At 34.4% G+C, this 123174-nt stretch overlaps 5 protein-coding genes and 1 pseudogene across 6 annotated transcripts; 4 read left to right on the top strand and 2 right to left on the bottom strand.

Moving 5' to 3' along the window:
- Nucleotides 1-51279: 51279 nt before the first annotated feature.
- Nucleotides 51280-54523, top strand: LOC121259153 (annotated as a pseudogene).
- Nucleotides 54524-82899: 28376 nt separating this feature from the next.
- LOC121259765 (heavy metal-associated isoprenylated plant protein 43-like) lies at nt 82900-83845 on the top strand. Of its 2 annotated transcripts, XM_041161499.1 has the most exons (3): nt 82900-82949; nt 82984-83103; nt 83243-83845. In XM_041161499.1, exons 2-3 carry the CDS (start codon nt 83019-83021, stop codon nt 83602-83604), a joined length of 447 nt encoding a protein of 148 aa, XP_041017433.1. In that variant the 5' UTR covers nt 82900-82949; nt 82984-83018; the 3' UTR covers nt 83605-83845. The 2 variants fall into 2 exon arrangements, with proteins under 2 accessions (XP_041017433.1, XP_041017434.1); XM_041161500.1 differs by lacking the exon at nt 82900-82949 and having other exon boundaries at nt 82959-83103.
- A 5959-nt stretch (nt 83846-89804) lies between these two features.
- On the top strand, nt 89805-98460 carry LOC121259762 (toMV susceptible protein tm-1(GCR26)). Its single transcript, XM_041161497.1, has 10 exons — nt 89805-90015; nt 91188-91832; nt 92415-92621; nt 92746-92961; nt 93222-93444; nt 95116-95363; nt 95652-95830; nt 95916-96169; nt 96657-96814; nt 98163-98460. The coding sequence occupies exons 1-9, from the start codon at nt 89875-89877 to the stop codon at nt 96806-96808; spliced, it is 2265 nt and encodes a 754-aa protein (XP_041017431.1). The 5' UTR covers nt 89805-89874; the 3' UTR covers nt 96809-96814; nt 98163-98460.
- A 234-nt stretch (nt 98461-98694) lies between these two features.
- On the bottom strand, nt 98695-102464 carry LOC121259763 (abscisic acid 8'-hydroxylase 3-like). Its single transcript, XM_041161498.1, has 9 exons — nt 101963-102464; nt 101304-101625; nt 101040-101189; nt 100658-100909; nt 100010-100096; nt 99732-99810; nt 99353-99459; nt 99131-99249; nt 98695-99039 (listed from the first exon to the last, which is right to left on the bottom strand). Exons 1-9 carry the CDS (start codon nt 102214-102216, stop codon nt 98934-98936), a joined length of 1476 nt encoding a protein of 491 aa, XP_041017432.1. The 5' UTR covers nt 102217-102464; the 3' UTR covers nt 98695-98933.
- A 3386-nt stretch (nt 102465-105850) lies between these two features.
- LOC121259139 (abscisic acid 8'-hydroxylase 3-like) lies at nt 105851-110211 on the bottom strand. The gene is made up of 9 exons (XM_041160636.1): nt 109849-110211; nt 108305-108626; nt 107995-108144; nt 107239-107490; nt 107002-107088; nt 106724-106802; nt 106425-106531; nt 106184-106302; nt 105851-106092 (listed from the first exon to the last, which is right to left on the bottom strand). The coding sequence occupies exons 1-9, from the start codon at nt 110091-110093 to the stop codon at nt 105978-105980; spliced, it is 1476 nt and encodes a 491-aa protein (XP_041016570.1). The 5' UTR covers nt 110094-110211; the 3' UTR covers nt 105851-105977.
- A 7968-nt stretch (nt 110212-118179) lies between these two features.
- On the top strand, nt 118180-121229 carry LOC121260086. The gene is made up of 2 exons (XM_041161940.1): nt 118180-118322; nt 121052-121229. The coding sequence occupies exons 1-2, from the start codon at nt 118180-118182 to the stop codon at nt 121227-121229; spliced, it is 321 nt and encodes a 106-aa protein (XP_041017874.1).
- The last annotated feature ends 1945 nt before the right edge of the window (nt 121230-123174 follow it).

Here is a 123174-nt window from a genome sequence, read left to right on the forward strand (position 1 = left end):
AAGCACTATCATTAGCCACCAGCTTTTCACCACACCACCATCGGCCCTTCAACTACATAACCCACCCTTGCTCAGCCCTGATTTCCCACCATTGAAGCCCCTCTAGCTCATTTTCTGATTTGGGTATTTTGGCATCCAGCCGCCACCCACAGCCAACGACCACCACCACTAGCCTCACCAACACCTCTATGTCATTCCCTAGCCAACCCAAGTCTTCGTTTGTCCCTGTTCCAAAATTGGATTTTTGAGACCCACGACCATAGTCCAAAATACACTACTATATTATTGTACCGCCACCTCTTGCACCTCCTTGATCCTTCAAAAATTATATTTTAGCACTGTAAGTAATTTTCCAAAGAATTTATTGAGATTTAAATATATTTTTGCACTAACAAATCTTCTGCAGACTGGTTGGTTGTGCTGGACATTGAGTCCGAGGAGTATGGGGGTTGGTTAGATGTGAGGATGAGTTGTTTATTTAATTGAACTATACTTGCATGCATTTATGTTGTGTTCGGCATCATGGCATTTTATTGCATCATGTAATGCATGCTCATGTGTTGTGAATGAAAATTGAGTTTTCATGTGAGATGATTTTGGGTATGTATGAAATGAATGGATTGAACAGTTTGAGAGAGAGAGGAAAAAGGGACTGTAGGGATGGTGGTAAGCTAGGACCGTGTTAGAGTCGTGCCTGCGATTCCTTTCTACAGTGCACGCGGTTGGGATGATGGTAAGCAGTGATGGTGGTAGAGTCCCGCCTACGATTCTCACCTATGATGCACGCGGTAGGGATGGTGGTAAGCAGGGATGATGGTAAAGTCCCGTCTGTGATTTCCACCTACAGTTTTCTGATACGTACCCCTTGTGTGGAAAGGAATTGTAAGGATGATGGTAAGTAAGGATGGTGGTAGAGTCCCGCCTACAGAGCATGCAGTAGGGATGGTGGTAGCTCCACCTGCAATTCACGACTACAACGCGAGCTGTAGGGATGGTGGTAGTCCTGCTTGTGATTCTCGCCTATGGTGCAAGCAGTAGTGATGGTAGTATAGTCCTACCTGTGATTCCCTCTACAGTGTCCGATAAATGATTATATTAGGTCATTTTCTAGAAAAATGGCGTTTATGATTTAATGGTTACGAGCACCATTTTATGGGAAAATGACGGATATTATTCATGGCGTTTTTTGGGTCAAATGAGATTTTTGACGTGCATTGGAAAATAATCATTTTCGGGGAAAAAAAGGGTTTTGGCTCACATTCGTGTTTTGTCATGTTCAAACATGTTTGTTAGATGTATTAATGTATTTTTATCTCTTGGTTTGTTTGGGTGATTACTTATTGAGATTCATATCTCATGTGGTATTCCTTATCCTACGGTACCGTTTTATGGTACCGTAAATTTTGATGCAGATGAGGATGTGTAACCTGTGGGATCAACTCTACCGGAGGAGTGACATGTGATCACTTGGGATTATGGGATTTGTTTCCCACTCGTTTATGTGTTTCGATCTTTGTATTATATTTTTTGAGATAACTACATAACTCTTTTTAAACATTTTATTTAAGTAAATATGTTATGAAAATTCTGGTACTGAGTTAATTGACTTTAATTTATCCGTTGCGTTTTTGTTGTACACTTTCTGCATGTACACTCACTTGATACTTATTGTTGGGATGCGTGACCCATGTTGTCATCATCCCGACATCAAGAGTCTCGCATTTCCGTACGTGAGAATCGGGACATTACAAAATGTATATAATTACATTCCAGAGGCAGACAAACCAAATGAAGAAGTTGATAATCCAGCAAATAAAGAAGCATATCAAGAAAACGAAGTATGCATCAATCTATTTGTTGATCTAAGCCAATATGATATCGTCCCATTATGTAGATAAGATGTTCAACCCGAAATAATTGAATTTGAAATGCCGGAAGAAGATGAATCAACTGAAGTGTCTAGTGCGGATGAGGGCGACTGGTCCAACAAAACGGATAGTGAATGAATTTCAAACATGAATTATTGTAAGTATTATTCCTATAAATATCCGTAACGTTTGTTTGAATAATAATTTGTTACAATTTCAAATAGATATGCCTCCCAAACGCAAAGCAACACGTGTGTCATCCCATCCATTACCAACTCCTTGTGTGGTTCACCTGCTATGAATAGTGAGCCAACATCACCAGACCAAGAACAAGGTATTTTATCAAATTAAATACCATATTTTATGCTCTATTTAAGTAATATATATATATATATATAATAAAATAATTTAATTAAAATACATGCTTTAATTACTATATATATAGCTATTGTAAGCCAGCGCCGAGGTAAAGGCACTACGAGGGGTGTCTGCATAAAGAAAGTAATGAAAGTGGGTAAAAAAGTTGATATTTTTTATGATCACACCGGTGGCTCCAAAGATTCGACAGCATGGCTTGCTTCTTATGTTGGTACGCTTACTTGTACATATGCACCGATTGCTACATCCTCTTAGTCTAAAGTTTCCCAAGATGTGAAAGACCACATTAAAATCGTTGTTCGGTAATAAGTTACATCTCAAGCAACTAAGTATATAACATGTTACTTGCAAGTTAATTTGTATTTATATTAATTGTATATAATTTTTGAAATGATGAGTTTGAGCTTAATTTTGGCCGACGAGATGATCGATTAACTGTTGAGAAACTGATGTCGAATGCATTCCGGAGGTACAAAGGTCAATTCCATGCACACTCTAAGAAGTTCAGTACTACAATAGAGGCATGCTAAAATCCATTCCAAACAATGCCCCCAAACAAATGGGAAAAGATTTGTAATATATTTGAAGATCCTGCTTATTAGGTAATTTCGATACTATCTTTTTTTAATAGTGTATGATAGATGTATTAAACGTATAGACATAATTTTTTTTAGCAGCGGAGTACGGCAAACAAAACAAATAGATTAAATTTAATGATACATTCTCGATCTTTCCATTGTTTGTCTAAGAAAATGGTAAGTTATTCTAATTCTTGTTAAATATTAACATATAATACATTTTTCTGATTTAAGTTCTAATATCGATTTAAATCCTGCTGATTATGATCTGACCTAATTATGTGCTAAATCACATAAAAATCGTGATGGTGTTTGAACCAGTCCCGAAGCAAAGACAAATTATGTAAGTTTAAGTTTCTTTAATTCCATTGTGATATAATATTTTTGTTACTTATATTAATTTTATTGTTTTTTTTTCTATAGAACAAGATGATATCTCTTAAGGAAACTATTGCGGATCCATCTGATGGATTATCTGTTAACGATGTTCAGATCATTTCTCAAGTTCTTGGATCACGTTCTAGATATTTGAGGGGCTTAGGGCGTTGCGTGAAGCTATCCTCAACATCAACATCCTCTTTTCGAGCCAGATTGAATGATGACAAAACTAAGCAATTGGAGAAAACAACACTTCAGATAGAACGATTGAGGTCCAAAGAAAAAATGTTGCTGACCCGATTAGATCAAATAGCAGATCTTGAGGTAAGATTAGAGGAGAACATGCAACGGAGACTGGGGACAAAGGTACAAAAAGTTGTGTTTGAATAGTTGTAGTTAACTATGTCCCAAACCTCTATGTTACCACCACAATTTTAAAATTTATTTTTTCCTTCTATTATTATGTTTCGAAATATTTGAACAATTGATGGTTGAATTACATTTTCTATAATACTAGTATGGTATTTTTAATTGATTAAAATTTGTTTTGTATGATTAATACCATTTGAAAGGTAAATAACAAGTTCGAACGTTAAATTACCATTTATAAATCCATTTGAACAAAAACAGACCAATTCGAACAAAAAATAAACAATTCGAACGATAAATGAGAAATACAGTTTGAACGGACATGATTTATATTCGAACAAAATTTATTGCTTCGAATACTCCGTTCATTCAAACAGGATCAAATATGGTTAGTTTTTTGAATCAAAATTTTAATTGATTCGAATGAACGGGTCGGTTCGAACTGAAAAATATTCCATTAAAATAATTTTTTGACACAAAATTAGTTCGTCTCAAAAAAAATTCCCGTTTGAACAGTTTTGATTGGTTCTGCCGAATTTTGTCTCTAAAAATATTTTTTGTGACAAAAAATGAATTTTATCAACAAAAACCTTTTGATACGGTCTTTTAGAGATAAAATAGAACTGAAAATGTTTTGTCTCCAAATCTTTTTTGGGACGAAATTGAGGTTTTTTGAGACAAAATTTTTTGTCTAAAAAACCATATCTCTTGTAGTGTAGGATCCCAAATTACTCCACCCGCACTTGAAGGCCCTGGATTCCCTAAGGAGCTTCTATCCAAATTGAGTTTAACCCAATCCCTAGGAGGAGGAGACCATTGTACAATCTGAACAGCTTCAACTTTTTAGGCTTAAATGGCAAATTTAAAACCTTCAAAATCTCTTTTAATCTAGCTGAAACTGGAGGACTCTTTTAATCTTTTAATGTAAGCACTTACTTATAAGTGTGCTCTACACATCGGCATGAGAATATAATTTTTCAAAGGGTTGATTTCGTATCTCATTGTTTCATTAAATTTTACAATGTGATTTAGGTATACGTACAAATTAATTAAAGCTATCTGGAATTAATGAACAATTAAATATTTCTACAATATCGTCTAGTTTGCTGGGGTACATGTGATTTACACGTAATTAATCGATTTGATTAATTAATTAAAGTCTCAACCAAACTGCACTGCTCATGGTTTAACCTATCTAGCTGAATATTGTAACTGATAGGGATGTGGAGGCTATTTTTTGTCTGCTATGGGTTTTATGTGTGAATTGCATGGTTGCCGCGGGGGGCATTGGTGGCTCTATGCGGGTGGCCACCCCTCGTTCATTCGCAGAGTTCCTCTCTGCAACCCCTCAACCGATTTCGGATGTGCATCTGCCATCAAGGGCTCAAAAACAATGGAGGGAGAAGTATATTTCTTGTTTTCGAAGGAGGAAATCGTGAAGTCCGCTGAACCTTTTACGTTTTCATTGGTCCTGAAGTTTCTTAGACATCGGACATCCTTGAATGCGATCAGATTATTTATCAAAAACAGATGGGGTCTGTCTGGTGTTGCCGTTGTTTCGTCTATGAGAAAGCCGGGTAATGTGTTTGTCTGATTGACGTCGGAGGAGGATTTCAATAAGGCTTTTTCGAGGGAAGTTTGCGACATCGACGGAGTGGCATGCCATCCTTTTCACTGGTCTCCGGAGTTTTCTGAAGAAGAAGAGCCGTCGGTTGTTCCAGTCTGGATTTTCCTTCCAGGTTTGGCTCCAAACTTTTACCATCCATCAATCCTGAAATGTCTCACGGCACCAATTGGGAAGTTTATACGGTGTGATAATTCTACACGGCGTGCAACTAGAACTGAAGGGGCGAGGGTGTGTTTAGAGCTAGATGCAGCAAAGTCTCTGCTCTCATCATTCTGGACTGGGCTCCTTCTTGTCCTGCGAGTCGTAGACGGGAGGTGGTTTATGAAACTTTACCTGCATTCTGCACTAATTGTAAATTACAGGGGCATAACTTGAAGACGTGCAAAAAAGGGAAGATAGGGAAGGAGAAAGAGAACAAACTTGTTTGTCTGGAATATAGAGAAGTGCCGAAACAATTGAAATCTTTGGATCCATCGAGTTCGAACCCAAAGTCACAAGAAGCGGCGGATTTAGGCATGGAAAGTAAGGTTTTGGATGATTTGGTACTGGTTAGTGAAGTTCAGCCTATCGAGAGGGAAGAAGAGGAAGTGGCTATTTTTCAGTTTGTGGAATCACATGGTATGGTTTCTGGGGAGAAGTCAAAGGAGGTGGAGCCACAAGGCCCTACGGAAGGGGTGTCCGCTGCTCTGGAGGAGATGGCTCCAGAGGTCTCTGAGGTGGTGGTAGTGCAGAGCTTTGGCGAGGGGATAGTGGCTCAGAATGAAGTAGAATTTAATGTGCTGAATAATTTGAAGATGGATCCAACTGTCCTTATGGAGGTGGTGTCACCTGTTAATGAAGTGGTGCACTCTGTTCCTGAGGAGTTGAATATACAGGCCTTGGATGGTAATATGCACTTGAGTCTTATGGAAGTGGCGCAGGAGGATTTATTATCTATTGTGGTGAATCATTCTGAAGTATTACAAGGTGGAACATTAGTTGGGCAGGGCACAGAGAGTGGGTTGATTGAGGATGGCAGTGCTATGGCTGCTACGTTGGCCAGTTTCTCTGATACAAAAATAATGGTCAATAAAGGTTTGCCTAGTAAAGATGTTTGTTCTGATTTTGATACACAAGATCATGGGAAGAAAAAGGGTGAGGCGATTGGCATGAAAGTTCGCAGCAGTAAACGGGTGATTACCCGTTCCTCTAAATTGAATTTATGATAAGTCCAATATTGTGTTGGAATATTAGAGGGGTGAGAACTTCTAATAGTGGGCTGAAAACGATTTTGACTATGTATAAACCAAAAGTTGTTGTGTTTGCGGAGCCATTTCGACGGGATGAATTATTGGATGATGTTAAAAGGGTGTTAGGTTTTGATTATGGGTTATCGAATGGTGCTTGGGACGGTAAATTGTAGATTTTTGGATGAATGATGTCGATGTTAGTATGGTTAGCTGCGGAACTCAACATATTACATATGCTCAACGGCGAGACTTGTGAACTCAACATAGTATGGTCGGTGTCTAATGGTTTGATGAAATGTAAAGCTTCATTTGTTTATGTTAAATGTACGTATGCTCAACGGCGAGAGTTGTGGGCTGATCTTGAAAATGAGAGTAACGGAACTGAACCATGGTTAATAACAGGGGATTTTAACATTAATGTTTTTTATGAGGAACGATGAGGTGGTCGTCCACACTCTTTGGTAGTGATGGAGGAGTTCAACTCTTGGATTCATTCTTGCAGATTACTGGAGTTAAAATACTTGGGTAAGAGTTTCTCTTGGTGTAATGGGCATGCTTGGCATTATCATAGTTGGGGTTGTTTGGATCGTTCGTTGGCTGTGCAGAATTTTGTTCAAGCATTTCCGAATTCTTTCATGAGATATTTACCTCGTACTTCGTCAGACCATGTGCCTATTGTTATTTCCCTGGTGAAAAATGTTGCAAAGTATGGGCCATCTCCTTTCCGTTTTCAACATATGTGGGTGAATCATGTGGACTTTCCTAGATGCGTCCGAGAGGTTTGGGATCAACCTGAGGCTAGTAGTGGTCTCCTAAAACGGAAAGGTAAAACTTAAAAAACTGAAAGTAGCTCTAAAAGGATGGAACAAAACATATTTTGGATGGACGAGTGGGCATATTAAGGAGTTGGAGGATCGGATAGAGCGATTGGAGAGTCACTTGCAGTTGAACCATGATGAAGAGGTGGAACTTGACCTGTTGGCGTAAAAAATGGAGTTGGATACCTGGAATAATCATGAAGAAGTGCGGTTAGCTTAGTGTGCTAAAGTCAGTTGGTGGCGACATGGAGATCAAAACTCGTGTTACTTTCATGCTATCCTTAATAAACGGAGGCAATCGAAGATCATGGAGATGAGGTATCCCAATGGCTTAACGTTAAAGTCCCCTCAAGAAGTTCATGATGGGGCTGTGCATTATTTTCGGGAGTTCTTGGGGCAGTCTACTCATGTTGTGCTTCCGGATCTAGGTGATTATGTGTCTAATGTGATCTCGGATGATGATAACTTGAGATTATGTTCGGTGCCCACAGAAGAGGAGGTGAAACAAGCAATATTCAGTATACCCATAGAGAATAGCCCAGGGCCTGATGGCTTTGGGTCAGGTTTTTACTATGCATGTTGGGATATTGTTAGTTTGGAGGTGGTGGAGGCGGTAACAGAATTTTTTCAAGGGGTTCCTCTTCCCAAATTCTATACTGTTTCTTTTGTAGTACTTATTCCTAAAACGGCTCAGCCGATGGGATTTGACAAGTTTCGGCCGATCAGCTTATGTTCTGTTTTTTACAAAATTTGCACTAAGGTCTTGGTTGCGAGGATTGCTCCTTTTATTGTCCTCTTTGATCTCTTTTGAGCAATGTGGGTTTATTCCAGGTAGGGGTATCTTTGATAATATCAGTCTTACGCAGGAGATGGTGCAATCGCTCAATAAGAAGGCGATGAGTGGTAATGTTATTTTGAAACTGCATATGGCTAGGGTTTATGATAGGGTGGAATGGGATTTTCTTTTGCATGTTTTGGCAGCCTTTGGATTCTCTTCATCTGTTAGTGATTTGATTAGGAATGGTATTGCTTCGCCTTGGTATTCGATTATGATGAATGGTAGGACTCGGGGTTTTTTTCAAGGAGGTCGAGGATTGTGACAGGGTGATCCGTTATCACCATATCTTTTTATCATTATGGAAGAAGTGTTTTCTCGCTTACTAAAGAATTTTTTTTTTGTGTGGCAATATTAAAAATTTTCTCACCCAAGAGGTGCGCCTCTTGTTTCTCACCTTCTTTATGCTGATGATGTAGTATTTTTGCTAATGGAGGGAAGCGATCTTTGATAGAATTGATGAAGGTTATTGAGACTTATGAGTCTTGGTCTGGGCAGCGGGTGAGTAAAGAAAAAACAGCCACGTATTTTGCGAAAAATGCTACTGCAGGGCGGAAGAGGGAGTTGCTCAATATCACTAGATTTAGTGAAGGTAATTTTCTATTCACTTACCTTGGTGCACCTATTGTTAATGGGCGGCTTATGAATTTACATTTAGAGCCTATCATTAATCGGGTGAGGAAGAAACTTGGGGGATGGAAATTAAAATGTCTTTTGGTTGGGGGCAAGTTGATTTTGTTGAAGCATGTGTTAGCTAGTATGCCGATACATATTATGTCTATCCTTCAATTGCCAAAAGGGATCTTGAAGAATTTGAACATGCTTCTTAGTTCATTTTTGGGGGGGAAAAAGATGGAAAGGAAAAGAAGAAATGGGTTGCTTGGAAGTCGATGTGCAAGCCAACTGATGAAGGGGGAATTGGGATTTGGGACTTTGATGAGGTACATACTTCTATTCATATGAAATTTGCATGGAAGGTTTTGACCGGGGAGGATCTTTGGTCAAAATTTTTTCTGGCTAAATATATTGTGGATAAACATGTTTCTTTATTAGATCCTAAAAAAGGCTCAAGGTTTTGTTAGATGGTGATAAAGTGCATCCCGGAGGTTTTGGAAAATTCAAAATGGAGGGTACGGGATGGTAGTATTTCTTTTTGGTGGGATCACTGGTTGAATGAAGGTCCTCTTGCTAATTCTTATCCTGTGGTTGATGTGCCAAAGTTGATGTTGGCTGATTTAAAAATTTCTAATGGTTGGGACGTTGAAATTTTAGAGAGGCTAGTGGGAGTACAAAAAACGGAGGAGATTTGTAGTTACTTGGGTGTGCATAAATCTGGTCAAGATATCTAGTTTGGCTTCATAATAAAGATGGCTGCTTTTCCACCAAAAGTGCTTGGCAATGTATTAGGGTCACAGCACTAGCAGCACCTTGGGCTAAATGAATGTGGCATGAAGCTATACCAAAAACAATTTCCATACTTATGTGGAAGGCTTTTCATAATGGTTTAAGTGTGGATGATAGATTGAGGAGAGTTGGTATTCCTAATATTTCTAAATGTAATTGTTGTGTGCAGGGAAGATATGAGGATTTGAACATGTTCTCGCTACAGGTGACATTGTTGCTGGGATTTGGAAGAGGTTTTCGAATATTTTGGGTGTGCCTTATGACCCAAATAAACGTTTGTTTGAGTTAGTGTTGCTTTGGTTTCGACGTGCATCTACCAAGTCCCAAGTGGGTTGTATTTTGGGCCTGCTACCTTCTATTATTATTTAGAAGTTGTGACAACGTAGGTATAAGGCAAAGATGGAAGATAAATGCATTTCGGTGGAAGTGCTTTGGAGGTCTATTTGTGTGTGGATAAGGAAAATGCAAAGTAGCATGTTTAGTTTTACAAAGCTTGCTTTTGCCGATGAGGAGAGGTTGAGAGAATTGAACATTCCAGTTAGTCCGATCAAATCGACGCCGGTTAAATTGGTTTATTGGGTGAAGTCTATATATGATAGATTCAAATTAAATATTGATGGATGCAGCCTTGGCAACCCAAGGAGCTTAGGTGCAGGAGGGGTAATCCGGGATTTTAATGGTGATATGGTGCTTTCCTTTTCTTGTTATCTTGGGGTGGGATCCAATAATCTTGCTGAGTTGAAGGCATTATTAATTGGGTTAAAATATTGCCGTTCTTTGGGCGTGCTTCATGTGGACATTGAATCTGATTCTTTGGTTTGTGTATCCTGGGTTCAGAAGAAGCATTGTGGAGTGTGGTATTTAGAAGATTTTTGGGAGGAGGCAATGGGTTTGTTTGAAGGTGGAGATTATGGTATAAATCATATTTATCGAGAAGGAAATACGCCGGCTGATTATTTAGCTAAAATGGGAGCTCAAGGTTCGACCTATGTTTGGCGCTCTTTATTGAGAGTTCCAAAACATCTAAAAGGATTGCTTCGCAGGGATAAATTGTCATTGCCTTATCTGAGAGGTCTTTGAGTTGTTGGTCTTATTATATCAATCTTGTTTTTAGTCTTTTCTTGGGAAGATTTGGTTTTTTGTGGCATATTGCTTGTTGTGTATTTTTTATATGCTTGATTTATAACCAAGGTATTACTCCGCCATAAGTGAGGGTTTGTTCTTAATAAATTTGGGAATAGGTCACTCTTGAACATGTGGCCCTAACTATTTAAAAGAAAAGAAAAGAAAAAAAAAAAAAAAAAAAAAAAAAAAAAAAAAAAAACCTATCTAGCCGAAACCACCAACATAGCTTACATGACCACCATTTGAATCCATCTCTCCATGAGAACATCAGACTTTTCTTTGTACGTGAGGCAATAGCTAGCTTCGGAAACTTTCTTTTTCGATACATGAAATTGATATATTTAAAAACACATAAATGCGTCCTTGACTATTATAAATGAAATTGATAGTATCCATTCGAATAGAAAAACTCGATAGGTTAAATGTGTAGAGTGAATCCATTATAAATTAATGTCAATTAGGGATATTTTTTTTTAATTAAAGAGTTAGGGCCCCATGTCCGCGAGGGACTCCTCCCTAATTTTATTAATTACCCTCACATGTGACGGAGGAAAACTATGGTACAGTCATGGAGTCCGAGAAATACAACCAAGACACAAATCTCAGAGACAAGAAAACCCAAACAAAGACCAAATTCTAAGACAAAAAATGATAAACAATGAGATACAAACGGCACTTCGGTAGAGCACGTGCAAAAAAGGTTAGTAGGCACAAAAATACTAAAAACATAAACTAAACCAACAAAGGCCTGCTAACACCAGACATTTCTACACCAGCCTATACATCTAATCATGGGGAGACCCCATTTATCGACTCTTAGTAAGCCCCGCAGCTGAATTGGCACCTCTATCATATGGGACCATTCCAAATCACTTGCCCTTGCTCCCTTCCTCACTAACCATTTAGCAGGCGCATTCCCTTCCCTATATATATGAGATACTATGAAGTTTAACTCAGGAAGCAAAGTTTGAAGCTCCTCCCTGTAGTCCTTCAAATACCGAATGCGACATCGTTCATGTTGCAACCAAGAAAGGAGCACCTTGGAATCAATTTCTATATCTACTGCATGGAAACTCCTTTGGTTACAATATTTAATACCTTCCAACAAAGCCATCAACAGCTCAGCATGTGAGCTAGAGCCATAACCTATTCAGAGAGAAAGCAAAAGTTAGAGCACCATGCATATCCCGAATCACCCCTCCTGCTCCCGAAGGCCTTGGTTCCGAGACTACTTCCATTTGTATTTAGTTTTACTCGATCACAAGTAGGTTTTGTCCATGAAACAAGTTGAATTTGGTTGGTTTGAGTTGGAATTGGAGGAATCTTTAGACTGTGTAAAATGTATCTGTCAATTTGAGAAATCCTCTGCACCCGAGAAACACCATGACAAATTACGCCAATCCAGTGTATGATAGAATGCCACATAGCATGTTCCAAAATGAATCTACCTTCCATACGTGCTAGGCACCTGCACTCCCAAAGTTTCCATAATATGATTGATGGCAACAATCCTAGAATAATCCCCATCTGAGATGAATTGGACACACATTGAAACCAGCTAAGAGTTGTTTCACCCCATGATCTACCAACCGGCAAACCCAGTAATGAACCAAATTTTTTCCATACTACAGCAGCAACCTCCCTAGCGAATAATACATGGTTCTGATCTTCATATTGACCTTATTGGTAGCAATCACATTTCGAAGTTAAAGGAATCCCAACTCTTCTAACTCTGTCATCCACAGCCAAAGCTCCATGGAAGGCCTTCCACATTAATACCGAGACTTTTTTTGGAAGTAATTTGTTCCAAATCCATTTATGTCCCTCCAAAAGTGCACCTCGAAACCGAATACACTCCCAAGCTGATTTAGTTGTAAATGCACCACTCTCAGATTTAGTCCATATTAACACAATTGTTTAAGCACATTTATGATATTATCCACAGTTTTTATTCCCACCATCCTATCTATTAAATCCATATTCTAGCCATTATTGATAGAACAATCCTTCACTTTTAATAGCAGTTGCTCCTCCACCAAAAAGTTATCAGCAAGGATCACCTGATCCATCCACTTATCATACCAAAAGAACACATGCCCCTCATTTATTTTCCATTTGGAGTTGTTCAAAACAAGAGGAATACAATCTGCTATCATCCGCCAAAATCAAGACCCCTATTGATGGGCTAACAATATCAAAGGCCTATTTCCAATATATTTGGATTGGAAAAAATTAGCTAAGAGAGAATCCTCATGCATCAATTTCCATGCAAATTTTAAATGAAGGGCTCTATGCATATCATCCACTATATCTGCACTCAGTATATCTACCATCTCCTCATGAGTGGATGTACGTGATGCCTCGGCCTGCGTAGATGTCTCACCGATAGATACTTCATGATCTCTTAGGTGTGCATCCCCCTTAGTATCGACCAACTCTGGAATAGGACCACGAAGATGAAGTTTTGAGTGACTCGTGCTTCGTGATAGGGTGGAGGAGATGATCAGTCTAATTGGCTCTCGGACACGCTCTACAACATCTCGTAGGACCCAGGCATGCAGCAAAAATTATGATCAAGATCCCAAATGATAGTATATCTATCGTAATATACTGGGCCTCTGATCGAATCCTAGTGAATATATAACCCACTAGGTCGATAGGCACCCTACAAGTGACATGTATCATAAATTTCGTCCAATCCACACCAACCTCCATCTTGTGCTACTGAGGATCAATGTTATTGGTGATGATCAAGTTTAAGATCTTGAAGAAACTAGATAGATTTGCTTGTTTGATGCTCTTCGTCCCATCATAGGGAGGAGCATTTGGACCAACAATCAACTACCTCACCTCACCTCACCAAGAGAATCTCTATCAGAGCACTCATCCTCAGCCGTCTCTCCATCACCCATACCTAAAGACTCCCTGGGCACCATGTTCGAATACGTTGTGCACTATCGTGGGATACCAATGAAATCGGTGTTCTGTCTGCTAAAAATGTAACTGAGGCTCTACGAACCAAAAACACTTATGCATTATCATCATCTCAGCTGGAACGACCAAGCTCTCTATAAAACTTTGACAAGATGTCAATATATGAAACAAGGTCCCATGCATCGTCCTTCTAGTCGAGAATCGGTGTACAAACACTCTCAAGGAAGCCAGTTGGCAAGGAACGGCCCTCCCAAAGAAGATCCTGAAAGTCAGAGATCTTCACCAAATGTTCCAACAAAATAGTCCTCTCTCAAACTACTTCACTGCCCTGGTCTGCCACACTTTCGTTCCCTATAAGACATTGTCAACTTGGAATTCAAAAAATAAAATTAAGAAAATTAGTTGTAAAATATCATACATAAATATCAAAAAATTATATACTAATTAATATAATTTAAAACTATTTTGTGTTCCACTGTTCGAACAAATAATTAAGCGTACGAACGGTAGAAAAAATTCCAATGGTTACACAACCGTTCAAACGTTATTGAAAGCATAAAAGCATTCGAACATTAAACATATGTGTTCGAATGGATTCGATCACATAATACCGTTTGAGACGTGAGTTACACCCGTTCGAACGAATAAACCATCATTCGAATGGTTTCTGATCCAGCTTAGCAATGGCTAAGTCAACTCAATGGCCATTGGAATGAAAGGAATCCACTGATTCCGTCCATTTGTCCACAAATAATACACATTCAAGGCCAGGATCTCCATAGAGGCATCCCGGCCTTGTGTTGTCCGGCCACCTACGGTGTATATCAATGAAAACTATTCATTTTTCTATTTTCTATAAAAAGAAAAAAAGTCAATGAAAATAACATGGAATAAACCTATTAAACGTTATTAAGTTGTGTACCTCTTTACTGGAAGTGGTATTTCACAGTGGCTATGACATGACTGTGATGACAGCAGTTCAAAAGCAGAGGAGCGTTCGACAATATACTTGGAGGGTTTAGAGAGAGAAAAAGAATTTGATCAATCGGGAAGTTCAAACGTTTTTTTATGTCTTATACCATTTGAATGGTACTATTCAAATGTTAAAATGAAACGTTTGACCGATGTTTGATACGAGGTACTGTTCAAACGCCAATATTTACCGTTCCCAAATTAGGTTGCATTTGGGTAGCGAGGTAGTCTCAAATATTCTATGAATAGTAGTAAAAAAGTAATGATAGAATATTGAATAGTAGTGAAAAGTAATAATAAAATAATGAATAATAATGAGGTATTCTGAGGTATTTTCAATACCCAAACTAGGCCAATCTGGAGTAAATAAGAATTGAACTTCAATAAGTTTTTGAGCAACCATGTCACGATCAAAGTGAAAGTCGATCTCCACATACTTCGTGCAAGTATGAAATACTGGGTTTGTCGACTAGTAGGTAGCACCTATATTATCACACCACAAGATTGGTGCTTTTGTTTTGGAAATACCTAATTCAAACAACAGAGACTTGAGCCACTGAAGCTCAACAGTTTTGTTTGCCAAGGCTTTTTATAGCTCTAGGAGATGAGATTATTGCCAAGGAAAATGCAAAAACCACCTATGGAAGCTTGCCCAATCAGTGTCAGAGAAAGCTTGAAGTTAAGTGCTAGATGACTTTGAGATTCAAAGGCCAAAGGTGAGTCTGTGCTTGAGATAACAGAGATGGTGCTTGATTGATTGCTAGTGAGGGAGCTTAGGATCTTGCATAAACTATGATAGCTTGTTAATAAAGAAGGCAATGTCATGGCGAGTGGTGAAAAAATATTGTAGATTACCAATAGAGCTTCTATATAAAGTCGGGTCATCAAACATTTCAGCAACAAAGGCTGGGAGGCTTGTAGATGTTGCCATCGGGGAGCCGGCTATCTTGGCCTCAAGCATCTTTGTTTGTTTTAGTAAATCAAGTATGTATTGATGTTGTCATAAAACTATGGCTTCCTTGTCATGGACAACTTCGATTCCCGGAAAAAAAAAATTTAATCCACCCAAGTCTTTGATTGGAAAAGTAGCGAATAGAGAATTGAATAATTCATCAATGGCAGAGGACTTTGAACAAGTGATTATGATGTCATTGATGTAGACCAAAATGTATGTCATGAAGACATCTGTCATCTGTATGAACATGGATGAGTCATACCGACGACCACGAAATCCAAGTTCTAGGAATCGATTTATCAATCTAGTGAACCAGACTCTGGGAGCCTGTTTGAGGCCATAGATGGCCTTAGTTTATAAATGTGATGGGGATATTAAGGATGAGAGAAACCTAGAGGCTGCGACATGAACACTTCCTTAGACAGATCCTCGTACAAGAATGCATTGCGAATATCAACTTGGCGGATAGCCCAACCAACCAAGAAGGCTAGAGATAAAATAGTGTGCACAGCTGTGGGCTTAATGACAGGGCTATATGTTTCAAAATAGTCAATATGAAATTGTTGATGGAAGCCTTTAGCGACTAGCCGCGCTTTGTATCGATCTATTTAGCCATCAGCTTTCCATTTGATTCGGAACACCCACTTTGAACCAATAACATTACAAACTTCACTTGGTGGGACCAGTGTCCATGTACGATTTTGCAACAGATCACCAAATTCACTGTTCATGGCCTGACGCCATTCGAGACGTTTAATAGCAGATGAGTACCAGGTGGATTCAACCAGAGAAGAATGCGTTTCGACAATGAGAGCTTTTGGAATTGGGTAGCAGATGGTGCCATGGGTAGTATTATTAGTTTGGTCGACCATGGGATACCGACCCTTTCCACAACAACTCATGGGCAGTATTATTAGTTTGGTCAACCATGGGATGTTGCCATCACACACAAAGAAACAAAGAGACATGTTAATTTCTAGGAGTAGGAACCGTGCAAAATGTGGTATGCATGGGCTATCACTCGAGATATATAGTTTTGTGCATGCCAATTTATAGAGGAAAATGTGATGAATGCTTAACAATATTCATATCATCATTTCATCATTAAAAAATATAAATTTTTTATTTAAAATTTAAATTTTATGTAACTGTTATTTATCTAAAGTAAGATTGTGAAAAAGAGTTGAAATTTGTCATTAGTTGCTATAAAAGTGTCGAAACACAAGGTTAACTTTCTTACAAATTGTTATGTCCTTGTTTTTGTCTAATTTACCTCTTGGACTAATTTGTGTGTTGAAACTACTTTCCTTTCAAGATGTTTGAAGAGCTTCATAACTTTCTTACTTCTTTTGGCATTTGGAAACCATACTTGTAGTTACTAATAACTAAGAACGAAGCAAGAAATCTAATTTAGGGGACCATGGTACATGCAAAAACTTAAATATATATATATACATACATTGACAACTCCATATATATAATAAAAATATTACATGTTTTCTAAGTATAGGACTGAATGCATAAAAGAAAGTAAAATATAACAAATTATGCTAATTGAACTCGTCGCTCTTTCATTGTAATGAGGATAACCCAGTCACTTTGGTGATCAAGTTAAAGTTAACAAGCTCTCCAATGTTACCTAATCAATTGCAATCTTGACTCCAATTGTAATCATTATGAGTCTAAGATTCTTGAACTACTAAAATAGTGTGCCTATAAATATAATACTGCAACTCCCAAATCCTATTGTTTTACATTGACTAAAATTCATCAACTATGGTATCCATGCTAAATGTTTTAGCAATTCCTTTCTGAATCTAGACTACCAAATAATTTCGAAGAAAGTCATACTCCATTTTGTTTTAAAGTCTTGTCTTAATGATGTTCATAGCCAAAGGAGCCTTATCTTAATGATATGCATAGCCAAAAAAATAATAGAGGTTTGGTTATGAATAGTGTTGGATCTACCTGTTTAATCACTCCTTAGTCCACCTTTACCCTTAAAAATACTCTTCATGTCCCTACTATTAGAAAAAATCTCCTTTATGTTAGCCAGTTTACTCATGATAATAATGTTTTTATTGAGTTTCATGCGGGTTATTTTATTGTGAAGGACAAGGTCACTAGGAGAATTCTACTGTGCGGCATGACTATAGACGGGCTCTATCCGTTTCCATCTACCATTGCCACTTTTTCATCCTCTCTCAACTTCCTCTGTCAGCGTGTTTGACTAAAAGTTTGGCATTTTCGACTTGGTCATCTGTCATATCAAATTGTCAAACAAGTTGTTTCCAAGCATTATCTACCAGTCTCCACCACCACAACCCCTGCTATATGTGTTGTTTGTCAATAAGGCAAGAGTCATTCGTCTTTCATTTAGTCCCACCCAATTTGAGTCTAAAGTCCATTTAGAGTTAATTTTTGTTGATGTTTAGGGCCCTATCCCTTTTCTTTCTATTAGTGCGAATAAAATATTATGTCTCATTTCTTGATCATTTTAGCAAGCATACATGGTTGTATCCCATCACCAATAAATAAAGTGTTTTCTCCATTTTTGTTACATTCTTAAATCTCGTAGAAAGAATATTTAATTGCGAAATATTTGCCGTCCAAACTGATTGGGGTGGTGGGTTTCACAATTTTCATACTTAATTCACCAAAATTGGCATCCAACACTGTGTCTCTTGCCCTCATATCCCATAGCAAAATGGATCCATGGAACAACGTCATCGTTCTATTATGGAGACTGGTCTTTCCCTTATCTCCCACAACACTATCCCTCTACAATATTGGGACCATGCCTTTCTTATGGCTACTTCTTCAATAGCCTTCCTACTTTACCTTTCGGCTCTATTACCCCATTTGAAAAATTATTCGCCAAAACTCTTGATTACTCCATTCTTCATACATTTGTGTGTGTGTGCTATCATTTTCTTCGTCCCTTTCAAAAACACAAACTCAACTACCGATCTCGGCTTTGTGTCTTTTTTGGCATTATTAAACTATATTGTGGTTACAAATGTCTTGATCTCTCCTCTGGTAAAGTTCCTCTCCCGCCACGTAGTGTTTGATGAAAGTCTTTTTCCTCTCTCTACACATACTTCTCCATCTAAGTCTCCATCTACTATACTTCCTTCCACTATTCGATTACATTCGTGCCCCCTAAGACTCCCTTGTTACAACAAGTGTCCCTTGACCGTTCTCCATGTGTCATGCTCAAACTACTCATGACAACTAAGAGATCTCCTCCCTTGGTTCCCACCTCCTCTATTCCTATGCCATCTACAAGTCAAGTGCTAGTAGTTTTGACCCCACTGACTCATTTACACAATGCCCATCCAATGATAACCCATGCCATGAATCAGATCCACAAGCCAAAAGTACCCTCTACCTAAGGCTTTACTCATTGTTGGTTCTAGTATTGCATAACCCACTTGTTTCACACATGCCAACAAGCACCTTGAATGGCATCAAGCCATGGACACCGGATTTATAGCTCTCATGAAGAATGGTACTTGGTCCCTAATGGCACCTAAGCCACACATGAAAATTGTAAGCTGCCAATGGGTTTATCAGATTAAGTGCAAAGTTGAGGATCTTTAGAATGGTATAAAGTGAGGCTTGTCATTTAGGGATATCATCAACAACATGGTGTCAACTTTGATGATACATTCAACCCCATGATTAAGCCTACAACCATAAGACTTGTCCTCACCTATGCTATTTCCTACCACTAGGGTCATTTTTAAATAAGTCCATATGCAACAACTCCCAGGGTATGTTCATCCTTTCTTTTCTCAACATGCCTGCAAACTTCTCAAGCTAAAAGCTTCATTCTAATATACATTGTTGACATATTGATCACGGGTTCTAGTGCTGGTGTTATTCAGTCAGTCATTCAATCCTTGAGCTGTGAGTTCGCAATATAAGATGCAAGGTCCACTAAGTAATTTTCTTGACATTAAACTCACACATGTTCACACATGTTCCTACATGCTATCTCCTATCTCGACATCATTATATTATTAATGTGTTGCAAAGCACAAACATGTTCCATGCCTATTCGATCACCTATGTCATCATCTAAACAACTATCACTCCACCAAGGATGAAATAATGTTTCATATCCAACTCTTTATAGAAGCACTATTGGCACATTGTAGTATCTTTCCATAACTCAGTTGAACATCTCATTTAAGATTAATAAGGTGTGTCAATTTATGCATAAACCAACTTATGTTCACTAGAGTTCCGTAAAATGAAACTTTTGACACCTTGAGTCCACTGTCCACTATGGTCTTCTTTTTCAACCAAGCACCTCCTCCCAACTTCAAGTTTAGTCCAACGCCAATTAAGTGGGTTGCCCCGATGACAGGAAGTCCACTAATAGATATTGTGTTTATGTTGGCCACAATCTTCTCTCTTGGTCATCGAAGAAACAATCCATGGTAGCCCACTCCAGTACTGAAGCGGAATATCACACCATTGCCAATGCCAACTACAAAGGTTATATGGCTTCATGCTCTACTTAGAGAACTCAAGATAATCACTCCAACATAAATTGGCTTTGTGGTGTGATAATATAGATGTAACCTATCTAACAACCAATCTCATGTTTCATGCAAGCACAAAATATGTGGAACTTGACTACAATTTCATCCATGAGAAGGTCTCCTGCAACAATATGGAGGTTTGATTCCTCTCAAGCAAATACCAAATTGCTAATCTCTTGACCAAACTGCTAGTTTCAGCTTGCTTTGAGCATCTACACTCCCAGCACAACATGGTTTCACAACCAATGCACAAGACAGGGCATAATGATGATATACCCAATCACTTTGGTGTTCAAGATAAAGTTGAGTTCTCAAGTGTCCAAAATAAAGTCAACAAGCTCTCCAATGTTATGTAACCAATTGCAATCATGATCCATTTGCAATCTTTTAAGTTAACAATTCCTGTAATGCTAAAATAGTGTGCCTACAAATATAATACTACAACTCTAGAAATGTTTAAAGCAGAATTTCTATGAAGCCCAACCCATATAGAAACCCAAACCATCATAAAAGGGCCTAACTTTTAGGTGCAAAATGGTACTATTTTGACATCAACCCTAAACCACTAATCCCCCTTCTTCTCTTTTCTTTTGCTTCTCCCCCTTAGACACTGTCTCCCCTTCTTAGACGCCATATCCCCCTTCCCTTCCCATGACCCCTTTCCCCTTCTATGAGCTCTGCACACCACCCATGGGCACCAACAGCTCGCCTACCATGCATTGAAGCTCGTTCAGTCCTCCATTGCCACCTCTGACATCGCAACTTTCCCTAACCGATGACAAGCTCTATTCCGCTCATGAAGGGGTGCTCAGCCTATAAATAGACCGAAACCCCCGACCCTCCGATCACCTCTCTCCTTCCTCCCTCGGCGTCACCCCTTCATTTCCCGGCCTCACTCTCCTCTCTCATATCACTCTTGTTCTCTGTTTTTCTTTCGAAAAGGGCTTTGCTGTCAAAATCCTCTACACTCTAGCACCACACACCACTGTAGATCCTCCCCCCTAACTCCCTCTCCAATCATCACACACACACACACACTCTCTCTCTCTCTCTCTCAGAAAGCTTGGCCTTTTGTGGGTTTTTCCTAACCCCAGCTGCCACTCCCATCCCTCTCAATCTTATCGTCTTCCTAAGATAACCCTCTCCTCCCTCTATCTTTCCCTCCTTATCTCTTTAATCCTATCACTCTCCATTTTCTCTATAACTTGTAGTGCTCTCTCCTTGAAAGTTTATGCCCCTAGCCACTCAAGCTCTGTCATCCCTCCCTTTTGTTTTTGTCTCAGCCGCACAAGTGTAGCATAGGTTCATAATAATAATTTTTGCTTTACAAAGCAACAAAAAAGCTTTCGTATTAGCTCGGGACACCTCGGTCATCCAGAAATTTCCCCTCTGCATTGTAACTGGTTCACAGACTAACATTCACAATATCGTCAATTGAATTGTAAATTGTGACTGTGTATTGATATGGTGAATTGTGGTCTATAAGCTGTTGTGGTGATTTGTAATTTGTATATAGAAGTGATGGGATAAGTGTATAGTTGTGAGAGGCATGCGAAGTGTTGGGATTGCTTTGTGGAATTATGCATTGTTGTAGAGAATTAATGATGTTGTGAATTTGTCTTTGTGTAGAACCTTCGCTTGTTGTTTATTTGTCTATTTCTGTTACTTGAATAAAGTTGTAAATCTCTTGTTGTACATGTAGTGTGGATTTTACCCTAATTCACACAATTTTTCAGTTGTAATGGGGTAAAGGAATTTCTCAATTTTGCACTATTTACGGCCTTTGAAAGTGTGTTGGAAATTCCTTCTCGTGCACTAAATTACAACTTGTGAATGCTTGCTGGAAATTTTCCCCACATGTATTATTCATCATTATGTAAACTTCTACTGAATATTCATTATTGGCATATTATTTAATTTAAACCTATTTGTTGGAATTCCTATTGTTATACTGTGAGTTTATGTTGGTAAATTTTCCAAACCAATTACAAACAAACCAGTGAGATTGGTTTCAGAGGGAATAAATGTCTCTAGCCAAGTAAAACCAACTGAGACCTAGATGGTATAAATGTCTTGAGTCCAGTGTATACTTCTTGAAATGGTTTCACTGGGTATAAATGTATTTGGTCAAGTGAAACCAACTAAGACCTAAAGGGTACAAATGTCTCGGGTCTAGTGTGTACTTCTTGAAATGGTTTCAAAGGATATAAATGTCTCTTGCTAGGGGAAACCAACCGAGACCTAGAGGGTATAAATGTCTTAGGTCCAGTATGTACTTCTTGAAATGGTTTTTGAGTGTATAAATATCTTTACCCAAGTAAACCTAACTCAGACTTAGAGGGTATAAATGTCTCGAGTCTAGTGGGTGCCTCTTGACTGGTGAAGGCTAGACACGTTTGGATAGTTGGTCGTGGAAGAAAACCATGAGCATGACAATGAATCACCCACAATGCAAATTGAAATTATATAAGCATGGTGACGAATCACCCTTTGAGCAAATCTCAATATGCATAGTCATTATTAAGGCGAGGAATCACCCTCTTATCAATCCACATTAAATTCACAGTCTCTCATTTCATAAGTATCAATAGGAGAGTGCCCCACCGCTTGACACGGGTAATCACTCTAACCAGTCAAGACACACAAGGACACCACGTATGATCAACCCGAGGACACACAAGGACACGGGTAATCACTCTTAGCTACGAGATCGATCCCTAAAAACTCGACGATGACATCTACCTAGACCTCGAACTGAACATCGCGTACTGTCACAGTGTGAGAGGATGCATCCTTAGGCATGGAGCATGTCTGGATATAAAACTCTCGAACCATTGAGGGGTATTCAATGTGTTGATACTCATCCAACCTCTCATAACGAACATGTCTCGAACGCTCTTCTGCTCCCATATGAGTTCATGAAAGTGGTTGATCATGACTTCTCATTCAGACATCACTGGTCGAGCCCCGATTCGAGATGTGTCCTCTGTTGTTTATTCCCTTCCCCTTTTCCTAGTAGTTAGAAGATGAGCCATATCCTAAAAGAAAAAAAGAAAAAATTGAGCAATATTAATATTATGAAGCATATTATGTATTCTAATCTAAATTATTCTAGTACACGTTCGAACGTAAAATTTTATGTTCGGAGGATAAGCTTGTAGGTGTGAACATTTTGGTCATTACGTTCGCACGTTAGATTATCTAGTATAAGCATTCGAACGTAATATGATAAATGTTCGAATGTGACGGCTCAAATACATGTTGGAAGCTATAAAGCATATCACATGAGGAAGCTATTGAACGTATTTAATAATACGTGTGAACATACATAACTATTAGTTCGAACGTATATTTGGTTTATGGCAACTGAAGGGTTTTACATTCGCACGAATTACAAATAACGTTCACACGTAATATTAACTTTCGCACGTATGTGCCGCTCAAGAATATGAACGATCATAAGTGCAAACGTTACAAATGTACGTTCGCATGTACAATTTAAATTCGCACGCATTCTAAATACATTCATACATACTATAGAACATTCGCACGTTATATGATTAATGTGCGAACGTGTATGTCATCTTCCTCATTTGGAAGATATAACATTCAAACATTATATCGTAACATTCGAATATTACGATACTGAAATGGGTGAGTCGACTCAGTCATTCCCGTACACGTCAAACATAATAAAATTGGCCAAATGCCACTGTAGAAATGAAGTATAAACTTCAAAAAAGCTTTTTACGGTGGCTGTTTGGCCATTGGCAATTCATGGTGGCCAGAAAATGAAGATGAAAGTCCGGCCACCAATGGGTTTTCTGAACCACCAAAACCTCCATTAAACATCCAAAAAAATGTACCCAAAGGTTAAAGAGGGATGCCTACCTCTTTCGCGACGGTTGTGGCGGAGTTTGAAGGCAATGGCAACTGTGCAAGCGGTGGTATGCGACAGAGGCTACGGATTGAGTGAGAGAGAAATGCGAGTTGTGTCATTTTGCATTCGGACTTAATCTTTTATACACTTAACGTCCAAACATTTAATAGTTAACATACGAACATCAATTGATAAGAGAGAAAGACATTCAAATGTTTAATTATAACATCTGAATGTTTAATTACTTAATTCTTGTTACAAGTGAACGTTATGTTACTACGTGCGAACACTTGTACTGAAAGCCAGATACATGCGAACATTATGTTTGTACATTCAAACGTCTCTACAAATTTTTTTTTATAATTCATACTAAATAATATATTATATATACACTATTCTTATGCTCTACGCACTAGTATATATACTATATATATTAGTCTAGTGTTATTCTTTAGTTTAATAAAGTGTAATCAACAACTAATTTTGTTGTCTAGCATATTATATGTTATACTAATAACACTATGTACTACTATATAAGTTATACTAGTACATAGGGCAGTATTCACTTGTATATATACTATATATATTAGTCTAGCGTTGTTAATTAGTTTAATAAAGTGTAATTAACTACTAATTTTGTTGTCTAGCATATTATAAGCTAATAATATATGTTATACTAATAACACTATGTACTAGTATATAAGTTATACTAGTACATAGTGCACTAGTAAGAAATAAATACAAATATATATTAGTCTAGTGTTAATTAGTTTAAGAAAATGTAATTAACAACTAATGTTATGTACTAACATATTATAAGTTAATAATATATCCTATACTAATAACATTTTGTACTATAATATAAGTTATACTAGTACATAATGTTATTTTTTTTCTTGCTATATTGGTCGCCCTGCATGTTACTACATAGTTTGGATTTAATGCATATAGAGAAGAATATTTGTGATAATATACTGGTACATTGATGAGCATTAACAAAAAGACGAATGACACGATCAGTTTCTCCTGAATTGTATCCATTGGCCCATGGTCCCTCAAATAGAGCACTTCGATACACTGCATGCACGGTTCGAGGTTATAGATTCCATATTCTGGACCGTAAACATAATAGAAAGACTCAAAACTCTGGTGTGTTGGTCGAGGGGAGTCATGGAACAGATGATATTGACTATTATGGTGTCATACGTGATATTATCCCATTGAAATATCTTGATGGGTCTATAACATATGTCTTTAAATGTGATTGGTAGGATCTAGGTGGTGGTCGGGTTTTGATATATAGGGATAATCATTTTACGAGTCTCAATACTGCATCTAAATGGTACGAAGATGATCCATTCGTATTGGCTTGTCAAGCTACCCAAGTCTATTACTTGATTGATCCAATGAAAAATGCTGATGAAGATAGTGGAGAGTTAACTTGGCGAGTCGTACAAAAATTTGTCCCTCAAACTATATATGAAGTAGGAATAAGTGCAAATTACGAGAATAATGGAGATGAAGATGACACTCCGATTGTAGAGACCTACCAGGAAGATGGAGAGGGTATTAACTTGTCTGTTGACCTCTGTGCACTCAAGTTGCTCCCCTTGTGTAGAAATGGCATCCCACCCATCCGTATTAAATGATCATTCAATTCAAGTAAGCGAGGAGGAAGAATAAGAAGAGTCATAAGAAGAAGACGAATCAGAATCTAGGGAGGAAGTGGATAACAAAGAGAGGTTGATGATGATGACAAAGATGTTATTGAGGGAGATTCTGAAACATGCATGAAAAATAAATCCGAAGATAAAGAATAAAAGTACTAAATATTTTATTCATATAGATGACTATAGAGTATTATATTTTTTATAATTTCTTTTAATTAATTTTCTTTGATATAATTAATCATTTTTAAGGATGCCGCCAAAACGACAATGAAGAAATGTGCCTCGTCCACCAAGTCCAAATCCCAAACCCATTGAGGACTCCCCACCCAAGGAATATGCTCCTGAAGATTAAGTTCACACGCAAGAGAAAAACAGTCAGTCGACACCTACCAATAAGGAAATGTCGTTGATAATTAATTATATAATTAATACTTTTGTCTCAATAACTATATAACTATAATTATACTATTATCATATAGTTGATGCATTCGCTCGTCGCGGTCGTAGCTATACATGTGGCATATTTCTTGAGAAAAATATAAGGCACAAAAAATTCAAGATCACCATTCCTGATAATTCCACTAGAGGAGTGGTTGATAGTGCAGTAGCACTTTCCTCCCATATGGCACAGTAGTCCGAGCTTATGCTCCATTTTATGTACGCTCATAGTGAGATGTTCTGAGTGAGATTAAGGAGCACATTCGAAGTCGTGTGCTGGTGAGTTTACTTGAGAGTGCATTTTTTTCACCTAGATTAGTATATCATATTTTTGACCTAATTCACTTATTAGGATGAATTCGATCTCGACTTTGGCCGTAGCGAGGATTTGAGAACTGTGAATGAGCTGATGGCTACACTATTTCGACATCACAAGGAACGATGTCATGATCACTTCAAGAAGTTTGAGACGTTAGAAGAGGCCGCGTAGTCCCCTTTCCAGCATATGAAGTTAGATAATTAGAGAAAGTGTTGTCATCTTTTCGCATCTCCAAATTATCAGGTATTTTACATTTATATTCGTTCTATATTATATGTATATATATTACAATTAACATTCCTAATTAATTTTGGAACACTTAAGTCTAATAAATCCACAAAATAGATCCGCTCTGACTGTCCACCATTGTGCCGGTTCAAGGTCATTCCACCGTCTTGTTAAAAAATGGTAATTAAAAAATTATAGAATTCATTTATTTTTCTGATATTCTTTCATTTAAGTACAAACATTGTCTTTTTAAAATTTCTAATGTCACTTTGTTTGAAATGTGATGATCCTGAAAACTCTTTCCACATTCATGTATATGTTATTGCTCACACTAATGAGCGTAGTGAGTGGATGGATTCTGCCGCTACAGATAATTATGTAAGCGGTGTTAATTTTGTTAAATAAATTATGCACATGTGAATAATTTATTTTTTATTTGTATTTCTTTTAATATGTTACTTATTGTGTGTTTTCTTTCAAATTGCAGCAAAAAATGATGGAGATGCAGTCAGTTTATGGGGAATCCTCTCCTAGTGACATAGACATATTCACACAAGTGCCCGGGCTGTAGTCTAGTATAGCAAGAGGTTTGAGACGAACTTTCAATTATAGATGTTCATCCTCCTCAACCTTATCGACTTCATAAATTAAGAATCTTACCAAAGATTTAGAAACAGCACGGTGTGAGAATGAGTATATGAGATCAAGACAGCAAGAGCTAGAGTCTCTCTTAGAGCAACACTCTCATTTAGATATGCGTTTGCAGGACCAGCAGAGAGACCAGGAGGAAAGAATACGTAGTGAAGTCCAAGAGCAAGTGCATCAAGAGATTATGGTACAAATCGAGCGTGTTATGTCGTCATAACAAAATCGCGGTGGGCGAGGAAAGAAGAAAAAATGAATTTTATCAATGTATATAACTTATTTTAATATCTAATTTTCAAACTTTATAGGATATTGTTAGTTGTTAATTGATGGTGTGTAATATAATACAATTTGTATGTTTTTTAATTTTATGAAATTAGTATTTCTAATATGTATGTTCAAATGTAAATAAAAAACGTTAAACGATTAATGTTCGAACAAACCTCCGAACGTACCACTTGCGTTTAAACATTTTTTCGTTAACATTCGAACTAATGCCCAAATGTTATACCCGTTACGTTTGAACAATGATCTGTTAACGTTCGAACGGAGATTCAAACGTTTATTGCAGTTAACGTTCAGAGTATAAACGTTCGAACGTAAATATGATACGTTCGAACTATAATCAACGAACGTCAACTTCTGACGTTCGAATATCAATCGATCAGGTTGACGTTCAAACGTTAGATTGGACGTCCAAATGTTTCTTTCTGTGACAAATCTCAATCGTCACAAAAAAAGAGAACGTTCAAATGTTACACAAAGCAGAACACCTCCAACTGTCACTAAAAATATTTTTAGTAAAGGTTCAACAGTAACCGTCACCAATTTTTTTCTGTGACATTTTGGTTATTTTAGATGACAGTTTCTATTGTCACAAAAGACAAATTGTGTTGTACTGAGACTAGGAAAATCCATTGTTATAAATGTTCATTAATAGGAAATGAGCCGTCGCTAAAAACAAATGTTATTTACGGCATAAAAACCACTGTTGTAGGTTAAAAACTTTGCCGCAAAAAACATCTCCTATTCACTCGTGAAATTGTAGTTACTTCGCGCTAGAATTCAACGGTGACATACTTCACATGCAATTAGTACTTGTTGGGAAATGATTTGCGCAAGTTTGAGTTCGCAAAGCTATCTTTTGAAAATCCATTTGAGAACATATTTTTTTTCTTCTCCAATGACTTGCATGACATTAATTTGTACACCCTGAATTTCTATATAACATTAATTAAAAGCTAACAAAATTAGAAACAACAAGTTACTGGCTAGCTACCAATTTTTTCTCTTCTTTTCTTTGAATAAGAATTCTTTGATGCGTCATTTGGAGTCAGTATTACGAAATATTAAATTGAATCGCGCGGAAATATAGACAAAAACATCTATGATAGTTAAGTAGTTGAAATATGTATGAGAAAATGCCCTAGGGACAATCCTAAATTCAAAATTTATTAGCTTCAGCAAAATACTATGTTGGGATCAAACTACAAGATTAGTACTGTAAGAGTTGTATTAAAACTCTATATCTCACACATCTATATATATTTTAATGGGTTTAGACTAGTTCAAATATTATCACTTAATTAATAAGTCACAGTAGGACAAGAATACATCTAGATTTAGTCATAGTGGGACATGAATGTCTCTAAATTTCATGATGACCAAATATTTATAAATAATACTGAGGGGTTAAGGGTTTTCACTTACAACATAATTGTGCCTCTAGTCATTCAGAGACATTTGAATGTGAAGTTGGTAGGGTGATCATTCTCTTATAGTTAGATTAAATTCTTCTTCAAGCTCAGGTGGAGAGAGATACATTTTTTAACTGTTATTATTTTATTATTTTGGATCATAAAAAATCAAAAATTCAAGTATTAATGTTCATGTTAAAATATTTAACAAGTACCACACTAATATCAAATAAATTATTTGTTACTTTTTACTTATCTGACAACTATTTACTGTTCAGAAAATGATGAAAGGACGGATGATGCTTAAAAAGTTTTTAATATAATGAGAAGCTAGGGAGGTGAGAGTTGACTCATCTCATCTTATCTTATCATTATAATTTTTTTAAATTTCCACACAAAATAAAATAAATAATTCAATTTTTTCAAATTTTAAAACAAAAATAATATTAAAAAAATATATTCTAATAATATTTTATCCAACTTTTAATTTTCATCTCAACTCATATCATCTCATCTGCGAAAATAAAAAAGACCTTAACGTCTCTCAATCAAGTTTGTGCTTATCTATATATGGTTCGTGTGTACATTTGTAAGATTCGACACAAAAGATGCTGGGCCTTTATCGGGTCCGGGTTGATAGCTCAGACCGTCACGCTGCAGACGCGGGTTACTGCACCCATGCATACATATCCAGCCCAACGTTCGTCTTATACATTCCATTTATTGGAGCTAGATTATTTAAGCGGGAGTTGTACTATTACTACTTAATTTCCATATTAGTTTGAGTGTGGGAGATCGTTATTAGTTTGGAGTACTTTGATTGTAGTTAGGAGTTAGATCATATTGAGCAGAAAATTAACTAGGAGTTTAAGTAATTAGAGGCTTAAGAGGATTGGATTAGTTAAATCGATCGGTAATTACTAATTGTAAAAATAAAATAAAGCCCAAGATTATTTTAGAATTAGGACGTGGATTTGTTCATGTAATGTGCAAGGATTATATAAACTTGAGTTATCCTGCAATAAATATAAACTTTGTGTTAGTGACGAGAGATCTCACACAATTTTCGTGGGTTGAGAGAGGTCAAGAAACTTTTATATATCTATAAATTAAGTCGCAATTATGAAAGCTTTTAACTTTTACTAACATTTGATATCCATTATATATCATGAGTCTATTGACTACGAAAGTAAAAATAAAAAATAAAAAATAAAAAATATTAGATATATACTTCTGAAGCACGAACATGTGGTGCTTCTTACCTTATCATAAGATGTTATGTCAATTAAAGTTGATTCTTAGATAATCAGTTTTAATTATATGGCATGTTGTAATAGGGTGAGAGTATCTAATGACTTTTCTAATAAAAAAGCATGAGTTGGGGAAACCAGCAGACATCTTATAAGATTAGGAAGATTAAAGATTAATTCTTAACATTCGGTTATCCAACATAAAGAGGAAAAGATAGCGTGGATGAAAGGAGTTAAAGCTCCCTTTGATATTGCTTCCCAAATTATATATTGTAAAATATTTTAGTGTTCACTATATTAGGAGGCTTATAAACTCTATTGAAGAGCTATAAAAGTTATTGTTCATTTATTTGCCTAGTTTTTCCTCAAGCCTCGTAACCAATGCATACTATAAAATCACTTGGTAAAAACCGAAAAAATAATACAGCTGTACTGATCTAAGAACATGACCTATACTGATCATGGTTGTAAATAAAATAGCCTACAGTTTGTATGGCCTTTGCATTGATTTATATAGTGTTTACAGGAATCAAAAGTTGACATTTACACCTCTGCTTCTAGCTGTACAGAAACCATAGAAGGAAATATACAGCTGTTATGTAATGGATACAATGTTTACATATAAAACTATAATATAATCATGTATTTACCGTAATCTCAAAGAGATATTTTAGCAACAAATCATGGTCTAGTCTCTTCATCCCCCCTCAAGTTCAAGGTGGAATTGGTCCAAGGTAGAGGGTGCAACAATTAGGTGTAAATTTCAAACTGCAAAAGGGGCTTTGTGAATATATCTGCCATCTGATCTTGGCCAGAAATATGTGTGAGATAGATAACACCCCTTACAACTTGTTCACGGAAAAAATGCACATCTATCTAGGTGTGTTTGGTACGATGATGAAATATGGAGTTTTTGGCCATGTTAAGGGCATTGATATTGTCAAAGTACAATGTTGGTGAAGGAAGCTCATAACCAAGGTTCTTCAGCATGTGAATATTACCACATCAACTCTGCTCTGTGAGAGCATGATATTCGGCTTTAGCTGTAGAACGAGACACACTCGCTTGTTTCTTTGCACCCTAGGACAAGAGATTGGCACGCATAAAAATTGAAAAACTAGTGGTTGATCTTCTGTCATCTCTAGAACCTGCCCAGTCGGCATTGCAAAAACCAATAAAAGCAAAAAGTGGTTGTTTAATAAAGTGAAGTCCAAGATTAATGGTACCCTTGAGATAGCGAAATATTCTGTTGACGGCAATAAGATGAGGAGCACGAGGGCTTTGCAAGAGTTGGGAAACAATATGAACAACATACGAAATGTCGGGACGTGTCAGAATAAGTTATTGAAGAGAACCAACCATCTATCGATACATCGTCAGATCAGCTAGAGGATCTCCCTCTATGGCAGAAATGGATACACTTTAAGCTCTTGGAGTGGAGACAAGTTTAACACCATCGAGAATAAAGTCAAAATCTTCTTACGATAGGCCACCATCTCCTTCTTATCCTTCGCATTGTCCTTCTGCAACCCCAAAACCATACACGATATTAGGAACATTACCACAATTATTTGACAATCATACAACTCATTCTCACAATTAACCTCTCCAAAATTACTAACATATTCAAAAGTTGTTTCTCCTTCTTCTACTCCTTCTCAAATTTTAGTCCTCCACTCATATCTCAACCTTCTGCATCCTCTATTATCATTAAGCCTCACTGCCATCCAGTCTTTCCTATTGAGTCTAAATCTAGCACATGTCTAATCCCCAAAAATAACTTCATGTCTTTCTCTCGCCAGATAGGCATTATGTTCCACAAAATATTAAGAAAATCTGGCATTTTTATGAATTCATATAAGTGGATGCATATTCAAGTATTGTCTCTAGATCTCTTATTCTCTTCAAACTCAACATTCTCCACCTGCATCCCAAATTATTGTTTTTCATAAAGTTACCATTAGACAAGTCCTTACCTTGGAACAATGGGGAAAAAATCCCTATTTGACAAGGCAATTTTCTCATCCTTTTGACTCTTCATATTATAATTATTACGATTACCAATAGGCATGGATGAAAATATTTTTAAAACAAAACAAAAATCTGCATCATTCTTGGTTCCTCCACTTTGACAAATTACAAGAGATCAAGAAACTCTCGCAATGGTTTTTACTATGGTGGGATTATTATGAATCTAAACATCTTCTCCTTTCTCTCCCTCTCTAGGAAAATTTTAAAATTTTCTCATCACAAAATGATTATCCACTAGCATTAAAGCATTTTCCGCCACTTTTCTTTTCTTCCTCAAAACAAATTTAAATTGGATTATGAAATGAGAATATGTTATCAAACCTCATCTCTCTTTCAATACCATTATGTTCATAGCACGCCAAGTCTCTCTCAAGTTGTGGGAAAAATATAATTATAAATTTTTTTTAAAAATTACCAAAGCCCCTAAAGTTCTAGCCCAACGAAGTAGATTTCAGGCTCAATTAGCATTCATTACAAGTAAGAAAGACTTGAAGCAATTAGCTGAAACAATGTCACAAGTCTCAAATAACGATGATGAAGAAGAACCACTACATCAAGTTAGATTATCTCCATCCCAACAAGTTACATCATCACCAGTTCAAGAAACCTCTCATTCTCAAGCTCAACAGACCTCTCCTTCTCAGGCTAATTCACTTTACCATCCAATACATTTAATAGACTCTCAAGATCCATTTGTTCTAAAACTTGCAGATTATGACCCTCATATTATGATGTGATTTGAAGAAATTATTGATTTCCCAATTATTCAACATGGACGATTACTTTAAGCAAAAACACTATTGATTACTATCAGAGCATTCTCTCTTCAGATCTAATGATGTATAAAGACAATCAACTTTAGATATTATCATATTACTATTCAATTCCACTTAGCAATATTATTAGTTCCACTATCTGCCGACACGTGAAGATGAAACCTTTAGGTGTCCATTATTAATTATTGTGTAAAAAGTTACTATTCTAGTGTTTATTAAAGGGAGTTTGTAAAAGGAAGACATTAAGAAAATCTCACCTGAAGCCCCTCCTTTCTCTCAATCCTCACTTCCGAAATACTCTCATTGTAAAACTTCTTTCATGGCTTTTGCTTCCAATCATTCTGAGAATTAATCTCCTTGTAACTATTATATTTTTAATGAAGTCAAGTTTATCAGATATGATTCCTATCTTCCATGTCTATATAATTATTAATTCATGCATATGGCTTATTATTATATTATAAATTAATTATATTTTATCCTAGGATACGTTATTACTATATAGTATATATTTTAATATATAGTAATAGTATATAGTATGCATATAGTATATATATTGTAATAGTATATATAGTAATATATATATATATAGTATAATATAGTATAATTTATGATTTCCTTTTTTTTATAAAGAGTGGGTAGTCACCTGTCCAATAGTGATGTCCTCCCGAATTTATTTATAAAACCCTCACTTATGGCAGAGGAAAACTGTGAAAACTAACAAGGCCCTTGAGAAATAACCTCAAACAATTCAAACCCGGAAAAGACCCTAGACAAGCCTATGAACATAATCAAGAACATGAAAACCAAAGACAATAATAAAATTATCGACATCTTAAGGAGGGAAGACCAGATAAATCCAAATGGAGCAAACCTCTAAGGGCCGGAGGTAGTATAGAATTATTTGTGTAGACCAAAGCAACACCATTGGCACCATCCTTGGCCAACCAATCCACCACCTTATTTCCTTAGCATAATACATGCTAAAAACAACAATTAATAGATTGAGTCAAACCAACAATCTTTTCACAACAATCTTCCAGGTACCAAACCCCACACCACCCTCTATTCCACAAAGAAATAATCACCATCGAGTCAACCTCAACAATCACATTAAAAATATGAAGTGAATTGCAGAGCCGCAAGCCATTAAGGAGCAAGAAGCTCTGCTTTATTATTTGAACCAAAATAAATAGGAGAGGCAAACGCTTGCACAAGCCGTCCTAGATTATTGCGAATAACTCACCAATACCACAAGAACCCAAGTTACCAAGGATGCTACCATCCATATTCAATTGAAAACACCCAGTTGGAGGTTTATGCCACTTGACTACTTTGCACCGCCTTTCTTTTAAAGGAGCAGGTTTGATTCGTAAGGCCTCAAGAATCATGCCATCAAACCGGGACAAGCTATAAGAATTATGAATCGCTAACAAAGTGAACCAATCCAAACACAAATAGATTTGACAACAGCTTCATGCGATTTCATTGTGCCCTCCATTCAAGTTAGACATCTTCTTCTCTAAAGTCTCCAAGTAACTATGATAGGCATAAGGCCAATTATAATACCCACCTGAGAATAGGACATAGCACGCTGGAAATAGGAGACTTGAGGCTTCCAATTGCTACCAAGCGGGAGTCCAAAGAGGTTGCTAAAAAATGACTAGACTTTTTTAGGAAAATCTCCCTCAAAGTGAACATGATTGATGTCTTCATAATGACATGCAATACATAGGGGTGCTACCCCGCCCCGTACAATTTGTAATCCTCCCCTCGCCCCCGGAGTGCGGGGGCGGGAGATTCCCCCAGATAACAGGGTGCGGGAGGAGGGGGTTCTCCGTCCGCCCCCTCCCCGCACCCTACTGGGCAACCAGAAACAGCTTCTAGGCCATTTTAGGCCCATAAAAATAGAATTTTTTTTTCAAACAAAAAAAAAAGAGTTTAAAAAAGAAAGAAAGTTACATGAATAAAAATAATATATACATACACAATTTTATATAATTAAGACTCTAATGAAGTACTACTATAGACTACAAGTCTACTACCTAATAAACTAATAAATAATAATAATAACTAAGTTATTACAAAAATAAAATAGAAAGTCTAAACAATTACAAAATTACAAAGAAAAAAGTGTCCAAGGGACATTGTATCAACATTACAAAATTACAAAGCAAATACATAATACATACATCTGATTCAAATTTCAATATTCTAAGAAATTAATAATTTAAAAAAAGAGGCGAGCTGTTTGGGTCCTTGACTTTGACATTTGGGGCGGCCGAATGGGTAGTCTTTGACTCTTTTGAGGCTTGAGCACATATTCATATTGCAGTGGAGGTAAACATCGTCTGAGTCGTCTCATGTGTTGCTACAACAATTAATACTAAAATTAATACTGATGAAATTGAAATGAATATAAAAAAATCAAAATAAAAAAATAATTACCAGATGGTCCAGATCCAAACTGATCACCACCCTCTTCGTCGGTCTCTTTAAAATCTAAAACATCCGGAACATAAATATGATTTCCCATCGTCCAACTCAATGTGCATATCAATGCCTCTATAGTTGTAGGAAACAATGAACTACGGAAAGGATTTAATATGCGCCCTCCGGTACTAAAGGCAAACTCCGAGGCAATGATGAGAGAATGATATTAAAATGGATGATGAGTAGTATTACTTTATTATTAAATAAATAACCCCACTTATCATCCATTCATCCTCACACACTACACCTATTTTTTTTTTTTTTCATTTTTCTTATAACAAGTATGAGAACAACTCAATTAGTTTAAAAATAATAAAATTAAAAAAACACATGCACAAATATATATATATATATATAAAGTGTATGGTATGGGATGATGAGTAGCATCATTTTTATTAAATACCGTGTGTCATAGGTTGGGAACCCAGGAACACGTGGTGTGCACTAATTAAATGGAATGAAATCAATTGAGCATATTTAGGGCTTGTTTGGAGTTGTGTTATGACTCTTAAAAAATGTTTACATAACCTTAAAAACTTTTTAATAGAACAAATATAACATGTTTGAAAGTGTTTTAAACATATAATTACTAAACAATAAATAATTTTTTAATAAGTTATAAGTTATATTTTCCACTGTAATTCCAAACATGCACTTAATATTATTATTTCCATTAACATTGGTTTCTAAATAAACTTAATAGACTTATCTTTCTTCACGTAAACAAGCCATATTAATATATAACTGTTTTATAATATGCATTTTTTGGGCCATTAAAGATAAACCTACAACTATTTTACAACTATTTTGTAATTCTATTTAAAATAAAGAGTAATTATGTAAGATTGAAAATACTTTTTAATCAAGTGCTACAATCATATTAGTTTATGGACCTTTAAATAGTAAAATAATTATAAAAACGTTGTAGGTGTATTATTATGTTTTTAACTTTTTTCCAAATATTTCTAACTTGCTATTTAAAATGAAGAAACTCATGTCGGTAGAGCATGGAAAAACAGATCGAACGAATATCTTTTATTATATACGCATGTTTGATAACATGCAAATTATGCAATTGCAGTATGGTAATTCATTAAAAGAAAAAACTGCATCATATTTAAAATGTTTGATAACATGCAAATCTCGTACATCCTAATTAAAAATCTTGTACATCCTATTTAAAAACGAGATTTATTATTAAAAATATTTTTTTTAATGTGAATTTCAAATTTATCTATTTATTCTTTTTAAAAAAATAGGGATTTCAATTGAAACCACTTAAATTTTAGGGTTTCGGATTGAACCCCTAAATTAAAATTGAGTTAAGAGTTTCAATTGAAACCCCTAAATTGAATAAATTGAAAATTAAGGGGTTTTAATCTACCTTTTGAGATCCCAACTCCCCTAATGTTTCATACAAGAATGGGATCAATCATTGAGAAGGGTTAGAGATTCGAGCAAGAACCCAAGAAGAACTTATCATTTTAACAAAAATCTTTTTCTTATACTTTCTTTTACCTTCATTGGCCTCAGATTCTGTCAAATAATCTTTATCCTGTGGAAAAACTTCAGGATGTAAATCTATCTCCGGTTCAGAAATAATGACATCAAAAATCGGTTACTCCTCAACTGGTTCATCTTCCGGTTTCGTGGCATCCAATTCAGTCTCCTGAACTACAAACAGGACAACAGGCATAGACTCCTTCTCAAAGGCCATCAACACTAATTCACAAACAACCACAGGAGGTTGTCCCAACACTGATTCATCTTCCGTGACCGAATTCACAGCACTATCCTAACTCATGGTTCAACATCATTCTCCCTAGCAACCTCAATTTCAGGAATTATTGGAACCTCCCCAACAACATCTACCTGCACAAGAGACAAGATAGACGCCAAAACATCTTCTCTCTATGAATTACCTCCCTGGATCAGACGAAGGATCATTCACAACTGCACTCGGAACTATCACAGGAACCACAGCAAGTTCCCCATTCGCATCCGTCTCTTTTAGCACTTTCTTCCATGCCCGACAGGTCTGCGAATTATGGCCTTGCATACGACACTTACAACAATAGACATAGAGAGTTTCATAAACAACTTCTTGTTTCCTACTCAAAGGCAAACCTGGTGCTTCAATCCAAAAATGTGATAGATGTTCTTTTGCAGCATCAACCTCGACACACAACCTTGCACCATCCGTTCTTATGGTGCAACGCGTCGGATTATCCCGACTAATGAATGTACTAATAGGAGCCATAAGAATACTCAAAAAAGCTTCACTATATAAATTGGGAGGAAGTCCAGAAAGAGAAATCCATAATGGTACCCAAGAGGGCTCATCATCCCCCGTGAATTCCGACGTCCAACGAAACGCTTGATAGAAAATCCCATTGATCTCGCAAACATCCCGCGACAAAGCTTTTGTGAAATTAGCCTCATTTGTCATACGTAGAAACACATTCCTCGGCCTTCGCATAGAAGAGACAACCGGAGTGGACGAAAGACCCCAACGATTGTGTATGAACGCACAAACTGCATCCAAAGATGGGCATTTCTTCAGAAACTTGAGAATCACCAAATAACGGAAAGGCTCCACTGACTTAATAATCTCTTCATGGGAAAGCTGAAAATAGACTTCACCATCCAGTACCTTCGGAGGTTTAGGCAGCAGCACCATCTCAGGGATAGGCTGTGGGACAGCAGCCACCAGATCGGCAAAGAAAGGTCGACTAGTGCCACCATCTGTTGCTACCAAGCAACCAGTCATGGAGGTCCACGCAAGAAGCAAACGAGAACCCTAAAACTCATGTAGATAGAAAAAAGAGCAAAAACAACATCAGTCCCAGTAAAGTGCCATGAATGGAATTTATAATTTCCTTATTATGTTTTTAATGAAGTGAAGTTTATCAATTATGATTTCTATATATCTTATATATATATATAATTAATAATTTATGCATATGGTCGATTATACCACTTCCCTATATTATATCATGCATATGGCTGCTTATACCGTCTATTATTATATTACAAATTAATTACTTAAACATTATATATATATATATATATATATATTACCTGGAATATGTTATTGGTATGAGCCATTGACTTTTGATATTAGTATTTATTATATATTATTGTTATGATATTGTCGTTTTTATGGAATATTATTTTGCTCATAGTGTTGGTTATTGTGATTTATATGATTTAAGATGTTTAGATTATGATACAAGACTTGAATTAAAAATAATGATGGATAGAATTAATGATCTTAATAAAAAATAACAATTAATGAAACAAGATAACGAAGAAATGACTAATAGATATAGGGTATTCAAAAGTAGAGAAGCCGCAATCAAATCAGGGAATGATCATTTTAATTTCTTTAGAAATGAAATTAAAAGTATAAGTAATCATTTGAGTATCCTCGCTTTATATATATATAAAGAAAAAAGAGTAAAAAATTCATTGATACAGATTTTTAACAATGATAGACTATAGAGAGTCTTGTGCTGGTAAACCATGAAAATCTATTGGTTAGCTTGCTTATGCTAGAGAGCTTTAAGGGTGGTCCCGATGGTGTTCCCACAAGACCTTAATATAGGAAATCCTTGCTTAAAACATTTTCTCAATGAATTCATTATTCAAATCTGAATCCTCTGCTAGTATACTTATAGAGCCTGATAACATAATCAATAAGATTATTATATATTAAACATTGAAAGAAATTTACTTTACATTAAACAAGAAGATTGGACAATTCCTAATGTTCCAGAAAATAAAATCTATAAATAATCTACTTTTTTTTCAAAATTATCATTTTTTACTGATTATACTATTAAAACTGTAGAAAAAACTATTAGTTTAAACAATGATTATGAAACATTATAATTATTAACCGAAGGTGCTATTAAATAGTATAAGGAACATAAATATTCTTTCATACATATTGGATTAGTACAAGTTTGTATAAAATCACTAACTAAAAATGGATTAAATGCCTTAGTACTACTTTGTCCAAGAGACGGAAGACATTATAAATTTCGTGACTCATTATTTAATATGGTAGAATCTAGCATGTTCTAAGGCCCTATTTATTTCAATTGTTATCCTAATTATTCCCTTTCATTATTTGATACTAGTATTCTACATGCTTTAACATTAAATATTAAAACAAGTGGTTATCATATGATGAAAGGATCAAACCCTTTAACCATAGTATATAGGATCCATTATAAAATTATGAAAACAACATTAGAGCCACAAGCTCTTATTACCAGTCCAAAAGGTTATACATTATTATTACAATTTAGCACACCAAACTCTAGTATACAGATTCCTAAACAGATTCATTAGAATCAAATTACTCTTCCTAATGAATGGAAGTTAGATAATATAACTCCATTATCTAAAATAGAAAACAATGCTATAGAAGATTTAGAATACATAGACCAAAAGACGAATGGATCAGTCCAAATAACTTTTCAACCTTTTAGAAGATCGTTTTCACATTATTCTTCACAAGCACCCTCTAGTTACCACACACCCAGATTTGTTCTTACTTCAGCTTATCAGAATAGATCCCAACACTTGGACACTAGATCCCAAAATCTGGACAGCCAAATCCGAGGAGTTATTCCTGGAAATATTATTGACACACCTGTATATACTGTTAATACTAGTATAGCATCTACCTTTTATAATCTTAAGCAAGTAAAAGAATTGTCTTCTCCAACATATTTACAAGTAGGTGGAGAGGATGCTCAAATATACACACTTAGTAAGGAAGATTTTAAGATTAATAAAGAATATGTTAAACAAGATTATATGAAAAAAGAAAATTATCAAAAGATATTAATATTCTTCTCAACTTTTACAAAAATGGAACGAGATTATATTCAAGAGAAGTATTAAGAGTACTTAGAAGATATACAAACTAATATATCTTTCTTTAAATGGTTTTATATCTATAAATCAAATCAATTATCAACTATAAATAGGACTACTAATCAATGGATTGAGGAAGAGAGTGATCAAATTGTTTATGGAGGATATCCCCATTTTAAAGCCATTAAGTATAACTAAAGAGGTACTCAAATCTTAGCATCACCAATAAAGAAATTTAATTCTAAAACAAAAATTAAAAACACGGATAATATAATCCAATTAAACAATTATACTAATTTATTTTTTAAAAACTATGAGTAAACAATTAGAGAGAATTGAGACCCAATTATCTCTTATTAATCCTACCTTATAGAAGCAAAGGAACCCCTTTATTTGTTTCCCATGAGATTTCATCTCATTTAAAAAAAAAAATTTTCTAAAAATAAAAATGATTAATTAGAAAAGATCTTTAATAAATTAGAAAAATTAAATATTACTAATAGGGCCTCCACTTCAAAATAATCTCATATTAATGTATTAAGTAAAACAAAATCACCTATTATATCTGACTCTAAAATTAGCAACATCGGAAATCAATTTAAGAATATGGATTTACAAATAAGTAAGATTAGAGGAGACCATGTTAATGAGTATTCAGCTAGGGATACTAAAAAACACATTTCTATTACTCGCAACTGGTATCCAAGGCCAACCCCACCTGATATGCAATTTGAAGAAATAGAACATATAATAAGATCTGTTTTTTCACCAGACATACTATATGAATGAAACATAGATTGATTATCTGAATATGAAATATTAAATCATTTTCAAGAAATTATTATGGCTACTAATGTCTATAAAGGTAATGGAAAAGCAGACCATCAGGTATCTCACATTATTGTTACAAGTTTCACTGGCCAATGAAAGGTTGGCGGGATCATTATCTTTCAAGTGAATAAAGAAGTAGAATATTATCTCAATTTAAACATATAATTATGATCATGTCATAAAAATGTTTTCAAAAATTACAAAAGCCCCTGAAGTTCTAGTCCAACAGAGTAGATTTCAAGCTCAATTAGCATCCATTACAAGCAAGAAAGACTTGAAAAAATTAGCCGAGGCAATGTCACAAGTCTCAGACAGTGATGATGAAGAAGACCCATTGCATCATGTCAGATTATCTCAATCAAAATAAGCCACATCATCACCAGTTCAGTGGGCCTTTCATTATCAAGCTCAACAGGCCTTTCCTTCTCAAGTTCAACAGGTCTCTTCTTATCATGACAACTCATCTTACCATCCAGCACATCTTATGGATTCTCAATATCCATTTGATTTGGAACTTGCAGATTATATGTCCCTCAAATTATCGTGTGATTCAAAAAGACAAAAATCAGAAGCATTATTGATGACTGTCAGAAGCATTATCTCTTCAGATCCATCACTGCATAAAAACAAGCAACTTTGAACATTATCAGATTACTGTTCAATTCCACTCATCTAGCATCATTATTGGTTCCATTATCCACCGACACGTGAAGACAAAATTTTAGGGCGTCCATTATTGAATATTATGTAAAAAGTTACTATTCTAGTATTTATAAAAGGGTGTTTGTAAACAAAGGAAGACATTCAGAAAAATCTGATCTGAAGCCGTTCCCTTCTCTCAGTCCTCACTTTCAAAATACTCTCTTTGTAAAATTTCCTTCATATCTTTTACTTCCAATCCTTCTAAGAATTGATCTCCTTGTAAATATTATGTTTTTAATGAAGTCTCAATCATAATTTCTATCTTTTATATATATAATTAATAATTCATGCATATGGTCGGTTATACCACCTATTAAATATATATTACTTGAGATATGTTCTTGGTATCAGAGTCATTGGTTGTTGATAGTATAAATATATATATATATATATTTTATGAGTATGTATTAATACTTATATAGTATAATACTATAATATATATACTATCATATTATATATTATAATACATATACTAATTAATATATTATAATATATACACTATCATATATCGTGATATATATATATATACTATATATCATATGTATCAATGATATATACTGATATTATACATGGATATCATATATATAGTGATGATATCTATATATATATATACATATAGTATATATCATATCACACTATATATGTATGATAATATAAAAATATATATTATAGTGTCGATATAGTATTATATATATATAACAAGTTATAGTATTATATATAACAAGTTATATAGTGTATGGTATTATATACAAGCATATACTATATAATTGAACTAATATATAGAAGAGAAGAATATTCATCGCATTGATATGATAACATTATATTCTATATAATATCACATAGATCATATCAAGATTTTATAAAATGATTTATATTGCAATAAGCATATATCAATATTTATGGAAGAGAAACTTTCAGTGGTTCATGAAATATTACAAAACTATCTTTCCAAATATCAAAAGAACACAATAGTTGGCTAGAGTCATGTGTTGATAACATGTTGTAAAACTAAAGATAAGTAACAAGAAAATTGTAAAAATGTAGCAATGTAAACTAAAGATAAGTAGCAATGTTGTTAGGAGCTAAATGTTATTCTCTTTGAATTTTTTATATTATACAAATGATTCTCAAGACACCATTTTATAGGTATAAGAAGACGAGGAATATGAAAGAAGAATATATGAATTAATGGGATACTTGCTAAATTTAGGAATTTCAAGAATTGGTACATGAATAGAAATTTTAAGAGTCGGTACAAGAGGTAAAAACTAAATTCATGTATGCATTTATAACAGCCTGATCATTTTTCATCATTTTTAAATATTTTAAAATTTTCTAATATAATTTTTGGAGTTTTCAATAATTTTTTGTATTCTTATTGTATTTTATAAAAGGCGGCTAATCAATTTTTTGCCAAGTTTACTTAGTTATTCACTATAACCTATAATATATTTTGTCTGTTTATATATATATACGCGACAGTTTTAGTGAAAAATCAAGTATGTGTAAGCTAAATTCTAACGTTTATGATTGACTAGCTTTGTGAAATTATTTTATGAGATTTAAAACGAAAAAAGAAAAAAGAAAAAAACGTGACCATTAAATCATGCGCATGTTTATGTTGCCGATCAAAATAGGAACACCTACCTATGTACTTCAGCCATCGCCCATTTAACTAAGGTAGCTATCTTGTACATCAAATGAATTTCCTGCTTTTTAGTCACATCTTTCACAAACCTTTCTAGACAGAAGTACGTGTCTGACATGACGTGTAAACAGAATTTCCTGGTTTTATTTTTTATTTCAGTTTTTTTCAATAGAGTAAAGAAACTTTTCAAACGCGTGGTACTTGTCTTTGGACTCATGCCTTCTATTAACTAGAATAGAATATCTTTTTATAACTCAACGGGTATATATTAATTTTAATAATTTAAGTATTAATATCAAATTGATTTACTATTAAAATTGAAATTTTTAATATTTTTAATTTCGATTCGATCTGATCCAATTTTATTAATTTTACGAATTATTTATTTTAGTTATAACAATATGATATTTACATATGCTAAACTATTAGTCTATTTATATTATAGTATAAGTATATTATTTTATAATAATTAACATATACTAGTATATATAGTATTGGAAGTTGTAGACTTTTATATGAGAATATACGATCAAATGTGTAAAAATGTATTTACAAAAAGAATATATATGATATATATTATAATTTATTATGCTAAAAATGTATTTTCAAAATTAAGTTTATATTAATAACTTAATATTAATGTTTATGTTAAAGATTAGAATTTTATGTTATATTAATTTTATATTATAAGAAAAAAATTTATATATTATATCAAATATTATATTAAAAATTATAAGAGTAATTTTATGTTACATCACATGTTATATTAACTTTATGTTATAAGTTTAATAAACTTGAATAATAAGATTAGAATTTCATGTTATAAATACATAATATAATATAAAAAATTATAAATATATATACCAATCCAGTTTGTTTAAACTGGTTTGTAAAATATGAAAATCTGTACCGCACTGGTTTATGATCGATTTCGGTTCTTATGAACGGATACCGTACCAAACCGCTTATAAATTGGACTGAACCCACTAGTTTTGTCCGGTTCCCCTGATTTTCCAGCTCTTTTTTACACCTCTAAAATTGGCTAACTCAAAATTTTTCATATATAGCATGAGTCTATGTTAAGCCTAAATATAGTGCTCAAGAGCCAAATCTCAAACAAGGAAAAGTATAGAGGGCTATTAACAATTGCATCTGCCGTTGATAAAAAATGTTCTATATCTACTATTTTTAAAAAGAGTAGTGTTATATTCCATACTCTCATCCTATTTTGATTCCACTATTAACACCTCCCGATTTACAGTTTGAAGAAAGAATATTTCAAACCCAGTACTCTTATTCTGCCGATAGAATTTACGAATGGAATATTGACGGATTATATGAACAAGAGATCCTCAATACCATGAGTAAAATGTTTATGGTTGGAAATGCTTATATTAACAAAGATCTCAGACAACCTGAGATCATCACTATTTTAACTACCGGTTTTTCTAGAATGTTTCGACACTAGTGAGATAAACATCTCACAGTAGAAGCAAGGAAAGCCATTCAGAATACTGTTAAGCATGATGAAGAATGGTTGCCAATTTTTTATGAAATCATAGGAATGAAAATTCCTTACGGTTTTAACACTTTGATCTACACTATTGTTAAACATTTTGTTGGAACTCCCTCCAACATTACTAACCGTATCAATGATTATTTGAATAATTTGAAATGTCGTCAAATGTCTGATTATAAATGGAATCAATATGTTTTCATGTCCAAAGTTATGCTTAGAGACGATAGTCATAAGTCTTGCTGGAAAGAAAAATTTATTGATGGATTACCTAATTTATTTGCTCACAAAGTTAAGGATGAACTTACTGATATCTCAAAACTCCTTAATTATGATGATTACACCTATGGTCATATCTTCAGCACAATTAAGAAGCTTGGTATTAGTATGTGTAATGATCAAAAAATGATTCGTTTACAGTTAAAAAATAGTAAAAAAGTCAAATATGAAATGAGAAATTTCTGTGAACAGTTTAGTTTTCCTCTTATTGCTCCATCTAGACAAAAACAAAAATATTCGAGTAAATTTACCAAACCTTACGGTGAGAAAAGGAGAATGAACTGTATTGGTTTCTACAAAAAATCTTTCAAAAAACTTTCTAGTAAAAAAAAAAAAGAGTTTTCAAACTCCTTCAAAAGGGAGATGTTTTAATTGTGGCAAACCTAGATATTTTACAGATAAATGTTCCAAGAAACCCAATAAATTTAAAAACAAATTTAACCAGTTGAATATTAATGACAATGATCAATAGGATCTGTTTCGTCTCCTAGAAACAAAATCTTCCTCATCATCTGACATCAATGAATTCAGTTCTAATGATTCTCAGCATCACTCAAAAACCGGATCATCTGATTCTCCCAATATTAAGTTGGTTGTAATGATTCATGTTGCAAATCTTTGTATAAAACAATCAATGTTTTAACCAAGACAGAAGAACAATAAAACCTTTTGTTAACTTTGATTTCCCAAATTACTAATCCTGAGCTTAAAGAGAAATATCTTCAGAAGCTCAAAAAGACAATAGTTCGTCAAGAACCTGAGATTTCTAAACAAAAAATTAATTTTCATGAAACTTTGGGAAGATTTGAAAAGAAAAAATTCAAAGATATTTCTACAAATGATTTGCAATATGAAGTTGTTTTCATTAAAAAAGAAATTATTGAACTAAAAGCTTAGATTAATAATCTCAAATCTGAAAATGATTCTTTTAAACAAGAATTATTGTATTTAAAAATTGATAAGTAATTTGATCAAGAAATTCCTTCTGATAATGAGCAAACAAATGATTTTGATTCTGGTAAAAAAGAAGAGGAATCTTCTGAGAATCAGATCTATTTAATTCATCATACGATTCCTCCTAAATAGTTTTCTAGAGTTTCTATTATTGTTTGCCATGAATTTCAATTTTCTATGGTTGCTATGATTGATTCCGGCTCTGATATGAATTGTATCCAGGAAGAAATAATTCATAGTAAATATTTTGAGAAATCTACTGAGAGATTATTCTCAGCAAATGGATCTCAAATAAAGATCAAGTATGAGCTTAATACTGCTCATGTTTGCCAGGATAATGTCTGTTTTAAAATTTCTTCTGTACTTGTTAAAAATATGACTGATAAAATCATATTAGGAATTCCTTTTATTTCTTCTTTGTATCCATTTCTTACTGAAAATGATTGTATTACTACTGATCCTTTTGGACAAAAAGTGAAGTTTAAATTTGTTTCAAAATTTCAAATTGATACAGACAAAAGTTTGAAATCATTACTTTTTGCAAAAAAGAAAGCATTTGAATTTCCTACAACAGGAAATCAAATTCAAAAAGATTTCAGAACAACTCTCTAATACTTTGCTTCAGTAAAAAATTAGAGATTTTTACAAAAAAATGGTTAATAATGTTTGTTCTGATCTTCCAAATGCCTTTTGGCATAGGAAGAGACATGTTTTTTTATCTTATATTAAGAATTTTTGTGAAAAAATATTCCAACTAAAGCTCTACTTATTCAAATGAATAGTAAAAATTTAGAATTTTACAAAAATGAAACCAACGATTTGCTTGCTAAACAAATTATTAGGCTTAGCAAGTCTCCATGGTCTTGTGTTGCTTTCTATATCCAAAAAGAAAAAAAATTGCTGAAATTGAGAGTGGAACTCATCGACTAGCTACCAATTACAAACCTTGGAACAGAGTCTTGGAGTGGATTATGTATCATATCTCGAACAAGAATGACTTAATTCATAGGTTATGTGATACAGTTGTCTTCTCAAAGTTTGACCTAAAGTCAGAATTTTGTCAAATCCAGATTACTGAGTCCAATAGGTATAAGACTTTTACTACCCTATTAGGACACTACAATTGGAATGTGATGCCTTTTTATCTAAAAAATACCCCTAGTGAATTCCAAAATATAATAAATGACATATTCAATTCATTCACCCATTTCACCATTGTTTACATTGATGATGTTCTTATATTTTTTAAATCTAGTGATGAACACTAGAAACATTTGCAATCATTTCTGGATATCATTAAGCTGAATGGTTTTGTTGTCTCTGCTAAAAAAATTAAATTGTTTCAAGTCAAGATCAGATTCCTTAGTTATGATATTTCTGAAAGTAAAATTAGACCAATAAACAGGACTATCGATTTTGTTGACAAATTTCCTAATGTTACTCTTGATAAAACTTAGTTACAGAGATTCCGTAGTTCTCTCAACTATGTCACCAAATTCTACCAAAATATGATAAAACAATGTCGCCAACTTTTTGAAAGGCACATGTCGCCAATATGAGAAAACAATCCTCCTTCTTGGTAAAAAATTCATGCTACTATTGTTAAAAAAATCAAGGCACATGTCAAGACTCTTCTGTGTCTTGGTATCCCTACTTCTGGTTCTTTTAAAATCGTTGAAACAAATGACTTTGACATTGGTTATGGTGGCATTCTGAAACAAATTGTTTCACTAGGTTCATCCAAATAAATTGTTTGATTCCACTCTAGAATCTAGAACAGTGCACAACTTAGTTATAGTACTATTAAGAAAGAAATCATATCTATAGTACTATGCATTTCAAAATTTCAAAGTGATTTATTAAACAAAAAATTCTTACTACGCATTGATTGCAAAAGTGCTAAATATGTTTTAGAAAAAAATGTTGAAAACATTGCATCAAAACATATTTTTGCCAGATGGCAAGCTATATTAAGTGTTTTTTATTTTGATATTGAATATATTAGGGGTTTTGATAATTTCATTCTTAATTTTCTTACTCGTGAATTCTTGCAGCAACCATGAGTAAGAAAAGTGATAAAGGAAAAAAGATTGCTCCACCCCCACCAATTCCTGATCTCAAGCTCATTAAAAATGACCCTACTTCCCCACTAGATATTGCTAATAGGTTTACTATCATTGGGAATATTCCTACTGTTAAACCTGCTTCATTTGCTTCTGCTATTGCTACCCCTTATGACCCATATGCTAAACCAATTTATTCTGTTAAACTCCCTCAGTATTCCACTGCTTCAAAAACTGAGTATGTTAAAAAAAAAATTCTCCCAAAATCTATTCTATATTGAATCTAATCGATCAATATATACAAATCCCTTCAAAATAGCTTCAAGCTATTTTCCTCCAAGTTTTCACTGGATTCCTGAGAATTCGGCTAAAAACCTCCAGTATTATTCTGATATTCTGCTCCAAACAGAATCCATTGTTATTAAACTCATTTATGATAAAACTGATAAATCAAAATTGATTTATCACAGTGCTTACATTCTAAACATCATTATCGAAGAAGACTAGGGTACTCACCCCTTTACTTCAAAAAGATTTTCCAATTCTGAAATTGTTTATTGCTATTATGATTATATTGATGCCTGGTCCAAATTCATATTATTTCATACTCTAGATATGAGTCACTCCTGATTTCTCAATTTTGATAAAAAATTCAAAAGCAAGCTTCTCATTTGGTTCTTAAAATGGTGGAACCAGTTTGGTCCATTCCTGAAACTTTTCCTGAACAACTTTAGAAAGCTGTTAAAAGTTTTGCTAATGCAATTGTTTCAAAATTGGATCGACATGATGCCAAATTTCCCTACTCCCTCCATTTCTGTAAACAGTACAAGGTCCCTTGGGTTTTAAAATAGAGTTATGAGAGAAATGGTGACTTGTTGGTTCGATACTGCTTTGTCAAGTGGTGGGATAGATATCCCCATACACGACATTATTGATCACATTACCAGAGATTTCCCTCAGACTGCTTCAGATCTGTAAAATACTGAGGAATTCCTTGTTATTGTTCATCAATCAACAATGCCTGGATACCTACTGATCCAAGCGACCACTACTACTGAGAATACTAAACAGAGGGAAAAAGCTGCTTCCTCTTCTGCAACTATTAAATCTAATAAATCCTCAAAGTCTAAAAAGAAGAATGTTCTTGGAGGGTTTAATAAAAAGGATTTGATTTATTTGTTGAAGGAGTCCCTCGAAAATGATAATTTTGATGAATCCGATAACCAGTCAGAAGCATCTTCCGAAACTTCAGTTGTGGACCCATACAACAATATATTTGAACATGATTAAGAAGATATCCCAAAGTGATTTGAAGATGAATGATCCGTCGGCACAAACCGACAAGATCTGTTGAAGGCTACCATCCTAAAGACTAATTGGCCGTCTCACTTGATTCGACATTGGCAAAAGATATACTACCGTCCTCCCAAGACTGATTAGTCTCCAACTACCAAATTCCTGATTTCACTTTGCTTCAGTATTACTCCTACAACTGCCAGATTCCAGATTTCACTATTTGCTTTAGTACTACTTTCACTATTTGCTTTAATAATTGTAATAGGTGTCCCTTTCACCTATAAAATGGGAACCTTGCTTCAGAGGAAGGCATTGTAATCTGATCCCTATAATTATTTGTGCTTAGTTATTCGTGCTTCTCCTTCCGCCTCTCATTGGTATTATAGATGGTATCAACATATCCTTGGATGATTCTTTATCATCTAATGATAATAAATGTTCTACATCTTATATAGTAGAATAAGAGTAGAATAATAGTGTGGTGTATAAAATTTTCCTTTTAAAAATAATCGGTAGTTTAGTTTTTGTTTTGAGTTGAATGAGTCTCACAGCAAGCATCACTCTGTTAATTACACTCCACCCTGTGTGCAACGAAACTTGTAAATAAAATAATCCTTACACGTCAACTTATGTTTATTGGAGGAATTTATTAAATTGGGAGCTGAGAAATCAATGGCATGGGCCATATCTCTAAAAAATAAAAATTGTGCCATTTCCCTCGTACAACCACGCCCACCCCACATTTAGTACCGGATAAAGACATTTGCGAAAATAAATAAATATGAGTACTATATATAGATACAAAAAAATTATGTAAAAATAAATTAATAAATTAACGTGACAGCTTCGTGAATAAATAAATCAAATAAAACATTAAGTACTTCAACAAAAACGTTTTTTTTTTCAAGTGAATAAAGCAGATAGATAACGTACGCTAGCTGGCAACACTAATCATACGAGTAGTTAAGAAACGCATGCATGTAAGTTTCCTTCAGATTTTGAAGCGAAAGTCTATAAAAATACGTCTTCGACAGAACTAATTAATGATATTAGTTCGTACGTAGATGGTAGATGAAAATGATTTAAGTACTGACAAAGACCACTAAATAGAACACGTCTCTTTGTCTTACACATCTTTGAAGGACGTACGTACACGTCTCTTAGTCTTGGCAAATTAATTGATCGATTGGATTTGAAGAATTTGCTCGAATGCCGTTTTGGCCAAAACCTTTTATTTTTTTATTTTTGAAGGTCGGGAACCTCTTCAAGGCATGATCTTTTGGATTCATCTCAACAGAGTAAATCTCGAATACGTGCACAGTACTCTAAAAAATTTTCTTATATAAACCTAATTAAATTGCTGACTTTGTATTTTGGCCAAAGCTTCTTTCAATTATATCTCCTTTTCAATGTGAGCAAAGATGGGCATGCAACTAGAATATTAAATGGTTGATATATAAGCCTTGTTGGCAATGTAAGTGACACGTGATAATCCTGACATGTAGTATCACATGTGTTTCACGAGCCTTATGATCAGTAAAACAAAGATTATACTATTTCTGGAGAGAGTGGCTGTCATATCTACCACTATAAATAGGGTACCTCTACGCCAACACAATAAGCACAAACTCACTCAGCTACCAAATCACAAAAAGAGAGAGTAGGAGAGATGGAAATCATGAATACAGGAATGGGAGAAACAAGTTATGCAAAGAACTCCAAAGTTCAGGTGAACCTAGCTATCCCTCCCAATACACAAACATGAGGCATCCACACACACCATTTCCTATATGCATGAGTGTGTATGCGAACACGCGCATCATGCATATGTATTTGTATACTACTAATTCAAAATATGTTTTTCATTTCATTGTCAAAATAATTGATTGATGAGAATTAGTTATCTACTGGCCAACTTATGGGCATTATGCTTGTTGATTAACTCATCGAAATTCTTTTTTTGGATTTTCGACAGCTGAAGGTGATATCTATGACGATGCCCATCATAAAGGAAGCTATAACCAATCTCTACTACAACACTTCACCAAGAAGCCTAGTGATTGCAGACTTGGGTTGTTCTTCTGGACCTAATACTTTGTTCGCAGTTTCTGAACTTATCAAGGTAATGGAAAAGCTTCGCCGACAACAGGACCAGCCATCAACTGAATACCAAGTGTTCTTGAATGACCTTCCGGAAAATGACTTTAATGTCATATTCAACTTATTGCCAAGCTTCCATAAAAACTTCAGTTCTCAACTGGGGGTGGATGCTGGTCCATGTTTCATCTCGGGAGTTCCAGGTTCCTTTTATGGCAGGCTTTTTCTCAAAAAGAGTCTCCATTTTACCTTTTCTTCTTATAGCCTCCATTGGTTATCTCAGGTAACTTTTTTTGTCAAGCAAAAATATAGAATGTAAATATGAATGTGATGTTTGCATTATATATGTTGATCACTATGAGCTAAAATATTTTCAAAAAGAAATGACTAAACAAGAGTATTGATTTTAAGGAAAATAAACAAACATGTCACTGAAAATTAGTTCCTAAGCCAACTAGGGATACAAGTGGACAAAGTGGAGTACTTTCTAACTCTTGACCTAATGGGATTGCATGCAGTTAGGGTTGTAAATGAACCAGTATGTTCGATAGTCCGCTTGGTACTCGCTCGGTTAAACTCAAATCGAACTCGACTCGTGAAAAAAAAAAACTCGTTTGTGAAAGCAGATACCTGTTTGATTTGTAAATCATACATACCGAACAAAACTCAACTCGACTCGACTCGACTAAGGCTCATTAAGGCCCACTCATTTATGCTCGAGTCGACTAGATTAAAACTCATTCATATATTGATAAATATATACACACATCTATGTATATATACGTACATATATATATGTATGTATTAGCTAATAATATAAGTATACCACTTTTATAATTAAATATATAATATGTAATCTAATTACTTATGTCTATATAATGAGTATACTTCATAGGTATATTTTATAATTTGTATAATAATTAGTCGATACAATTTAATCATTTTATATACTAGTATGTGGGAATCATATATGAAATAGGTATATGCTTCCATATTAAGTGTATGTATTAATAATATATATAGGTATATAATATATATTGTTATTTTCGATAAATATCAATTAGTTAGATATTAATTACTTATAAATTTTTTAAAATTTTATAATTCAATAAAGGTTCTACTTGTTAGTTGTATAAATTCAATATTAGATCTTTATTTTTTTATTTATTTAATTTATTAATTATTAAATTTTATTCAAAAAACAAAAAAATAAACAATTCGAGCTTAAGCTCAAGCTTGAGCTCGGTTCGAGTCGAACTCGTTTGTGGGATGAGCTCGAGTTGAGAGTTTAACTGATCAAATCGAGCAAGATTAAAGAATAAAAAAAAAATCTCGAGTTTAAGTATTTTGAGTCGAGCCGAGCCCGACAAGCCAAAGACTGACTTAGCTTTGGCTTGCCGAGCTCGGCTTGTCTCGATTACAGCCCTACATGTTGTGTAAGTAGAGTTTCAAACCTTGGATACGGTGCTGAATTAAGGATTTTTGTGTAAGTAGAGTCTCCAAGTACTCTCGACCTACCCCAGTCACGATCTACATCAAGCCTCAGCTTGCCCTTTGAGCTCCCCCCATAATTTCTTTATTCTAGATAAAAAGTTTCTAATAATTTGAATATGTGGATTGGAGTACGTACTCAATACCATTGTTTCTAATAGGCATACTTAAAACTGCGAAATACATAATGAATACTATTGTTTCTGTTCATAATTAGGTTCCTGAACACTTGGAGAATAACAAAATGAGCATTTACATCTCAAGCACAAGCCCTCCAAATGTGGCAAAGGCTTACTATGCGCAGTTTCAAAAAGATTTCTCAATGTTTTTGAAGTCTCGTGCAGAGGAGTTGGTGGTAGGTGGGCGAATGGTTTTAACGTTTATGGGGAGAAAAAGCGAGGATCCATCCAACAAAGAGTGTTGTTACATTTGGGAGGTTTTAGCTATCGCACTCAGTGACATGGTCGATAAGGTGTGCAATCATCTCAATTGTATATGCGAAATGAGTTGTACAAGATTAAAATAGACAAGTCATATATAAGTCATTGTAAAAAAGTAGACTCCACCTAAAAGAAGTGTAAAAAAAAAAAAAAACTATTATTTATTAGCGGAATCTATTTTTTTAGAAAATACTTGTATGAGACTTGTATATTTGAATTTTTTTACCTAGCATTACTCAACGATGGATAAAACATATGTTGTTCATCTTTATATGATATATATAGGGACTTATTGGAGAAGAAAAACTAGACTCCTTCAACCTACCTCACTATGCGCCATCTGCGTCAGAGGTGAAATCTGTAGTTTTGATGGAGAATTCTTTCTCTATTGATCGCTTGGAGTTTACTGAACTCAAATGGAGTACTATGTTTGGTGAACGCAACTTGTCTGAGGCACTTGCCGATAGTGCAATGTGCGTAAGAGCTGTGGCCGAACCTTTTCTTGTTAGTCATTTTGGAGATGCAATCATAGAGGAGGTTTCCGCAAGTACAAAGAAATTCTTGCTGGAAGCATTTCCAAAGAGAGCAGCAGCATCATGAATGTGACTATTTCTCTGACAAAAAAAGGATAATCGTTATCTGGGTGTTTACATATATATGGCCTTTTCTGGACCAAATAAGTAATAATTTGGCCTTCTCAGCTTTTCTAATAATGCTCCAGCCAGTTTCTGGACCAAATAAGTAATAATATGTACGTTGTATTTCTCAGCTTTTCTAATTATGCTCCAGATCATAATCAGGCCTAGCTATATCTTTTTATGTACTGTGGGATCTTGAATGAAATAATTTGTCTTCAGAATATTATTATCCCCTACTTATTTCCAGCCAGTTCAAAGGTAGATTAATCACTTCCTTGGGACCTTTAGCCGATGATTTGTTTATTTGTAATTGTCTAACCTCAGTAAGAAAAATGCTAGTTTCTATGCAAAATAGAATTGCGATACAGAGCTTCATTCTGTAAATTGTTTCGAAACATTTTCTGGCTAATGCTAATCAATAATGGATTCAGAAAGAAATAGCTTCGAGATTGGTTATGTATTTGGTTGATTTAGTCTAGAAGTTGTCAATGTAATATCGCCATAATTGGTATGTATAAAAACCTATAAGTTGGAGATCAAATTCAAATATGTGCAGTAAATGAACGTCCGAGTCTAAATCACAAAACTTTGTATACCTATCAAGAAGTGAAGGTTCACTACATATTCTCATTTTCAATGTCTAGTACATTGTAGGGATCTTATAAGAAGGGTGTCTCAGTTTTCGTCATACCATTCACTTTATTTTGTTGGTACATGAAGTCATTGGGGGAAATTACCACCAGAATAGTGGTTTGGGTCGAGTTTCATTCACTAAATGGGGTTCAAAAAGTCGCACTTTGCCGAGCATAAGTCTGATTGTAATTGTTTTTGGTTCATGAGTTTAATGAGTTCAGATTGTATTGCGATTGTTATTACAGATTTGCTAATTTTAATGGTTTATATTTGAAAAAATACTGAAGGAAATGAGATCTAGTAGATAAAGTGGGAACTCAACCTAAACCATAGATGTTTAAAAGAACTCAATAGTTTCTAAGTGGGAACTTCAGTTGTTAGCGCATCATTTCTAGTTTTTCAGTACTCTAACAACATGGTTCAAGTTGAGATCTAGGATATTTAACTATAGTTTTTGTTGGAATAAACGAATTAGATTTTATTTGTTAAATGTTCATGTTAATGACAGGTACAAGTACTGGCAATTGTAGATGTTTCTTGCAGTCAAAGGAGACTCAGTTCGTGGGATTTTATGTATGTGTCGAGAAAGGGTGTTCTCTGTTGCTATTCTGAAGCCCCAACAGTGCTTCCGGATGACGGAGGTGAAGCTATTGCCATAATGAGTAAAGCACTTGAACATTTCCTTGAGAAAGCTCATGAGGATCATGTTGTTGCTGGAGCCGTTGGTATTGGAGGAAGTGGAGGGACGTCTCTTATATCAATTGCCTTGAGGCTTCTTCCAATTGGAATTCCCAAGGCAATTGTGTCAACTGTTGATATTGTTTCCATCTATAGTGGATATCTGTGGGATTAATAGTTTAAGTAGGGTCGTGTTATCAAATGCTGGAGCTGCATTTATCGTTTTATGAAATGCAAAATTGCTAATAAACTTTTATATTCAAGTTCTAATATTTCATTCTCAATTGATAACATGGCTAGAATATTCTTTCTATGCTTATGAATATTCCAGAATAAAATAAATATTAACATAAACAATAGAACCTGGTTTAACAAATAGGCTTCACTTTTATATAACAAATGAGCACCACTTTTATATAAAATTATTAATCTGCATAATAAAATAAAATATATTAATATTAATATTCGAAATTAATAAATAAATTATAAATTATATAAGTTGAAAAAAAAAACAAAATTTGACAAAAAAAAGTCAAGGAATACGTGACCCATGGGCCATGTGAATTCAATTGTGAAACATTTGGCCGCTGTGATCGGTTGAAGTCTAGAGACTAGAAGATAAGTCACATGGCTATTTTATTGCCACAAAATTTTACTATATGTAACACAAATTTTTCAGCTTTACCTTTACATTCGTCGCCATAGCACAACAGAGATGCTGCTCAACATCTATAAGTGCGATGTAGTGATGGGAGAGGTTGCCAATGTCAAATACGAGCAAGATGGATGCAAGAGAGCTAGATTAGAGACTGTCAACTAGAGTCTAGAATACAAGAGAGATGAAATAAGATTTGTAAATTTCAACTATAAAATGAGAGTTCTTGAGATGTTCTAAAATTTTTTTCACAGATAGATTGGAACGTCTTTTTTGAGATTTTCTTGTGACTTTTAACTTTTCTAAGTGAGTTGTAGAGTCTATGTAAAGCTTGTTAACGTCTTCTTTTTTTTTTTTTTTTTTGACCATAGAGTTAAGAATTGGTTTTTTGTAATTTTCAAGGTTAATATTGTTTAGTTTAGATTTTTTTTTTTTAATGATTAACTCTTAGTATTTTTTGGGTTTCATTTATTACGAGACCTTGGGCAACCGCCTAACTCATTTTATGGAATAGCCGGCCCGGCTAGCTCATAAAGTTGATGGTGAACAGTTGTGATGGACAATTATTTGGAGAATATCCAGAAAATAAAAGTTGGAAAATTTTTTTTTTTTAAGTTTATTTTTTATTCACTCAATATATTATTTAAGAGTGTCAAAGACTCAAAATAATGAGAAATACTATGAATCTCATAATCAGGCTTAATTATGAATAAAAAATTATAGTTAGTAGTCGTACGTCACACACTTATTAAAAATAAAAAATAATAATTAAATGACTCATATCAGTATTTTGTGTAGAGCTTCTGGGTAAAAAATTCATTGTAAACATAATTACATGTCAACGTTATGTAAGAAAAATTTTAACATAATTGAGTATTTAAAAAAATTTATATAGTGAGTATTTAGTATTTTCACCGGTTGCCTTTTTCCGACATGTCTTTTTTAATATATATATATATATATATTTATTTATTTACCTTCAGTTTATTATATTTCTTAGGCTCGTTAAAATTAAATTTTCATATTATTTTAGTACCTACTTTGATCATTTTAGGCCCCATTTGGATAGTAAAAACGTTTCATCGTATCTTATTTCCTCAATTCACTATTCAAACAACACCTTAAAATCAATTATTTAGTTGATAGAATTAAATTGAAAATAATCAGAGAGAAACGTTTGTCATATATTGTAGTGAGTTCAAATCTGAACTCCGACTCTGATTCCAACTTGTGTAGGTTCTAATTCCGATTTTGACTTGTCTAGTGTCTAATTACATGTTATTATACTTTAGTAAATTAATATATGTGTTATTAATTTATTATACTAGACTTATTTAAATACTAGAATTTAATTTATTTCTATACTTGATTATGCATGGTAGTAATTTTACATATACTAAACTTTCATTAGTCTATTTATATTATATTATAAATATATTATTTTATAATAATTAGCTCATACTAGTATATTATTGAGTTTAACTATATAAGTTATAGTTATATAGCTACATAACTATACTAGTATATATAATAAATTAAAGATAAATATATATTTTTATAACATATGTATAATATCAGAGTTGGAGGACAAAGTCGGAGTCAAAGTTGGAGCATAATGTCGGAGTAGGATCGGATCGGATCGGAGTCGGAGTCGGAGTCGGAGTCGGTCCAGTGACACCCTAACTCCAACTGAAAAATTAAAAAAAAAAAAAACTGACTCTGACTCTATCTTATCGGAATCAAAGCATAGTTAGAGCGAAGTCGGATTCGAAGTTAGATTTTCGAGCTCAGCCCTACATCTTGTTCTACTTTTAAACTACCCACCATTTAAAATTGGGGCCCACATGTCAGGTCGATTACTTTTTATTATTAGAACTTTGGGGTTATACCAATACACACATAAGGCAACCGATTTGAGTTGGGACAATTTTTAATTTACTATCGCACTTCTCGGCTTATTTTACACTCCAAAGGAATTTTCCTTCAAAATCTTAAGGGGACCTTGGCCCTTGGCCTCCACATAGTTTCGCCCCTGATAATGACGCCTTTGTGAATGAATAGAAGTAGTACAGATGCTGAAGAAATTAGAAGCAGATTGTATCCTATTCGATGATTCTCTCCTGGCCTTAACTCGATATCTTTACAAATGGCTTGTTTATACAATTAGGAGTAGTTGGGGGTATACTCAAAACAACAAAAGGAAGACTTGTAGGAGATCTCATAATCAAAGGGTCATGTAATGTTCAGGGAAATTTTGTGTCGTTGTAAAGCTGGTGATCTATCTGCTTTGGGAGCTTTGTACCTTTGGAAGATATCCTTGTTCTTGATTTGGAGACTTTATACCATTGGAAGGGTGACTAGAGCTATTCCCAAGTTTGTTTTCAATTTTGGGTTGTAATTGAGCAATAGTAAACCAAGATTGTGGTTTTGTGAAAATATTAGTTAGTTGTGTAGAAGGAGTATATTGAGTTGGAAGGAGTCCAAGTGCCACACATTTTCATACATAGTGATAACCAAGCTCAATGTGTTTGCTACAAGGAATCACTACAACAAAAAAGACTTTTTGGGAAGATTTTGTTTTGGAACGAAATGAAAATCATCCCAAAAAGTGAGATTTTGGGGCAAATTTCAGATTTCGTCCCAAAAAAATGACGGAAGAAAAAAACCATTCGAACGGTATAAAGAGTCGAAATATTTTGTCCCTAATAATGAAACCGTTCGAATGTAATATTTTAACGTTCGGACAGTTAGATTTAACCGTTCGAACGTACATTTTGGCGCGTTAAGTAATATTATTATAGCGGGAAATTGTTATACCGTTCGAACGTAAAATTGTTACCTTTCGAATGATTAATCAGCACTGTTCAAACATACATTTTAGCGCATTAAGTATAATTATTATAGCGGGAAACTACTCTACGTTCGAACATAAAATTTAACCGTTCGAATGATGAATCAGAACTGTTCGAACGTTATTTGTATGGTTCGAACGGTGATCATATGTTTTTATTTAGAGAATTATATTTATATTAACTATTAATTATAAGAAATTTATTAATTAAATAATAGGAATAATATCAATCAATAATTAGTTTACAAAATAAAAAATAATACTAATTCATAATTAAATACTAAATTTACAAAACACTAAATATTGTCCATTCTAAAAATAAAAATAGATAAATAAATAAAAGATAGAAAGTACTAAGACCCCAACTCTTTGCACACTTCCTCAACTGCAGCTAAGCGTTCCTCTATCTGTGTCAGTAGAGTACTGATGGTGACCTAAGTCGCAGACATGGCATCAAGCTTCGTACGTAACTAAGAGATTGTACCAGTAATCTCTGTATGAAACTCAGATACAGCAGAACGGACCTCCATACGCACTGCATCGATCAACGTTGCTGTCCGCTGATCGCTGCACGCACGATCTCAGCCATGTCCACACGAGTAGCACTGTGTACTGATGCCTCAGTCTGTCTGGATATCCCCGCGGCCGATACTCCATGATCTCTCGGTTGTGCATCTCTCTGAGGATCAACCGGGTCTGGAACATGTCCACGAAGACACAGTCTCGAGTGTCCCGTGCTGCGTGAGAGGGTGGTGCTATTGATCGGTCTCATCGGCTCCCGTTTACTCTCGGCAACATCAGGCACGACACCGGCAAATAGCAGAAATCGGGTGATCAGGGTCCTGAATGGCAGTAAATCCATCGAAATGTACCGAGACTCTGATAAAATCCTATCGAATATATACCCCACCAGGTCGATAGGAATACCACGGGTGACCCGTATCATAAATTTCGTCCGATCAATGTCAACCTCTATCTTGTGCTGTTGAGGGTCAATATTATTGGCAATTATCAAATCAAGATCTTGAAGAAAGAAGATAGATATGTCTGCTTGATGCTCTTCGTCCCGTCATACGGGGGAGCATATGGACCAACAACCAAATCCCTCACCTCATGATCAGTAAGGGTATCGACCTCATCTGTATAAATTGATGCCTCCTCCTCAACTGTCTCCGCCTCAACTGAAGGATCAGACTCTCTAGGCACCACGTTCGGATATGCATCTAGTAGCCTAGGAATACCGAGATGCTCAGCGAGTCCATCCCGTGAAAATACAACTAGAACTTCTCGGACAGAGATCCTGTATGCCCCTCCGTCATCTGGGCTGGCACCACTGAGTTCTCTATAGAACTCAGAAACAATGTCAATATAGCAGATGCTCTCCCATGATTCCTCCCGCTCATCTAAGATAGGTCCCCAACCACGATCGCTGAAGACCGATGGTAGGGAATGACCCTCCCAGACAAGACTCTGGAAATCAAAAAACTTCACTTGTCACTCTAGTGAAATAGTCCTCTCCCTGCCTGGACTAATACTAGTCTCAGCTAGATTGCGTCGCTTACGTCCTGCCCTAGAAGAAGACATTTTAATCAACCTAAAATTTACAATTAAAGAGTTTATCAATAAAACATTAATGATAAAAATATAATAAATAACTAATCACTAAATTGCATAAGAATAGTAAGCAAAATAAAGTGAGACATTGTGAACAACAGAATTTTATAAAAATAATATCACATTATTTAATATTAATTAGATTAATATTAATAGAAATTAAATATTTAACAAAATGTGATAAATTTCTATATTAATTTAATTATAATATGATATATATTCTCGTTAAGATTTAATAGAACTACAATATGGAATAAAAATATCGATTCACTAATATTACTATATTTAATTAAACCGTCTGAACGCCTAAAATAGTGTTCGAACGGTATGCAATCCTGTTTCCTTGTATAGTTCGAACGAATAAAATAACGGTCGAATGGAAATTGTTCAAACGTCTAAAACAACGTCCGAACAGTTAATTAAAAAACTTGTGCCGTTTGAACGCCCTACCCAGCGTTCGAACGGTATGCAAATGGAACTCAGTGACTACGCTGAGTCAACTCAGCCATTGAAATTTATGGAATCCTTCGATTCCATCAATGACTTCAACAAACTAATACAAAGAGACTTAAATAAACCTTCCTATAATGGTTTTAAGTAAATTTACGATAAGTATTGATGGATAAATTGTTTTATCCTAATTTAAACAAATAATCCATCAAAAACTTAAATTTAAATGGTAAAATAGTTAGAAAAATAGCATACCGGTGCTTAGAGGAAGAGGCTTCGACTGGGTACTGTTCGCGGTGGCGACGGCGGCTTTAAATGGCGGAGATGGACGGTTATGTTGGAGAAAACAACGTTTCGTTAGTAGTTCGGCGTCCGTAAAAATGACCGTCCGCGACAACTTATATATGTAATACCGTTCGAACGGTTAAATATGTTCGAACGGTTTACTTCAATATATTTAAATACTATACTAATATATTAACATATTATATTTTAGTTATAATCTAATTAGATGACATTATATATGATATTATATATATGTTATCTATAGTCTACTATATTAACATATTATATTTTAGTTATAGTCTAATTAGATGACACTATATATGATACTATATATATGTTATATATAGTCTAAAATATTAACATAATATATTGTAGTTATAGTCTAATTAGATAACACTATATATGATACTATTATATTTTAGTTATGGTCTAATTCGATGACACTATCTATGCTAGTACTATAGATGACACTATATACGATACTATATATATATGTTATCTATAGTCTAATATATTAACATAATGTATTTTAGTTATGATCTAATTAGATGACACTATCTATGCTAGTACTATAGATGACACTATATATGATACTATATATATGTTATATATAGTCTAATATATTAACATAATATATTTTAGTTATAGTCTAATTAGATGACACTATATATGCTAGTATATATATGTTATCTATAGTCTAATATATTAACATATTATATTTTAGTTATGGTCTAATTAGATGACACTATCTATACTAGTACTATAGATAACAATATATACGATACTATATATATATATATATGTTATCTATAGTCTAATATATTAACATAATATATTTTAGTTATAGTCTAATTAGATGACACTATATATGATACTATATATATGTTATCTATAGTCTAATATATTAACATAATATATTTTAGTTATAGTATAATTAGATGACACCATATATTATACTATATATATGTTATCTATAATCTAATATATTAACATATTATATTTTAGTTATGGTCTAATTAGATAACACTATCTATGCTAGTACTATAATATAATATATAATATGCTCGATTATATATTATAATATGATATTACTATGTTACTAAACTATACTATCATCTAATATGTCTATATATATTAATATTGTTCTTTTATTTGAAGGTATAGTGTAAAAAAAATTTATTAAACATTTACCAAACCGTTTGAACTGTTAATTATAAGAGTTCGAATGGATGGTTAATATTCGAGCGAGAATGTATCCATTACCATTCGAACATTATATTTATACGTTCGAACGTGAAAAGTTAGGAGGAAATTTTTTTTCCGCTTCATAGTTTCACGTTCGAACGGTTATTTACTAACCATTCGAACAGGAAATGTTCTGCAAATACACGACAGAACCTCACAGTCTCGTTCTCCTCCCGCGCGCCACTCTCACACTCTTACGAAACAGATCAGCCCCTTCGCGAACTAGAGCCATTCTTCCTCAATCTAGCCCCCAAACTCAAAAGAGTTTTCATCTCACTCAATTATTCACGGATTACATTTTTTTGGAGAGCTCATTCGCACTGGGTACAGGACATATAATATAATCTCCTTGCCTTTTCATCTCCAAAAATCCAGGTATACTTTTTATATTATCATTTTGGTTTGAATATGATATTTTGCATACTCTTAATATTGTATGCTCTTGAAATTGTTGTTTGTGTTACTGTGAGTTCATGATTAATGGGATTTTCTGTTGTTGAAAACAACTAAAATCTGAAATGAACCCGTTCGAACGGTTTATGCTTACTATTCGAACGGGTATGTTTTGTTCGAACATAGTTTATAACCGTTTGAATGGAAACTATACATCAATGTATTTACAATTAGAATACAAATATATAAGGAAAGTTGTCAATAATGATTATTCAAAAATAGTTAGGATTTAATAACACTTAAATAGTTAATTCTAAATGAATTAAATTAAGTATTTAATTTAAAATACTACTAAATTTTAAATTAAAATACAAATAATTAGGATTTAATAATACTTAAATAGTTAATTCTAAATTAATAAAAAGAAGTATTTAAATTAAAATACTACTGAATCTTTAAATTAAAATACTTCTAAATCTTTAAATTAAAATTAAAATAGTTAGAATTTAATAACACTTAAATAGTTAATTCTAAATGAATAAAACGAAGTATTTAAATTAAAGTACTGTTAATATTTAAATTAAAATACAAATAGTTAAGATTTAATAATACTTAAATACTTAATACTAAATTAATAAAATGAAGTATTTAAATTAAAATACTCCTAAATCTTTAAATTAAAAACACAAATAGTTAAATTTAATAATACTTAAATACTTAATTCTAAATTAATAAAATGAAGTATTTGAATTAAAATACTACTAAATCTTTAAATTAAAATACAAATAGTTAGAATTTAATAACACTTAAATAGTTAATTCTAAATGAATAAAATGAAGTATTTAAATTAAAATGCTAGTTAATCTTTAAATTAAAATACAAATAGTTAAGATTTAATAATATTTAAATACTTAATACTAAATTAATAAAATGAAGTATTTAAGTTAAAATACTACTAAATCTTTAAATAATACCTAATAATTATGTTTTTGTTGTATTGTTGTATAAATAATATGTTGTTATTGTTTGACATATGTTAGCATATCTTGCATTGTTTGATTATGCGAATAAACCTTAGACCAGTTCGAGAGTTATCAATTCGGATGAATGCTTGATTGATAACTCTTGAATTGTCCAGAATGGACAGTTTTGGATTCTAAGATCATTCTCGTAAACTATCGAACTATATTTGTTGTCGTCCAACATTATGATTTTGGTATATTCATCTCTTGTTCTCCAGATATGCAGTTTTGGTGATGGTGCAACGACGTGTTAATTATAAGTGCACACAACCAAACGAACATATTTGGATAACTATGAGAAGATGCTGCCGAAATTTTGTTGGACGTGACAAATAATAGATCATAGGTTGGCGACTATGATCTTACAATCCTGAACGGGATAGGACCAATTACCTTGTGAAATGTGGCATACTCCTTGATTGATACATGATACATGCTTACTTGCTGATGCACACGTGATTATTTGTAATAAAGATAGTCGGCATGGATAAAAGTTGGATGAAAGTTAGCGATTGATTGAGTCAGAATTACAAAGTATATGCTGAACATATTAAGAAATTCTTGGAGTTTGCATTGGGTACATGCGATAGTGATGGGCGTATTAGATACCCATGCAGAGAATGTAGGAATTTGCGCTCTCATAAGACAGACTTGGTAAGAGAGCATCTGTTTGTCAAAGGTATTGACAAGGGTTATACTGATTGGGTATTACACGATGAACCATATCTAACTTTATTTAAGGCTCTACATGGAGAAGAAAATATCGATGAAGATGTACTACCAGAGGTTGTTGGAGATGAATACGATGAGGATATAGAGCAAATGTTAGGTAACATCGGTGCGGGAATGTTTATGGATGAAGGTGACACAGACACATCAAGCTCAAATGATGAGGGCCATAACACTTTTGCACGATTGTGGAATGATTAACAGCTTGAGCTATATCCAGGATGCAGAAGACATAGTAAGTTATCATTTACCATAAGACTGATTTCGAATTAAATTTTGGTTGGAGAGATGAGTGTAAGACTGTGGAAGAGCTTATGGGTAATGCATTCCGCAAATATAAGGTGATGTGCCATGAGCATTATAATAAGTTTGAGAAGAATGAAGATGCACGCCAATATCCTTTTCAGCATGTCCGACCTTCTGAGTGGGAAAAACTCTATGACATGTTTGAGGATCCATCATGTCAGGTATAATTAAATTTAATTATTTTACATGTCCTATTTGTCATTTCGCTTCATAATATTTTCAATTTCTTTGCAGGAGCGAAGTTCTATAAACAAAACAAATAAATCAAAATTGAAGATTAATCATCATGCAGGCTCAAGATCTTTCCATCGTCTCTCTAAGAAATTGGTATTGCTATTTTTTTCTATTGGATATAGTTAATTATTTGGATAATCATAATGATTTTATATCTTAACACATATTTCTTGTAGCAAGATTAAGAAACCAATTATGATCTGACAAAATTATATGATGCATCGCACACTGATCATAATGGAGAGTGGACTCATCCTGATGCTTGTGAAAATTATGTAAATATTATAACCTGTTTTAATTAGTTATATTAGAATATATATATATATAGATATATATGAAGATATTAATTCTTTATTTTATATATGTCTAGGATAAAATGGTTGCCCTACGTGCTGAATCTGCATCAGATCAAAATTTCTCAACAAGTGATATTGATATTTTTACACAAGTCTTGGATCAACATTCAGGATATTTGAAGGGTTTGGGTCACTGTGTAAAGCCTTCTCCCTCTTCCTCTTCTTCCGGGTTTGCATCTATGACTTCTATAGTGCTAGAGAATACAAATTTCAGAATCGAAAAATTGACTGTAATGCAGCATGAGTTAAAGGCTCAATTGGCAAAACAAGCAGATATGAAGATGCGCCTCAAACAACGTGAAGAACAACAAGAAGAGTTCAGAAGACAGATACAACTCTAAATGTAGCAGCTTATGCAACGATACAGGCCTCCAAGCAACTGATGGTTTTTTGCATACAGATTTTGGGATTATCTATTTATGTACGAACAATACCAGTCTCACGGTTATTTATTTAGTTCGCACTTATTATAAAACTTTTGTGAGTATTAAACAGTTTCTAATGTATTTTTCCAAATATTATGAATGTCTATTTGGTTTTTTATTATTGACTTTAAATAAAATAGTTATCGTTCGAACGCTCTAATTGCGTAGAGTTCAAATGATCACGTACCGTTCGAACTCCATTTATTTTCATAGTGTTCGAACATAACATATACCACTCGAACGCTTATACCGTTAGATCTGACCCTTTAATGTTCGAACGGAAATCTAAATAAATACCTTTCGAATGTGTGTATAATTTATTTTTGTTCGAACGTATTTTGCAATCGTTCAAACACATTATCATGTTAGAATGTAAAATTGTAACCGTTCGAACGATATTCTGGGACGAATTTCAACCGTGACAAAAGAAATTCTTGTTCGAACGGTTTCCTTCAAATTCGTCCCAAAAGATATTTTTTTGCACGAAATGGTGATTTTCGTCCCAATATAACTTTTGGCATAGTGTTGTTGGAACGAGCTCGGGACAAATTTTTTTTGTCCTAAAAAATCTTTTGAGACGAAATGGCTATAATTTGGGACAAAAATTTCCGTCCCTAAAGATCCTTTTTATTGTAGTGTATGAACACCGGATTGCAAGTAAGATGGAGAGCATTAAGATTATCACAAAACATAGTGGGATTTTCTAGAGTGGAATATCGAGATCATGCAAGAGGGAGGCAAGCCAAGTTAATTCAATAGTAGTGTGGGCCATGGCACAATTTCTACTTCAGCACTATATCGTGATACGGTAAGCTGTTATTTTTGCACACCAAGAAATGGAGTTATTGCTACGGGTGGAAAATCGTGATTTTGGGTCGTGTTCGTGTCGTATCAAGTCATGAACATTCAACTATATAGGTCAATCAAAACCCAAACCCAAACCGTTAAGCTAAACATGTCAAACTTCCAAATCCTAACCCAACCCATTTAGATAACTGGTCGTGTCGTGTCATCCGTTTTGACTCGTTTAATAATTAATTAGAAATATGTTAACATAACATGACTCATTTAAACCCGCATTTTCATATAAATGGGTTGAATTAAAACGCATAATTCATTTGACCTGATTAACATAATTTCACATAAATATTAAAATCTATATTTCTAAAAATAACCACAATATCTTACAAAATATACATCAATATTTTTCAAATTTTATCCTATATAAAACTAATATTACTAACCATACAATAGAAAATATGAGCATAGGTCTAAAATTACAATCCTAACAAGAAAAACATAAGCATACTGAAAAATACCAATATTACAACTTAACAATAATAAATTTTGATTTTGTAATAAATTTTAAACGGATCAAAACATGTTGATTTCATGTTAAGCAGGTTGACTCGTTATTGACCCGTTTATAAATCTTGTCTTAACGGATCAACCCGTTTTGATCCAAACCTATTAACATTAAAACCAAACCCTCTAATTTCGTGTCTTGCTCGTGTTGGGTTCACGAGTCTTGTCACATATTGTCATCCCTAATTATTACCAATAAATGTGCATAAACCAATGTTGGACCGTCAAGTTTCAGGGTAGTCTATCCAATCAGTCTCAAAGAAGGTAGACAGTTCTAGTGAAGAGTTTGAAACAAGTTCAACTTTGGTCCCTTGAATATAGCGGAGAATGCACTTGACCATCCAATAGTGAGCTTCTATTGGATTGCGCATGAATTGCAAGACAAAGTTGACACTAAAGGCTAATTTAGATCTCCACTAAGGTGCTTGAGGAGGCTATATATATGAATTTATATATATATATATATATATTTAATTTTCTGGTATATTTATATATTTATTTATTTTCTGGTGTTGTTGGGAGAAGAGAATCTCCATATGTTTTATTAGTTAATTTTCTTTTTTCTTAAGACTGCGGGTACGTACGTTTCTCATTAATTTGGCTTCTTAAACATATATTAGGAAGATTCCCCCTAAATGGAGAGATGTTTCTTCTTCTGATCTTCAAAACTAAAACTGCAAATTTAAGCAAAACATGATCATTATTCCTGAACAACAAAGATACTCATGATCGATGTCACCCACAGCTAATTAGTTCAGTGTGATGAGCACGTCTCCATATATCTCTTGGTAAAATCCTATATATATAAATGTGTGTGTGTGTGTCTATATATATATATATATATATATATATATATATATATGTTGACAACTTGTGTGCGTGTATATATATATATATATGTATGTTTCTCCACTGCCCAACTTTTTTACATTCCTTAGCTTGGTTGGTAGTTTCTTATCAATTGGATGTTGCATGTCATGATTATGATTTGCCAAATGCTTTGTGTTTCTTTTTTCTCTTTTTCCTTTTCCCTTTATCCTTTTGGGTGGTGTTCTCCTTTTCTTTTACTGAAATAACAATGATTGAAACAACCATTTGCCTGGCTTGCAGATTGTGACCAACTTGTAAAATAATAAACAACCATTTACCTAATTCCATATATAATATTGTAAATAAGAATTTTAGCTTTGTAATAAATAAGAATTATATAATATATAATTCTATCTCTCTCTCTGTTATATTTTATTATATTTGATTATTAGTGTTTGATTATTTATTATATTGTGTTTGGTAGTTTTTATTACTCAATAACAGATGGAAGAAGATTCTGTGAGTTGTAATGTCGGTACAACCTAAGGGATTGGTGGTGACTCTTCATCTATTCCAATGGATGTAGAGGAGCATGGGAGTATTCCAACCATTTCATCCACATATACACAACAACCTATCCATTCCATCCCACCTTTACCCAAGCAATAAAAAAACACCTAGTAACTAAGCGGTGGTTTGGGAACACTTTACTAAAGTACAACCTATTGACCATAATAACCCAAAAGCTCAGTACAATTATTGCGCTAATCTATACAATTACCACTACAAGAATGGCACTTCATCTATAATACACCACCTCCAGAATGCATATAAAACTTCCCCTCTTAGATTTAAAGGAGTTGGAAAAAGTCAGTCATTTAGTGTTAAGAGGGATGCAGAGGGAAAAGTGTGTAGCCCACAAAGTCTAGTGAAGTATGATGCAGAAAAACTTAGGGTGTCAACCACTAAGTTTTTTATTAGGTGTGAATTGCCTTTTAGGCTTGTGGAGAACGAAGGGTTTGTTGAGTACATGGCTGATTTAGAGTTTCGATTTACTTTGTTATCCCGAATCACTTTAAAAAGGGATTGTATTAAGCTGTATAACAAAGAGAAGATACAGCTAAAAAAATTGTTGGATGGTCAAAGAATCTCTCTAACCACCGATAGCTGGACATCGGAATATGAACTACATGTCGACATCCAGGAGTTGGAAGAATACGTATAGTTGATGGATTTTGAAGGTAAGTTTGAAACTTGAAATATTTTTTTAATATCTATCTATCTCGGTTTATTATCTATCTAACTCATTTTTAATATTTTTTTAGATGATTATGTAGCTTCATCTTCAACATAGGCTGCTGTGAGTCTCTCTTTCCGTTCATGCTGAAAAAAATTTAGAGTAAGTGCTTTCTTCTTGCATAATCTAGAGGCTACAACTAATTTCTTTGCAAGTAAGATAAAATTCTAAGCACAAATATATTTATGTCGTATTGTAGTGAACATTGTCGCCTTGGCATTGGCAAACCTGATTGGTGGACTTTCCGTCATTGGTCATAATGTAAGTTCTTTTTTTATTTCTTATTTTTATTTTTTTTTTGCAAAATTACATTGCACAATGTGTATTTCACATACATAGGTTTTTTAGTTCGCCACTCTACAGTTTTTTCTAATCTCTCCACTTTGTCCTGTAAGCACACCTATGCTGGCCATCTTTACCATTGATGCTGCAAAATCCCTGTAGAAAAGATAAGGGAACTTGCTATAGTTAATGACCATTGAAGCGGTTTTATTGTCCCCCATAAGAGCTTGGTCTGACTGAAGTAGCCCAGAATTGTTCACAAGGTTTTTGTAATAGATGTTATCAAATTTATTTGCAGTGACTGAATCCAAGGGAGACAATTTGGTGTCAGAATCATCATCATCTTCTGGGCATGTGCTCTGCAAAGTTTGTACGAGGGATGCATCCAGTGTTGGATCAGGTTTACCATCAGCAAATTTGAAGAGCCTTGACTTGAATGTAAAGCATTAAGCGAACCCAATAGTGTGCGCACCTGTATAAAGCATATGGATCATAAGCTTATGTTGTATTGTAGCAGAATGACAATATGAACTTCATGAAAAGTTACATTTACAAGCCCCTTCATGTTAGAGTTTGATTTTATAAGAGAATTTGATAAAAACTTCTTATACAAATGCATCTAAATGGAGACAAAATATTTGAAGTCTAATTAATAATAAAAAAACGTTTGGAAAATTTTTTTTTAAAAAAAAAGGGGTTCAACTCGACCCGGATTCACCCAGGTTCTGGCCCGGGTCTGACCCGGACCAACCCGGTCCCGGTTTTGGCCCAGGTTCAAGATCTGGGTTCTGGTCCAAGTACACCCGGGTTCCCGGGTTGGAACCCGGATGAACACCCCTAGTTACGAAGGCCAGGCACTGGGTTTATATTGGTAGAATACTCTGTCGGCGGAGTAGAGAGGGGTTAGAAATATTCCAATTGGCCAATTGAAGGTAAGGTGGGTGATGAGGCAATGGTTTCAACAAGTGCAATGTGTTTAGATAGTAAAATGGGCTCATTAGATGTGTCATTGAGGAAAATTGATATGGGAGCAATGGGAGTGAACTGATAAGTACTGTTGGAGGGAACAAAAGGGGCGTGGGAGGGAATTGTGTCATTGATGGGCATGGCTATGAGTGCACAAGAAGTTAATGTGTGTGGAATGGATTAGGGCATCATATAGGGTTATGTGAACTACTAAGGGTAGATGTCAACAAAATTGTTAGACTCAGTCCACACATGTGGAGAAATATTAAGATATAATATAAATAATAAAATTTACCTCTTCGACTTATCAGCATAAATTCTTAATACAAGTGTTGATTTCACATGAGAAATAATGCAATCTAAAAAAATTAAAAGTGTGTGAGGTTCTGTAGGAGGACAGTGGAGGTTGGCCATGTGTTTGAAAGTATAGGTCTCCTCATAAAAAACATGTCGAGAAATATACAAACATCATGTGGGAGAATACATAGGCCTTGTAGAACAACACTATCATCACAAGGAGAAAGATAGACACTTGAAATGAGTCTTATAACATTTATTACTTGTGATTATTACTCAGACAACACTAAATGTACAATAAATGTGGACCTTGTATTTGTCTCACACTAAAACTTTAAAATTCATATAAGAATTTAATTAAGAGAATCTTGATTGTCTATGAAATTGTACAAGTTAATGGGAACAATCCAAGCAATTTGGATTAATTTTCAGACACGCACATAATTTTAGTAAAGATAATAATTACAGAAAGCATTAGGCATAATTTATTGCACCAATCTGGACATGAAAAGGTAGAAAGGCAAATACTAACAGCTTGACCACATCATCATTTGATAACCACACGAATTGAGTCATCGATCATATTGAAATTAATGACCATGATTCGACCAGATACTTAAATAACCTCTTAGTTTAAGAAAAATGTTAAATCTTATATTAAGTGCGTGGATTGTGAGGGTAATATCCCAATTAAGTTGTAAAAAATTCGATAATTAATCTCATATTACATGGGTAGATTTAAATTCAGGTGTTAATATAGAGTGTTTAGTCCCATGCCGAATATTTACTATGTAATATGATGTCTCGTTAATTATTCTAGAAAGTATAAATTAATAGAAATGATGGGTTTACAAAAAAATCTTGCAAAAATAAAATTTATAAATTGATGTAATTTAAAATAGTGCATCGTATTTACTTTGCAGTTAATCCAACATAATACATCAAACCATAACAATTTCTAAATCTTGCTCTCATTAATGATATTTCTAGAAAGTTTAAACATATTTAATTGTAACATTGAGTAGTCGTGGAAAATCAGGTTAAAGAGGAAAAAATCAGTCTAGGTCACTGGAATACAAAAATGAAAAGAAACTTTTAGATGAGGAAAAACTAGGTACGTTTGGTCAACCAGACACAAAAAATGAAAAGAAAGCATAAATCATCTCTCCGTGTAAGACACGACGAGCATAAAATGTTGAAGAACGAACGGTCCTAATTGACTTGCTGCCCAAATATTCGCATTTCCCACGTCACACAGTATGACCTTTTGCCTAGGGGTGAGCAGCGAGGCACCACCCCCGTCAGCCCCACCCCGACGTGAGCAATCGGGCTACCCTGCATGGCACATGCGAGGGCGGAGGCCCCCGCCCTGCATGAAGAACCTCTAGCGGGGGCTGGGGGTGAGCTGATCCCAACAGGGTCCCGTCCTTCACCCTCTCAAATTTATAATAAAAATATATTATTTTTTATATTTATATAAATATATATTGTATATAAATATATACAACTTGTTAAAAACTTAAATTCAAGTTAATGGATTGTCTTGGTCTTCTATGCCAACCTTTATATTAGAGGCCAAAACAATACAATAATCATTCTTAAGTAAATTAGAGTTGTATTTTGAATCGTCTTGGCCTCCTAAGCCAACCTTTATATAGGAGGTGAAGGCAATACAATAGTCATTCTTAAACAATATGGGACTTAACAATAAGCTTAATATTATAATGTTGGGTGATCTTTGTTTTTATTTTTTTATTTTTCTATTCATGTTAAACTAATTGAATTATTCTACTCATCATCTATATTCCACATACTTGCTAAAGAAAAAAAATCATATATATAATATGTGGTGTAGAGATTATAAGTAGAATTTTTCTTCCATTTATTTACAAAAAGAAATAATATTGTGTTCTTCTATGACATTTTCAGTCATTAATTGGCATAAAATTGGGGCAATATTATCCAAAATCACCGTTTTAAAAAAAAAATATTATTTTTTATTTTAAATTTTATCATCTATTTAAGATAATTTCACATGTCTATATTTAAATCGACAATCATTTAAAAAATGCACCACAACCATAAATACAAACTAGGTTGATAACTCTAAAATTGATTAACAGTAATATAACTCCAAAGAAAATCGTAACTTGCACAAAAGGCTTGCAGTTATACTGTAGTACCGGAGTGCGACTGTACGTGTGGAATAAAAAGACACCAATAAAGCCAAGTCAAGACGGCCCAAGATCCAATTCTGTAACTAGGTGGTTCCATGGAAATTCTGCTTGTATTTTATCTGGGTAGTCTCTAATTACAAAAAAATTATATAAAAATAATTTTATAAATTAACATAATTTTATATAATTTATCAGATTTATTTTATAATAAAATTAATTTTATAATTTGATAAATTATAACTAACTAACTAAAATATTTTTCATTTTATTTTCTTGATATCCAAAAAGAAATGATGTATAAAAGACAACCCTAGTGGGATAAGGTCTTGAAAAAATGTGCCTAGGAGGTTCAACTGGCCAATACTGTTCGTTACGCCAGTACTACTTCTGCCCCTAGTCTCGTTCTTTTTTTTTTTTTTTTTTTAAAAAAAAGAAATTAAATGAAATAAATAAAAATTAAAAATTAAATAAAATATTATTAAAACGTATTTTTTAATATTATTTTTTATTTTAAAATTTTAAAAAAATGAATTATTTATTTTATTCTATGTAAAAATTAAAAAAAAAATTATAATAATTAAATAAATTAAGAAGAGTTGTGAAATTGAATATTCTTCTTTAAATAAGGAAAGGATAAATTCAATATTCTTCTTTGTTTGATCCAAATTTTCTTACTTTACTGCAGGTGTTGACAGAGTAGAAGTTGACGCAGCAAAAGGGTACTTTGACAGTTTTAGGCGACGCAGAGACATATGAAATAATTATCCGTATAAGAAAAACTGAGAAATTTGCTGAAGTGGTTAGCATTGGACCTCCACCTGCTCCCCCAAAGCAGGATACAGGGCAGAAGAAGCCTGCCGGTCAAGATCAAAGGAAGCCTGCCGATACGAAGAAGCCCGACCAGAAGCCTGTAGTTCAGTTTATTATACCCATACCCTATTTATATATATAATTATATAATTATATTTTACAAATTATGTATAAATATATATATGTATACAAATTAATTTTTTAAATTAGAGTCATATTTAATTTAAATTTACAATTAACATTAAATATTCGCGTTAAAACATTTCACGTACGTACGTAAATAGTCAAAATGTCCAAATATAAATTTCTCATACGTTCGAAAGTAAAAAAAAAAAAAAAAAAAAAAAAAAAAAAAAAAAAAAAGATTCATCTACCTTTAGTGAAAATCGTCACTAAAAATGCTTAGAGACTGTCACAATTTCTCAACTACTACTAAAAATTAATTGTGTTGCAGTGAACAATTATAAAAAAAAATTAGGCATAATTGTTAAGAGGTGGCTTGAATCCAGATTGAACAGTGCCTGTGTCGTAGGTTCGCTCGAGTGGAGGTTCACTCAGCTCGAGTGAAGTCAGACAGAGAGCTTCGCTCGACATTCGCTCAACACTCAGCTCAAGCGAATTCAGACAGAGAGCTTCGCTCAAGCATCGCTTGACATTCAGCTCGAGCAATATCCAAGTCAGAGAGCTTCGCTCGACCCTCGCTCGACACCCAGCTCGAGCGAGTTTAGGCAGAGAGCTTCGCTCGACTCTCGCATAACTGTTGGCTTGAGCGAAGTGCAGAAAATCTACGCTCGCTCGACACTCGCTCGACGTTCACTCGAGCCAATGTTCACAAAAGTGAATTCTCACTTTTCCTATAAAGATCAAACGGCGCCTCTTCTTTTCAAACAGACTTCAGAATTCATTTTGTCTTGTTTTTAAGTGTTTTCTTGAGAGAGAAGTCTAGAGTGAGTTTGAGAGATAACTTCCTTGTGAAGTTTTGTTGTATTCATCTGTACTCTATCTCTGTTGATAGTGAAATCTTCGATACCGACCCCACTAGTGGACGTAGGCTCATTTTGAGTCGAACCACTTAATTCTTGGTGTTCTTTCTGTGTGATTGTCATCAATTTTTTTCCTTTAGTTCCGCTACTATACTTCGAGTTAGTCTTAGATCTACAGTTATTCCCAACAAACTGGTATCAGAGCTTGGCTCAGGGGTGATCTGGAGGGATGGCTATGGCTAAGTTCGAAGTGGAGAAATTTGACGGTCAGAACAGTTTCAGTTTATGGCGCATCAAGATGAAGGCTTTACTGCGACAACAGAGCTTGTCAAAAGTATTAGAAGTGTCGGTATCTGACGATTCTCCGGCTCCTTCGAAAGAAGAAGAAGAAAAGGTACACAGTACTATTCTTTTGTCACTATCTGATGGAGTTTTAAGAGAGGTTGCTGACGAGGAGACTGCAACTGGTCTCTAGTCGGCACTTGAAAATCTGTACATGAAGAGATCTCTCACCAACCGGTTGTATTTGAAACAACGGTTATATACTCTCAAAATGAAGGAAGGTACTCTTATTTCTAAACACCTAGATGAATTTAATAAAATCATTATGGATCTGAGGAACATAGATATTAAGCTTGAAGAAGAAGATCAAGCATTAATTATTTTATGTTCATTACCCACATCTTTTGAGAACTTTGTGAATTCCATGTTGTATGGTAGAAATACAATTTCCTTGGTAGATGTAAAGTCTGCTTTGAATTCTAAGGAGTTGAGGAATAAATTGAGTGTGAAGAACACTAATGAACAAGCTAGTGGCTTATTTGTTAAGGGGTCCTCAAGCAGGAGTAGATCGAATGACAGGGGTTCAGAGAAGAATAAGGTGAAATCCAGGGGTAGTTCACAAACAACGGTTAGTAAGAAAAATGTCAAATGTCATTATTACCATAAGTTTGGTCACTATAAGAACGAGTGTCCAAAACTGAAAAACATAGAGGACGACACTAGTTCATCTAATGCCGTTAGTGTTGCTGATGATAGGCCTAACGACCTAGATCTTGTTCTAGCAATTAGCGACTCTAATAGTCGCTTTAGTGACAAGTGGGTCATGGACTCAGCTTGCACTTTCCATATGTATCCCAAGAGGGACTGGTTCACTAACTATGAATCGGTCAACGGAGGCTCCGTTTTGTTAGGGAATGATATGGGTTGCAAAATTGCTAGAATTGGTTCAGTCAGAATTAAGATGTTTGATGGAATTGTCCAGACATTGTCTAATGTTCGACACATTCCAGAGTTGAAAAAGAATCTTATTTCTTTGGGTACTCTTGATTCTCTGGACTACAAGTACACTGGTGAAGGTGGAGCTATCAGAGTCAGTAAAGGCTCTATGGTTGTGATGAAAGGAGATAAGACAAATAGTCTTTATTTCCTTCAGGGCTCTACAGTGACAGGTGCAGCTGCAGTGTCAGTTTTAGATGATCCAGATTCAGATGTCACTCGTTTGTGGCATATGCGTTTGGATCATATGAGTGAAAAGGGAATGTCAATTTTGAGTAAGCAGGGTTTGCTATGTAATCAGAAGATAGGAAAACTGGATTTCTGTGAACACTGTGTGTTTGGCAAACAGTGCAGGGTTCAGTTCTCTACAGGGGCTCACAGAACCAAAAGTTCTGTGGACTATATTCATTCTGATCTTTGGGGCCCATTTTCCGTCCCGTCAAAAGGTGGAGCTCAATATTTGCTTACGTTCATTGATGATTTCTCACGGAAGGTTTGGGTTTACTTTTTGAAGCAGAAAAGTGGTGTATTTGTTAACTTTAAACAGTGGAAAGCTTTGATTGAAAATCAGACGGGCAAGAAAATCAAGCGACTTCGCACTGACAATGGTATAGAGTTTTGCGGAGGTGAGTTTGATGAATTCTGCAGAAATGAGGGTATTGCCAGACATCGTACAGTTAGACATACTCCATAGCAAAATGGGGTAGCTGAACGGATGAACAGGACTCTCTTGGAGAGAGCTCGCAGCATGCTTTCTAATGCAGGCTTGGCTAAGGATTTCTAGGCTGAAGCAATCAACACAGCCTGTTACTTGGTCAATCGTTCTCCAGCCACAGCGATTGGTTTGAAGACTCCGAATGAGGTATGGTCTGATACTCCTGCTGATTATTCAAATTTGAAAGTTTTTGGTTGTCCTGCATATTTCCATGTTAATGATGGAAAACTTGAGCCAAGGGCAAAGAAGGGCATATTCATTGGGTATGCCAGTGGGGTGAAGGGATTCAGGTTGTGGTGTACTGATCCTAAATCACCCAAATTTGTGATCAGTAGGGATGTCACTTTTGATGAAAAATCCATGCTTAGTCCGAAAAAGGAGATTATTGAGTCTACAGGATAAGAACAGGATGTTAGAAAGTAGGTGGAGTTTCAGGTGGAAGCACCACAAGGGCTGCCCAGTGGCGCCCAAGATCATGCTATTGTAGATGAGCATGATTCTGATTCGAGTAGCGGCACACAAGGTGAGCAAGACTACAGTATAGCGACTGGTAGACAGAAGAGGCAGATTAGACCACCTCAGAGATATGCTCATGCAGATATGGTGATGTATGCTCTTACTACGGCAGAAAATATTGTTGGTCAGGAGCCTTCCAGTTATTCAGAAGCTGTCAAGAGCGCAGAATCTGCACAGTGGTGCGCAGCTATGACTGAAGAGATTGAGTCTCTTCACAAAAACCAAATATGGGATTTGGTTCTGTTGCCAAAGAAGGTGAAGACTGTTGGCTGCAAATGGGTCTTCAAAAGAAAAGAGAGAATCCAGGGTGATACAGATGCAAGATACAAGGCACGCTTAGTTGCTAAGGGCTTCAGTCAGAGAGAAGGCATCGACTTCACTGAAGTCTTCTCTCCAGTGGTGAAACACAGTTCGATCAGATTACTACTTGCTTTAGTAGCATTGTATGACTTAGAGCTACAGCAACTTGATGTTAAAACAGCGTTCCTACATGGTGAACTTGAAGAGATCATTTATATGCATCAGCCAGAGGGATTCATTGTTGAAAACAAGGAAGATCATGTGTGCAGATTGAAGAAGTCATTATATGGTTTGAAGCAGTCGCCAAGGCAATGGTATAAGCGATTTGATTCCTTCATGATTGATCATGGTTATTTGAGAAGTAACTATGATAGTTGTGTTTATCATAAGGAATTATTTGATAAGTCTTTCATTTATTTGCTATTATATGTTGATGATATGCTTATTGCTGCTAGAAGCATATCTGACATAGGTTTGTTAAAGACCCAACTCAGAAATGAGTTTGAAATGAAAGACTTAGGTGCTGCGAAGAAGATTTTGGGAATGGAGATCTTCAGAGATAGGAAAGTTGGAAAGTTGTACTTGTCCTAGGGAAAGTACATTGAGAAAGTGCTTCAGAGATTTGGGATGTTTGATTCCAAACCAGTAAGTACACCACTTGCTACGCACTTTAAGCTTTCAGCTTGCCTATCTCCTCAGACAGATGAAGAGGAACAGTTCATGGCTAGTGTTCCTTATTCAAGTGCAGTTGGCAGCATCATGTATGCAATGGTTTGCACCCGCCCAGACATTTCACAGGCCGTAAGCGTAGTTAGCAGGTATATGGCTAATCCGGGTAAGACTCATTGGCAGGCTGTGAAATGGATACTCAGGTATCTGAGGGGAACCCTGAACTTTAGGTTAATATTTGATAGAGATGTCGATCTCAGTTCCAAAGTTACTGGTTTTGTTGATTCTGATTATGCTGGAGACTTAGATAAGAGAAGATCATTGACAGGTTATGTTTTCACTCTGTGTGGGTCAGCTATTAGTTGGAAAGCAACACTGCAATCCACTGTTGCTTTATCAACTACCGAGGCAGAGTACATGGCAGCAGCAGAGGCTGTTAAGGAGGCCATTTGGTTGAAAGGCTTGGTTAATGATTTGGGTTTACAACAAGATGGGATCTCAGTATTCTGTGACAGTCAGAGTGTAATACATTTGACCAAAAATCAAATGTATCATGAGAGAACGAAGCACATTGATGTCAGGTATCATTTTCTCAGAGAAATTGTTATAGAGGGTGCTATACAGATTCTGAAGATTGCTACTACAGAAAATCCAGCATATATGATAACTAAGCAGTTGCAGTATACAAGTTCAAACTTTGTTTGGATTTGATTGGTGTTCGCATTTTGTTATTCCCGTAAGGGATTTGGTGGTGGGGATTGGTTTTGTGGTCGGAGGTTTTTTGTGTTTTGGCAGAGTTCAAGCCAAGGTGGAGATTTGTTAAGAGGTGGCTTGAATCCAGATTGAACAATGCCTGTGTCGTAGGTTCGCTCGAGCGGAGGTTCACTCAGCTCGAGCGAAGTTAGACAGAGAGCTTCGCTCGACATTCGCTCGACACTCAGCTTGAGCGAATTCAGACAGAGAGCTTCGCTCGACATTCGCTCGACACTCAGCTTGAGTGAATTCAGACAGAGAGCTTCGCTCAAGCATCGCTTGACATTCAGCTCGAGCAATATCCAAGTCAGAGAGCTTCGCTCGACCCTCGCTCGACACCCAGCTCGAGAGAGTTCAGGCAGAGAGCTTCGCTTGACTCTCGCACAACTGTTGGCTTGAGCGAAGTGCAGAAAATCTACGCTCGCTCGACACTCGCTCGACGTTCGCTCGAGCCAATGTTCACAAAAGTGAATTCTCACTTTTCCTATAAATATCAAACGGCGCCTCTTCTTTTCAAACAGACTTCAGAATTCATTTTGTCTTGTTTTTAAGTGTTTTCTTGAGAGAGAAGTCTAGAGTGAGTTTGAGAGATAACTTCCTTGTGAAGTTTTGTTGTATTCATCTGTACTCCATCTCTGTTGATAGTGAAATCTTCGATACCGACCCCACCAGTGGACGTAGGCTCATTTTGAGTCGAACCACTTAATTCTTGGTGTTCTTTCTGTGTGAGTGTCATCAATTTTTTTTCTTTAATTCCACTACTATACTTCGAATTAGTCTTAGATCTACAGTTATTCCCAATAATAATTTATTGCACCAATCTGGACAAAAGGTAGAAAGAGAAATACTAAGAGCTTGATCTACCACATCATCATTGTATAATCACACGAATTGAGTCATCGATCATATGATTAAATTAATGACCATGATTCAACCAGATACTTAAATAACCTCTTAGTTTAAGAAAAATGTTGAATCTTATATTAAGTTATGAAGGTAATATCCCAATTAAGTTGTAAAAATTTCGGTAATTAATCTTGAGTGAGATCTATTATTAAAAAAAAAATTATTTGTATGTGAATTTCATATTTACTAATTTTTTACAAAGTGATTGCATGACACTACTTACGCACGTGCATTCCCAGATGGCAAATATCATTTCTCATTAATCTTATATTACATGAGTAGATTGTTAATTAAGGTGTTAATTAATATAGAGTGTTTAGTCCCATGCCGAATATTTACTACGTAATATGATGTCTCGTTAATGATTCTAGAAAGTTTAAATTGATAGAAGTGATACATTCACAAACAAATCTTATAAAAATAAAATTTATAAATTGATGTAATTTAAAATAATGTATTGTATTTACTTTACAATTAAAATAACTATACAATTCAACGTATTACATCAAATCATAATAATTTTATCTAAAATTTTCTCTGATATATATAATGTCTCGTTATGGATTCTAGAAAGTTTAAATTAATTGTAACATAGAGAAGTCGTGGAAAATTAGGTTAAAGAGGACAAATTAGTCTAGGTCGCCGGAACACAAAAATGAAAAGAAACTTTTAGGTGAGGAAAAACTAGGTTTGGTGACTGGTCACGACAAATGAAAAGAAAGGAGAAGAGCAGATCATCATCTTCTCCGTGTAAGACCCGGTCAGCTCAAAATATTGAAGAACGATCGAACGGTCCTAATTGACTTTCTGCCCAAATATTCTCATTTCCTACGTCACACGCCATGACGTTTTGCCTACGAACGATGAAGGCTTTTGAACTTCGTACGAATATATCGTACAAATACTAATTAAATTAAAATATTTTTGAGAATTATCTTCTGTCAGACCACCTAATCAATTGGTTTTTAAATGTATTAAAGTAAAAATAATAATAATAATTTTTAATATTGGGTTGTATTAAGTATGTGTTATTGCAGCAGTTGTATCATTTTCCTTCTAGAAAGATATCCTGATCCTTCGAAACTATAAAGTTTGGATTTTTTACTAATTAAACATATGATAGTTATTTTTTGTAAAATTTATTGGGAAATTATAAAATGTACATTCTTATGAATAATGTACATATATGAGGTGCTTAGTTCATGAGACACGCTGGATTCTCTCACACGAGCAGTATGTGAGAGAGCCCGTACGTGTACTACACCTCGAGAAATAATTCTGTACGAAAAAATAAATATTTATGATGAATTATTTATTATAATAATGATTATTTAAAATAAAAATAGACTCATTTTAATAAAAAAATAATTATTTTTATTAAAAATAATTGATCATAAATAAATAACTTTCTTGTAGTAGTGTGTATAAATCTTTTTGTGATGTTTTGTTACCAAATTTTTCTGCTGCTCTAGTCACTGAGGGCCGGTGTGTAACTGGCCTGGGTCCATGACCCAGAAACATGTGGGAAAAAAAATCAACGCTTAATATTATAATGTTGGGCGATTTTTGTTTTTATCTTCTTATTTTTTAATTTTTATTTATGTTAAACTAATTGAATTCTTCTATTCATCATCTCTATCCCACATATTTGTTAAAAAAAAAAAAAAAAAAAAAAACAAAGCATGTATATAGTATGTGATTATGCAGATATTATGAGTCGAATATTTCGATCCATTTATTTACAAAAAGAAATAATATTGTGTTCCTATATGATATTTTCAGTTGTTAATTGGCATAAAATTGGTGCAATATCCAAAATCACAGTTTTAGAAAAAATATTATTTTTATTTTAAATTGTATCATCTCAAATATCACACATATTAGTACGCCATATTTAAGATAATTTCATATGTCTATATTTAAATGGGCAATCACTTAAAAAATGCACCACAACCATAAAATATAAATACAAACTAGGTTGATAACTCTAAAATTGATTAACATTACGAATATATTTTTTTAATATTATTTTTGTTTTGATATTTAAAAAAGTTGAATTGTTTATTTTATTTTATGTAAAAATTTAAAAGAAAAATTATAGTAATTAAATAAAATGAGTTTAGAGAAATTATAAAACGAAGTAGTAAATTAATCGTAACTTGCACTAAAGGATTGCAGTTGTAGTAGTACTGTAGTGGACGGCTGTACGTGTGGAATTAAAAGACACCTACAAAGTCATCAAGTCAAGGTGGCCTAAGATCCAATTCTGTTAACTACGTGGTTCCATGGAGATTCTGCTTGTATTTTATTTGAGTAGTGATTCTGCTTGTATTTTATTTAAGTAATGTTGATGTTATAAAAAGATTATATAAAAATAATTTTATAAATTAATATAATTTTATATGATTTATCAAATTTATTTTATAATAAAAATAATTTTATAATTTTATAAATCACGTCAATTAATAAAAAATAATCTTAACAGTACAAGGTCATGAAAAAATGTGCCTAGAAGGTTCAAAATATTACCCAATATTGTGGTGATAAAAAGATAACTTTAGCAGGACAAGGTCTTGAAAAAATGTGCCTAGAAGGTTCAAAATATTACCCAATATTGTTCACCACGCCATTACTACTTCTCCTCCTCAAAGTAGTACGTAGTCTTCCTTTAAATAAGGATAGATTTTATCGTCTTGAGAAAAGAGGGAGGGAGTTCTTCCATCATGGTGCAGATAACAAAGCTGAAGGTTATTATTAACTGCCTAAAATGCAAGCAGCAGCTCCTCAAAGCTGTGTCTCCACTGCAAGGTATGATATCAGAATATATATTATATATATATGTACACTTTTTATCTTGGAACTAATCAAGATCGAGAGCTTCCATTTATACGTCTGTTCAAGTACTGTTTTTTCTTTGTTTGATCCAAATTTACTTACTTTACTGCAGGTGTTGACAAAGTAGAAGTTGATGAAGCAAACGGAACTTTGACAGTTACAGGCGACGCAGACCCATATGAAATAATTCTCCGAACAAAAAAAACTGGGAAATATGTTGACGTGGTTAGCATCGGACCTCCACCTGCTCCCCCAAAGCAGGATAAAGACCAGAAGAAACCTGACGATAAAGATCAGAAGAAGCCTGCCGATCCGAAGAAGCCCGACGACCAGAAGCCTGTAGTTCAGTACATACCCATGATACCGCCCTATTGCTATACGCCCCACCACAACTGTCCTGTCTGTGACCCAACGTTGACTGTTTTCTATGACGGCCGGTGGGAGGATCCTAATCCATCATGCTCCATACAATGACAAATTCAATGTCATTAGTGAGTGAAAATAAAGAAGGGAAATACATATATTTATATTTACGCGAGCAAAAGGATCAGGGAGCCGCGTCGATCTGATCATTATCTGGTTGATCACCACACTGAAACTGAGACATATCCCTCGAGTCCTTTGCCTCGATAAGTCGCTTTGGTTTCTTCGATTTGTATGTTTTTAGTGTTTTATTTTTCGGTCGAGTTGATGGAAGATCTGAATTTCTTTAGTAGTTTTGATAGATTTAGTAAGAGAAATTAATGATATTGACATATATAGTATCCCGCGCGATGCATGTGTGAAAAATCAGATATGTAATGATGCCGTTAATATGATCTCTCGTATGATAAGTTTTCAATACGATCGAGTAATCTGCTATGCCATTCTACACGAAAATAAAAATGGTCATGGCCGAAAAATTGAGAAAATGATATTTTATCTCTTAAATTACATTATTTAATTTCGTCATTATTGTTGATGGCGTATTTCACACACCAATTGCCTTGACTCTAACCTGACGCAAGAAAGAAGAAAAACGACTGTGGTGGCGGTGATGATCACCTGATCCTTCGATGCCTAGAAAATGAATTGTCGTTTGAAAAAAAAAAAAAAATATATATATATATATATATATTAATATAAAGTGATCTAATTCTTAGAAAAATCAACCTATTAATATCAACGTGCCTTAATTTTCAAGCCCCGCCGCTTGAGAATAAGGACTACGTACAAAAAAACTCTATAGAAATTTAAACAACTCTTATTTAATAATTTAATTACAGGTTAATTTGTGTTTAAATACACAACTTGCCCTTGGGTTATATCGGTAAAAAGAGATTTTAAAGCATATTTTTTTATTTCTACTATGATAAATTCTTACATCAATGACTGTTTCATGTGTAAATTAAATTAACTTTTACTGCAGAAAATTTTGAATTGCTGGTAATTAAAATAAGCTTGGCTTGCCAATTCAAACAATATTGGTAGGGTACAAATCATTTTTAAGATTATTTTTTATTCATTCCATATATTAGTAATATTGAAATGAGTATCTCACACTAATGAGAAAAATATAGTGTGAATGGGGAATCTAGCTCATAGGGCCAGTTCAATAGATTTTGAGACCTAAGGCGAGAAGTTAAAATGTGACATTTTTCTTGTATCAAAGTATATTTTTATTTAAAAATTATTCTTCTTGTTTTTTGAGATGTAAAATTGCTAATTAAATTTTATATTCAAGTTCTAATATTTCATTCTCAATTGATAATATGACTAGAATACTCTTATAATTATACTTATGAATATTTTAGAATAAAATAAATATTAACATAAATCAATAAAACCTGGTTTAGCAAATGGGCTCACTTTTATATATAATATATGAGCATCACTTTTATATAAAATTGTTAATCTGTATAATAAAATAAAATATATTAATATTAATAATCAAAATCAATAAATAAATTATACATTATTGAAGTTGAGAAAAAAACAAAGTTGGACAAAAAAGTCAAGGAATATGTGGCCCATTGGCCATGTGAATTTAATTGTAAAACTTTTAGTCATCAGGCATGGTCGGTTGAAGTCTTGAAGGAGAAGACAATAAAGAAAGAATACAAAGGATGTTCTAGAGATTAGAAGATAAGTCACGTGATTGTTTTATTCCACAAAAATTTACTATATATGTAACACAAATTTTTCAATTTTACCTTTATCTTCGCCGACCATAGTATAATAGAGATATCGCTCAACGTCTGTTAGTGCGATGCAACGATGAGTGAGGCTGTCAGTGCCAAATACGAGCAAGATGGATGCAAGAGAGTTAGATTAGAGACTGTAGACTAGAGTCTAGAGTACAAGAGAAATGAAATAAAATTTGTAAATTTCAAATATAAAAGGAGAGTTCTTGAAATACTCTAAAAAAAAATTTCAGAAATAGAATAGAACATCTTTTTTAAAATTTTATTGTGACTTTTGACTTTTTTAAGTGAAGTTACAGAGTCTATATAAAATTTGTTAACGTCTTTTTTTTACCGTGAGTTAAGAATTGCTTTTTTTCAATTTTTAAGGTTAACATCGTTTAGTTTAGATATATTTTTTTAATTTTTTTAATAATTAACTTTTAGTATTTTTTAGACTTTCTTTCATTGCAAGGACTTAGGCGACCGCCTAACTCGCCTTATCAAATAGCCAGCCCTGCAGCTCATAAAGTTGATGATAAATAGTAAACTTGTGATGGACATAATTATATGGAGAATATCTAAAAAATTAAAGTTGGAAAATATCTTTTTTGGAAGTTTAATTTGTATTCACTCAATATATTATTTAAGAGTGTCAGAATAATGAGAAATACTGTGAATCTCATAATCACGTTTATTTATAAATAAAAAAATTCTAGTAAGTAGTCCTACATCACACACTTATTAAAAATAAAAAATAATAAGTAAATGATTCGTATCAATAAGTATATAGTGTAGAGCAGTTGAATAAAAAAATTCACTATAAATATAATTACATGTCAACGTGATGTAAGAAAAATTTTAACATGGTGAGTATTAAAAAAAAATTAATATAGTGAGTATTTAGTATTTTCACCGGTTGCCTTTTCCAACATGTCTTTTTTAATAAATATTTATTTATTTATTTATTTACATATCACACTTTCCTCTCACCTTCAGTTTATGACTTTATTCTATTTATTAGGCTCGTTAAAATTAAATTTTCATATTATTTTAGTTCCTACTTTGATCATTTTAGGCTCCGTTTAAATAGTAAAAACATTTTATCATATCTCATTTTCTCAACTCATTACTTAAACAACACCTTAAAATTAATTATTTAGTGAATAGAATTGAGTTGAAAATAATCAGAGAGAAATTTTTTCAGGTCCACTTTGAATTGATCGGGCTGCCCTTTTGGCCTTAACAGCCTTCAACTAGAATTACGACACATTAACAAGTTTACCAAACCAGCATGAAGCTTATTACACCTAATCGATTGAAGCCCTTATCACACCCGAAATACTTTAGCAGCTTCTACCGTTCAAGCCGTCGCACGAGTGCACTTCAACAACCTTAACACCATCGTCCGTCACTGCCATCCCCTCGGCCACTTTCATGGTAATTTCCAATTTAAGTTTTTTCCTATGGGTACTTCTTGGGTAGGAGATGTGTTCGTAGATGAATATTCTAGAATAAAATAAATATTAGCACAAAACAATAGAACCTAGTTTAGTAAATGAGATTCACTTTTATATAATAGATGAGCACCACTTTTATATAAAATTGTTAATTTACACAATAGAATAAAATATATTAATATTAATATTCAAAATCAATAAATAAATTATACATTATAGAAGTTGAAAAAAAAAAGACAAAATTTGACAAAAAATCAAGGAATACGTGGCCAATGGCCATGTGAATTCAATTGTAAAACCTTTGGTCGTCGTGGTTGGTTGAAGTCTTCAAGATGAAGACAATAAAAAAAGAAAACAAAGGATGTTCTAGAGACTAGAAAACAAGTCACGTGGCTATTTTATTGCAACAAAATTTTACTCTACATATAACACAAATTTTTCGGCTTTATCTTTACCTTCACCTTCGTCGTCCATAGCACAATAGAGATGCTGCTCAATGTGTGTAAGTACGATGCAGCAATGGGAGAGTCTGCCAATGCCAAATACGAGCAAGATGGATGCAAAAAAGTTAGACTAGAAACTGTAGACTGGAGTCTAGAGTATAAGAGAGATGAAATAAAATTTGTAAATTTCAAGTATAAAAGGAGAGTTCTTGAGATGTTCTAAAAAATTTTCACAGATAGATTGGAACGTCTTTTTTGAAATTTTATTATGACTTTGAGCTTTTCTAAGTGAAGTTGCAGAATCAATATAAAGCCTATTAACGTCTTTTTTTTTACCATGGAGTTAAGAATTGGTTTTTTTCAATTTTCAAAGTTAACATGTTTAGTTTAGATATTTTTTTTTTAATTTTTTTAATAATTAACTTTTAATATATTTTTATCCTTCTTTCATTGCAGGGCCTTAGACAACTGCCTAACTCGCCTTATAGAACAGCCGGCCGTTAAGCTCATAAAGTTGTTGATGAACAGTATACTTGTGATGGACATAATTATCTGGAGATTATCCAGAAAATAAAAGTTGGAAAATATTTTTTTTGGAAGTTTATTTTTTAGTCACTCAATATATTATTTAAGAGTGTAGAATAATGAGAAATATTGTGAATCTCATAATCATGTTTAACTATAAATAAAAAAAAAAAAAAAAAATTCTAGCTAGTAGTCCTACATCACACACATATTAAAAATAAAAAATAAAAAAATAATAATTAAATGACTCATATCAGTAAGTATATAGTGTAGAGCAGCTGTGTAAAACATTCATTATAAATATAATTACATGTCAACGCGATGTAAGAAAATTTTTAACGAAGTGAGTATTAAAAAAAATAATAATATAGTGAGTATTTAGTATTTTCACCGGTTGCCTTTTCCAAAATGTCTTTTTTAATATATATATATATATATATATATATATATCCTTATACTTAAAAGCGGCTATAAACGAATGAACATGAATGAACAGTGATACATTTTGACACTATTTCTTCCATCTATGCCATGTGTGGTTGGATCATATTACGGTTTTGTTATTGTTTTTGTGATTTACTTTCCTCGTGTTCCGCGTAACACCATCTCTACATCTTCTTCTTCTTTTGGTCTTCTCTTGGTGGTGCAGGGGACAGAGACAGTAACTAAGGGAGGTGGGCTTGGACATGGGCTGTGGTGGTCTAAGGCAGTTGGTGGAGACACAGGGAGGGCTAGAGGCCGCAGGTTGAGAGATAGAGAATGGGAGAGGGACGTTGGGCTAGGCTGGAGTAGTGGTGGATCGGGGTGGCTCGACTAAAAGGAGGCCCATAGTGCCACGTGGTGGCGCTGCCAGCGGCTGTGGGTGGCGGGGCTAGACGTGGGTACACAAATCTATCCAAATTTGAAAGGGAGAGAGATCCAAGAGGAGGGAAAGGGCTTACCAACTTACGTTGGTGGTTGGCATTGGGAGATCGAGGCTGGGCCTAGTGGGCGGCGCATGGCGGCAATATAAGGATCTAACAAGATTCGAGAGATAGAGAGAGGGCTTTGGGAAGGGAGAGAGGGAAGGACCTGAGGTAGGGAAGTCGTCGGTGATGGCATGCTTGTGGGCGGCTAGCTGACGAGAGGTGGCGTGAGGGAGAAATGGTGTTGCTGATCTTGGGTTTTGATGAATTTTAGTTGTTCATTATTTGAGCCACTTTGGTTTTTTTTTACCTGATCTGTTTGCTTGCTTGGAAGTGTGAGAAGAGAGAAAAAAGGGTTTTCTAATTGTAAGGTATTTCTTTTAGGTTTTCTTTATTTGGTTGCTAGGTAAGAAAGTGTAGAAGATGAAAAAAAGTATAAAATTTCTCAATTTCTTTGTTTTCTTTCACTCTCTGTAGCTCACCAATGACGGATCAAAGCATCCATTATGCTTCGTCCAAAGTAAATGATAATACAATAATTTTATCCTATAACAAATTATAATATAAATAATGTTGATCTATATAATTTAATTAAAGAAATATTAATAGTAAAGAATAATAATATTTTATTATTATAGAGTATGTGATAGCTAATTTAATGTAGATTTCAATTAATGAGTGATTGGCTTAAAGAAAAAAAAAATTACATTTTAGTCAAATTTGTAACTTGTTTATCTACTTGTGAAAATTTTATGAATTAAAGAGGTGTCTTATTAATGAGATAAAAACATAGAAAACATTGAATTGGGCATAAAGATGTGTCTTTTTTATCTACATTTTAGGCTCGTTAAAATTAAATTTTTATATTATTTTAATTCCTACTTTGATCTTGTAGGCCCTATTTGGATAGTAAAAACGTTTCATCGCATTTTATTTTCTCAACTCACTATCTAAACAACATATTTTTTATTAATTTATAAAAAATTAAATTAATATTTATATTTGAAGGATATTTGAATAAAAAGCTGAAATAATTTATTTCTTTTTTTAGACTTGAAGAAGTTTTGTTTGATTAAAAAAAGAAAAATTACAAGTTTTTCACTCTAACCAACCAATGCCAATGCCCGTAGTTTTGCTTTAACGTTACGAAATTTCGGCACGCTTTTTTTTTTTTTTTTTTGGCTTTGCAGAAAGATCGTTTCCTCTCAACTACGAAAATCAGACTCTCTAACTCCTTCTGGAACTTGGAATGTTTGAAATGACGGACGCCGGTAAAACCATCCGAGTTTTCTGCGTCGGAACGGCGGACTCGAAGCTCGAGGAGCTCCGATTCTTGTCCGAGTCGATCCAATCCAATCTGTACAGCTTCTCCAAGAATTCTTCTCGAAAGGTATACAAATCCACTACTCTCTTTCACAACCTGGCGTGCGTTATTTATGCATGTATACATATAGATATGTTTCTGTTATGTTTGATTGCTGATGATTTGTTTATTTGTAATCGTCTAGCCTCAGTAGGAAAAATGCTAGTTTTTATGCAAAATAGAATTGCGATACAGAGCTTCATTCTGTAAATTGTTTCGAAACACTTTCTGGCTAGTGCTAATCAATAATGAATTTAGAAATAAATAGCTTCGAGATTGCTTATGTATTTAGTTGATTTAGTCTAAAAGTTGTCAATGTAATATCGCCATAATTGGTATGTATAAAAACCTATAAATTGGAGATCAAATTCAAATATGTAGAGTAAATGAACGTCCGACTGTAAATAGCAAAACTTTGTATACCTATCAAGAAGTGAAGGTTCACTACATATGCTCATTTTCAATGTCTAGTACATTGTAGGGATCTTTTAAGAAGGGTGTCTCAGTTTTCCTCATACCATTCACTTAATTTTGTTGGTACATAAAGTCATTGGGGGAATTTTTTTTTTTTTTTTCCGTGGGTGTCCGGACCAGCTTGCGCGCACCTCGACTAATCCCATGGGGTTCTGAAGTTAATGACCAGGTAAAACCTCCAGTGGCCCTAAGGGGACTCGAACTGGTAACCATTGGGGAGCAAACCCAAGGTTGGACTAGTTGAGCTACCTATCAGGGTTAAGTCATTGGGGGAAATTACCACCAGAACAGTGGTTTGGGTCAAGTTTCATTCACTAAATGGGGTTCAAAAAGTTGCACTTTGCCGAGCATAAGTCTGATTGTAATTGTTTTTGCTTCATGAGTTTAATTTGTTCAGATTGTATTGCGATTGTTATTATAGATTTAAGCATTGCTAATTTTAATGGTTTATAGTTGAAAAAATACTGAAGGAAGTGAGATCTAGTAGATAAAGTGTAATATTTTAACCCAAATGTTGGTAACTTGAACTCAACCCAAACCATAGATGATTAAAATGTACTGAACTCAATAGTTTCTAAGTGGGAACTTCAGTTGTTAGCACATCATTTCTAATTTTGCAGTACTCTAACAACATGGTTCAAGTTGAGATCTAGGATATTTAACTATAGTTTTTGTTGGAATAAACGAATTAGATTTTATTTGTTAAATGTTCATGGAAATGACAGGTACAAGTGGCAATTGTAGATGTCTCTTGCAGTCAGAAGGAGACTCAGAGTTTGGGGGATTTAATGTATGTGTCGAGAAAGGATGTTCTCTCTTGCTATTCTGAAGCCCCAACAGTGCTTCCGGATGACAGAGGTGAAGCTATTGCCATAATGAGTAAAGCTCTTGAACATTTCCTTGAGAAAGCTCATGAGGATCATGTTGTTGCTGGAGCCATTGGTATTGGAGGCAGTGGAGGGACGTCTCTTATATCAACTGCCTTAAGACTTCTACCAATTGGAATTCCTAAGGCAATTGTGTCAACAGTAGCTAGTGGTCAAACTGAACCTTATGTTGGGACATCGGACTTGATATTGTTTCCCTCTATAGTGGACATCTGTGGGATTAATAGTTTAAGTAGGGTCGTGTTATCAAATGCTGGAGCTGCATTTGCTGGAATGGTGATTGGAATGCTTGAGAGATCCAGAGATTTTTCTAGTATCAATCAAAAGCCTACAGTTGGTATGACCATGTTTGGGGTTACAACTCCATGTGTAAATGCTGCCAAAGAACGATTGCATAAAGAAGGTTATGACACCTTGGTTTTTCATGCCACTGGAGTAGGGGGCAGGGCTATGGAGTCTCTGGTTAGAGAGGGATTTATTCAGGTACCTTCATCTGCAATCCAGCTGCATTTAAAATTACTCTCAAGCTATAGCAGGATACATACTTTGTCCAAAAAAATTGGAATTTTTTATATATTTGGAACCTTGCCAGTGAAAATTTGAACCTTTGTTCGTGTTTAAGAGTTGGTCAAACAATAACCAAAAGTTTTTTCTTGGATAAATTTGAACATTAAGTTGAACTGATGAAAGTGCAAGTTGATCAAGTTTACGTGATTTAATTTGTCTTAGACTGGTTAAAAGCTCAATTGCTTAAGCTAGAGAGATGTAGCTGTGTTTGTTTTGTTCTTTGTTTTTTTTTTTTTTTTTTTTTCCTTCTATGTACTTTCTTGAATTAATGTAGGTACTTAAGAGCTAATGATAAATTTGCAAATGTAAATTTATGTCCTATTGTGTTATAATGGCTTGCAACAAGAAATCCAAATCCTTTTAAGCACTGGCATTGACTAGTAGTGTTGAATACCTTATGACACTGACAGTTAAAATAAATAAAAAATCCTTTCTTGTTACTTGATGATGGTTTCTTCCTTGTACAGTTAGATCTTCTTTTCTTTTTATTTTCCTTAGGGTGTTCTGGACATCACAACAACAGAGGTTGCTGATTATGTAGTTGGAGGTGTAATGGCTTGTGACAGTTTCCGCTTTGATGCCATCTTAGAGAAGAGGATCCCTTTAGTCCTCAGCGTGGGAGCCTTAGACATGGTTAACTTTGGAGCTAAAGATACCATACCATCTAATTTTCAGGAGAGAAAGATTTATGAGCACAATAAGCAGGCGAGTAAGTCTAAAAGCTTTTTTTTCTGTTTGATCTTTCTCAGGTTTTCATTCTGGCATATTATTAGGCATTTGAGTGCTTCCATTCTCCGGATGCTATTAAAAATTGTAGTCTCATTGTCAGGTTTCACTCATGCGAACCACAGCAGATGAAAACAAAAAGTTTGCTGAATTTATAGCAAATAAACTCAACAAGTCATCCTCAAAAGTCTGTGTTTGCCTACCACAAAAAGGTGTATCTGCTTTGGATGCACCTGGGAAGCCCTTTTGTGATCTTGAGGCAACTGCTACTCTTTTGAATGAACTACAGAGACTTATTCAGACAAATGAAGATCGGCAGGTAATGTCATTGGAGTAATATAGATACAGGCCTAGGGTGTACGAGCCCAGCACATCATGGTGGGTCCTATTTTTTTTCAAAGGGCCTGCTCGGGGCTTGAACACCCTAGGCCTGTACAAATCATTTTCCATGTTAGTTATTGTTCATTAACTTTGCATCACATTCCAATCTTCTCATTTTACTTTGGTTCTATGGAGATAATCTAATATATTTACCATCTTGATTTACCTTTACAAATGAAAGTTGTGCATGTGTTATAGGTGAAGGTGTATCCTTGCCATATTAATGACTCTGAGTTCGCAAATGCATTGGTTGACTCATTCTTAGAGATTAGTCGGGATTTTTTTAAAGATTCCAGTTCTCTGCAAGTTCCTGTTACTGAGGCCAATCAAGACCTTCACGAGGATACTGTTTCCAAGATGGAATCATCATGGTTGGGGGGAATTCCTTACAGCCCAAATTACTTCCCAGATGCAAGACCAGGTGTAGTTTTAATATTTGAATTCATATGTAATTGTGGAAAGTACAGCTTAATTAACTGAAGCCTTGGTGGTATTGATGGAAAATGTAAATTGTCTTTTCTTTTTCTTTTTCTTTTTTGTGATGGCACTTTTGGAAATCATTAATTGGGTATTCCTGATCCAATTGATTGGTAGCTTTCATTCAATGGGAGTGGTGTCATTTGACTTTACATTGGCATTGTTTCCATGAATAGATTCTAATTTGCAATTAAGATTTTATCATGACAAGAACATGTCAATGACTATGCTTTTTATCTTTACCATGGTTACAAAACAACTGCCTGAGCAATTATCAAAACAAGATCAAGTCTTGTCTCTAGATATGACATGCACAGTTCAAGTGTCCGGTTGTTTGGAAATAGAGTTATGGGCTTGTAACAAGGCACTTTATAGGTTACACTTATTTGTTTGTTGTTCTTGTTGCTTTTTTCTTTTTCTTTGATCTCTCCATCATCTCCACAATAATCCTGTCAGTCACTTTACTATTCTCATTTTTAGATGATGCCCAGCTGCATCGACATCTGGTTACTTTAAGATATTGATGAAATGAATTCCATTTGTTTTAAGTCTTCACTTATATATAAGTTGAGCACACATAAGAAATATAGGCATGGCAGTGTGCTGCGTGTGGTACATGTCTTCACTTCTTCACCTATAGGCGCAAAATTTTTGAGTGTTCAATTGACCAATGAGTTGAGTTCATTAAAAATTTAAAGACAAAAAATGGCAAAAGAGAAAGCATTCACTCCCCTCCTATATCTTGCATCTCTAGAGTTTTTTTCCCCTGAGCATCTCTCTCTCGTTTACTAAAAGTCACAATCTTGGGTTACTAATCTGGAATACTATGGAACCCAAAATTTTCTTGAATAATATTCAGAAAAAAGGGTTAATTGCAAAATCAGTACTTAATTTTTAACATTTTTGCAATTCAAGGCCCCCATTTTCCACTTTTAAAAAATTGATACTTGAGTTTCAAGAAATTCCCAATTAAGTATCTTCGTTAATTTGCCATTAGAAAATTAAAGGCAGGATTGACACTTGGCATTGGTATGCCATGCATCATTTGATTGGCTGACATGGATATTGATGCCACTTGGCAGCCAATTACAGTTGGCACATGGCCTACCGTTAGTTTTCTAACGGAAAATTGACGGAGATACGTAATTGCGAGTTTCTCGAAGAAGTATTACTTTTGCGAAAATTGAAAACAGAGGCCTCAAATTGGAAAAAGGTGAAAACTCAGGTACTGATTTTTCAATTAACCCAAAGTTTTTAATAAAGAACTTATACAGTTTGAGGAACCCTTACTCTTGGACAAGATGTTAAAGGAAAACCCAGAAACCCATCTAGAAAAGCTTTGTATTGGAATCTAGAAAGTAACGATCCAGTTGATCAAGATACAAAATGGGATTATATCTAGACGATTTTGAACTTTTCGATATATATATGTTGTTTTGTTATTGTAAGTGGTTATTCTATTTTAGGTGATGAAGAACTTGCCATTCTTAACTCTTTGTTTCAAGAACTCCTATATAACTTAAGAGAAAAAATGAGGACTTACCAGCCCCTAAAATAGTTAATATCTGGCTATGTTAATGTGGTTAAGAGCTAACCCATTTATTTACTGTAACAGAGACTTTACAAAGAACGCAGGCAATATTGCAGCAACTGAAAGATCAAATAAACAAAGGAATTCCAATAATAGGAGCTGGTGCAGGAATAGGAATTTCTGCTAAGTTTGAGGAAGCTGGTGGTGTTGATCTCATAGTGATTTATAATTCAGGCCGCTTTCGCATGGCTGGAAGGGGTTCCTTAGCTGGCTTGTTGCCTTTTGCAGATGCAAATGCTGTGGTACTTGACATGGCCAATGAAGTTTTACCGGTAAGTTTGAACTGCACACTCGTCATGAAAGTTACCTAGAAAGGAGACTGACAAATTGAGGTATTTCATTGATTGGGATGCAAAGTGAAAAACATGCGGTAGTTTGTGGCTGGAAAGTGTAATTTTCCCATATATTATGGTATTATTCTTATTGAGTAACATCAGATATTTTGTGGAATGATGAATTTAACATGAAATGAACATGGAATGACCTGATCGTTATGTTACTCAAATTCACTCCACTAATGCACATTTCTTACTGGTTTAGAGCTTATGAACATGCTGTAGGTGGTGAAGAAGGTACCAGTTCTTGCTGGAGTATGTGCTACAGATCCTTTTCGCCAAATGGATTACTTCCTAAAGCAGGTGGAGTCAATTGGATTCTCTGGGGTGCAAAATTTTCCAACTGTTGGGCTCTATGATGGTAACTTCAGACAAAATCTTGAAGAAACTGGAATGGGATATGGGTATGCCTTCATAGAAACCATTACCCTCTCATATTCCATTTTAAATTATTATTTATGCCTCTTGTAAAAAAATTTCAATAATCAGATTAGAAGTGGAGATGATTGGAAAAGCACACAAACTGGGTCTCTTGACAACCCCTTATGCTTTCAATCGAGATGAAGCTATGGAGATGGCAAAAGCTGGGGCTGATATCATAGTGGCCCATATGGGGCTCACTACATCAGGATCTATAGGCGCAAAAACAGCTGTATCATTGGAGGAAAGTGTAGTCTGTGTTCAGGCTATAGCTGATGTCGCACATAGAATCAATCCCAATGTTATTGTTCTCTGTCATGGAGGTAATCATGTAGAAAAGTTTTGTTAGTCTGGAAATTTTGCAGTTAACTTTATTATATGCTGGCATGGAATATTTTTACCAGATTTGGATTTCTCTCTCTCTCTCTCTCTCTCCCTTTTTTGCACGCTAGCATAAAACAAATCTTCTGTATTCTTGTTGAAGCAAATCACTGTTATTTCGGCTGTTGACTTTAATTTGGAGCTGCATATTTGTAGATTTAAAGTGGTTGGGATTTTAATTACATAATCCCGCCCTTGCTTTCTTCCTTGTTTTGCCTTGTGCCCAGGCTAACATTCTCATTTCAGCTATTACTCTTGTTTCGACAATAAGGTTACTAAACTGTCAACTCTCTTATCATTCTTGCATTCTTTCTTTTGCCTTGAGTTTTTGCCAGTTTTCTCGATAACAATTTATGTATTCATATATTTGACATGCTCCTGGTTCCCTAATCAATATAACCTGGAAACCGTTATCTGGACGTTTTGTAGGTCCTATATCTGGTCCTAGTGAGGCTGAATTCATACTGAAGAGAACCAAAGGAGTCCATGGATTTTATGGTGCATCAAGCATGGAGAGACTACCGGTTGAACAAGCTATAACAAGCACAGTCCATCTATACAAATCGATTTCCATTGACTAAAGCTTGGTATGTGTTCTTGGTCATGTTCTATGCGTTATATTCACCTTCTATCTATTGTATTTTCTTGCAACCTGAAAATGTGAAGAAACATGGATATAAGGTTTGATACCAGATGCGCTAGCACCTTGAAATTCGTGAACATGCACTGATGGTAAAACATGCATGTTTGGTTCTGCAGCTGCTTCACGGATCGGGTTCAGATAAATCAGACTCCTCTATGCTCTGAGATTGATGCTAGTGATCCTGGAACTTTCTTTATTTTTCCCTTTTGTCCATTTTCCCGTCCTAAGAACAGATAGCTAGCTTGTTGGAATTAGAGGTCTAAGAATTCGGTCTGGACCAACTGGTTTCGGTCAGTCGGTCTTGGTTCAAGAAAGTAGGAAAATTTAGTTTTTCAGTCTAGTCTCGGGGTGGGGTTTGGGTTTTATCACCCCAGACCGACCGAATTAACTATATAAATTTTTAAATAATATTTTATATCATATTTTATAAGTTTTTAAGTAGTTATAAAAATTGAAAGCAAGTAATTATGTAATTTTCTTGTAACCTAATTATTTATGCTTAGATTATATAAAACATTGAAGGTTAAGAATTTTAAGATAGGGTATTAACTATTAATTATTGATAATACACATACTATTAACATTGTTAATTTATTATACTTAATTAAATTACTAAATTAGTTAAGTATATGGGGGGGGGGGGGGGGGGGGGGGGGGGGGGGGGGGGGGGGGAAGACCTGGACCAAAATACCCCGATAAGACCGACTGGATGGAACCAGACCAGTCCAGTTCAGTCCAGTCCAAAGGCCTAAATGGTTCGGTCCAGTCTAGTGTTTTGCTGTGCCAAAAGAATCAGTCTGGCCCAAAATTCTCCTCTAAGACTGACCAGACTGGATTGGTTGGGGGGGGGACCAAAATACCCCGATAAGACCGACCGGATGGAACCAGATCAGTCCAGTCCAGTCCAGTCCAAAGGCCTAAATGGTTCGGTCCAGTCTAGTGTTTTGCTGTGCCAAAAGAATCAGTCTGGCCCAAAATTCTCCTCTAAGACTGACCGGACTGGATTGATTGCATCCCTATTTGGAATCTCTGTAGTTACAAATACAATCGTATCCCAGGAATATGTGTGATTTCCTATTTTTGTATTTTCGGATGTGGTTGGTTATCACTCTGTTAGCTCTTAGGTTCTTTCGGATTTTTGGGGTCAGCTGCTTTGGTTGTACTGTTCTTGTGGAAGTTGAGGATTCCACTGCTTTTGGACCTTTCTGAATGTATTGTTGATGCACTGATCTTGAGGACTGGTATTGAGGATTTATGCTGATCAACTCTACTTGGTTTGGTGTATGTTTCAGCTAGGTTCGGTGCATAGTTGCATTGGCTGCTTTAGGTGGTACTGTTCACGAGGAACTTGAGGATTCCACTGCTTTTGTTGATGCCACTGCTCTCGAGGACTGGTTTTGCTGCCTTGCCTTGAGGTCGAGTAGGCTTGTCTTGTTTCTGTGCCGTATTTGCTTTACTGATTTGTATACAGTTGAGTTCCTTTGGAGTATAATACACCTCAAATATACGTGACTGATCTCTTGTATGTCCTTATGTAAGGGATCCCTATGAGACTTTGTATGACTTTTAAAATATATTTCACTCACTTAACCTCTCCCTACTCAAAAAGAAAAGGTTGCAAAATCCAAACTTACTGTTCGTGTATTTTATTTTATTTTATATTTTTTTAGTAGTTAAAGGAAGTAACTATCAGTGAAATAATATATTTTTTATTTTTAAAAAATATTTAAAGATGTTTAAAAAATATTTAAAAGAAAAAAAAAAAAGTGCAATTGCACTAATAGTAAGTTTGAGGAGGGCAAACTCATGGGGCTCACGAGTAAGTTGAGTTAAATTCAGAATGCCTCTGAAGTTGGAATCACTCATGCACAGTTTTCCCATGTTGTGCAGTTCATCTGAGAAACAGATCAATTCATAAGTGGGAAGCATTACAATCACACACTTCATCATCCAGAAAATTTCAGGTTGTACACATTTCTGAGCACAGCCCTTCGCGTCTTTCAACCATTCCGGTTGCTTTTTACACCGTAAGATATAAAGAAGACTGAATTCATACATACTTACTAATTCCCACTTTTCAAGGGTTCCAGAGTTATGGGACATCCACTTCTAAGCCTAGGAATATGTGCCTTCTTTTCTAGGCAAGTATCTGGATCATCAACTTTCCACCTACACAAAAAAATGTGGTAATAATTATATGATAATGTCAACAGAAGTGAATGCATATTGAAATCTTGCAGGTAAGTAACAGATAACCCACGTATATCCACTAGTCAGTCGGTGTAAAAATATCAACATTGTCACTTTTGCCATATTCATTCCTAAGCATGTCCTTGGTCCTGATCCAAAAGGTATATAACTGTATGGCTTTTGCATTTCCTGGATGGTATAAACAAGGGTTTGTTATATCATTACTGTAGTTTATACACCAAAAAGAAAAAAAATTAGGGAAAAATCATGAGCTGGGTTTAGAGCTGATTACATCAAATCTTGCAGGATTGAAATGCATTGGGTGCTTGAACAAATCCGGGTCATAGTGTATACAAGTTGCGTCAATGTTTGCATGCCATCCTTTCTTTATCTCAATACCTGAAATGGCATTTTCATTGAGAAGAAAAGTACCGACTTAAGGCCTTAGGCATTCTCAATACCGGCCTCGTTTGTTTTTACAATTTCTCTCAACTCATTTAATTATTACAATTTTTTTAAATTTTTACACAATAAAATAAATAATTCAACTTTTTTCAATTCCAAAACAAAAATAATGTTAAAAAATATATTCTAACAATATTTTTTTTCAACTTTTAACTTTAATATCATCTCATCTCATCTTAGTATGATTAGCAAAAGGAGAAACTTACCTTCTATTGTGCAGTCATTAAGTGCAATACGAGGAAACCACAACAAGACATTTGACATTCTTAATGTTTCTTTGACAACCTGGAAAATGCATGAGGTGTATATCAGGCCATTGATCTACGCATTATACATATGTAAGTATCACTTTTGCAATCATATTCAGATTGAAAGATCAAAACATTGCATTTATACCTGCATGTTCTCTGCATAATCAAAATGGAAACAGCCCAGCGGGCATGATTTTTCATTTATATAGAACAGTTTTAATTAAAATATTAACCTTCGAACCATAGGACATGCTGTTCAGATCTTCAAGAGTGAGTAAGGCTCCTTCAGGCTTATTTCTTGATATTGACAATTGTTCTTCCTGAAAGTTCACAAGAACATTCATTAGTCATATTCCTAAGTGAATATTCATTCAAGAAAGAATGTGATATCAAGGGCATGTCTGCAAGTATTGCCTTTCCTATCTGGCATGGCATCCCTTTCCATTGTGATAACATCCATTTAATATCAGAATTATGTGGCAGAATATATTATAGGAAAATACTCTAGCTACAAAGTGATTACACAAAAGTAATTTCACAAACTGATATGATTTGATGTGATTCATCAGATTGTAAAGTTACTTTTATTATAAAATAGATCTAACGGATCATATGAAGTCACGTTAGTTTGTAGAATTGTTTTTATGTAATTACTTTGTGGATGTGTGTTTACTCAATCCTTAAAATGATTTCAGCATCCCTTTCCAACACCTTTTGAGTGGTGTTAACAAGTACTTTTAGGAATCGAAGTTCAGAGAGCCGGTTTAACTGGAAAGCTGAAGAACTTTACAGCCTAAAGCACACATGTGAGAGAGTACTTTAAAGCAAACCCGGAAAGTACTCTAGGTTCTGCAGCACATGTTAATGCAGAAAACACCAACCCTGAGCCTGTCCTGGGCTTCTCTGTTATCATCCAGAAACTTGACACTCCACATCAGTGCTGCTGCAGTAGTGGTCTGCCCTGCAACTATCAATGTCAAAAGGTTATCCATAATCTCTGTATCGCTGAGCTTTTCATTAGGAGGGTATGAGTCTCTCTGTAACATGGACTGCAGGAAGTCTTCATGAGATTCCCTTCCACTCCTCCGTCTCATAATCATCTCTCCAAAGGTTTTCATCAGCCTTTTACGTGCCTGCTTTAATGATTTCTGTTAGTGTAACAAATTATATATGAAGGTGTCCTGAAAATTGAGATCTATATAAGTTGGTTCTTTGGGAGACTTTGTTATGTTTTTTTTTTTTTTTTTTTTTTTTCAGTCTTACCTTGATACCTTTGTAGTATCTGGTGCCAGGAATCATGAAGGGAAATGACAACATGGCATTGGATACAGAGGTGCAGTCTCTTTCAATATCTCGTAGCAAAGACAACTCTGTGATGCTCATCAGCATGTTACACATTGCATCAAATGTTAACTGTGCATCAGACAACATTTTCAAAAGACCATTAATATATATATTTTCTAATCCAAGATGTCCGGTTTAAGGTTGTACTCACAGTTTTAAGTGAAAGAATGGAGTTCTAATTACCCTCATACTGAAGTCAAGCACCACAAAGCTTTTCCGAGCAGCTAACTTATCCAGCCTTTCACACAGCATTTTGTCAAATTTCTTGACAAACATGGACAAAGAATTCATAGAGAAAGGATCGGCCAGAAGACGCCTAATTCTCTTGTGGCTCTCATGCGGCACACAAAGCAAGCTCTTTTCTCCAACCGCATCTGCCATTGATTTCACATACCCCTTGTTGAACTGCACAAAATCATTAGAAAATATCGTTTTTGCACCCACAGTAGTTGGGACAAACACGTGGATCTTGCCAAATAACCTTGTCTTGAACCATTTCCCATACCTACATTCACAACGAGTTTTCGATTCTTTCAAGGATGTAAAATAAACTAATAAAAAGGCCACTAAATGAGCCATCCTAAACTTCATAGGCAACTAATAAAAAACATAAAAAATAAAAAACTTCCATTCTCACTCAGAAGTCATGTGAAACTTAAACATATCAAATCTTACCAAAATAAGGTCAAAAGGCTGATTTTAGGCTGTGCCCAAGTTTCAAACGTATTAGAAACAGATATAAATGCAAACAAACATTCTTTTTATGTTGATGTTGTTCAAGGCATGACAATAAAAATTGAATATTATTGATATATAAAACGTTAATGTAGAAAATCACTGACCACTGTCTTCGGAGACGAACAAAATCATAGCATCCTCTTGTACTGTTAGTAGCTGAAAGAAAAGAAAAGGTTTCACCCAGAAAAGGCAACCCCAATCGGCCAGGGATGCCACCTTTCTCAGCTATCACGACTCTTCTTTTCAAACTTTTGGAGACAAACAAAGTTATTCCTATAGAAAACACTGCAACGATGATAATATCATAATAGTTCCATGCTTGGAGAAGTAGCTCTTCCTTTGACAGATTCAGCATCATTACCAAGTTTCTGAAATATGGTTGATGATCATGTCATCATGTGTGTCTGTGTGTTTTTCTATATACTGAGAATACCTATGTGTGTATGTCATGTGTGCCCATATATATATATATATAATAAGATAGAAAACAACGTCTGAATGAGACATGAACAGGATGCTTTATGTACAACGTTATGAAAATTATAAGGAGCATCTTAGGCAGGGAAGATGCTCAGACACAGGTTTAGCAAGATCCAAGTTGCTGAAAGACAACTTAATACGAGAAATATTAAAGTACAACAACTCTCACGTCATATATATAAATAATTAATGATCTGAGCTGATCATGTTTCAGTTTTTTTATTTTATTTTAATTTATTTTAGTGTTTTCTTCTTGTGCTAACTTGTCAATTCAGATTGAGACTCATAGGTAAAGCCAGGTACTTTGGTGACGTCGAAATGCCATTGCCGGCTCTTGAGTTTGTCTGAAACCTCCACTACATAAGTCTAAATTGTTCCTGCAGTGCCATTTTGTTTTTCAATTTCAACTGTCATTCATATATATATATATATATATATAATTGTCGAAAGATTTTTATAGTTTAATTTATAATTTTGGGTTGAATAAAAAAAAAAGTTGATTATTGTTGTTTGGCTTCATGTAGTTTTAATTTGGTCAAATCGATCGTTCTGTCGCAATTCAGAATTGCTATGAGTTAATAAAGAGTTAAAAACAACTGATAAGATATAAATTAAATAATAAAATTTATTTACTTTTATTAAATTAAATAGTAATTTTATATAATATCAGATTTTGAATAAAAGTGTTAATAATGTAATACGAACTAATCATTTGATGATCTATCTCTTCTCATCAACTTAAATTTTTGAGACAATTAGTAATTTCACAATTAATGCCAAAAAAATTTTAATAAAAATTAATCTTTGTGTTTACATGACTTCATTTGACTGATCAAAGTGTCAAGAGTAAAAACGTTAAAAAAAATAAAAAATAAAATGGCATAAAAAATTTAAAAAATCATTCTAAAAAGCCAACAAAAGTTTTAGAAAGAAGAAAACGTGCAAACAAGAAATAAAAGTCTTAAATTTTTTTTTTAAAAAAAGTTAAAATTAACTTAAATTCGAAACATAAAAAAACCAACAATTTTTCTTTTTTTTTTTTCTTAAAAAAAAAGGGTAAAAAAAAAAAAAAAAGTGCAAAACCTGGAGGGCCAACTAGCTAGGGGTGGGTATTGAGGCGGCCACCACTATGGTGGCATATTGCAGGCCACTATTAGGTGGTCCAAATGTCTCACAGAGGTGGTCCATCAGAACACCATATATGCATCTTCAATGGCTCCGACAAGGAGCATTTTTTGGAGGTAGGCTTTGTATTTTATTTTTATTTATTTTTTGTTTAAATTTTTTACACTTTGTTTTCTTATTTTAAGTTTTTATTTTTTATTTTTATGCTTTATGTGCCTTTTTTAACTTTTTTTTTTTAATTAAGTTATAGAAAAGTAACATGATACCGATCGATGATTGATCAAACTTAAAGTCATTATATAGATCGAATATTCAATTAAAAAGCACATGAATGAGCAACTTAACTTTAAGACAAACCATATCTATCGACCAATTTTGTATTAAATCATATTTATTTTTCCATGTCGCGTGTTTTATTTTATGTGTTCATAAACAAATTAAGATACATGATGATAAGATGATACAAGCTATCCGAGGAGGATGGAGCAAGCTAAATGGACTACATGGAGCACAAAATATAATAAACAATTCAATTTTTTTAAATCTCAAGAAAATAATAATATTAAAAAATTATATTCTAATAATATTTTATTCGATTTTCAACTTTCATCTCAATTCATCTTATCTCAACTCAACTTTAAAATTTTATAATATATGAATGCAGTCCAATCAATAAGATTGTTCGATAAGAGATTTACCCTTGAATGAATCTTATTATAAGGCTTATATAGTTTCATCACATCTCATCTCAACATCCACATACCATTCAAAAATAAATACTTTTCAATTTTAAATTTTTAACTTTTCAAACTTTTTCATAAAATCATTATAATTTTTCTAAATTTTTAAACAAAACATATATAATAATTCAATTTTTTTAAATTAGAAAACAAAAATAATATTAAAATTTCGCATTGAAAATATATAAGAGAAAAACCTAAAAGAATAAGAATAAAAATAATATTTGTTATGCAAAAGAAGGGAGGGAAGGTGTGAGTGGGGATGTTCATTTTGGATCAAATTCGCATCAAAACGAAAGGACCCATTTATGGATTCTGAAATGAGTAGTTTGTGATACTTTGTCATTCGAAAATGGGACAATTTATAGTACAAGAGTGTTATTGTCACAAATAGTTCGAAATGAAACGACCCTTCAAAGTGCTATTGCCTTTTATCATTTTGCCAGATATTGTGCTCCAATCTACTATTGAAAAGAGTTCAACGAGATGGTCCCTGCTTTAACTTCATGCCACGTGTCCCCTTGCTGACAAACCCCCCTATTCACCTATTCGATTTTTAAACCATCAGACATTATTGAATATAAAAGGAGGCAATATATTTATAACAAGTGAATTGTATAATTATTGCATAATTATTTTAAAAAAATAAATAAAATATGTGATTTATATGAAAAAAATTAATTTTTTAATAGTAAATTTTATTCTTTTTTAAAGCGTTTATGCATTTCACGTTTGTATGTAAAATTACTCATATAAAAATATGCATTTATAACTCTCGTCGGATATAATTTTAAAAAAGTAATGCAGTAGTGAATCGGCACTATCGTTTTGAAATAAATATAATTTATTATTAAAAAATTAATTTTTTTTATATAGATCTTGTATTTACATTTTTTTAAAAGAATTATGTAGAGCTTGCATACTCACAATTATAAATATCATTTCTTAATAAAAGATTAGCTAATCTAATTGATTTCCACCATAGATAAAATAATAATAATAATTATTATTATTATTTGAAGAACTTTTAAAATACTAACCATTTCAAAGATTAGCTAATCTAAAAGATATCCACTATAGAAAACTTATGTTATTATTAGGATCTTTTAGGTTAAAAGTTTAGGATTGAAATAAATTTGGATAGTGATGCTCGGTCTATTTACCATTCAAAAAAATTGGAAACTGCTAGTTGTTGATGGGTCCTGATACAATTTTTTTTTTTTTTTAACTTATGAAGGAAATATTTTTTAATAATGTTATGATTTTTTTTAAATAAAATATTTAAGGTTATAAAAAAATGAATAAAAAAAAAAAAGTTCAAATGACCTTATCGGAACCATTCTCGGGCTACATTCTCGGTAGATACAACACAACTCAAAAAAATTAGTCCAAGAAAAATGATCAACTTACAATTTTTTTACAATATAATATTAAATAGAGTTGTAAGTATATCATTACCCTCTAAAGTCCAAAAAATAGTAATAATTATAAAATAGTCCTAAAAGAGTTTGTAAATATATTATTACCCTGCAGGAAATAGTAATACAAAAACCGTCGCCCAAGCTACTAATTAAGGTATAAGAAAAGGAAAGCAACAAAGTGGGAATCAATTTACACAGCTGCTGGAGAATCAGTAGACTGCCATGCTAGCTGGTTCCGCCATGGTGATCCAGTCATAATGAACATATTTACAATAGCCTATAACAAGCTTATTTAGGATTGTTCCAACATCCTTTGCGTTTTCCAAGCATGCTAGGTCCAACATGGAACACATCTATGCTTGATTCCCAATACCCCTCAAGGGCTCCAAAGTTATTGGACACCCACTTCTCAGTCTAGGAATAGGTGATTTCTTTTCTAGGCATGTATCTTGATCATCAACAGTCCACCTGCACAAATAATGTAACAAAACAGGATGAAATCTTGGTTCCTTTTTTGCTAAATATGATGAAATCTTGGATAAGTTAAAGATAAACTCACTTGTATCCACTTGTCAACCTGTGTAGAAAGACCAACATTGTCACCTTTGCCATGTTCATTCCTATGCAGGTTGTTGGTCCTGATCCAAAAGGTACAAAACTGTATGGTTTTTGCGTTTCCTACATGGATAAATAAGGATTGGTTACTTAATTAAATCTTACACCTAAAAGTGTCATTAATCTAGTGTTTATACCAGAAAGAAGTTTAGGAATGATCAGGAACTGGGTATAGAGCTAATTACATCAAATCTAGAAGGATTGAATTGCATGGGATCCTTGAACAGATCTGGGTCAGTGTGTATACAAGTTGCATCAATGTTCACATGCCATCCTTTCTTTATCTCAAAACCTGCAATAATTCACGCATAATCGATAAGAAGGCGCTTTTCATTGAGGTGAAAATTATGACTTAGAAGAAGCTTTTTATGAACCCAAAATGAGTTTTTTCAGTAGTTTTAAGGCAAGAAGAGTAAATAAATATTGATCCAGATCAATATCTGTGTAGGCCCTTTAGCATAATCAAAACAAAGGAGAAACTTGCCTTCTATTGTGCAATCATCAAGTGCCACACGAGGAAACCACAACAAGACATTTGACATTCTTAATGTTTCTTTGACAACCTGGAAAGTGCATGAACTAAACATCAAGACCTTTCCACGAATGAAGTACATTCTAGAATCACTTTTTCAATTACATAAAGAATGAAAAGTAAAAAACATTTCATCTGTATTTATATGTTCTTGGCATAATCAAAACGAAAGCAGCATAACTTGCAAGACTTTTCATCAACAAAGAACTGAGTAAATTAGATATAATAACCTTTGAGCCATAGGAAATGCTGTTGAGATCTTCAAGACTGAGTAAGGCTCCTTCAGGCCTATTTCTAGATATTGACAATTGTTCTTCCTGCAAGTTCACATGAATATTGATTATATTCCTAAAATGAATATTGATCTTAGAATTAAGGCGCAGAAGAGAACCCTTCTTTGAACCACACCCTGAACTCTTGGGATTTTGAAGAACATTTTGGTTAAAAAATCAGTAATTCTCACTCACCCTGAGCCTGTCCTGCACTGCTCTGTTCTCATCCAGAAACTTGACAGCCCACATCATTGCAGCTGCAGTGCTCCTCTGCCCTCCAAGCAGCAAAGACAAGAGGTTGTCCATGATTTCTTGATCGTCCAGCTTTTCATTGGGAGGGTATGAATCTCTGTGTAACATTGACTGCAGGAAGTCTTCAGAAGACTCACTCCCACTCCGTCGCCTTTTAATTAGCTCTCTAAAGATTTCCATGAGCCTTTTACGTGCCTGCTTTGATAATGTCTGTTAGTGTAACATATTAAAAAAGTTATGAATATTAAGATCTATCAGCTATGGCGTCGGTTCACTCTTACATCATTTGCCTTTCTGGATAAGTACACTTCGTACTCTCAAACTACTAAGGGTTTTACATTTTTCACCACAACCTACCATAACTAACGCATTTCATCCTTAAACTACCAAACGATACTTTGTACTCTTCATTAAAAATATGACCATCAAGATTACGCAACGTCACCTATTTCATACATCTCAATAGTCATAATTGAATTAGGGTGCAAAATGTCAGTTGCTTGTAGTTTGAGCATATAATGTGCCAGTTTTGATTGTTTTAGATGTGAAGTGCAAAGCTCCTAATAGTTTGAGGATGCAAGTAAATGATTTACATGAACTTCTGCCATTATCTGGACTTCAAACCAAGATGCAGGGCCTGCATGTCCAAAAACCAGGCAACTGTACCCTTGTAACCAGCTCTAAGGCTGTCAATCTTACCTTGATGCCTTTGTAGTATGGGGTGCCAGGTATCATCGTAGGAAAGGATAACATGGCGTTGGAGACAGAGGTGCAGTCTCTCTCCATATCTCGCAGCAATGAATCCTCTGTAATACTCATTAGCATGTTGCACATTGCATCGAATGTCAACTGCAAATCAGAAACCGTCAAAAGATTAGCCATTAGAGTACATGCAACTGCAATTTTATCTGGCCATACTTCAATCATTACAAGTTGAAGCATCTACCATGCTATTAATGGTATTAATGAAGAAAAAAAATTAATTCAACATAAAGAATTGTAACCTTACCTTCATGGTGAAGTCAAGCACCACAAAACTTTTCTGAGCTTCTAAGTTCTTCAGCCTTTCACACAGCATTTTGTCAAATTTCTTGACAAACTTGGACATAGAATTCATGGAGAAAGGATCGGCTAGAAGACGCCTCATCCTTTTGTGGCTCTCAAATGGCACACATAGCAGGCTCTTTTCTCCTACTGCATCTGCCATTGATTTCACAAACCCCCTCTTGAACTGCACAAAATCACTAGTAAATATCGTTTTTGCTCCCTCAGTACTTGGAACATACACATGGATCTTCCCAAATATCCTTGTCTTGAACCACTTCCCATACCTACATTCAGTACCACATTGTCAACTCTATGCAGCATGTAATACTAATATGATCAAGATTCTCTCAAGTTGTTGCCCGAACTTGAAGGCCTCAAATGGGATCGAGATAGACACATCAAGTGGGCTCTACTACATTTATTGCATGTTTACTGTCGAACTTAATCACATTTTATGTTCAAGTGGTGGTTTAGATCTTTACAAAGCCAGTTCTACATAGTAAGAAGTCAACAGCGTACTAGATCACATTTTATCATATTCGTTTGTCTCTATTATAACTAGTTAGTAAGTGGGGTATCATAATCTATTACTAGAAAACTAATTTAAACAATACACACACACACACACACACACACATATATATATATATATATATATATTTTTTTTTTTTTTTTTTGCTGTAATTTTTCAAGCTTCAATTTGAGTAAAGTAATCATGCATTTTACCATATTTTTTAATCTTATCACAAATTTTTATTTTCACTCTGAATTGTAAAGTTAAAAAGGATTTTGAATCTTATCAAACAAGGTCAAAGTCTGGTTTTAATCGAGTTTGCTTCAAAAGTGAATTTATGACCCAGATATAAACGCAAACTTAGAAATAGTGACCATAAGTGCAAACAATTCTAAGGCCCCGTTTGGTTCACAGACTTAGCTGAGATCAACTCAGTTCAGTCTAATTTTAAACTGAGTCTAATATTCAAACATCCAACTGTCAAATTATTAAACTCATCTCAACTCAAAACTTCTTTACACGTGAGACCTACAATCTTTTTCAAACTTTTCATAAATACATCTAAATTCATCTTAACATCCAAACACATTTAAACTCATTTTAAGTAGATCCCACAAAACTCACTCCACCATCTCAACTCACTACTATTCATAAAGAACTCAACTCAACTCAACTCAACATAAAAATGCACCTAAACAGATCTCCTCAAGTTACTATTCGAAGTTGAGTGCCTCAAATGTATGAGAGATATATAGAAGCATGAAATTGACATTTAATTCTATCCAATAATTAAAGGGATCTCTTTTTTCATAGTTTTTTAGCCAGTCTAAAAATTGAAAAGAAGACAAGGTTGATACTGATATATGCTACAGTCACATGGCATTGGAGAGAGAATAGATTCTCTCATTGTGATTGGGAACACACAGAGAATGAATCGTAGCTCTATCTTGAACTACTAATACCGATCATAAACACGGAGGAGAATCACTGACCTCTGTCGTCGGAGTCTAACAAAATCATAGCATCCTCTGGTGCTGTTAGTGGCTGAAAGAAAAGAAATGGTTTCACCCAGAAAAGGCAGCCCCAGCCGGCCAGGGATGCCACCTTTCTCAGTAAAGACTTTTCTCCAAACTTTCGAGACAAACAAAGTTATTCCTACAGAAACCAGTGCAGCAATGATAACACCATAAGAGTTCCATACTCGAAAAATTAGCTCTTTCTTAGACAGATCCAGCATTTTTAGCTTTCTCGAACCAATCTCCCACTGACTGAAGAAAAAGATGCTGAGGTTGTGACATCTGGTCCAAGTGGTGCACTTATTTATATCTGGAATGAGACAGGTTTGGTTTGTTTAAAACATTTAAAATAATTAGGCTGGATGCTTAAACACAAGTCTTAGCAAGATACCTGTCGGTAATAGACAATCCCGGGTGCCAGTATTGATATTGTCAATCTGGATGTCATTATTTGAAAGGAAAACTTAAGGTAGCTCTCAGGTCCTATCAGCAATGACTAAAGCTGATATTTCAATTTAGGTATATATTAGACAGCACAACAGAACAAGGCCCTTAGTCAGAGCACACGTACAATGGCCATTTAAGGATTTTTTTTTTTATCCTAATGTTGTCATTTGCGTCATTCATATGCCACAATTAACACTTAATTTTTCTGGCCAAGCATATAAAGGACCTACGACTCCTCCAGGCTCCATTCACTTCTATTTTACTCCTTCCATCGAACATCGGCCATGTTTAACTACATACTTCTTCTTGTCAATCACTATTTACTACTCCACATCTTATAAAAAATACACTCACACTTATAAAAAAAAATTATATATATAGGATGTGAAAGTAAATAATAGTTGATATATAAAATTTCTCTATTATCAAAATTGCTTATTGAAAACATTGCAATGGCGTATCGATCTCCTCTCCCCAACTCCTTAATTTGCTAAGGTAAGCTCTTGCTCAATCACTATTGCATTTATTACTCATTGTAAAATCACTCATTGTCTCAAAGATTAAGTTCATGGCAAGATGAAGATTTTTTATTTCTATTATATTCTTATCTGTCTTTCTCATATATGTGGTAGACTCTCTTAATTAGTAGGTCTAATATGTAAAATATTTAATTAAATATGATAGGATGTAAGGTTAGATTCGAACTCAAGACCTCTATTATGATATTATGTGAAATCACCAATACTTATCCTAAAAATTTAAAGTGATAGAAAGAGGGTCTGCAGCCTTTTTCTTTTCATGTATTCTTATTTTATTTTCACAAACTCTTTGATCCGAAAAATATATAAATAAGGGCAATGCTAGAGTACACATCAAATTTGTACCCTAAATATGCACACTAGTGCAAATGATTTTTTTCTTTAAAATATTTTTTAAACATCTTTAACCATTAAAAAAAAATCAAAACATATAAATGCAGTAATAATCATTTTCTTAAATATTAAAAAAATAAAAAATAAATAAGATATGTATATGGACAGATTTAGTGATGGTCATCTTAACATTTTCAAATAAATAAAGTCAGTGGGCCATGGCCCATCCGAGTATCCGACTACCTACCTTTTGATGATTTTCATTTAAAGAAAACGAAAATAACATAGAAATCAATTATTTAAAATATATGATAACTAATTTCTCGTACTAATAAAATGGTTTGCTTTCCAAATATTGATGGTGATTTCTTGCTCTGAAATAAATTTCTAAATAACTATTTGCATAATAGAAGTCAATATAAGTTTTTTTTTTTTTTTAAAAAAAGTAAAAACTCCTCTGTATTCCATTTATAAAATCAAACATTACACAAATTATCCTTCTCCAGACTACTATAAATGAAGTCTGAAATTTCCTCCATCCGCACTTTCTCATTAGCCACTGTATTGCTTTCTCTATATACAAACTGTCCTTTCCATTCAATTCTATGGGATAAAACTTTCTTTATATCTTCAACTATGTGACCATAATAAGTCAAAACTTCATCTTCACTCTTTATTGCCTTGATGATAACTTGAGCATCCCCTTCTAGGATCACCTTTCTGAAATGTAAATGCATGCATATCTCCCATATATAGCTTTCTAGAGAGCAAAGCATTCCACTAATTCATTGAAAAACATGTTTACAAATTTACATAGAGGAGGAATACACTAGAACGATCATCCTAAGCACTTAGAGTAGACTGCAGGCCACACATTGTGTCAGTGTACTGTCTGCTGGTCTAGTGTTTGCAGTGTAGTGGTTGTATATTCATCTACTACAACAACAGCAGAGTTGGCTCTTCCCTCCATTGGCCTTAATGCAGTTGCCTTTGAGCCATGGGCCTTGATACATTTGGTCTTTGTGACTCCATGTCTCTTCATTCCTTTATGAAAAATCCAAACCTCATTTTGAAGGTCAAAATGCCTTCATTCTTTTCCTTCTCCAAGCTGCCTTTCTAACATGGTATTAGAGAAGGTCTGACTTGCTACTTTCCTTTCTGTTATCAATCACTCCTCTATCTCTTTTTTCATCACTAAGTCTGTAATTCTTTGTTCCCATGGTTGAGGCAAATCCACAGCATCACCCTTCCCCATCCGAGGACTCCAACAACCCTTTCTATTTGCACCATAGTGACAATGCCAACATTGTAGTGGTCACACCTCATCTCACAGGCCCCAACTACCTCTCTTGGCACCGTTCATTCACTTTGGCCATCTCAATCAAGAACAATTGAAACACCTGAAACACCTGAGCTTTCCATCACCCTTAATGTCCCTTGGCTCCGATGCAACAACTTGATACTCTCCTGGATTCTCAACTCTATCTCAAAAGAAATTGCCTCTAATCTTCTGTATGTCAACTCAACCAAAGAAGTTTGGGAGAAACTTAAGGCTCGGTTTGCTGGTACAACTTGGATCCATCATTCAAGAAACACAATTTGTAAGTGACTATTTTACCCAACTCAATGCAGTGTGGGAAGAGTTACACAACAATAGACCATTACCTCATTGCTCATGTGACTTATGCACATGCAAAGCCTTAAAATCCATAAGAGAAGCTCAACAAAACGACTCAATATTCAAGTTTTTAATGAGACTAAATGACACCTATGACAACATTAGAGGGCAAACCATCCTTATGAGTCTCATGCCTTCATTAGATAGGATTTTCTCTCTAGTCCTATAGGAGAAAAGACAAATGCAGGCTAGGACCCTTGTCATGCCTCCCACTGAATCCACTGAATCATCAGTTTTGGTTGCTTACCATGGCCAAACTAAAAAGAAAGAGAGGACAGATATCACCTGGTATCACTATGGAAAACTGGGGCACACAAAGGAGAAATGTTATTGTTTGGTTGGGTTCCTACCCAATTTTAAGTTTACAAAGTCCAAGCCTGGGTATTCAACTGCTATAGCAAACACTCATTCAATCAACCAACTCACTACTCAGAATCTAAGAAAAGAACTCCTCAAGTCCTTCACAACTTCCACTAACTGAAGCTCAAATTCATAGATAGCAGCTTTTGTCAATGCTTAAACTTCTTAGCTCAACCCAAAGGAGGAGAACTGTAACACCCAGGCCTAGCCAAGCCCGCTTTACAAAATTTTTGGGTTTATAAGTATGAAAAGCCCATTGGAAATTTCGAGTAAAACTTTTTGGAAGAGAGTATAGGCCTAAAATATTTTTGGTTGATTATAATTTTTGGATAGGTTTAAAATCTTTTAATGGACCAAGTGAATCTTCACTCGAAAAATTTATGGGACAAGTGTAATTTTTTTTTCTAGGTTGAGTCGAGGCCCAAAAATGTAGACGTTTACACGTTCTACACGTTCACTTCCGTTTACTCACTGCATGCACGCTACTCTCTCATCTCTAGGGTTTTTTTTTTTATCATCCATTCATCTATATATTTGCACGTTCATCAGCCTCAACCAAAAACTAGATTAGATGCTTTAGTTTTTCTCCCTTTTATCTTGGCTTCCCATTGCCACGAGTGAGCCTCCTTTTAAAACCAACTCTCTTGCGACCTCGCAATCAGAGGAAGCAACCTGGGTTGTCCACCGCGCATAACCAACTGCCCAGACCTCACCACCGCAGCCCAGTCGTGAATACACGTGGAACCACTGCTGGCCATCACCGAAAAAAAATAAAGAGCCCTTATTTCTCCTTTCGAAAACAGAGCACCACCACAAATCTGGTTGATCACCACCGTACGATGGGAAAATTATCGGGCTAGCCATAGAATCTTCCAGTTGTCACCTTCCCGTCAGCCTCGATCGCCTTATTTCCACATTATCCCTCACGGTGAGCTATTGTTGAACACTTACACTGCTTCTCTGTCCCTTTTCTCTCACTGTGCACACTTTTTTTTTCCTTTTCATCTCTCTCTCTCTCGTCCAGTGCACAGTCGCCAAGTTCACCACCTCCCACCGCACCCTGCGCTGTCGCACATTCCCTTCTCAATGAGCCCCTACCATGCAATGTTATTTCACGCATGTTATGTATGTTTTCAAACAACAAAATGCCTAACTATACCTTACCAAATAGTTGGTCTATTAATTAAATGAAATTACATTAGTACCCTTTACTACAAGTTGTATTAATGTGCTTTTAAACTTTTATTATGTATTAGTACTCTCTAATTTATTTATCTTTTACAGAAATCTTTTAAGCAAATTAAATTGGTATTAAGCAAGGTTTTTTTTTTCAAAAATTAAACAATGATGTTGTATTTTTTTATTATGATCTAGCTTATTACATTGTTAATGTATAATACAAAATATTTTGGTATAATTATATTATCTAGTATTAGATTTTATAATTATACTTCATTAGTAAATAGGTTAGACTTTTAAATTTTTTAGTCAAAGTTATTAAATGGACATTGATGATTTTAGAAAGTGATGATTTATTTTGAGGTTATGAGAATTTTAGTTCTTGAGGAATTAAAATAGGTTATTTTAGAAGTTTAGGCTTAAATATCGAAATACGTGCTTGATTGCAAATTTACGAAAATTACGTAATTATTTTATAGGTGACGATTAATTATTGTTCGGCATTTTTTAGGAAAATTCTGAAAAAAGAAAAAAAAACGAAGAAGTGCAGGTAAACGGAGTTCCTATGCTAGACTTTGCATAAAAATAAAATGGATTGAGATTGATTTATGAAAAATATGCATGTTTGGTTATGAAAAGAAACTTGAATTACCTCAGTTATGTGTTTTGCATTACTCATGAGATTCTGTTTAAGAATAAATTATTTTTTGGCATGACTGGTGTAGACATGAGTTATTTTGACATTTTGTTTCTGAACTGTGTAAAAGGGAGCGAATATAAAATTTTGTGCATAAATTATGTTTTTGTGATTTGATTATGTTCAGTTCTGAATATGTTTTGTACTCTGATATGATATGTTTTGATTTTTGAAAACATCTGGCATAACATTTTGTTTCTGTTTCTGTTCCATTTTGACCCTACCACGAGTGTAAAACTGGCGTCTGTTCGGGTTGGTACCAACTTTTCTATTTCTAGTGCACCCACTTTGGAAACAAAGTGGTTTTCTACGTGATCTTTCCTATATGCGCACTCGGGACTCCAAGAATGAATAAGGGGAAGATTCACATTCTGTTTCTGGTCGGTTAGCTACCGGGGTTTACACAACCCTACCACGAGGGTTAAACATGGTCTCTGTTATGATATGATAAGATAAGATGAATATGTTCAGTTATGCTCTTCCAAAGGAAATTTTGCATAAGAATGTTTTCTGAAAGTTTCGCTCTTATATTTTTGGTAATATGTTATGATTTTGCATTCTGAAAACAAATATTCTGATTCTGCATTCTGAAAGAAAATATTTTGTTCAACATTCTGAATTTTGATAAATGATCATGTTTACACACTAGTATATATTCTCTACTTACTAAGTTATTGATAACTCACCCCCTTATCTCTAAATATTTTTCAGATAATTTTGATGGTTCAGCTGGAGAACAAGAGTAGGAAGTTTTAACAAGGTGTGATGATTGTAGTGGAATAAGTGTTTGAGGGTACAAGTACTTATTTGAAAGTCATAGTTAGTAAATTGATTTATTTTCGGTTATTTTTTATTTGATGAGTTAAGGATATTTTCGAGTTTTTGGAGAGTTTTTAATATATGTTATTGAGAATTTATTTGTTGTCTTTATGAAGGAACATAGCTTTTTGGGTTGAGTAAATAGATTAATATTTTATGGAGTTATCTGGATTTTATAGTTGTGTTATTGAAGTTGATATTAAGTATTAAGAGCTAACTTTTCGGACTTTCGAGATCGGGCTGTTACAGGAACCTGCCAATCAACCAACCCAGCACTCAGTTTTCAACAGCCACATATGCCAAGTTTTCCAGCCATCACTCATCCAATATGACAGGTATAACCCCTCAAACCCCTACTGAACTTGACATTCAAACATCCTTTAATTTTTTTGCAAACGTAATCAAAATTCACACTCCTTCACAAACAACAAACCTGATACACCACATGCTTCTTAGTGGATCCTCGACACTGGAGCCATAGACCATATGGTCTACTCCATCTCACTGCTCGCCACCATTACTTGTGAGAAACAAACCCAGGTACACCTCCCAAACAAAACTCATGTTGAGGTAACACACATAGGCACTATTAAAATTTCAGACAAACTCACTCTCACAAATGTCTTGTGTATCCGCATTTTCACCTTCAATCGTATATTTGTCGGTAAGCTCACTCAAGAATCTTCTCTTTGCCTTATATTTTTTGAAAAAAAATTGCTTCATAAAGGACCTGTCTTCATGGATGACGATTGGTCTTGTTGAAGCTTCCAATGGCCTTTATTTCCTCAGACCTCAATCCCCTTCTTGCTATGTTGTCAAAGGTCCTTCTTCAATAAAAAAAACATTCCCAGTCAGATCACTCACTCTGCCAACAGTCAAGACTCAAGCTCTAGCCAACTGCAAAGCTTTGATCTATGGCATTTTAGATTAGGCCATGTACCTCATCAGAGGATGAATATTATTCAGTCTCATGTTCCTAATGTAAAATGTAATAATGAGATGCAATGCACAATTTGTCACTTGGCTAAACAAAAGAGGAAGCCATTTCATTTGAGTTCTATTTCTACTTATCTTCCTTTTGAATTAATTCAACATGACACTTGGGGGCCATACTCTCATCCTTCCATCCAAGGTCATCAATATTTTCTAACCATAGTGGATGACAAAAGTCGAGTCACTTGGGTTTACTTGATGAAATTCAAGTCTGAAACAAGTACCATCTTACAAAGTTTTGTTCACATGATTAAAAACTAGTTTGATGCTAAAATTAAACAAATAATGTCTGATAATGGCCTTCAGTTCCAAATGACAGATTTCTATAATTCTCATGACATCTTACACCAAAGAACTTGTATCTACACCCCGCAACAAAATGGGCGGTGGAAAGAAAACACCAACATCTCCTATCCACTGCTAAAGCCCTCCTTTTCCAAGCCTCCCTTCCACAAAAATTTTAGGGAGATGCTGTGCTAACAACAAATCATCTCATCAATAGAGTTCCAACACCTGTTCTTAACAATAAGTCCCCATATGAGGACCTATTCTCATCCATCCCCTCCTATTCTCACTTAAAAGTTTTTGGATGTCTATGTTTTGCTTCTACCCTCAAGAGTAATAGAAGCAAGCTAAGTCCCCGAGCCAGAAAATTCATTTTCATAAGTTACCCTCTTGATATCAAGGGGTATAAAGTTTATGACCTTGAGGATCATTCTTGCTTTGTCTCAAGGGATGTAATCTTCTATGAGTCATTCTTTCCCTTTCAAAAACAAAATTCTCATATCATTCCCTCTGTTGATCCTCACAACCTGGTACTTCCAATACCTATACTAGAATCCATCTCCTCCCTTCCCACATACTAAGCTTTCACTCGCTCAATTCCAACTGAAAACAGTGCAATTAACTCCCAAGAAAACCTTCCTACCACTGAATTTGACTCATAAAACATTGAACACAACCTGAATCCTCATTCCTCTCTAATAGAACTACCTTCCTCTCCAATCATAAGCACACCACCTGTCACTCTTAGGAGATCTGATAAAGCTCGATAACCACCCGTTTACCTCCATGACTACCACTGTCAGTTAGCTCATACCAGTCCAACCTCACACTCACATCTTGTCACCACTGCTCACCCTTTCCATCAATACATTTCCTATGAAAATCTTTCCACTCATCAAAAATCATTTGCCCTCTCACTACTTCGAGAACCTCAAAACTATCAATAAGCTATTAAGTCTAAGTATTGGCAAGATGCCATGAATGCTGAATTAAAGGATTTAGAAGATAATGGGACTTGGACAGTCACTGTTTTGCCTAAAGGAAAAAGAGCAGTGGGATGCAAATATGTCTATAAGGTCAAGCTCAAATATGATGGAATAGTAGAAAGGCCTAAGGCCAGGTTAGTGGTAAAAGGCTACACTCAAAGAGAGGGATTTGACTACAAAGAACTTTCAGTCCAGTTGCCAAACTTACAACTATCAGAGTTTTTCTTGCATTGACTATTATATTCAATTGGCACCTCTATCAACTAGATGTGTACATTGATTTTCCCTCATGGAGAATTTGATGAAGAAATAAACATGGAGTTACCTCCAGGTTATCACAGAAAGGGGGAGTCCACTGCCAAAGGAAAATTGGTTTGCAAACATCATAAATCACTCTATGGGCTCAAGCAGGCTTCTCGGCAATGACATTCAAAGTTTTCTGAATCCCTTGTTTTTATTAGTTTCCAGCACTCAACATTAGATTACTCTCTTTTCACCAGAAATGATGAGAATGGTATCATAGCCTTACTTGTCTAGGTTGATGACATAGTCATAGGCAGCTCTAGCATCAAGACAATTGACAATGTGAAAGTTCACTTACACTTTCAGTTCAGAATTAAAGACCTTGGGATCCTTAAGTTTTTCTTGGGTTTAGAAATTGCAAGGTCAGCTGCTGGCATCCATTTGTGCCAAAGAAAATACAGTCTAGAAATTCTAGAAGATGCAGGACTCCTCAGATGCAAACCAGCAAGGACACCCATTAAAATGAATCACAAGCTTTCACATTCCCCTCCAAATTCATTGAATGATCCGACAAGCTACAGGAGACTCATAGGTAGATTAGATTGATCTACCTCACAATGACTCGACCTGACATCACCTATGCAATGAGCATACTTAGTCAGTTCATGGACAGGCCAAGTGAAGTCCATATGCAAGCTACCTATCAGATCTTGAGATATGTGAAAGGATCAATAGGCCAAGGAATACTCATCTCCTCCCAATCTGTTGTGCACATTAAGGCCTTCAGTGACTTAGTTGGGCAACTGGCCCAGAGACAATGAGGTCTATAACAAGTTTTTGTGTATCATTGGTGATTCCTTGGTCAGTTGGAAATCCAAGAAACAAGCAATCATCTCACGTTCCTCTCCAGAGGCAGAGTATCGAGCCTTAGCTCACACAAGTTGTCAACTAGTTTGGTTAATCTCCTTGCTGAAGGACTTTAACATTATGCACTCTAAGCCTGCCCTTCTATACTGTGATAACCAGTCTGCTCTACACATTACTAAGAACCCAATTTTCAATGAAAGGACCATGCATATCGAATTAGATTGCCACTTTTTTAGAGAGAAAGTGTTGGCCAAGGTTATTACCTCTACACATAATGCATTAGGCACTACAAGCTTTCGATTTCTATTCTCCAAGATGGGCATATTGAACATCCATGCCCATCTTGAGGGGGAGTTACAAAGACCAAATGTATCAAGGCCCATGGCTCAAAGGCTAACTTCATTAAGGCCCATGGAAGAAAGACCCAACTCTGCTGCTATTGTAGCAAATGAATATGCAGCCACTACACTGCAAACACTAGACCAACAGACAGTACACTGACACAATGTGTGGCCTGCAGTCTGCTCTAAGTGCTTAGGATGATCGTGCTAGTGTATTCCTCCTCTGTGTAAATTTGTAAACATGTTTGTGTCCTTATGTCAAAAGTTAGTTGTTTTCTTTTTTATCTTTTGTATTCATTTGAGTTGCACATAGAACATATAAGGGATTTTGTATTCTTTAGTGCAGTGAATTGAATGGGAATTATAGAGAATTTTCCTTACTTGTTGACCCTCTATTTCCACTCATTCTTTTCCTTCTTCAAGCTGCATTTCTAACATGGAGGTTGTTTTAAATGCCGAAGGGCTTCTTTGTCTACACCAAGGACATGGCTGCATTGCTATAAGGGCGTTGGCGATGTACACTGGCTTTGGGTTACTAGGATGTGGCTTGATAAATGCATGTGTGGTTTTTTAAATTTGTGCTTATATGTTCTTATCGACTGTGTGATGTGTATGCGCATGTAGTGTAGGGAATTCTGTTTTAGTAAAAGTAAATGGAAAGCCCTTTTTACATTCTTTTTTATAACTGTCTTGTAAAATAAAGATATTTATATAAAATGATATTATTTTTTAAAGTATTTGTACAAAAATATCTCTTCTTTAAAACAAAAGTGATATAAATGATTGTAAAAAAGATTGTATATCTATTATTTTGCCATTCTCTTTTCCTTCATAAATTAGTAGATTAGGAACACGTACAACAGCTAGCTTATGGTCAAGGTACAATGCTCCATTCTAAAAAACATTTTCATTGCCATTGATCGAAATTATAATAGAGGAAATAATTTGTTGTTTTAACCCTTCTCCGTTGCTAGGGAATATGATGAGAAGAAATGAAACTCATTTTATCAGTTTTATTTTTAAATTCAAACTATAAATTTCAAATTTCATAATATTCAGTAAAATGTAAAATGTAAAATTTGACTCAATTTACATAAAATTACCTGCATTGGATTATCCAAATGCAAATATATATGACTTTGAGTTACAATATATCATACTCGACGGTCATATATGCAAGACTACTGTACAAAGACCAAATCTTATTTTTATTCAATAAAACTCAACGCCGGTTTCTTTCCCTCGAAATTCTTTTTCTCAATGACCCAAACTAAGCTTCATTCTTCTCTCCTCTTCACCATTTTTGTTCCTGCTTTCCCTCTCCTCTTCACCATTTTCATTCCATCCAGTGTCTAGAAACCCCATTTCACAAAATCCACCCAGTATACTTTGTCTGATTGTTGATTAAGCAGGAGGAAGAGGTGGAAACAACACAATCCCCTCTGCGACGAGAACACAGGAAATATTACTGTGGAAATTGAAGCAGAAGCAGGAGGAGGAGGAAGGAAGGGGAAGTACGTTGTCAGAGATATACCAGAATGCCTTGAGTACTCAAGCGGTAGCATTGGGATGGACTCTTCGAAGCTCTAATCCTCAATCACAAGGGACATTACCCACATCCAATCCTTCAGACCATCTTCCTCCTTTTGCGCTGCACCCAACATGTACGCGTACCAGAACTCGGCGGGTCGAATCATGGGATTCTTACCTAACGACGACGAGGTAGCTCATTACAAGAAATGATAATAGTTTCCCAAGAATATTTTTTACCTTTTTTCTTTGTGCTTTGGAAGAATCTAAGAAAAAATCCCCCTCTTTACAGATAGTATTTCCCCTAATGTTTCTTCCAAAATCATACATTTTGATGATGTTAATAATCATAATGTTGAACATGTTATTTTCATATCTATTTGTGTTATAGTCACGGTGTTGTTATGGATTTCTTCTTTGGGTGATGAATCTGATATTGCTTGGATTTGATGATCTTTGTTGATCCATTTGCTTTGTGTTTTCTGGATTCTCTGGGTTTCTAGGAAACTGCACAATATAGTTCTAAAAGCCCCATAATCTACCACTCCTGGATGACCTTTATTTTGTCGTAGCTTACTAAATTGTTAAGAAGCCCAACCTGTAGTTACCCTAGAATTTTGGAAATCTAGATTCCCGATGTGTGTTTATTCCATGCAATTATAAGAATGCTATAAGGCTGTAGTTTTTTCCCCCTTTCTGTTCTTTCTTCTTTTCTCACTGCAGAGAAGTCTAATGCTAGGGTGGTAAGAAATTATTATATTTTTATAGTAGATTTTTTGTTTCATGGATTTTGAATTGGATAAAAGATTCACAGCAGATATTGCATAACTTGATGGAATACAAACATTGCATGGTAACATATTGCTCAATAGTGTTTATGGAGTTATTCATGGGAAGAATGGTTCTAAACTGGTAATGCACCAAATGCATATACCTGGAGACACTAGAAACAAATATTGTATTTACTTATAATGTGTTATTATTGAAATGAAAAGCAAGAACTCATGTGATTATCAAGTGTTCTTGTAGCTTCAAGTGTATTTGATGATTCTGTTGGTTCAAGGATCAGTAGACCCTTTTAGCAATATGTCTGGTTTGTACGAGAATATTATAAATTTTGTGAATATTTAGGCATTCCAATTTACATATTTTTGGTAAATTATCTTGGGTTGTGCTTGATTTGGATTTCTGCTTTGAGAGATTTAGAATAATGTGTTTCTTTTGTCTTGGTTGTGATGGAAATTTTGGATTTTTGTTATGGTAGGCGTATGGGTTTGTTTATGGGCAGATATGTTCCTGTTTGTCATGTTTTTGGTGCGAATCTGATATTTGAACTTCCTTTATGTCATTTTTGAGTTGTGTTAGATGAGACAACCGCTTGTAATTCATTTATATATTACTTATTCATGTGCTTCTACTTGAAAACTCTAGATTTGTAACTTTTATGGTGATCTCCACATTGGGGTTAGAAAAATTGCTCCCTCTCTCTCAATATTACTCAATTTCACTTTCAATTATATCATATATTTCTAATTTAAACTAAAATCTACTGAAACAGTGCAAAGGAAAGAACCTCTTCTTCTCTACTGATGTGGAGAAACATGTTGCAGAGGCTGATATAGCCTTTGTTTCAGTTAACACTCCTACCAAAACCCAGGGTCTCGGAGCTTAAATTCTTAAGGTCGTACGTTTTGTTTGAATTGGTGCAATTAGATGAAATAATTTAATTATGATTGGATTATTAATTAAGATATGAATTGTAGAATTGTAAAATATGATAAAAATAAATTAGGTAAAAATAATAATAATAATATTAAATTAATAATATATTATTATTATTTTGGCTAATAGATGGATAATCCAATGTAGGAATTAGTTTTGAGTGGAATAGTCAAATGCAAAATTACGTCATATTATGCAAATTTTACATTTGCATTTGCATAATATAATGCTAATGCTCTAACATGTGAGCATATATGATTATGTAAATAAAAATTGTAAATAT

Source organism: Juglans microcarpa x Juglans regia, chromosome 4D (assembly GCF_004785595.1).
Source record: "Juglans microcarpa x Juglans regia isolate MS1-56 chromosome 4D, Jm3101_v1.0, whole genome shotgun sequence".
Classification (NCBI taxonomy): domain Eukaryota; kingdom Viridiplantae; phylum Streptophyta; class Magnoliopsida; order Fagales; family Juglandaceae; genus Juglans; species Juglans microcarpa x Juglans regia.

Bases quoted from the DNA above. Each gene is read 5' to 3' on its own strand.
- LOC121259762 (XM_041161497.1), top strand. From the start codon at position 89,875: ATGTTTGAAATGACGGACGCCGGTAAAACCATCCGAGTTTTCTGCGTC. The intron at 92,962-93,221 runs GTAATGTCATTG...CATGTGTTATAG, and splicing joins AGACAAATGAAGATCGGCAG to GTGAAGGTGTATCCTTGCCA. The intron at 93,445-95,115 runs GTGTAGTTTTAA...TTACTGTAACAG, and splicing joins CTTCCCAGATGCAAGACCAG to AGACTTTACAAAGAACGCAG.
- LOC121259765 (XM_041161499.1), top strand. From the start codon at position 83,019: ATGGTGCAGATAACAAAGCTGAAGGTTATTATTAACTGCCTAAAATGC. The intron at 83,104-83,242 runs GTATGATATCAG...ACTTTACTGCAG, and splicing joins AGCTGTGTCTCCACTGCAAG to GTGTTGACAAAGTAGAAGTT.
- LOC121259139 (XM_041160636.1), bottom strand. From the start codon at position 110,093: ATGCTGGATCTGTCTAAGAAAGAGCTAATTTTTCGAGTATGGAACTCT. The intron at 108,627-109,848 runs GTCAGTGATTCT...TACTGAATGTAG, and splicing joins GTTAGACTCCGACGACAGAG to GTATGGGAAGTGGTTCAAGA. The intron at 106,303-106,424 runs GTAATTAGCTCT...TTATCCATGTAG, and splicing joins TCAATCCTTCTAGATTTGAT to GAAACGCAAAAACCATACAG.
- LOC121259763 (XM_041161498.1), bottom strand. From the start codon at position 102,216: ATGATGCTGAATCTGTCAAAGGAAGAGCTACTTCTCCAAGCATGGAAC. The intron at 101,626-101,962 runs GTCAGTGATTTT...TTGTGAATGTAG, and splicing joins GTTCGTCTCCGAAGACAGTG to GTATGGGAAATGGTTCAAGA. The intron at 100,910-101,039 runs GTAAGACTGAAA...TCATTAAAGCAG, and splicing joins GATACTACAAAGGTATCAAG to GCACGTAAAAGGCTGATGAA.
- LOC121260086 (XM_041161940.1), top strand. From the start codon at position 118,180: ATGAATGCTGAATTAAAGGATTTAGAAGATAATGGGACTTGGACAGTC. The intron at 118,323-121,051 runs GTTAGTGGTAAA...TTGATTAAGCAG, and splicing joins GTAGAAAGGCCTAAGGCCAG to GAGGAAGAGGTGGAAACAAC.